This window comes from Hemibagrus wyckioides, linkage group LG04 (assembly GCF_019097595.1).
Source record: "Hemibagrus wyckioides isolate EC202008001 linkage group LG04, SWU_Hwy_1.0, whole genome shotgun sequence".
Lineage (NCBI taxonomy): Eukaryota > Metazoa > Chordata > Actinopteri > Siluriformes > Bagridae > Hemibagrus > Hemibagrus wyckioides.
Window position 1 is genome coordinate 26,404,750 of NC_080713.1, and position 141,449 is coordinate 26,546,198.

The window sequence follows — 141,449 nt, forward strand, 5'->3', positions numbered from 1 at the left end:
ATATCATCAGTTTCTCTCTGAACTTCAGTGGGGTTTCAGATGATCAGAAACAAACCAGAGCTGTCTCTCTCTCTAAACTGTTCTGCTGAATTCTTTTCAGTCCCTTCATCACGATTTTTCTTCATCATCATCACTGTCACCTCTGTCTCGCCCATTAATGATGGACTTCTTTAAAGCTGCTTCCATTGTTAAAAGTGCTATTGAAATAAAATTTGAAATGCATTAAATGAAAGGGTGAGACGTGTTTGTTTGTGAGTCTTCTCAGGGAGGGAGAAGAGAAATGACGGGGTTTCGGCACCCGGTGAAGAAAACCCCGCATCGATGTCTACGGCCTCCTGCAGACTGTGGAGGAGTCGTGGAGGTCGGGGAAGACAGCATGAATCACAGAGAGAGAGAGAGAGAGAGAGGGAGAGAGGAGCAGATGAGTGGGCAGAGAGTAAATGTCAGGGTGTTGAGTATATCATAGACACTGAAGGTTGAACTGATTGGGAAAGTGAGTCATCAGGAGTTCGACTCCCTGCAGAGAAAGAAAGACCAGCTTAGATGTTCACACCCTCATCATACATCAGGCAAAGGTATTAACTTTGGAGATTGGAAACTGGGAACGCTTGAATAGATCAAGCTCAAAGGTTCATGATGTCAGGCTCAACTCATTATTAAAGAGTCTACTGGAAATGAATACGTTTGTGTAACACATGGTATAGTGTATATTGTGTTTGTTGAATAAACCATCATACAGTATATTTTCTGAATCTCTGATGTCTGTTGCTCTCCTCTGGAAGATCTTACTCAGTGCTTTTAGAAGACAATGTGTAAACATCTGTTATTTGATTTATTGTGTATTTAAGGCAGGACTAAATAAAAAAATATATGCAATATATACAGCAATTCCTTTCTGAAGAAGGAGGAGGAAGAGGAGGAGGAGGAGGAGGTGGAGAAGAGAAGGAGGAGGAGGAAGAGCAGAAGAGAAGAAGGAGGAAGAGGAGAAGAGAAGAAGGAGGAGGAGGGGGTGGAGAAGAGAAGAAGGAGGAGGAGGAGGTGGAGAAGAGAAGAAGGAGGAGGTGGAGAAGAGAAAAAGGAGGAGGAAGAGGAGAAGAGGAGGCGGAGGAGGTGGCGAAGAGAAGAAGGGGGAGGAGGAGGAATAGGAGAAGAGAAGGAGGAGGAGGAGGAGGAGGAGGTGGAGAAGAGAAGAAGGGGGAGGAGGAGGAATAGGAGAAGAGAAGGAGGAGGAGGAGGAGGAGGAGGTGGAGAAGGTAGAGGAGAAGGAAGAGGAGGAACATCACAAGCACCAGACCTTTGCGATTAAGATTGGACACTCCTCTTTTAAAACCAAAATGGATCAGACTTGTCTAGGTCAGGGGTTAAGGAAAGTCAATATGGAGTGTCTGCCTAGTAATAAGGAGAGTTACAGTCCTTGAGTTCTGCACTGAATCGATGTAGCCGGACATTCGGTCACTCAATACGTCAGCTCACACAAATTCAGACACAAAAATAACAGAGATCACTCAGTGTGTCTCGTGTGTAATGTCATTGCAATGTAGGAATTAAAACTATTCACCAAGTTACCGGTTATTTAAAATCTTCCTGAGTAAATCCTGATTATTAACTCTTTTCATTCATGTCTTTGTCATGTCTCACTCCACAGTGGAGGTTAATATGAAACTCATATGAATGTAGACACTCAGGACTTTAAGAATTTGTAGTGTTTTATAAGTATTTCTGATTTTCCATAGCCTACTAGGAGTGATATATTCATAGAAAAGCTCCACAAAACAAAAACAGTTCATTTTTTCCACCCAAATGTTTGTCATCTTCAGAGTAGATGTTGATATCAAACCCATTTCTGCTCTCTGAGACGCCCCAAGTGCTACTTCATAATTATCTAAAATGTGTATCTTCAACCAGTAAAATTCTGTGTAAGGTTGTCTAACAGAGATATCTATCTAGATATAACTATCTAAAGATGGTTGCTTTAATACTCTCAGAGCAGCTGCTTAGAAAATCCTGTCCCTGCTAAATTCTCTGTATAACACTGTAGTGCAGCTTATTTATTTTTTCTGTATTAATTCCATGGCTCAGGATCTCTTTTTGCGATCTGCTTGTAAAAAACATCAAGTTTAATGGAAACGTATCATAATCCTACCTTCATGAAATTGAAAGCAGTGTTACAAGAACTGAAATTTTGCTTCTATTCATTGTTCCTGATTACTTTAAATAAAGTTCCTTCCCTAAGCTGTACTACACTGATGAGTGCTTTAAAAAAATAAATAAAACTAAAACAAAACAATAAGAATTTCTTCAAGTTGCAAGTGACACGAACTAGTTTTAGGGAAAGAATGGCATTGTGAAACTTCCTAGTGTGGTTAGCACGTTACTGTAACTGCAGCTACTGAAGGACAATGCCACTGAGAAAGACATAACAACACTGTCTCGGTTATTATTCCTGTCCCAATGTCATTATTATGAACTGTTTCGATTTCGTTGTTCTCTCAGGATCTCATCGGATCCTAACTGTAGCTCTATAAAAGCAGAACTGGTAAGGTGATATTATATTACCATGCAGATCTGAGAAACTCTGGGGATCCAGAGGGGCATGTCCGGGTTCTGGTCCTGGTTTTGCTCGATGTAGAAGTAGTAGACTTTTCCATCCAGTGATCCTTTCCCTTTATTTGCTAAGATTTTTACATGCCTCTGCTCTGAAACCCGAGAAAAACATGGTTCATGGCAAAATGTTAGGATGAGCAATCTGCGTAACGCTAGATTCAGCCTATCTATAAGTATATTTAACATTTAAATGCTGGTATAATCTCATCGCAACATCCCAGGTCGGTTCCTCTCCCCCAGGTTAAAGTCCAATTAGTTGATTTCCATTCCACCGGCAGAAAGAAGTACTGGTAAAAAGGGTTAATAAACCCAGAGGAGAATAGCAAAAATTTCGTTTAGTACTGCTGAGCTGTAGCAGAAGTCAAAAATGTTCAATTAAAATGAGATGCTTCCATGGCATTTTTACTGCTTAAATAATCCTTTGTTATTAAACCTATTTATTTCGTTGCATTCGTTTATATCAATTATTTGTTATTAAACCATTTATTTATTTATTTATTTATTTATTTATTTATTTATTTATTTATTTATTTATTGTATCTGTTGTATATTAGATGTTTTTTATGGATAAAAGCTAATGTACTTTTATTTTACAATTCCATAATTTAAAGAATAATACAAATAAATGAGCAAAGATGTGAAAAAATTGTTATAAACATTTTTCTACAATATTTACATCACAGCAAGAAAAGTCAGTTTTAAATTAGTGGAGTTTTTTTGTTGTTTATTTACCCCTTTTTTGTCTAATATTAAAAAAAAACAATAAAACAACTGTAACATATATAATTTATATATATATATATATATATATATTCAGTGTCTGTCTTCATTATTGTGTCCTAAGGGTATGCAAACTTCTGCTCTCATCTGCAAAATTTCAGGAAACACAGCCTAATACACCAAACCAGCCCAGGATGAGTCACCAACATGCCCAATCTGCCATCCGTAATCTTAATAAGTTCATTACACTGTGAGATGAACTGAATTGAATTACTGCCTCATTACACATGACTTCCTTTTCCAGCTGACCTCGTCCTTCAGCTTTATAAATAACCTCACTTGATAAAGCTCGGTCACTTTGCGGATAAAAGAAAGGAAAAACACCTCTGGGGGGGGGCGCCTGGGTCAATAATGAGATCACGCTGTATGTTCACAAAAAAGCAGTGAACGAACACACTATATTAATTCCTCTATTAAAAAATCATCATCATCATCATCATCATCATCATGGTATCATGTTACGATATGGACAGAAATGATGTTAGGAGCCTAGTTGATCGATATTATCTTCGTCCTAATGAAGCTCGCTAATACGATTGTTGTTCCTCGTGAGTTTGCCTGTGGCGTAGGAATTAAGGAAAAAATAACCGAGGCACTTCGACGCTGTGGGATCTTCTTGTTAGATATCAGGAGCGTGATGTGATATTTATTACTGAAGCTTCCTGTTTTGCTTACACTGGCTAAAGCTTGCGAAGCTCGTTCCATCTCGTCTGAAGGTGATAGGGAAGTTACAGTGTTCGTTATTTTAGAAAATCAAATCTATATAGAGGTTTGACAAGAGATACTCATGTGGTGACAGAAATCATTGGTTTGTTTAGTTATACAGTGTTCATAGGGCTACAGAACACCTACATAAGCCATATGTCAGCACGATATCTAGCTAATAAAGCCACTTCACGCCAGACTCATTCTGAAGATGCTATCCTACAGTTTAGCTTTATTTGTTAACCCTTTAACCGATGTCTCTACTGTACTAACAAAGTTAAGCGTCTGATTATTATTATTTAAAAAGCTAATAAAATAGTACTAATGTGAAGCAAGAGGTTATGATTTCCTGTAGTTTTATATCTTAATTTTGGGGAAAATGCTTGTAATTTGAAGTAAAGTTTTTTTTTTCTTATTGGTTCTTTTTAGGGTTGAAAGTTAAAGGGTTAATAAATGACATGTCTAACTGTTATATCTTTTATGGTTTCATGTTGTGGAAGGATTATAGCAGCTATAAATGACCTCTCCATCATCGGCTTCTCTTTTTTAGCCTCAAACCACAAAACAAACCAAAATGATCATAAACGATCTTGGTAAGATTCAATTCCATTCAATTTTATTTGTATAGCGCTTTTAACAATGGGCATTGTCTCAAGATTAATGTTCAAATCATTCCTAGTGAGCAAGCCTGAGGCGACTGAGGCGAGGAATGGTTAGATGGTGTGAGGGAGAGACCTTGAGAGGAACCAGACTCAAAAGGGAACCTCATCCTCATTTGGGTGACACAGGAGAGAGTGATTATGAATTATTATAAACCCCAGAGAGTGTGATTATGATCATGATGTACAGTCATGTACAGTCAGTTGTGTGATGCAGATACAGCATGTAGAATGTTAGTGTGTGTATTAATTAGGAGGTTGTTGTCATCCTCAAAGTCCACATAGGGTTGGCATCGTTGCTTTGAATACCCAAAATCCTCATGAAGCAGAATCTAACTGGAGCTGGTCCATCCCTAGATGCCTCAGGATCCTCACAGGGTTGGCCTCTTCTCACTGAAGGTCTACTGGAGCTGGCACAATCTCAATGCCTCAGGATGGGTGGAAAAGGGGAAACAGGTAGAAAGGAGCTAGCGTAGTGTAGCTGCTATTCATAATATTAGCAAGCACTAGATGATAATGTGCATTTTATCGTAGGTTTATGGGATGTATTACGTGTATGTCTGGCTAATCTATATTTAAACTGGGAGACTGTTTCTGAGCCCTGAACACTGTCAGGAAGGCTATTCCAAAGTTTAGGAGCTAAATACGAAAATGCTCTACCCCCTTTTGTAGACTTTGCTATTCTGGGAACTACCAGAAGTTTGGAGTTTTATGATCTCAAGGAGCGTGACGGACTGTAACATGTTTGAAGAAGACTTTTTTTTAGGAAAACTGACTCTTTCTGGCGACTTCTTTCATAAATTTCCTACAGGAAACCTCACACATCAGCCATTAGATATAATGTTTTCTTTTATTTAAAAAAAAACCCCCACAATTTTAACATTTATTATCAGACATAAGACTATAAGCTGTTGTTCCCTTTTGACCAATCAGATTCAAGAATTAAAAACACTGTGCCATGAACCTATTAAACACACCGACGTCTTTATGTCTGTTTATTCTCACAGGTGAAGCAAAAAATCCACTGAACTCACATGATCACGTTTTTATACATACTCTTTATTTCACTTTAAATCGTACAAATCTACAGAGATGAGGAGTCGTGATTGTGTTGAGTGTTTATATATACGCTTTTATGATGCTTATGGATAACCAGAAAAAAGATGCACTGGCTGTTTGTTCAATAACAGGAGTAAAGTGAGCTACAACGTCAGCTGACCTCGTAAAGTACTGAACGCACATCTGGAAAGTGTTATAGCACAAGATTGTGTCGCTTGACTGAGGTGTTTGTCAATTGGTGGTAAAATAAATGAAGACAGTAACTGAAGCTCGTGTGTTATTCCTCACACATTTTCTCATAGCTCTTAGTTTATTGGTTGTTTCTCATCATGGATGTAGCAGTGAGTGGAATTTGTAATGTAATTGTAGTAACTTTAACCCTTTACTCTGTTATTGTTATATGAGACAAACTGTCTGTTATTTTTAATCATTTGGTCATATTTATAAAGTCACTGTGCTTTTACATTGTCTGTATAGACAGACTTGAGGGATACAAGCTAGCTAGTTAACTGTGTAGCCTCAGTCACAGGCAAACAGCCATGTTTCCATGTTGCCTAGCAACAGTGCTCTCCGCTTGAACAGCAGAGCATATATGAATATATATATACTTGAATATATATATATATATGTGTGTGTGTGTGTGTGTGTGTGTGGTTTAGAAGAAGAACAAAACAGCACAATGTGCCATATCAACGCATCCATGTGGTCTGTAATGAAACTAAACATTATTCACATAAATAACCACAAACACTCTCTCTGCACCAATCAAAACTAATCACACTGAACAGTTACTCTGGAGCTCCATAGCAAAAAATAAAAATAAAATCATTGGCATTTTGCATTAATAAATACTGAGAAATTACACCATAATAAATAAATACACAATTTGTCAGTGTCCCAGTAAAATGCTGCTGCTGCTGGAGATGAGTGAGAAAATCCCACTGTATAGGAGACGTGTCCTCATGGCGTATCGGACAGGAGCGTGTGCCAGCGCGCCGTTTCCACCTGCCCTCGGCTACACATCTCCTTCCAGTGCTGTTGCCCCGACTCCGGACCCTCAGAGCCAATCAGGACGCGGCCGAGCACGCTGCTTTTCGTGTACAGCCGTCCCTGCACCAGTGAAATGCACCAATTTAATGCATACATCGACTTTTACACAGAAAATACTCAGTTTGTAAACACACGGATTTAGTACTGCTCCGATAGTGAGATATAAATGAGATATAATGAGATTAAACAAGAATAGACACGCTGTTAAGAAAATATCCAATAATGTAGTGTTTATATCCAACACCTGGAGTGTTTTATTCCTCTTATACAACTGAAATTTGGCGATTATCATATCTACCATGAATAAGTGACTATACAGTAGTCATTTATTATTGTGACTACTGTTACTTGTTATATTGATTTGTCTTTCAGCTAGAGAAATTTAATGCACAAATTTCTGACCAATTCAGAATTGATTATTCAACAGCGCTGAGGATTAAATAACACTTTCATTTATGATATTGGTTATTTCTGTTCAAGTTGATTATTTTAGTTTGCTTAAATATGTAAAAGAAAGAGATTTAAAACATTACACAATATTTCTTGGCCAGTATTTGGTCATTTTTTTTTTCTTTTTCTGATGCATGTAGCTTTTGTTGTTGGACTTCTGCACAAATGTAGCTGAAAAATTCATATAAATATATATTTAATTTAATTAAAGTTATTTAAAAACTACCATAGCATTACATGACGTTTTACTGACATTTGATATTTTTTGTGATGATATGATGAAAGTAATAAAATATTTGAAATGCTAGCCATTTAATATGTTAATGAACTTTGTGACATGTCTACATTTAGGCAAGAACAGTTTATAACCACGAGAATGATATAAACACAATGTATCTGTGTCTCTCTGTACATTAAAACAGATGTTGGAAGAAGAAACGATTCTGAAAATCATTTTTGGAAAGCACTGTTGCCTCACAGCAAGAAGGTCCGGGGTTCAAATCCTTTCTGTGTGGAGTTTGCATGTTCTCCCCGTACCTGCGTGGGTTTACTTCGGGTACTCCGGTTTCCTCCCACAGTCCAAAAACATGTACATTAGGTGGATTGGTGATTCTAAATTGCCCATAGGAGTGAGTGTGAGTGTGTGTGGTTGTCTGTCTATATGTGTGGCCCTGTGATGGACTGGTGACCTGTCCAGGGTGTACCCCTGCCTTTCACCCAATGTGTGCTGGGATAGACTCCAGCAGATCCCCGTGACCCTAATTAGCAATAAAGCGGGTATAGAAAATGGATGGATGAATTATTTAAGTGGGATTATACAGACTGACATCTCCTGTTTACCTGCATAACGATGAACTCCAGGACTAGCGGCAGTCTGATGACGTCTCCAGGTGGTAAATCGAACAGGAAAGGTGCGTTCCAGACGGCGTTAGGTCCGCTCGCTCCCTTCGTCTCTTTAGTGCTGATCACTTTCCCGCCCTGACGCAGGTTGATGACAACGTAATGATCTGGAACAGAAAGAAAACAAAAATCAAATGGGATCTTTCTATACTTTTGTGCTGGTTGAGACTTTTTAGATCAGTAGATCAATTAACGTAATTCACTTTTGTTGAAGCTCTGGATTTATCACATTAAGCATGCTAATGGATGCTTTTAGGAAAGTAATTGAATCAATTGTTAATTGAGGAGGCTAATGTCCTGTTATCATATTATCACACTGGATCTGAGGCATTGCTGCTGACCTTATAATAAAACATTATTCTGTAATTAATCAGGACTCAGAATGTCTGATAGCTAGCATACCTGCAGCTCCAGGCATTCGTGTTAGCTTGGCCAGGTTCTCGGCTTTGCGCACCATCACTTTGATCCGATGGGCCTGAGTCTGGTACTGAAGCAGGACAAAAAGTTGACCCAAAGGCTTTGAAATGCACACCGACGTCCTCAACGTCCCCAAAGGCTCCTGGGTGCTGTGGCTCTGAAACCACACGTGAAAAAATGTGAATAAATAAACTCATTTCTGTTCTGCTAGTACCACAGCACTGCTGAATCCTCACATCTGATTGAAGGGGTTGATTAGTTTTCTAAAGCAGCAGCTCAGGCAGCAGTTCACAGGTTTATATGAATGCACTGACTCTGATATGTTATCTTAGGTTAGACGTGATCTAAAGCTGATAATAAAGATATTAAAGAGATTTTAATGCTTAATAATGGATGTATAAAGTTTTTTGTAAGGAGAAATCTATTCAATATTTATGGAAAACGGTCAGGAATTATTTTCTTCAACATTTGTGTATTTTTTTTCCCTAATTGCGTTTTTCCTTATTGCGTTTTTTATTTTTTTATATTCATTTTTATGTATAAATGTGAAAAGGTGGGGGTGGGGGTGGGGGCAGGCTGGGGTATGAAGGAATAGTTGTAGCTGCTGGATGAGAGTTGCAGCTGCTGGATGCTGTTTCCTGGATGTTGTACAGCATTAAATGTAACTATAAACAGATAAAAAATGTCAGTCAAGATGAAAAATGAAAAATCTTAAGCAGCAGCAAACTGCTGTGTCATACAGAGGAATAAAACACTTCAGGACATACTATTCATGAGAAATACTCAACTCTGGGGTGGGATGAGTAACTGAGTGATTGATTATTTTCCTGTAACAGCACATCATGAGTGTTTTTTATTCCAATAAATACGCAATAAAGTACTTACACAGTCACAGGTATATGTATGCAACGTAATCTCTATTAGTGCTAAAGATAAATCAAACAGCTGTACAGATGAGAGCTGACTCTCGGTATTGTAGCTTTTATATGAACCGTATAAAGAGATACCGTGTTAATGACGTCTTACACCAGTGAAGATCTGACTCTTCATGCGTGATTAATGAAAAGGAGTCGACTTTTATTCTGTAGTTCCTAACTTATAAAGTCATTTCCTGACCCTTTTTCATTTCAGTATTTCATTTCTAGATAATGGTTTCGCTGTGATTTGTGTTAGTTGTGTGTTGGTGTTGTGGGATGATCTGTAGGCAAACAGCTTTTATTACTCAACAGGCAGTCTTGGCTCCAGTGTTAAAATATACTCAACCCACACACACACACACGCACACACACACACACACACAGTGTGTCACCCCAGTGGTTGCTGTATCAGCTGTGTGTGTGTGTGTGTGCTCTCACAAATGCCACTCACTGATTTCTCTGCAGCATAAAATCTTAAAGTAAGAACTAAATTTCCTCCTACTGTGTGAATTCAGACTAGAATCGATTACGACTCGAAGGAAAACGTAATAAATGATAAATAAATAATTAATAAATAATCGCTGTAGAAGTCAATTTTAGTCTGGAAGAGAGTATTTTCTTCTGGTGTGTTTGAGTGAAATAAATAAGGCTAGCTATTAAGTATTACCTACTAAATCTCCAAAGTCTCTAATAAAATCTCTAAATAAATAAATGAATAGATAACGTGAATAAATCATTATGAGAAATAATGAACAGTGCACAGCCTCGGGGAAAGAGTGTGTTCTTTAAACCTGATGAATTTATTATAAAACATAATCAGTCATGGATGGCTTGGACATTTCTCTGCCCACACACTAGAGGGAGATATGGCAGGGTTTTCTCTATGTATTTCTCTGTATTTCTGTGTCATGTGGTTTTGTTTACATTTTGTGTTGTCGCATATATCTGCCCTGCCTCTACACAGTTGTACCTCATATTCCCCTAATTGCCCCTTCTATATATACCTGTTCTGTTGTTTTGCTGAGGGTGGTGGTAGCTTGAGTAGTTGTTGATCAGAAGAAGCTCCAGCACTGCTAATCTGTCACCACTGGGCCCTTGAGCAAGGCCCTCCCCCTGCTCTAGGGGCGCTGCATCATGGCTGACCCTGTGCTCTGACCACTAACCCTTCAAGGATAGGATATGTGAAGAAAGAATTTCACTGTGCAGTGATGTAAATGTGACAAATAAAGACTGCTTTACTTAATCAGTAACTGTTTTGTGTTCATGCCCCAGTCTTGTGTTTTCAGTTCTGTGATTTGTGATGCCTTCTGATTTCTGTGGCTTAGTTTGATCCCTGTAGTGTTTACCGGTGTTTGTTATTTACTTAACAAATCCCCTTTCTTGATTTTATCCTGCACTTGGGTCTGGATTCAGGTTTGATTCCCACCTCCAAAGGCATTGTGTCTGTGACATAATCTTCTGTCTTATAGAAACTTCTTGACAGAACTTAGTCCATTGTCTATACCTGCTTTATTCCTAATTAGGGTCACAGGGAGCCTATCCCAGCACACATTGGGTGAAAGGCAGGGGTACACCCTGGACACGTCACCAGTCCATTGCAGGGCCACACAGGAAATTTAGAATTACCAATGAACCTGATGCACATGCTTTTGGACTGTGGGAGGAAACCGGAGAACCCAGAGTAAACCCACGTAGGCACGGCCCCTGCGTGTTCAAACCCAGGATTCAAACCTTACTGTGAGGCAACAGTGCTAAACACTAAGCCACCATGCTGTCCCCAGTCTTCTAACCAAATAACATTTATCTAACAGTTTTTAGATGACTGTGATATTGAACATTATTAAACACTCATTATATTATGATCTATTGATATGACGAATTGGAAAATATAATAGAATTGTTGAACTTTATGCAAACCCAGAGTGAATACCAACGAGAGTGAAGTCAGTAGAGGTCATGTGATCCGTAATAAAGCGCATACGCTGCTTCTCCTATCATTTGATATGATGATGATGTCCACTGCTGAATTAAATCTCCCTCCAGAATGTTTCATTTCAGAAGCAAGAAAACCTCAAGATTTGTTGTTAAGTGGAACGTCCATCATACCACCCGCTGATAAACATCATTACCATGGCAACTAGTAGTAAGAACGCCTACTGCCTGGAGACTTGCAGCGATAAAAGCATCGTGCGTGTGAACGTAGCTTAAGCGTGCAGCACGTGCAAGAATCCCAGCACGTGTTGTGTGTTTTCTTTCACATCGTACACATTTGTTGTCTCTGCCTCTGTCTTGTCATTGGTCTGAGTGGACTGTGTTTCTGTTTCACGTCCTTTCGCTCGTCTTCATTGACCCTGTTCTGTCCTCGTCTTATCATGGGCTCGGTAATTCCAAGATGTGTTTCCATGCTTGAGTTTTTTCCTGTTATGTTTTCTTAATCATGCATTAACTTTGCTGTGGTCTGTGCTCTGACCTTCACTTCTAATAATGAAACACGGATTTCCCCCTAATAAATAATCCTGCTTTTAATAACCACATGGTGCTCAAATTCTTCTGATTAACTTTAATATCTTCTTTCTTTTGCTCTTAATCTGCTCCAACAATCCTCTACTGTATTTATACACTTTAACTACAGACACAAGGCACTCTGAGTGCACAGAGACTAGGGCAGGACTGTAGTACTGAAGACAAGTTATTTCCTTGTTATCACTTACATTATAGCATCTACACGATTGGCTCTTTACTATAAAACAGTTTGGAACGTTCAGAAGAAACCAGAAAGAACAACATGCTCTATCCTGAACACTAGACCATGGCAAAAACATACCTGTAACAAAGTACTGACACTGGAGACTCCTTACATAAATGTTAAACACACATCTCCTTACTCCATATTAACTTCACCATATCAACTTTAAGGTTAACGATCACGTTTTTTCTCCCCAAAACTATGAATTGAATTCCAGCCAAAACTTATTGTCAGTTCAGTTCAGTAATTAAACAAAGCTGTGCGTCTATAGATTTAAACTACATTGGCAAACAACAACAACAACAAAACAATTTTGGTAAACAGAAAGTTGTCAATTAAATTTCAGTCAGTTTTCTCTTTTACACTCTCTCAAACTTTCTACTTTCTTCTTCCTCTCTCAATCTTTCTGTTTTTGTCTTTTGACCCCCCCTCTGTTTGTTTCTCTCTCTCTGTTTATGTGTCTCTCTTCCTCTCTCTCTCTCTCTCTCGCTCGTCCCCTCTCTCTTTTCCTCTCTTTCCCTCTCTCTCTCTCTCTCTCTCTCTCTTTCTGTCTCTCTCTCTCTGTTTCTCTCTGTCTCTCTTGCCCCCCCCTCTCTCTCACTCTCTCTGTATGTGCCTCTCTCTCTGTCTGACTCTCTCTCTCTCTCTCTCTCTCTCTCTCTCTGTGTTTCTCTGTCTCTCTCTCTCTGCTTCTCTCTGTCTCTCTTGCCCTCTCTCTGTCTGACTCTCTCTCTGCTTCTCTCTGTCTCTCTTGCCCTCTCTCTCTCTCTGTCTGTCTGACTCTCTCTCTCTCTCTCTCTCTGTCTGTCTGACTCTCTCTCTCTCTCTATCTCTCTCTCTCAGTAAATGCCCTCTGGCACCGTTTTCCTTCTCCACGGAGGACAAAGCGTGGGTGTTGCGCCACTCCAGTCACTCAGCACTAATCCCTATCACCATCTTGCAGCAGAGTGGAAAATGCAGCACACATACACACACACATACACACACATTTACACACTCAAACACACACACACACACACACACACATTTACACACTCAAACACACACAGGGAGAGCTACGCTCTGATTACAACGCTACATTCTCACAGCGCTAGAGCACGTGAGCGCGATATGGATTATTACAGGAGCTGCATTTTCCATCCACCTGCGTCACCTGGCTGAAGGAACACCAGAGACGCACAGCCACAGCGCTGACCTCAGAAACGGGAAGCGTGATGGAGCTGACGGAGCTGATGACACATCACCAAACAGGCCAGAGGCAAATCTGATACGCCGTGTTGCTCAATCACAGCTTTTCCGCATCTAAATCTAATCGGAGTCATCTCATTTTACAAGATGCACTGATGATTAGTTTATAGCTCTCAGGTTCAGCTCCATTGACCAAGTCGCCTCTTTAGATTGGAAATCAACACGAATGTGAGAGTCGGTTTAGATTATAGAAGATATCTTTTTATAAGGTCTTAGTGATATAAACAACTTTGATGTAAATGGGGGCACAAAAGTGGGGTCTGTTCTCAGAGTGTAAATTCTAGAGATGTATAGGGTTTCTAAAAGTATTGTGCTTAAAAACTTAATAAATAAATGAACGAATGAATTGTTTATAATGATCTGAATAGATCAAAGGGTTTGTGTACATAAAGGAACAATATTTATACTCCAAAAACAGTCAGTTAAATTATTTGGTGCTTACTAAATTATATAATGCTTACCAATTGTACCAAGTACTTTTTGTTATAATCTTCTTTAACCTATTATTCCTGAGCTACTGTGAGTTGTCCTGACAATCCTCTATCGGTGATTCAGCGTTAGTGTAGTCAGAGGTGTCAGGTTAGAAGTGGGGAAAATTTAGTAATTAATATGTCATACGCTGCTTCAGAAATATCTGACATCATCAGAACCCAGCTGTAGGCATAAGAGAGGTCCAGTTACACAGCTGGACAGTGGCAGGCAGGAGTGATCAGCCAATCAGAGGAGAGAGTGAGAGAGAATTAACAAAAGGCAAAGAGAGAGATTGTGATTATGTGATATAGAAGGATAAAAATGCTTCAGGACTGATGTTGTTTAGATTGAGAGATCGTCAGTTTCTGGTGTTGGTGAGTTTCTTCACTTTGATTTTTGACTTATGTAGCATTTTTATGAAACGATTTTTGTGAAAATGGTTCTGCTGGGCCAAAAAACAAACATCAATGGTACTTCTTGCCTGCCACTGATCATTTGAGGAACAATAAAATGTTCTGCTTCGGTATAATTAGGTGTATTAGTTCCCCAATAGAACGGTAACGTATTTCCGTACCTTTTTTACTCTCCTCCTTGCAGGATTGAGTTGGCGGTTGTATGTGATGGTGGTATCGGGCTCCCAGTCCATCTCGCTACAGTTGAGCTCTAGATCACCCAGCGGTGTCTCACGGAGACCTGAGAAATCTTTCCCAAACACGGCCAGTTTGAGAGTGCAGGAACGAAGCTCATCTACAGATCCGACCTTCAGAGTGAACACCTGAGTCTGAGGCTCCAGGCTCAGGCTGTTTCTGCGTGACGGCATTGCCTGTAGGGCAGCGGGGCACAGCGGGGGCAGGCTGGTACGCACCATTGCACTACTGAGCCTCCTGGAGCCCCTGACCACACTGAGGATTGTGACAGTGAGAGTGCCATCTGCTGGACGGAACAGCAAGGAGAACTGAAGTGCAGGAGGCTGCTTGTTTGGGTAGGAGCTGCGTCTGGAGCTCAGGCTGGAGCTGTACTGAGACAGAGAGAGCTCCCCCTGCTGGCTGGGTGGCGAATGCTCAGGGAAAGAACCTGTCAGGAAGCTGTCTCCAATCACCGTTGAGCGTCGATCCAGAGCACGGCGTGATTTAGACACCAGGCTAAGTTTAGGGATACTCGGGAGAGAGGCTCGGCCATGGACGGTCGGTTTAAATGGAGAACAGGGGACAGAGGGGGTGCTCAGGCGGCGTAGGGCAAACCGAGACTTCTGAGGGACTTTTAAACTTGTTGAGATCTGTGGAAAACTGCTCTGGTTGTCATCAGATGGCGTAAAGCTGCTGCCTTCTGATGGATAGTCCAGTACGTCACCATCCAGCTCTTCATACTGCTGCTTGACTGGAAGAATTTTGATGGATGGGGACGAGCTGAGAGTCACAGACACATGATCCGCAGGGGCAGATTGCAGATAAAACCCCTCCTCTTTGGTGTCAGAAGAGCGGGATTTCCTCCGACGCCAACAAACGATGCAGCCCAGCACGAGGACGAAGCAGAAGACGGCCAGACCAACAGCCAGGAGGATCTGTAGATGAACTGAGACAAACTCACTGATATCACTGAACAGTTCACAGATATTAATATTTCAGCTTAATAATCAGTTTTAATGTTCCATATTTGTTAGAGTCTAGATATATACATCAAATCATTCACTTTTATCACCACAGTCTCGGTTATTCAGCTCTAACAGGAAACCAGATTCAGCTTTATCTCAGTAATTCTCCCTCGCTTGCATTGTATCTCACTTCTTTTAGTGGTGCAGTTTTTCTTCCTTCTCTAAACAGCACGCATCGCTCCTTATCTGATTACAGGACACAGGAAATGTCCATCTGTCCTCATCACAGCTAGATGGAGACGAAGCAAACACAGACAAAGCTTTGATCTAAAACAGAGCCACCACGTGACCTCGACTGGATCACGATTGCTCGTCTGCTGATGAGGACGTGTCTGACTCGGAGACTTTCTTAAGCCATCTCTGTAACGTGAGTGTGTGCAGGCTTATGTGGTGCTATGATAAGATTACATAATCGTAATAACCCAAGTTAAATAATACTTCCTCAACTTTATGGATTGAGGAAAGCTTAATCCCAAAAAAACAACAACAACCGCTAAGCATCTTGGATGTCATGAAGCTTACAATTAATCTGGGATCAGAGATGTTCTTGAGAGGTTTGCAGTTGTAATTGTAAAATAAATTGAACAGCTTTTTATTCCAGAACTTTCCACCAACAATACACATCAGATCGAAGCTGACATTATTTATAGATTTTGAGGTATTGCTGTTCGGATGTTTTGCAAGTCTTTCAGTTCAAAAATAATTCCAGTCAAATACCCTAATGAATATAAGAACCCTATGATAATCAGTTTGATTCCACTATGTTAATTATTTAAAGACCCCCGGCTATGGTTCATGAACCCCTGTGGATCACTGGATGCCATTTTAAGAATCAACAAGGTAAACTACATGTGTGCCAATACTTTTGAGACAGATCAAACACTAAGATAGAGCTCATATGCCACACACTCAAACCACACTCCTATCCTCATGTGTTTAATCACGGTTAACAGCGTCATTTCACATGGATAAAGCTCTACACCGTGAACCCTCCTTGCACCGAGACCCTGACTCAGCACACTGCAGTTCTCACACAGAGCTAAACCCAGTGAACTGTTTGCAGATACAATTCCCCACAATAAAGCGCTGTTTACACTTATTAAAAGGTGGAAAATGTTCGATATGCCTCTCACAATCCATCTAAAGTGCCTGAGATAAGCTGAGAGCAAGCTCAAGATAAAAAAGGAGTCATGTGGTTGAGTTGTGGTTAAGCGGACGGAGAGCAAGGAACTTCATACACTCACAGAGCACAGGCAGAGCTTTCAGAGATTTACAGCAGGGTGTTAAAGGGGGAAAAAGCAGTATTGTAACTTAAACTGTGGCTGAAAGTGGATAAAAGGACAAGATTAATCATTGACTAAACACAGCTATTTTTGTTGGGGGTTGGTTGTGATTCCACATATAAATAAATAAATAAATAAATAAATAAATAAATAAATAAATAAATAAATAAATTTTGTATTTTAAAGTATTTAATATAAAATAAACATTTTATTTGTACATAAAATAAACCATTAATAAGCTGCCCTTTCAGAAGGAGCTTGAATAATAATAATAATAATAATAATAATTATTATTATTATTATTATTATTATTATTATTATTATTATAACAAGAAGAAGTAAAAGACGCGTCATTATGTACTCTTATTATGATCATGTTTACCTTCTAACTGAATGCGCATGGTTCCGGCTCCAGCGCGCGCGCCCGTAATGAGTATTGCCGGTAAGTGCACGCGCTCGCGCTCGCGCCGTCCGCTCTCCGGGATCAGGATCAGTTTTCAGCCTCTGAAACAGAAGTGTTCCGCATCGCGCGCTCACCGGAGACAAACTACTGCACGCGATCATTCGGGCAAAAAAAATAAAACGTGAACCGGTGGCCGGTGGGTGTGTTCCAAAACCACGCCCACTGCCGCATCCGACGCGCTCGGATTGGTCAGTCTTCCAAACATTCCTTCAAGAGTTCCAAAGAGTGGGCGCTTACGACCTAGAGGCACGTGAATGAATTTAGACAACACACACTGAACAAGTTCTGATCTGTCGAGTTATAAATTAAAAATAAGGGGTTCTGATATTCTCATGCACGTGAGAGAGAGCTGTGATTGGTCAGTTTTCACTATCTTCTACAACTACAGCCAATCACAGCTGTTCTTATTATTATTATTATTATTATTATTATTATATATTTTCAGGTAAATAACAAGGGGGGAAAAACCTTCCTCATGATGCAGGTTGAAGGTGGAAGTCACTTTTGTGGGACTGCAACTTTTTCTGTGTAGAATTATTTGCCTTATTTCCTTGGTAGTCCCTGAGGGAATGTTTTATTGTGCAAATAAAAAAATATATATATTCTGACCCATTCCTGTGTAAGTATTTTCTTTAAACTTCTCCACACACAAAACGTCACCATAATCAACAATTACACACGTTTTATACGCAGCATCCTTCATATAAATGCTATAGATACTATAACATATTGTGACTATAACATAACTGTGATTTGCCTTGTAGACAGAACTAGATCCTTTAGTAAACAATGAACCAACACTTTCTGACCAATCAGAATCGAGAATTCATCAGCACTGTGATTTATAACCATTCATTGTCCTCTGGAATGTTTCATTTAAAAATGCTGTATTGGTGTGTCGAAAAGTTTAATTCTACACCAGGAAAAACAAAACTCATGATCCAACACAGAGGCTCGTGATCCATTTGGTTAAAATAATCCACTGTTTTTCTCTGAATCTGACATAATGCAGCACATCTTCCCTCGGCTTCTTTTCCCTTTTCCACATTGCCTCTTCTAACTGTGAGAAACGTGATGTTATATTACTAAAGCTCTGACTTTCGTCCTGATTTCTCTCCCTCTCCTCGTTCTCGCTCGGTCTCTGACTCAGCTTTTCGAGATTATGCCAAATGAATTTGTTCAGGTTCTGCTCCTGTAATGGATCCACTGCGGCACAATCCTAAAAATAAAACACTAAGACCAGCATCGGCCACGGAGAGATTCCAGCTGCCCTTCATGTTTAAGATATCTCCATTTTATATTCCTTTGATGATTAATTGCATCATTATATCATTATTTTTCTCTTTGCAAGCTTTCCACCCACACAGCCAGTGTGTGTGTGTGTGTATGTGTGTGTGTGTGCTTTGCTCGAGAGCCAAACTGCCTACATCCATCACTCTATCTGCTAACTCCTTCATCCAGGATCAGATCAGATAGTGTCTCATACAGGTTATTGTACACAGTGCAGATTTTCAGCACAAAGCTGCTGCGCTGTGGAATAACTGATACTCTTTCAGGAGTGACTAATGCCCTGTGTGTGTGTGTGTGTGTGTGTGTGTGGACAGAGGGAGTCCCACAAAATATTAATCTCCTTAGCATTTCACGAGTTCTACAACTGTGACATTTTAATTAAAAATAGACACCGATTTATCTAAACAGGTCCAAATGAGATGTATATTTTCCTGAAAGCTGTTTATTTTACAGGAATATATTATTATGTATAAGATTTTCCTCTGTTCTATCCATGGTTCTGGCCAGTCAGTAGTTTTAGTAAACATTTAATAATAATAATTGTCAGAAACAGCAGCTCTGACAGAAGTTTCAGCTACAAGACGAATCAGATGTTCATATTAACATGTTATTGAATCTATAGTAACGGCTCATTTACAGGGATTTGCACAGAAGCACCACACACTGTTCAGCTATAACATTGTGAGCAGTGAGAGGTGAAGTGTATAAGACTGATGATAGAGTAAGACTGACCAGAGTCACTCTTTGGATCATTCTTTATTGGTTTAAGAGGTTTACTCCCTTTATACACTAGGAATTTTACTAAAATATTTTCTTAGTACTCACACTGGAGACTCCTTCCCTACATGTTAATAAACATGTCCTAACAGAAAACACCACATCATCTGTTTTTCTTTGTTAAATGACAAAGAAATGTTTGTTAAGAGCATTTGCTCTGCCATGAAGGAGCCGTTACTACTGAAAGGATAGAAGATTAGATTACACCGATCAGGCATAACATTATGACCGGTGAAGTGAGTAAGACGGATGATCTCCTCATCATGGCACCTGTTAGTGGGTGGGATATATTAGGCAGCAAGTCAACATTTTGTCCTCAAAGTTGATGTGTTAGAAGCAGGAAAAATGGACAGGTGTAAGGATTTGAGCGAGTTTGATGAAGGGCCAAATTGTGATGGATAGACGACTGGATCAGAGCATCTCCAAAACTGCAGCTCTTGTGGGGTGTTCCTGGTCTGCAGTGGTCAGTATCTATCAAAAGTGCTTCAAGGAAGGAACAGTGGTGAACCGGAGACAGGGTCATGGACGGTCAAGGGTCATTGATGCACGTGGGGAATGAAGGCTGGACCGTGTGATCCGATCCAACAGATGAGCTACTGTTGCTCAAACTGCTGAAGAAGTTAATGCTGGTTCTGATAGAAAGGGGTCAGAATACACAGTGCAGGACGGGTCAGGTATGGTGATATGGTGTAATTTTCCCCACACCAGTTTTTTTAAGGAGTCTCCAGTACCAGTCCAGTGTAACTTGTGTATGTTTGTGTTGTCACATGACGAGATGCATTTTTTATCTAATGAGGCTTTTGAGGAAGTGATAAAGTGATAACAAGAGCTAAATTGTTTCTGCAACATAGTGTAAATAAATAAAATGACACATGAAATACATTTTTTAAATATTAGTGGTGTAAGTGGAATAAAGCAATACATGGCATGCTGCTAAAGCAAAATAATCAGCTTCAAGGACGGTAACAATAACTCTGATTCATATCAGACCAAATCACAACAGCATGTGAACTTATTTCTAATATATCATTTGATTCAGCTTAGAAAGTTGGATAGATAGATAGATAGATAGATAGATAGATAGATAGATAGATAGATAGATAGATAGATAGATAGATAGATAGATAGATAGATAGATAGATAGATAGGGGGAGAGAGAGAGAGAGAGAGCTTGACAGATAGATAGATAGATAGATAGATAGATAGATAGATAGATAGATAGATAGATAGATAGATAGATAGATAGATAGATAGACAAAGGGATAGATAGATAGATAGATAATTCTTTCGAATTGGATGCCAGGGCATCGTCTCTTTTGCATATTACTCATTATTTGTTACATAATACAGAGTGCTTTCTCACACACACACACACACACACACACACACAAACACACACACACACACACAAACAGTAAACAGAACATTAGTTGCGTTTGTTTCTGTGTTTGTTTTTCATAAAATCTTTTGTAGGCCTTGCATATATTACCACATTAACAAACGGATAATCTAGTGTTGGAGTTCATGTTTCTGTCAGTGTTTCAGTAACTAAAGATTAATGAATAATAACAATTCTGCAAAGCAAAGATGCTTAGCTTAGATTAACACGTGTAGCTGTAACATGCAAGACAAACACATGTAACAGTTACATTATTATCACTTATTATTTAGACTACAGATACAGTCCTTTATGGGAAATGATATGGATTTGTTTATCACAGACACAGTCATAAACTATTCAAAAGCAGATGCTGGGATTGACTCTATTTTTTATTTTATTTTATGATTTCTGCCACATGGATTTTGTTGTCTCTAGAGAAAGTGAGATATTATATAATAGATCTTTTTTTGTCAGACAAAAAACATAATGAAAAAGCCTAAAAGGTATAACCTGGAGGAACAGATGTAGGTGTGATAGTTAAAGTCTCCAGAACAACTGAAACACTGTATGTGTATAATTTCTTTATAAAACTACAGAAATTGTGCTGGAGCTCGTGCTTGAGCCGTGGTGGCTCAAGTGGTTAAGGCTCTGGGTCGTTGACCGGAAGATCAGGGTTCAAGCTGCTGCTGTTGGGGCCCTTGAGCAAAGCCCTTAACCCTCTCTGCTCTTGTGGTGCTGTATCATGGCTGACCCTGCGCTCTGACCCCAAGGATGGGAAATGTGTATAAAGAATTTCACTGTGCTGAATTTCAACTTAACTTAAACAGCAAAGTCTTAGTAGCTATACATTGGGAAGTGGTAGCTTAGTGCGTAAGGCATTGGATTACTGATCAGAAGGTTGTGAGTTTAAGCCGCTTCTGCTGGGGCCCCTGAGCAAGGCCCTTACATATAAAATGAGATAAAATTGTAAGTCGCTCTGGATAAGGGTGTCTGCTAAATGACAGAAATGTAAATTTACAGCATTCACTTTAGCACACTACTGTGTACAGAAAATGTTTAGAATTTCCCTGCCGAACATTTCATTTGTCTCTTTCGATGTATTTTTTTTATTTTATCTGATTTTAGTCACCAGCGCCTGTTTAAGTTTGTTGTTCCACAGCTCCCTCTAGTGGATGAAAGTAGATAGTGGCAATAAAACCTGGACAGGACACACACTTTTTCGTTCATTTTTGGTTGTTGCATTATGAATGTTTATCATATTTGACACAAGTACTATGAACTTATCTAATTGAACAAGTTATGAGAGGGAGTTTTGACCACTGACCATTCCCTTAGACGCAAATACACAGACACACACACACAAATCCCTTTGTCTTTCTCTCTTCCTTCTACAAAATATTACTTTTTTCTTTGTTCTGTATTTTAGAAGAATGCACATATTGTGTCCTCGCGCCATTATGTCCAGGGCCGGGATTACAGAAAGCCTTTGTTTATCGAGACTAGTCTATGTGATTGAAAAATGATAAATCTTTGAGTAAACCGATTTCAGACACAGTTTCATTCATGCACTGAGTCTTCCACTCTCCTGTCGAGTCTCCGCAATTAAGGCACGTGCAAACTGTTCAATTCGTCCGATTTTTATTTTTAAATAAAGATTACCACAAAGAAACCAAAATACCAGCAACTGGTATCTCGTCATCATGACAAATTAAATCGTTCTTAACAAACAGACGGGAAAATAGCGATAAAGGTTCGAAATAAAGACGCAGATAAAGATTCAGAGAACTGTTTATATTAGCCGACTCTTTCGGCTCTCCGATGACTCTTTATAAACCCACCCTTTTACAGAGCCTTCCTTTCTGGGGCAGAGTTACAAAATAAACATGAAATGTGAAATATTTCTGATCTGTTTAGTGATTTTTGTGATAATTAGATGGTTGGTGCTGCACTATTATACTTTGAGATACTTGGCTGACGTCACAGTCATTGGTAGAGCATTTACAATAATAATAATAATAATAATAATAATAATAATAATAATAATAATAATAATAATAAGAGGTTTAACAGTCAGTTAATCAAGCTCCAAGAATTAACCTTTTTTCCCACTGACATTCATCTTCTTAATTAAAAATTAAGGCAAAAGTAGGGGAAAAAAACTTTGATGCAAATGCATTGAACAAAGTCCAAGAAAGCAATGAAGCAATATGGCACCGGCTTGGCTAGTTAATCTATGAGAAGTTAAACGTGATGGTCTTGCAATGAAAGTTGAAGCTTTGGAAGCTGATCTGTTTGTGCCGAGTGTATAGATTAGAGAGAGAGAGAGAGAGAGAGAGAGAGAGGGAGAGCTGGAGGGACTAAAGCACTAAAGCGCCGCTGCATCACTTTCTATTGGTTGAGATGAAGTGAGTGTTAAATCCCACTCCACTGTTATCAGCAGGTAGTCAAATGGCATTTTGGGTATTTGCAAACTAAAGTGAAAACCCCAAAACTCAAAATTAAAATATAAATAAAATCTTTTGTACGGTTTATAAATATTAATAGACATCCAGAGTGGATTTCATATTTAATTGTTCTATAAAACCTCACTCTATGTACTGATAAATAAAATAACAGTATAATTTAACAATAAAATAGACATATTTTTAAATACAATAATAATAATAATAATAATAATAATAATAATAATAATAATAATTATTATTATTATTATTATTATTATTATTATTATACTGTACAAAGCAGTTCAGATTTTTTTTAAATAAATAAGCAAGAATACTGATGATTTTCATCCAAATGATTCACTAATGAATCGACTCCCTATGTCGAGTCGACTCTTAGAAAACAAACGTGCTTGCTAAGTATAAATTCGAAGGCATGGCGCAGTTCAATCCAGTGTTGATGTGAAGATGGCAATCAGAGGACCATACACACCGCTTTTAGCTTTAATCTGGATCACAGTTTGCAGATCCACACTTGGGATTCATCACTTTAAGCCTCGGATCATAGTGAACAGAGAAAGTAAGAGACATGACTCCGACTCTACGTATAATACCTCTTATTATTCTAACACGTTACTTCCTACAAGCTTTTTGCAGTGCTTATGCAGTTTTGTGACGGCTCTGTAGCTGAGATGTGAAAGTTTATGACTGTATAGACTTTGGTTTTATTTGAAAGTTAAATACAAAGCTTCAGCTGTGTAGATGATACTGTCAGGTGAGAATTTTGGAGACTTTCAGATTCTACAAAATGAGGAATAAGAAACTTGAGAGCTGTCACATTTAAAGGGCTTTGCTCCATCACAGCTCCTGGGTCTCGGGTTCGATCCTGGTGTCTGGTTTGATGGTCTATGAGATGTTGTGCAGGTTTTCTTCAGGTTCTCCAGTTTCCTCACATGTTCCAAAATCAGTAGGTGAAATGACCCTGGGATGGGCTCTGGATCAGGATTAAACCCTGAAATTGACCGAAAAGTGAGAGTGAAAATAATGGGGACAAATATATATGAGTAATAATTGGCACTATAACATTTCTACACGCGTGTAAGCTTAACCGATTGAGACGAGTGCATCATGTAGGGCTGTGTTTACATTCTTGTACATTTTTGGAGTGATTATTTAACATTTTCTGATCCGTCTGACCTTGTTTGCCTTTTTGTTTTGTCTTAGTTCTGCCAAATTCATTTTCTCTGTCAGTAATTCCAGCCTGTCATATTAACACTATTAATATTAATATTAATAGTATTAATACTATCTTAATATTAATACTGACCTGTCCAGGGTGTACCCCTGCCTTTTGCCCAATGTCCGGTGGGATAGGCTCCACAGATCCCCGTGATCCTAATTAGGAATAAAGCGGGTATAGAAAATGGATGGATGGATGATTGTTTCCATAGTAACAGATTTAGTGTGATTAACTTTCTACATAAATAGAGTTTACATTTTAAATCTTTTAAAGTTTATTGTAGTGAGAAAGAGGAGTCTCTATATGATGAGGTCTCTAGTGTCTGAGCTGCAGCTGTAATATTACGTCCACCAACACATTTCTGTGGTATAGAAGCAATAAATCATATAATATTTATATTTATTAGTATTCTTCGGGTGGTGACAGCCTCGCTGTGTTTTAAAGTGTTTTATTCCTTGTGTATGGAAAACTTTTCAGCTATTCCGCCTTGCAGATTAAATGCATGAGGGTCTTTATCTGTTCAGATAGATGCAGTGCTTAACACTGCTGCTTTGTATCGCTTATCATTTTTGGCATGTTGCGTTGTATAATTGCCCGCCAACACTGTGTTGTTTCAATAGCGAGGAATGCAGGAATGCAGTTTCTCAGAAAGGAATAATGTGAACTACTATCTCATGGAGTTCCCTGAAGGATGCTGTGCAGATGGAGACAGAAGGGTGAATGTGGTCGCACTTATATGGAAACATGATGTGAAACGATTAAAGCATGCGGTATTACATGGAACGACTTTTTAACTGAAACTGAAATAAACAGGTGATGGTGAATCGTGTCCATCATGTGGATAAATACAAATATGTGATTACTGGGAGTGGTTCTGCAGCAGCGTAGTGGAATACTGGCGAGGTTTTACATATGACTGGGGAAAAATAACATCATGTGTGCTGTAATCATAACTTCAGGCTGAATCCTGGTCTATGTGGAGTTTTTGAATCTTCTCCTTGTGGGTTCCTCCAGATTCCTGGTTTTGTTCTACCGCCTGAAAATATGCTGTTGGGTAAATTTGTGAAATTTGTGAATGTGTGAGTGCGTATGCGTGATCACCAGATCCACTGTGACCCTGACGAGGACAGAGAGCTAACTGATGATAAAAAGCAGTGAATGCTTTTGATTTCATGTTTTCAGCTTGAATTATGGCATGAATTTCTCTTCCCATAGACCTTTGGCCAGACCTTTGCTCTAAAATCATCACAGGATCACATCACAAGCAGGAAAGAAAACTGTTCTCTCATTTCTAAAGTTACATTTTATTCTCTCTCTCTCTCTCTCTCTCTCTCTCTCTCTCTCTCTCTCTCTCTCTCTGTCTGTCTGTCTGTCTGTCTGTCCCTTTCTCTCTCTCTCTTTCTGTCTGTCTGTCCCACTCTCTCTCTCTCTCTCTCTCTCTCTGTCTGTCTGTCTGTCTGTCTGTCCCTTTCTCTCTCTCTCTTTCTGTCTGTCTGTCCCACTCTCTATATCTGTCTGTCTGTCCCTCTCTCGCGCTCTCTCTCTCTCTCTGTCCATCCCTCCCTCTCTCTCTCTCTCTCTCTCTCTCTTTCGGTCTGTCTGTCTATCTATCTGTCCGTCCCTCCCTCTCTCTCTCTCTCTCTCTCTCTCTCTCTCTGTCCCCAGATGGAGCTTTTCACACTTTAAGCACGTCAAGTGGACACACGATTGGTAACATGAAGCTAGTCCAGGATTCCCACAGACGAGAAATCTATGCAGGAGGAAATCAGAGCCTGTTCAGGTTAAATCTAAAAAGCCAGCCTCCAACGCTGACGGAGGTAAACTACATCCCAGCGTCTCTTTCCATATCCACTCAATATCATGTACTATATACTATCATACTGTGTATTATTATAAAGTTAATAAAAGAAGAAAGAGACAGGAGGTGTGTTGTACACAATCTGAGGTAAACCAGGATTTTGAAAAAAAGGACAGAAGGACAACATTTGGACGAATTTATTTCCTCTAATTAGACACATGACCTGCCTGAGGAAAGAAACTCCAGAAACTTTCTTAGCTCCATTTTGATTCACCCAAGTCGTTGTATTTCTTTGCGTATGGATATCAGGATCACAGTCAAGCTATTAGGCTTAAACCTGTCTTAAATTTCTAGACTCTTATCATGACATGATGTATTGATACAGCTTTATTTACTGAGGATATTAAATATTTTCTTCATGTGTTGCTTTCTGGACAGGTGAATTTGACGGGTTATGAATCGGAATGCGAGAGCGGCTCTACTGTAAGTTTCAGACCTAACTACAGCACATGATGATTTCTGCTTTATAAGAAATACGATTTATTTTTAAATAATGCAGTGAAGTGTGTAAACCAGATAGCAAAATAGAGCTGGCCCACACATTGCATTTACACTCGGCCCAGAATGACCGCCCTTCGGTGACCCAGATCTGGTTTGCCAGAGGTGGGCCACACATGGGCCAGCACAAGGCCAGCACTGTGTCACACAAAACACAGGTTCGATTCCCAGGCAGGGCACCACCCCAGCCACTGAAAAGTTATCTCTCAGTGCCGGTCCCAAGCCTGGGTTAAATTTGAGGGTTGCGACAGGTGACCTTTTATCCGCTTATGGTTACATTTATCCATGTGGAACCTTTACGGAGCTGGATTGCTTATTTCCAAAATGCAAATTTTCATATTTGTTGCTCCATGATATTGACTTTGTTGCTCAGAGTGATTCTGCTCTACTTTGTCTAAACTGTTTTAAACAAACTCCTCTGTGCCCTAACAAATGTGTACAAAATATGTTACACTGCATGCCAGATGAAATGCCTAACACCGTGAAGCAGACAGAAATATTTTGATCACTTTATAGACTCTGGATAAATTGTCTGTTGGGTTCATCGTCTGTTGGGACGGACATCTGCTTTAGTTTTCAGGCTGTTAAAAGGTATTTCTTATTTGTTGTAATCTTTTTACTGATTTTCAGAATTGTGGATTACAAATCTCCATGCTGAAAGAGGGAAGGAACGGAAATCCTCTGTTCGTGTGTGGAAACAGAGAACAAACGACCGAGTGCTGTGATGTGGTACGTGTACGTCTTTATATTCGTGCCCTCGAGACACAAAGTAAGCAGTGTGTACATGATTACGCACCAGTACACTTGTCCTAACACTTAGATGAGCGCTAACATGTTTGTGATTGTGAATAATGCTCTAAAAGGTGTCGTCTTTTTCATGCCAGACTCCAGAGCTCCTTCTGGTGAACTGCTCCGAACTGATGTATCAACCACAATTCAACGAGCCTGCTGTGCATGTTGGTAAGAAAACGATCAAACCTGCATCTTCTATTCACAGATCGAACTTCGATCAGGTTTAGAATTATTGCCACCCTCGGTTTGGTAGTCCGCAGACCTAAAGCCATGTCCATGTGGAAAGTTCTGGAGAGTTCGGAAGAATTCCTTACTCAAACATTATAGAATAAAGAAGACAAGAAAATGAGCATGCTATCGGATCTATTCCCGATGTTACTTTCAATATGGACGCATTGTTTCGTCAAAAACAAATATTTTTATATTGATTTTCTTTTTCTTTTTTTTTTACTCGTTTCAGGTCATATTTATCAAACTAGGCTAATTAACCACATTTACTCAGGTTGCCAATACTCGTGTATTTATATGAAATATCGGATAAAGCACTAGCTAAACAGTACATCTACGTATCTATACATGAGCTGTGGGCAGTCAACTGGTTTCTTTCCACTGGCACAAAATGGTTTTTAGTTAATTAAGGAATTTGTGCAAGCTTTTTTGGCACATTCTATAAACCAGTGAGTTAAATTGACTGTGTGCAGAGGAAACAGAGGAAGTAGGTGGAGGTCAGAGATTAGAGAAGCATTTACCAAAAGAACCTAACACATGTGATAAGGATGCTATAACTGGTAGGAATACGTAATAAAGCTTTGAGGTGATGTGTGTGTTATGCAAGCGTTCTCTTCTTCCAAAATCGATGTTTAACCTACAGGCCAAATTTGCGGTCATGTGCATTTGCCTGGGAATAGATAATGAAAACAAATTCAAAGGCAAGACTGAAATGAATGATGAAACCTGACCTGTTATTTTCACGTTATTAACGTCGCTTAAACTTTGATCAGTTTTATTCTCACCATATCATGTAGCTGGAAGCCTGCCATAGGATATGGAAGGATATATGGAACAGACTTTGCTTCATATATGTTAATTCTATCCATTTTTTACCGGGGTTTTTAACACTTATCGATAGTGTCTATAAAATTATTTAATAATTTAGCATTTGCCATGTTGCCTTTGGCACGTGTGTAGAACAGCTGATGAATTATGAATGTACAGTATATCATACGTTGTGTGTTTATTGTGTGTATTCCAGGTGATGCGCTGTATTACACAATCTCGCATTCGGATCAGTTACATCTCAGCGGCCTCTACAGATGGGCAAGCAATGACATTTATACCTGGCCGCTGACAGGACAAGTCGGTGAGAGAGAGACACGCTGCATCTAGCAGTAAACAACTGACATTACGAGAGATTTGTGAAAAATCAGACTCAGCACAGGAGCTAGTATCCATGTGCAGAGGAATTGGGAGCTATGTATAGAGTTTCGTGAAGCACTGTCTAAATATTATAATGGAGAAATAAGCCATAGACAGCAAACAGGAAATGGGCAACTGACTAGACGTCTAGGAGTTTCAGCTTTAGACATCACGCCCCCACAAACCGTTGGCTGAACCATTGGCATGATTGCAAAACTGGAAGTCATCTACTGATCAAAATCTATGGGATTTCCGTAAGACGTGTCTGTCAGGTTTTTTTAACGGTCCGTCTGGAAACAAAGCCGTCTTGACGGTCTGCTTTCCTCGTGGAAGATGGAAGGCGTCATGTTTACAACTGTGATGACGAACGTTTATGAGGATCTGTTAAACGCTCATAACAGACTTAATTTGGGCGTCTTTCTTAGTTGTGGTTGCACGCCGGTCTGTATTTGTAGAGACTTTACACGCTGAACAAAACATCAAGGCTAGTCAGACAACCACTTGGGCGATCTTTGGCTAATTAAGGCTGCCATGGAGTTTAGACCTTCTGTCTGAAGCCTTAGCTCTAGACTTCTAGGGACTTTCATGTCTACTGCTAGGGAGAGGAACCGTCCTGGGATGTTGCGATGAGATTATACCAGCATTTAAATGTTAAATATACTTATAGATAGGCTGAATCTAGCGTTACGCAGATTGCTCATCCTAACATTTTGCCATGAACCATGTTTTTCTCTGGTTTCAGAGCAGAGGCATGTAAAAATCTTAGCAAATAAAGGGAAAGGATCACTGGATGGAAAAGTCTACTACTTCTACATCGAGCAAAACCAGGACCAGAACCCGGACATGCCCCTCTGGATCCCCAGAGTTTCTCAGATCTGCATGGTAATATAATATCACCGTACCAGTTCTGCTTTTATAGAGCTACAGTTAGGATCCGATGAGATCCTGAGAGAACAACGAAATCGAAACAGTTCATAATAATGACATTGGGACAGGAATAATAACCGAGACAGTGTTGTTATGTCTTTCTCAGTGGCATTGTCCTTCAGTAGCTGCAGTTACAGTAACGTGCTAACCACACTAGGAAGTTTCACAATGCCATTCTTTCCCTAAAACTAGTTCGTGTCACTTGCAACATGAAGAAATTCTTATTGTTTTGTTTTAGTTTTATTTATTTTTTTAAAGCACTCATCAGTGTAGTACAGCTTAGGGAAGGAACTTTATTTAAAGTAATCAGGAACAATGAATAGAAGCAAAATTTCAGTTCTTGTAACATTGCTTTCAATTTCATGAAGGTAGGATTATGATACGTTTCCATTAAACTTGATGTTTTTTACAAGCAGATCGCAAAAAGAGATCCTGAGCCATGGAATTAATACAGAAAAAATAAATAAGCTGCACTACAGTGTTATACAGAGAATTTAGCAGGGACAGGATTTTCTAAGCAGCTGCTCTGAGAGTATTAAAGCAACCATCTTTAGATAGTTATATCTAGATAGATATCTCTGTTAGACAACCTTACACAGAATTTTACTGGTTGAAGATACACATTTTAGATAATTATGAAGTAGCACTTGGGGCGTCTCAGAGAGCAGAAATGGGTTTGATATCAACATCTACTCTGAAGATGACAAACATTTATGTGGAAAAAAATAACCGGTTTTGTTTGGCACTTGTCTATGAAATATTGACCCTGGTATTCTGGGGGAAAACATTCTTAAAGCTCTGAGTGTCTACTTACATATGAGTTTCATATTAACCGCCACTGTGGAGTGGGACATGACAAAGACATCAATAATCAACATGAACACAATAAACTGGAGCAAATTTTCCAACCTGGGGAAAGTCCTCAGGTGAAAATTGTTGTGCTTTCCAGATATCTGATAACATGACAAGCTGCGTGAATAAGCTTTTCTTATTAAGAGAGAGCAGACAGAGAGTCGGGTGAGGGAAAGAGTGCTTATAGCTGTTATAACTTGTTGTTGGTGAGAACAGGAGCTAACTTGTAAAGTAAGATAGAGAAAATAATTTGGTGACGTGCTGCGTTATTGGAAACTAATCAACGTTGTGACCATTGCATCACTGATTATTTTCCTTTAACCTTCCCTGGCTTTCATTCCTTACTTAATAATGTTATGTTGATACTAATGCTGTCTAATATCGACTGTTAGTCTAATCTAAGTTACATTGTCTCACAGTAACAGCTTCACCGAATAAATCCAGGGTTTGATTGAACACTTGGCTTTGGTTATTGAATTGCTAATAAGGTTACCATGTTGTGAAAGCAGCAGCATAGATTCAGCCTGCAGCTGCTGGTTTCAGTCTTTCCTCATTCAGCTCCTGATTCATCTCCTCAGGTAGTTTAATAAGTATGAATGCGCTGAGTCAGCACAGCTCATAGCACTGGAATGAAGACACCTCAGAAAAGCTGCTCTGTCCAGACTAAACTCGCTGTTTCATCTTTCAGTCGGATCTCGGAGGCACGAAAACGGTGCTGCAGTCCCGCTGGACGTCCATGCTGACCGCACGGCTGTTCTGCGGAGACGAGAAGAAGCTGTCGTATACGGAGCTGCTGGACGTTGCTGTGCTGGAAGCTGCAGAATGGGAAAACACCATGATTTACGCCCTCTTCAAAAATGCTTAGTAAGATGATGTGCAGGTGTGATTTGAACAATGGATGTGTGATGTTTCCGGATAAGGAACTGCACACTGACCACGCTTACGTCTGTTATGGGAATTTATGACCTCAGTGACTACGTGACTTTTAAATGCAGGTGCTTTTAACCTGATAACCTAAATACATATCCGGTGGATAGCATCAGTCAGAGGGTTCACTAAGTAGCACGGCAAAACAAGTCTGTCATGTTCCTGTGGAGGATTCAAATCCGCCACAAAAGTATACACGTTGAACAAACCTGCATTCAGCTGAAACTAGCTAAAGTTACAATGAGGTTCTGTCGCTGGAGTATGTTGCTAATTGCTAGCTATGCTAAATAAACCTGGCCATGAGTGATGTGACTAGCTAAATCTCGACCTGCTGTCATTATATCCTGTATGAAATAAATATAATAAGAAATAAGGAATTAAATATGCTAGTCATCGTTAATCAACTTAGCTAGCTTAACATATGACTTAAAAATCCTCTCAGGTGAGCTCAGGTTAGCCACCTACAGCCTAGTGTTACTAGTACACTGATGATGTAGCTCATGATGACCGATGATGTAGCTGATGTTAGCAGAAAAGCAACTGCTTTTTCAAGATTATCTTGCAGCTAATGATGAGGCCATAATTGAAGATTATTTTGTAACTGTAAATGATTTTGTAAGCCGAAGAAGAGTTTCTCTCAGGTTACCTTTCAGTAGCCATTTACAGCTAGGATTTAGCTTTCCTGTTGAGTTGAGACTCCTGTTTAGCTAGCTAGTTATCCTGTTGCTAGCCCTTAACACTTAACATGATATTTAAATCCTCATATAAAGCAGCTCTAGCTAGTGTTATGATAACTCATGATAGTCAGCTATAGCTAGTTGTAATGTTAGCTGTTTTTTGCTAGTGTTCAGTTGGCTTGTGGTACTTACTGTAGCTTGGGTTATTCATTAACCATTTAAAAAAAATCCTTACAGAAATCCTGGTATGTTAGCTTATGTACACTAGCAGGCTAACATCATTTGTAGAAATGCTTCCACACTGACGGCACCAGACAGACACTAGACTGTGACAGAAAGACACCTCCTTACAACTATTCATACAGGATACACTTTAGCAGAGTTTTTCTTCACACTTCGAAGTGCAAATAGTCATGTGGTGTGTTTGAGCTGAGTCAATAACACGCAGTGACCGTTTTATGTTTCACGTCAGCTGTGAGATGCCCTGTGATGACGTTTATAATTAACTAAAATTTTCCATATTGGGAAGCGTATCTGCTTTGGGGTTATGCTAATTTAGGAATCTTTCTGTTTATGGCTCATGTGGAAGTTCAGTACTTCAGTTTAAGGAAGCTTCTGTTTCAATCAGCTGTTTCTGTTCCCTTGGACACTTGGACAGTCTGTAGGTTTATTTAAATAGAAGTGTTTGTGTGCGTGCGTGTGTGTGTGTGTGTGTGTGTGTGTGTAAAGGCTAGCATGCTGATTTTGTCCCACTCTGTTTCTCTCCCATAGCAACTTCAGAGCCGTGTGCGTTTACAAAATGTCCGACATTGTCCGCGTCTTCTCGAGCAACAAATTCAAAGACGCCGAAGTCGATACTTCTTCCTCACCACGTCCCGGAGAGGTACACCACTGTCACATGAAACAATCCAGAAATTATCCAGCAACTTTATCTCTGCACCCTTGTTAAATAGAATGAATAAACCCCCCGTTTTTCAGTGCGTACAGAACAGTTATTCGTTAACGCCAAACATCCTGAGGTTTATGGAAAGCCGTCCTGAGATGAAGCAGTGGATTATGCCTGTACGAGGTCCTCTGACGTTCGCGCTCAACCATTACTACACACACCTGCAGGTGGACAGACTGAGGGGCAGGAAGTCAGAACATCATAGCCATCAAGTCCTCTTTATGAGTCTAGGTAAGCAGGTTTCTGTTTAATTGACTGTAAAGAAGAAGCGTTTGACTAATACAGGAAGATAAAAATGTGAGAACAGAGGTACGTTATGTCAGTATGCTTTGTGTTTAGACAGAAGAGGAGTGTTATGCGTCACCGGTGTACGACTTATGTTAACTAACGTGTCAGAATGACTGTTGACTGAGTTTTCATTATTCATTTTCAGAAACACTGACAGCTATCTGTTTCACCATGCAGATGCTTTACCGCTTTAGAAATGCTATCATGCTCAAACTACACACTTTATCACTTCTCTTTTGTTCGTCTGTCAATGTAACTCAGCTACAAGCTGTCCTGACAAGCCCAGATAGATTAGCACTATTCAAAAGACCCTAAGCTGTTAGCATCTTAGTCTATTATTAGTATCTATCGGTCTATTCAAGCGCATCCAAAAATTAATTCAGACTCATAACTCAAATGCATGCTGGAGGTCAGACAAGGCTACAGAGAGACAACCCATTATACAAGACAAAAACAGGTCCAGATGTCAGATTAAATATTCAATTCGATCCAATTCAAAGACCTACTTGTACTTGGACGTTTTTACAGACATTTTGAATCGATGACTTTATCCCTAATGAGCAAGTCAGAGGTGACGGTGGTGAAACAACATGAGGAAGAAAAGCTTGGGAGGAACCAGGCGCAAAGGGGAAATGGAAATAGCACTGTGTTCGATTATTATTCATTTCTTCGTTCTGTAATTCTATACCCTGATGTCTGAAGTGTGTTCATGTTAAAGAGGAACTTTGTGAACACTGGAGTCATTTTAGAATTTGTTATAGTGGTGAACCACTGTGTGCTGAAGACCTGAACTTCAGTTGAGTCAAAATCTCTCTCTCTCTCTCTCTCTCTCTCTCTCTCTCTCTCTCTCTCTCTCACATTGTGTGCACTTCCTCTTTCACTTTTACTTAAAAAAAAATAAAGAGCAGCAGATCAGTAACTTCAGACACCGTACTCCAGCAGAGTTTGGCATGAGAGAATGTTGGATAAACTGACTCATAAACCCATAAAACAATGTAACAATACATGGTGTAAATGCAGATATTTACAATAACATAACGCCTGTTTCCTTATTCACTAAAAAAAGGAAGTTATTGGTTACACAGCCTGAATAATTGAGTGTTCTGAGAAATGTCAGGGAGGAGTTAAGTTCTTCATACAAACACTGACCTTTTCTAAATACTGCTTATGTTAAGAATGGAAAAGATGTGTAAGAATACTGTCAGATGTGAACCTGTCATGTTCATCACACCACATTTGAACGGAAACTACAACTTGTAACTGATGAGAAGATCAGTTTGGTCTGTGGCTTTTACTGAGAAAGACCCCTAGAAGTCTATAAATAAATAATAGATAAATATATAAATAGAAATAGGAATTCCGATGCATTCCCAGGTCAGCCGAGAGACATAGTCCCTCCAGTGTGTCCTGGGTCTTCCCCGGGGTCTCTTCCCAGTCAGGCATGCCCCAGGGAGATGTCCAGGAGGCATCCGAAACAGATGCCCTTGACACCTCAACTGGCCCCTTTCGATGTGGAAGAGCAGTGGCTTTACTCCAAACTAATCCCGGATGACAGAGCTCCTTACCCTATCTCTAAGGGAGCGTCCTGCCACTAGTACTCCCCAAAGTATCATGAATTAATGTAAAAGTTTTTTAAGTAAAATACACACACTAAAGATAAGGATGAGGTGGCTCAGTGGCTGGTGGCTTAGGTTTTTTGCCTGCCATGCGGAGTGCCCGGGTTCGATTCCCAGCCAGTGCCCACACCCCAGCTACTGAATGCAGTGCTGAATGCAGTGCCCAAGCCCAGATAAAATGGGAAGGTTGCGTCAGGAAGGGCATCTGGCTTAAAACCTGTGCCAAGTTGTTGTGCAGACCAGTTGGTCCACTGTGGTGACCCCTCACACACGCAGGGAGCAGCCAAAAGATCAACAACAACACACACTAAAGATACAAGATCTGTACATGTCATGGTACCAACCCACCTAAAGCTACCTGTATTTCTGAAACATTCACTCATTCATTCCCTGAGAACTCCGAGGATTTTCAAACAGCTGCGTCCCAAATAGCTCACTTACACTATGTAGTCTCTTTTTGCGTCTACTTTTGAGTTTGCATGTAAGAAATCATGTAACGGAAGAGAAAGTTGTTGCCTAGTTACGATTCATGCAAAGAATTGTGGCTAAAAATAACTGAAAAAGTATTCCCAGATACCCCGAAATAATAGACCATCCCTCTACCTCTATTCATTTCAACATGCTAGCATTCCGGACACATTAACTCTGGTCTCAGATACTGTATAGGACGGAGAACGGGTGAATCAGGAAGCAGGAGGAGGTGTTTATTACTGGCATTTCAACCCTCCAGTAGCTAAGTGTTATAACACATCAGATGATAACAGATGATGCGAGCGTGAGAAATGCAAGGTCACTCTTGCATGTTCTCTCTGTTTTAACAGTCAAATGTTGATGCCTCCAGACTTTCTCCAAACTAACAGGTTTGTGTCTTTACAATTTGAATATTTCACAATTCGATATCTAAACTCTCTTTAGTGTGAGAAACCTCCGAGTGTTCTTCTGTGGTCTCACACGAACTACTGATAAAAGATTCTTTAAATATGTTGTGTTTAGTTCATTCGATCTACTTGCTAAGCACACAGTCATTGCTGTGCTACAAAGTGACCCCAAAATGCTAACACCATCACGCGGTAAATCTGCCATGTCATCAGACAACTGCAGTAAACATGTGACCTTTTCCTTGAAACGCTAGCTTGTGTGTGTGTTATTTGCTGTATGACTAATTTCCCAGTTTTGTTTCTTGTGTCTTGGGGTCAGCATTTGTGTTTTTGGTCATTTTTTACATGGTTGAACAATCATAGCTAGTACTTTCATTCTGAAACGATAAGGGATAAAATGCCTCAGGACGTGCAGTTTGGGGAAAATAATCAACTGTGATAAGTGAGAAATGTCACTCTTTGGATCACTCTTTATTGCTCTAAGAGTCCCCTTATACACCGGGAATTTTGCAAAAATATTTTCTTAGTACTCACACTGGAGACTCCTTCCCTACATGTTAATAAACATGTCCTAACAGAAAACACCACATCATCTGTTTTTCTTTGTTAAATGACAAAGAAATGTTTGTTAAGAGCATTTGCTCTGCCATGAAGGAGCTGTTACTACTGAAAGGATAGAAGATTAGATTACACCGATCAGGCATAACATTATGACCGGTGAAGTGAGTAAGACGGATGATCTCCTCATCCTGGCACCTGTTAGTGGGTGGGATATATTAGGCAGCAAGTCAACATTTTGTCCTCAAAGTTGATGTGTTAGAAGCAGGAAAAATGGACAAGCGTAAGGATTTGACCGAGTTTGATGAAGGGCCAAATTGTGATGGCTAGACCACTGGATCAGAGCATCTCCAAAACTGCAGCTCATGTGGGGTGTTCCTGGTCTGCAGTGGTCAGGATCAGGTGATGTAATAATGGAGATTAGTTCAGTTCTTTATGAGGCACTTGAATTTCCCAGTTTTAATAATTTTAAAACTAATGATGGAGATTAGTTCAGTTCTTTATGAGGCACTCGAAGCTTGCTGATGTTTAATTTTAATGTTCCTCAAAGATACAACCAAGTAACCTTCAGAGGAACTACAGTGGTCTTTAATGAAGCTCTCAATGAATGAGACACGTGTCCTTTATAGAATAAGCTTCCTTCCCAATTAAATTTGCTAAAGAGTTAAAGATAAAGAAAACAGAGAGTTTTTTCCCCGGAAGACAAAGCACCTGTGGTTGATTAGCCATGTGTGTGGGTTTGGGAGACCCCTAAAGACACTTTCAGTTTTTACACCTCAGTTTCTTCTCTAAACTCTGATGAAACTCATGACAATAAAATCCCTTAAATGAATGATATCATCAGAATTTCCAAAGCGGTAGAACCACGTGTAAGGGCTGAGTGGAGTACCTGTGTGTGTGTGTGTGTGTGTGTGTGGGTGTGCGTAGGTGAATGATACCTGACTGAAGGGGCAGTTATAGGAAAATACTCATGGTGGTGTGATGTGACAGTTTTATTCATTTATACAGGGTTTTTTTCCCCAAGTTGTAGGTTTGAGGTATAGACCATAAAACACATGACTTCCAGTTATCACTTATACTACAGCAACTGTTACTCATTGTTCCCTCATGAGACTCACGCTGATATTATACCGTTATTGTGATGAATGATGTATATACAGTAGACATAAACTGATATCTCTTTTATATTGATTTGAAATAATTGAAATAATTTAATACGTTACTTATTTAAACTTAATCTTTGCTTTTTTCCCTCATTGATTTTTCAATATTAAAATTAATTTGATTTATTTGGATAAATAATATATATATATATATATATATATATATATATATATATATATATATATATATATATTATTAATATATAATATATATAATAATTACATCAATAATATTTTAGTATTTCTTATTATATTTTTATAAAATCATATTTTTATTAGTCTTATTTAATTTAGTTTCATTAAACCTAACATTTAATGATATAATATTTTATTATATTGACATTATATTTGTAGACCTTTTTTCAAATTCGAAACATGCTCACTGTAGATCATGATTATTTATTGTGTATTGTGTATGTCTTTTATATGTGCTGGGGATTTACTAATAAATCATCAGGATTTATATATATATATATATCCTGTGGAAAAGGGGAGAATGTAACTCATTCATTATACAGTGAGTAAATATGACAAAAATGATGATACAATAAAAGTGATGTCATAATATCATCATGTAATATAATAACTCACATCTGTATTCACTGTATCTCATGAACATGAATGTAAGATCAGTTAATAGAACATATTAAAGTAAATAATAAATACTTGCTTTTGTTTCCTCTCCCTAGAAAACGGCAATGTTCATAAAATCTTGGAGCAGGAGGGCGAGCCCTTCATCATCGCCGAGTACCAGCTCTATAAAAACAGGACACAGATCTCCAGCATGCTGCTCGACAGACAAACAGTAAGAAGAGACTGTCTTATTAATCTGAGAAACTGTGAAAGGATTCAAATAATAGAGGATCACATTGAGGCTGTAAGACACACTGTGCTGAAAAGTGGAGAATCTCATTACCTGTGTATTACACTGACTCCTGATTGTATATAAAACATGACTACATTAATAACGCTTTGATAAAAACGGCAAACAACCGAGAGACGCGAATTCAGAAAGGCGTAAAAACACCATTAGATACATTTGGAAATTTATTTCATTAAAACTCGATCTTTTTAACCAGCCATAAATGTTTACAAGCCTCCATTTTCATCGGTCTGGATGAATTTACATTTATTTATATTCTAGTCATTTCCTCCAGATGTTGAAGATGTAAATAGACATATGCACCACTGCACTGCACATGTGCACAGGGTATTTTTGAATCCCGCCGAGAAATCAGTCAAATTCAAGTCAAGCCTTTACACTGAAAATGATTCTATTTTTTGTTTATCGAACGATCTACACCACACCACTCAATCCGAATAAAATTTCCTTCGCCTCAAGCCTATTCGGATCGATCTAAAGTTTACATGAAGGCTGCTGAATCCGATTCAGGTCTCGATTTGACGACTGAGACGGATAAATTGACTGCATGTGACTGAATTGGTGTTGATGTTTAAAATGAGTAGCATAACTTTTCTTCTTCTTATTATTATTATTATTGTCCAATCAGGAAGCTGAATTCTTCCTCTAAGTCGCATTAAGTTATCCACCTGCATCTTTCCAATCTGATGCTCATGCTGCATCACAGGGCAGTGTAACACCCTCAGAGGAGTGGATCTGCCCTCTTACGCATACATTAGCTCACAGACGCCTTCAAATTTGGTTGGGGTCTCTGTGATTGACAGGAGTGACAGCATGCCCCTCCCACACCGAGAACAACACCAGTTTCTAATGCTTCTCCACATGCTTACGATACAAAGCTTCCGTATTTGCACTAAATAAACACACAGACGGTGTTTCCTGGTCCATGGTTTATTTAGTTTTACATATGTGTGGTGTGGTTTATCTTCCACTGTTTGCACAAGGTTTGACACTGTGTGCACTTTATGGGACTAGGTTATCTGTGTTGTCTTCATGTAGCACCAGTTTTGCTCTCTTGAATTCCAGGCCACGATAAAATTATTGCGAAACAAACATGCGACCTCCCAATGCGATCCTTTTGCTGTTGAACCCAGTACTTTATTTGGAAGGAAGCTTGAGAGCCTGGAACTGGATTAGTCAGAAAGCCTGTCATAAAACAAACTTAGCTTCATTGCTACTTCATTCTGACGGAATCAGGGAAAATAGTAACTCTATTTCATGACCGACTCGAATTACTCTGACAAAGAATAGATTGTATTTTAAGCACCCTGTCTTTCATTGCTGCAAGGCCCACAGCGTTTTCCTGTAAAGCAGAAGTGTTTCTTCAGCTATGTACTTCCTGTGTATTTTTGTTCTTCCTGTAGAGAAAGCTTTTTGTGAGCTCCAGCAGCGAGATGGTACAGATTGACCTACATGACTGCAGTGTGTACGGGAAACACTGCCAGTCGTGCATAATGGCCCGAGACCCGTATTGCGGCTGGGACCTGCTGGCCTGTTCGGCTGATAAGGGGTAAGTGTCCAAAATCGCTCGTATTTAATTATTTCACGATTTCAAGGTTAAATTGTATATTGTGCAAAATCGAAAAAAAAAAAAAAAAAGCAGAGCAGGAAGGTTGCAGCTTTGTGGTTCATGTGTTTGTACCCTTTGTTTACACACTATATGTGGAAGTCGCAAGAGCCATGCATGTTGTAAGGGGGGGGGTCTTCCTGTTTCACAGAGAGATGTTGCATGGACAAGTGAACCAGTACCACTTCTGTCTAGTCGATATCCTGGGTACACTTTAACCATCATGTGCTTCATGCTCTCATGCAACTGGATCTCATGCAGAATGTGCAAAGGGTCCTAAGAAAATGGAGCTATTTCATTGCACGTCATATAAATAAGGTCTAAAGGGAAGCTCTAAAATGAGAGTTCATGCAAGAACCACAAACCCACCAACCCGAGATGTCGAGATGCTAGTTCAGAGAAATGCCACAAACACCATACATTCTCAAGAGTTGGCTCTTTCTTAAAAAGCTTCCCCACTTTTTCTGAAGAATTAATAATAAGCTAATTAAGACTCAGAGGGGTTTATCTAAGTGAGTGAAAGATAAATATTAGGATTGGGGTAAAATAGTGAGTAAAGATATTAGTAAAGATACTAGTGATGGAAAGATGAACCTGTGATGGACTGGTGATCTGTCCAGGGTGTACCCCTGCCTTTCGCCCAGTGTGTGCTGGGATAGGCTCCAGCAGATCCCTGTGACCCTAATTAGGAATAAAGCAGGTATAGACAATGGATGGATGGATGGATGGATGGATGGAAAGATGAACATTTTGATTAAGATAAACTAGTGAGTAAAGATATACTAATGAGGGAAAGATGATTAAGATATACTAGTGAGGAAAAAGACAACTTAGAGATTACCTTAAAGATTATCTAGTGATGAAGAAACCTAGTTATTTAAAGATCAGCAAGTGAGTGAAAGTAAACTAGTGAGCTGATAACTGGGTAAACAGTGAACCTGACTTTTGCCGTGTTGATTGTTTTAAAGTGTTTAATAAATCACTGCGTCCTTCATTTATTCGTTTATACATGTATTAATGCAATTGTTTACTCATTGCAAAGTAGATTGTTTTCTCCATATGAAGCGATGTGGAGAAGAATGAAATGATACTGCTCACTGGTGTTGGATGTGTTCATTTTTTTTTACTGCAGATGCAACACCTTTTGCACTCTATGTGGAATTCACACCTTTTTTTTAGTCACAAACACGTACACGCTTGCAGCCCACCTGAACCCCCTACCTCTGCTGAGATCATGGATGTTTCTTCAGAACACTTACCTACATTTCCCCTTATACACAAACACTGACCTTTAACTAAATGTAGATGCAGCTTTGTGTTTGTGCTGGAACCAGGTCTGTAAAACTGTAACAGAGTACAAGCACAAATAACAATTATACTCTAAGTCAGGACTCTCAGCCTGCTTCAACAGGAACTAAAGCGTTACCCAATATAATTACTCAGTGCAGTGAGGAGTAAACACTCCCAACCCTCTTCCAAAAAAACCCTGTGACTAACCAAACAGTAGCAGAGACAATATCGGAACGTCCCAAAGTGTCCGATTTGTCCATATGACAGTGACCCATTGTTCTTTTTATCCATTTCAGGCTGCAGTTACTACGTCATGGAATGTCTTTGAACCGAGGTCTCACTTCCTCATTTGCGTAACAGCAGTCTTTCCGTCATCGGTCTCTCTTTCGGTCTCAGTAGGACAAGACTGCTTTCAGTAATATGGACAAACCACAAAACGTAAAATCCGGGAGGAACACTGAAACTGGAGACTCCTTCCAAGCATGCTTAAACATAATACCGTCGATTATACGTATAAATGTCACGTGTTTAAAAGCTGAATATCATCCGTCCTACACGTGTGTTACTATGGAAACAACAGTCTATCGTGTATACACCGAGTGCATTCACATAAACCTGAGGGTTGTCTTGCCATCAAAGCTGCTGTTCAATCTAAACCTCCTGACCAATCAGTAGCCCAGTGATCTTATAGTGATTCAATCCTGAAACTGATCCATGATGCTGCTTAGATGTGTAGAGAAGATTGTAGAACATTTGAGAAGTAAAACCTGTACAGTTAATGATGGACGGTTTATACTTTTGGATTCTTCTGTAATCTGACTTTTATTTATTTATTTATTTTTAATATAGATCCTCAGTACAAGATTTAACCCATGGAAACCACATGATATGTGAAAACGGTAGGTGTGTGTGTTTGTTTGTGTGTGTGTGTGTGTGTTTGATCGCATGATTTCTTCATGCTTTCTACATTACACTGTTGCTACACTCGGTTGCAGAACATGTACTAAAGGATGGATTAAAGCAACAGAGATTTCCAACTTTACACAATTTGTGCTCACAGCAGGCGTAAAATTGTACAATTAACAGTTATTCAGAAGGAAATCGTAGAAACAAGGTCTACAAAATCACCTTGGAGATTGATGTGTGTTGGAGCCTGAGAGTTAAAACACACTCTGATTTAACTTTAATGAATGAATTTTACTCAAGCACCTAAACGCACGCAGCTCCATAAACACTGGATAGACTTTTCTGTCTCAGGACATAGTTTCTAGCACAGTCACTATTTAAACTGATTCTCCAGTCCATCCCAGGTCTGTATAAAGACTTTTGGATCTCACTCCATCTATAATCTTATCATAACATATTAACATCTCTTTAAACGGCTATGTTTTGATGACTTCAGTGTCTCAGTACAGCAGAGTCACTCAGACGGTTCTTCACCACTGTCTGCTGCGTGCGCTGAACAAACATCACACGCACTGAGGCGACCAGTAAAATGACCAAAAAAGGGACAAACGACAAAATGGCCATGACCTGTAAACTGAAACCACTATGAAATAAAATTCCCATTTATACAAAATCTGTCAGTTTATCAAAGCTGAGTGAAACATTTTGTCCGGTCCGTACCTGCGTGGGTTTACTTCGGGTACTCCGGTTTCCTCCCACAGTCCAAAAACGTACATTAGGTGGACTGGTGATTCTAAATTGTCCATAGGAGTGAGTGTGAGTGTGTGTGGTTGTCTGTCTATATGTGTGGCCCTGTGATGGACTGGTGATCTGTCCAGGGTGTACCCCTGCCTTTCACCCAATGTGTGCTGGGATAGACTCCAGCAGATCCCTGTTACCCTAATTAGGAATAAAGTGAGTATAGAAAATGGATGGATGGATTTTGCCCAGTCTGAACAATCCTTACACACACCAGTCAGTTTGTTAGGAGAATAAACACTGGATTAGTTTTAATAAACAGGTCACGTGACGCTGCTTATGATGGCCGTGCTTCTCAGTCATATTTATGGAGAATTTGTATTGACGATCATTTCTAACTGTTATCTTCGCAGCTGTGCCCAAATTCAGCAAGTCCCGCACAGAAGTCAAACAAGACCGTCCTAGTAGCGTCCCTCAGGACTCTAAATTCTACCTTAATTGCCCCATGGAATCCCAGCATGCCTCATACGCGTGGGACCACGAGGGCAGGAAGATGGAGTGCGTCTCAGTCGAACATGACTGCCTTTTGCTGATCGACAGCATGAGCAAAAAGTATGAGGGCGCTTATCGGTGCGTCTCCTCGGAGAACGGCTACGACAAGACGATCGTCCAGCAGACGCTGCAGATGAACGGTGCCTCGGCGACCAGAACGACTTCGGTAGCTCTACTGTGCCTTCTGTTCCTGATCTCTCTGATCTGCTAGTGGACCCAACCCTCTTCCAAAAAAAACCCTGTGACTAACCAAACAGTAGCAGAGATGCAATAAAACAAGACCACGCCCATCACGGTGACTCTAATCTTCCTATGTCCACCTGATGTGTAAAGTGAAAGGGTTTGTATGTGGGATTGCTGCATCACTGTGTAATTTTTCACCACAAACTGTGAAATCGCATGTATAGAGTTTCAAAAGTATTCAAAAGCTTTAATGAATCATTAAGAGCATTTGCACTTTGTGGTGTTTCTGTAACGTCGTGTCGTTTATTAGGCACTTGGTTTACTGTTAGTATGTCAGTATATATATATATAAAAAACAAGCCTCACAAACTGACCGCAGTGTTTCTGAGTGAGTTAATTCTACCAGCGGCCTCCATGTTCACTGAAGTGACTCATTATCAAACTCTGCTTCCTCCTTCCAAGCTTTATTTTTATTTCTTTTGTCTCTATGTACATTAGATATAAATACGAGAACATTTTGTCTCCATTTGTTTGTGTACATTAGTTGTTATCTTTACCTAGATTGTTAGTTACATGTTTACAAGGGGGTAAATCCATGTAACCGCTCATTTTTGCTGATTATATTTAAGGTTATTTTTAAATGGAAATTTGATTGCGAGTATAAGTATGAAAGCTGGTATTAATCTTCATCTGAATAACAGAAGTTTATCAGGGAACGGAGTGAAGTTGAGTGACCAATGTGGTTTTAACCATGTCTTTGTCATCCATATGAGTAAATGAGAAAGAAGATCAGTAAATAAATGAATATCTTGTAGATGTGTGGTGTGTGTGTGAGTAAGTGTGAGTGTGTGTGTGAACTCGTTGAGGTCAAGGGAAAAATGGACATGGTAAAAAAAAACAAAACAAAACCCACCCACCTTCTGAGATCATGTCCTTCACCAATAAAAGAAATGGTCTTTCTCCCTCAACAAGTTCCTGAGTACATTGTGAATGTCCCACACGCAGAAATAGAAGAAAAACTTCTGTGTAGTGTGGGTGGGAGTTTAGTTACCTCAAAGTTATAACCACAGGATTGTGTAGTAGGACCATGTGGAAGGAAACATGACAAAACCTCTCAGACATGTGGGAAGTGGGAAAGGGTTGAATTATTCCACAAAACTAGGCCAAAAAAAAAAAAAAAAGAATAAGAAGAATAGCAATGTCCAAAGTTAAATAATTCGGGAGTTAAAAAAAATTATTTGAATGTTTCATATGATTTAAAAAAAAATAAAAAGACCAAATAATTCATAATAATTCAGGATTTAAAGTATTTGGATTTTGGTCATTTTTTTCTGTCTTTTTCTTTTTTTTTTTATAAATCATCTGAAAAATTCGAAGTTAAATGATTCAGAATTTAAAAAAAAAATAATTGCATTTTTTCAACTGATTTAAAAAAAAAAAAGAAAATGAAAAAAGTCCAAATTTAAACAATTCAGTTTATAATTCAATTTAAATAAAAACATTATTTGCATTTTTCAGAGGATTAAAAAAATAAAAATAAAAAGACCAAAGTTTAATAAACCAGGAGTTGATGATTTAAAAAAAAAAAAAAAAAAAAAAAAGTCCGAATATAAATAATTCAGGAGTTCAAAAAACATATTTGCATTATGCAAATTTTTTAAAAAAAAAAAATAATAATAAAAGACCAAAGTCCAAATTTAAATAATTTAAGAGTTTAAAAAATTATTGGCATTTTTCAGGTGATTAAAAAAATTATAAAAAAGACCAAACACCAAAGTTAAATATTTCCACAGTTAAATAATTATTCACTTTTTCGAGTGGAAAAAAAAAAGCACCAATTGCTTTGGAATGTCTTTCAAAATTAAATCTCAGCAAAAAAATCTGAAATAAGAATTAAATAATCAAGAAAAAAAGCCACGCATCACACACCAGATTCAAGATATAGTGTAAAACTTTATCATAATCGTAGATGTGGAAAGCCCTGAGAACCACAGATTTAATATTACTGATGTGAACAAACCTGAATGTCAAAAAAACAAAACAAAAGAAAAACATTAAAAATAAAAATCACTTTTTTTTTTGTTGGGAAACAAAGTGCTCCACTTTTGAATACAATTCAACACAAACCAGTTTTCACGAGCGTTCACATGGGTCTTGTCCTTAAATGTCATTAGAATTAGAAGAGGGGAAAAAAAAAACAAACCCTAACATCAGTAATATCATCGTTATAATTCTATCAATAACAGCATTATAATATAACAACCGTACAAAAATATGCACAAAGACCATTGTTCAGTTTTCTGAATCAAAAAAAAAAAAAAAAAAAAACCTAGAAGACAAATGAGGTATTCCATAAACCATTTGCAAATGCATGAACGATATAATACACAGACAGATGTGGAGTTGAGGTGAAGTGAAGAAACGGCTGCTGCTGTGATTTCGGACATTCCTGAGTGAAATGAGGAAAGCTCTCCTTGCTTGAACACGCCCTCTGAGGAGTAGGATGATGATGATGAAGATGCTTGATGATGACCTATGTGTAGTGTGGAGGGAGCGGTAAGATTATTCAACAGGAACATTGAGAACACCGCAGAGCGACTCATTTCCTGTACCATTTCTGTCTGGATTAATCATCCATTACAAACTTATAGTATCTTCCACTATAATTTTACAGTACAGAAATGGGCTTTGACTCAAATCCGGTGCTGCACCGATCAGACGGAGCATGAGCATCGAGGATCTCGATCGGTCATGTATTTCATAATCTAATAGATGTCTTTTGTGCATGTTTCTGACCACATCTGATCTGATTTGACCAAGAAGCCTGGACCTGAACATGACCCAAAGAGCACTACAGAGTCAGAGTCAGTCCCGGACTCAAACAAGCTCACTGCATCCCGTCTTGAAGAGTTACACAGATATGTTTGAAATAGACGAGTGAATGAAATAACGTCCGGCTTGTTTAAGGGTTTGTGAAATGCTTTTTCTGTAAAAAGAGAGCCGAAGGTCTTGTGAGAATGTCTACAAGACAACGATCAATGAAAAGCTGTAACATGATTGGCTCTCTGCTCTCACCTGAGCGTTTTCAGACCACTAGACTCAAACAGTATTCTTTAAAAATAAACTCCAGGTGTTTAGCGATAATGAAACGTAACAGATTGTCAGTTGTGAGTTTTGTTAGACCCACTCTACGACATCGATCTTACACAATACAGGATCAGATTGTATTGTGAGCTCTCGAGTCTGCAGTGCATTCTGGGTACAATTTGTTCCTGAGATTTACTGTGATTTTGATTCTAAAGTGGACGAGGGCGTGTTTAAAACAGTCGAGCAGCTTTTCTCATTCTGACTCTCTCTCTCTCTCTCACACACACACACAATGTATGTAAACTGAATACATCTTGGACTTGAGCACCACCTAGAGGCTGGTGATCAGCAGAACACCTGGCAGCGACAGACTGTGGGTGATAAAGTGACTAATGTAACTTTTTACTTTTATAACCTGATCATCTGTTGTGCAAATGTTCTCACACACACACACACACACACACACACTTCAAACCAGAAGGTCTTTAAAATCTACTCATATATATGTATAACCTATAAGACCAGTTTAAAAGGAAAAACTCTATAAATATTCCTGATACGGTGTGTGTGTACATGTGTGTGTGTGTGTGTGTGAGACACTGATTGTATTTTGTGCAGCCAGACTTTAAAAGGTACAATTCTCTTCAGTTTGTTAAACACTTTCTGATAAAAGAGCCTGGACATTCGGCTCTGGAGAAATCCCGAAACCCGTCCAGGTTTCTCCAGCGATTAAGGCAACTACAGCGTCCTCTAACAGCAGCGCAACTTTTCCTTGACTGAAAAAATAAAAATAAAAAACAAGAAGAGCAAAGCATCACAGGACACCACGATGAGCCTGACGGCTGTAAACTGCTCCATGGTAGAACACAAAGCTATTAGATTCACAAATCTGATCACATGCTTTCGATCAGCAGCGCGGAGAAGTAGCACAAAGCGTTTTATTACAAGCAGCTTCATGTCAGGAAGGAACGACGTGAGGCGTTTGGCAAAAAAAAAAAGAAATAAAAAAATAACGTACTTCCTGAGCTTTGGGAGACGGAGCAACACTACATGGTGGTTCATCTTTGGGCACCTTCAGTGTTTTCATATTTGAAAAAGAAAGAAAAATGAATAAAAGATGCCGTATTTACTTCTACTTTCCAGAGCAATTCATTTCACAGCTCCAGTTACACAGAGAAATGTTTCTTTAAAGCATTAATAAGCAACTCATCAGCTCTGCTTCTCTCCTAAACGTGTGCTATTCTCCTTCCTGGTGCTGGAACTAGAGCCGACTCCAACGAACGAACACGCAGTGATGTTAACGAAGAGAAACAAAGCCTGAAAAGCAAGTTAGGAGTTTGTTATGTACGTAGCTGTTACAGTGAGCTCAATAAAGTCGAGGATGGATCACGTGACTACATTGTGGTTCCTCTGAAACACCCACAAGCACCAACAGCGACATGTTTCCACGACATGCTTACTGCTCAACATATCAAGGCAACTAGATTAGTAGAAGATGCAGGAAGGAGCTTCGTGGCACAAAGCCTTTATTATCGGCACACGGACATTACAGCACAGTGGAATTATCCACTGAGGAAGTTGGGGTCAGAGTGCAGGGGCAGCTACGATACAGCGCCCCTGGAGCAGAGAGGGTTAAAGGCTTTGCTCAATTGCCCAGCAGTGGAGTTTGATGGTGCTGGGGCTTGAACCCCGATCCTCCCATCAACAACCCAGAGCCTTAACCACTTGAACCACCACTTGAGGCGCCTTCAGCTTTTAGAGCAGCGTCATGTGTCGTGTTCTCCAAACCGGTGGAGGCTTTCTCACGTCTGATTACGGTGAAAGAGCAGCTTCTTCTTCAGGAGTTCCCCTGGATCCAGCACCAGGGCTGTCTAAAACTGACAGAAAAGCGGCTTCGCTAATCTCGGCTTTACAGATAGTGTAGAAAATGGCATCTGTTTGGGAAAAAAAGTGGGCGTGAAAATCCACAGACTGTGCTGTACGTCGTGGTTACGGTCAGACAGAAAGAAAGAAAGAAAGAAAGAAAGAAAGAAAGGAAGTGAGCTGCTCTTTGGTAAGTAGCTGCGCGATCAAGCCGTCTGGAATGAACCACCGTGATTGTACGAATGCAGAAAGTGACAAAAGCGATGAAGGATGAAGTGAGAGAGAGAGAGAGGGGTTCAGGCGGGAATTCTGATTTGGAAATCCGTGAGGAAGTCGTGGTTGTGGGATATGGTTAGTGTCTCTGAGAGAGAGAGAGAGAGAGTAAGAGTGAGGTATTTCTTAAAGAAAAGAAAATAACGACGTGTTTACTGACCGCATGAGTCGTCCGAGTAGTTCCTGAGAAAGCTGCCTTCTGCACGTCGAGAGGCAAATATCAACGTGATTTGATTTTATATAATGGAAAAAAAATAAAATAAAAAAACGAATAAAATCTAGCACTAAATCCACACACCCTAGAAGCACAAAGTGATGAGACGCAGACTCTCGGGGTCTCTACACTATTTAAACCAAACTCTAATATATTCCAGCGTCTCGTCTCGTCAGTGTGCAGGTTCGAGAGCGTCTAATTCGCCACGATGCCGCTTCCGGTGATTGTCCTACAGCATATAGTGACTTGCCCACGATCGAACCTAATAACAGGTAAATGAAAGAAATCCACAGCTGAGTGATGATGAGGTAGGTCATGAAACGTCGAGTCTGAAGTTTAAACCCTGTCTGAAGAGATGAGTGATGAGTAGCATTGCACAGAAACACTGCACAACACCTACTGTGTTATTCTACACTTCCCTATATCTAGTGAGGTATTTTCGGTACTGAGGTACTGGTCAGAGCATCAGTTCTGAACAGCAGTGGTCAGTGTAAATGTGTACCGCGGTCACAGCTTCCATTCAAGTCAAAGCTTTGGATCAGAACCAAGCATGGGTTTATACTTGAGTTTAATTACGTGTATCATCATGACTGCTGCAGTTCATGCAGAAAAGGGTGTAGAGCGTAGATAGATCAATCACGTTCGCTAATTTTGGACAAATTTCCTCATTAAGGTTAGGATTTACATTTTTAGGAATCAGATTGTTCTTAATTAACGCTGCCATGAAATGGTTCCACGCTTAACCTGATGATGATGCATCAGCGATGATGTGCCCCCTAGTGGACATCACTGTAAATCCTCCCTGAGTGTAAAAGGTACGCAGGCGAGCGTGTGATGGACGCCCATCACTCCGCCAGGTCCTCACACGGTTACAGCGCAGCAGCTAGTTATGAGGTTTTTGGCTCAGAGGAAATTGAACGTATAGCAACACGATGAGGCGAGGAGGAAAAAAAAAAAATTCTAATAGATTCTTAAAATAAAACTCACTCAGATGGAGTATTCACTACAGCTCCTGAGGTAAAGATATTATTGTAATATTTAACTGCTGCAGATTGCTCAAGCTGAGGTTTAAAAGAGGGGGGGGCAGGGAGAGAAGAGAGGAAATATATATATATATATATATATATATATATATATATATATATATATATATATATATATATATATATATATATATATATATAAAAAATCTGAAAAGTTCTAAATAAAAATCTTCAAGTCCTGTAATGAACACCTGTCATTTGATTTTGGCTGAATGTCATGATTGTGTTTAGCGTTTTACTTAAGCACAGTGTTTGTTAAGAAGTATTTTGTACGTGTGTGTGTGTGTGTGTGTGTGTGTGTGTTTTAAATATGTCTGAACATGTATAGGCAGCCAAGGCTGACAGGAAGTAAATGAGGTACTGGTTGTGTAACAGTCTGATTTTTCAAAACATCCGTGCGAGGGCTGTTGTTGTGGTCGAGCCGAGGCTCGGACGAAGCCGAAGCCTGGACTGTAGAGGACGAGTCGTCCTACGGTGACCCGCTGGTGGACGGCTCGGCCGAGCTGGGACCTTTGGAGGAAGAGGAGGAGGGGCTGCGGCTGGGGAAGGTGAAGGCGGTGTTGGGCGTCACGGACGACGTGCTGGCTGCAGAAGACACGGCCACCGACACGGGCTTCTGAGCAAACAGAGTTCCTAAGAGGGAGAAGAGAGATGAAGAGAGATGAAACACACCTTCACCTTTACAGGGAAATTAACCTGATTATTAAACCAAGAAATGAGGAGGGTTATCAAATACTGTTTTTTTTTTGATAAAGAGGGACATTGCCTAGCTGGCATTGTTGGGCCCCCGAGTAAGGCCCTTAACCCTCTCTGCTCCAGGGGGCGCTCTATTATGGCTGACCCTGTGCTCTGACCTCATGTCCAAAGCTGGGATATGTGAAGAAAGAATTTCACTGTGCTTCAATGTGACAAAAATAAAGGCTGTGTGGGACACTGCTACTGAAACTGTCCACACACACACACACACACACACCCACACACCCCTATACTTCATCACTAGAGGGCAGTGTGTCACTTTTACTGTTAAACATTTGACCGTTATGCCATGCCGTAGATATCAGACCATTTTCATCGATCATTTCTATTTTTATTATTGCTGTTCATGCAGTTTCAGTTATTTCCAGTATCAAATAAAACAAAAGCCCAAAATGACACCCACATGTAATCTTACAGTCACTACTATTGATGTTAGGGTTAAATTTATGAACTCATAATAATACACTAATAACTCATTTTTAACATTTTCCCAGTTTACTACAGCATGAACCTGGATGATATAAGGTCACTTACAAGGTGACTGATGAAATATGTGTAATAGTTACGACTGTAACACAGTCTAGAGTGTATTATGAAGCAGAGACGTGTGCTGTGTACCTGAGTAGACGACACCATTGACCTCTACAGATACGCTGATGCTGGAAGACCCTGTAGAGGAAATGCTCAAGGCCAGGTCGTGTTTATCTTCTGCAGAAACACAAACACAAGTGGTTTAAAGCCACGTCACTCCTCTTCATGCCCTTCATTCAGACACTTTCTCCACCTCATGATAGGAAACTGGACATTTGGAGGGAACTGGTCCTCAAGCCCTGCTCTAGATGTTACTCTGGTTCTTAGGGAGCTCCAGCTCTTCAGGGCAGTGTGCTTTACGACATGACACGACAAACACCACATTACAACATCTAACTGGGGACTCTACTGCCACCTAGAGGGGCATTCTTTCTTTAACACTAATATTAAAGCAGCAGTGAATGTTTTCATAGATTTTAAGCATCACTGAAACCGCTTAACTTTGAATAAATATTGCTATATTAATAACTGTACTTAAATCTGAAGATCTGAAACTTTACAACAGAACTGTCCTCGTATTTAACCAAAAATGTTTTTATATGAACATGAAACATTTAGCATATGCACTGAATACATATCGTCTATATAGCGTGTCATTTTTTTGCCATGAAATATTTTATCTACACCGTAACTTCAACGCAGATGTTCTCCATGTGTTATACTTGCTTCATGAACACACCCCTTTAAAAGCTTCTGGTAATAAAGAATGATATAATGCTGCTGAGGAAATACAGTAGGAAGCTTCAGTGTTTATGGCACCACATGACGACTGGAGTCATGACATTTTACTCTCCTCTGGGTCTGTGGTTCCGTTCCCCGCTGTGATAACTGACCTTTTGGTGTCAGACCCATGCGCAGGTTCATGGGCATGTGGGATGCCATGGCTAGCAGGTTCTGCTGAAGCGCCTGCTGCATGAGTCTCTGCTGCTCCTCGGCCAGACGTGCCATCTTCCTCTCCGGCCCCTCAGAGACTCCGAGTCCACTGCCGGTCTCCAGTTTTTCCCTCAGCTGCTCCAGCGTGGCCGCCCGAGCCAGTCCTGCCATCTGCTGTGGCCCCAGAGCCAGAGCCATGCCCGGGGCACGAGCCAGCAATGATGGAGAGGCGTCTTCTAATAGAGAGAGAGAGAGAGATAAACAAAGAGTGAAATATCAAATCACACATCTTTTTTTGAATTAAAAATGAAATCTTATTAAATGTGTTTTCCTTTTTCCTTGCTCCTCTTACCCAGAGCCTTGATTGAGGGTACTGATGCCGCCTGAAGGCCATTCAGTGCCGCCGCAGCTCCGGCACTCAAAGCAGCCAGGTGCATTTTTGGAGGAGACAGGATGTGGGGGGCAGAGCTGGGGGAGGAGCTAAAGCGGAACATGCTGTTGCTGTAGCTGGGGCGACGCCCTTCGCGTCGGTTGCTGTCGATGGCGGCCTGCAGCTCACTGGGAGAGCTCAGGCTTTTGCGTGCACACTCGTATGGGTACAGATACTTCATATACCTGATAAGAGAGAACGCAAACGCACACAGTTAATGAGTTATTCTCATTGTTACACTGATAATTCAACACTGCAGCTCCATTACCTGCTGCAGTAAATGAATGAGGGACGTCTGGGGAGATATTGCATTTTATGGTTTAGTGATTACTCAAATGTCATTTCTTGTGAAATTACCAATATCTTATCAGAATGATTTAAAGTACACCCAAAAAAATCCAGTGTCCAGGGTTTGATAACTGCTGCTGGTCGACTAACCGGCTTGATTCAAATCACTGATTCGAATCAGCAGCTCCACTCGACTCACAAAACTTGACTAATCTGACTCGACTCATCTGTGCACCTCATTCGACTCCTTATTTTCCCTCACTCAACACACTGAACAGTGAAAGAGCTCTGTTGTGTTATTTTAGAGACGCTATTTAATATATTCAATTTTTCAATTTAGACGTAAATTAAAAATTGAATCAATCTTAACTGAACTGAGCTCATTTTAATATATACATATATATTATACACTGATCAGGCATAACATTATGAACACTGAGAGGTGACGTGAATAAGACTCATGATCTCCTCATCATGGCACCTGTTAGTGGGTGGGATATATTAGGCAGCAAGTCAACATTTTGTCTTCAAAGTTGATGTGTTAGAAGCAGGAAAAATTTGAGCGAGATTGACGAAGGACTAAATTGTAATGGATAGACGACTGGATCAGAGCATCTCCAAAACTGCAGCTCTTGTGGGGTGTTCCCGGTCTGCAGTGGTCAGTATCTATCAAAAGTGGTCCAAGGAAGGAACAGTGGTGAACCGGCGACAGGGTCATGGGCGGTGAAGGCTCATTGATGCACGTGTGGAGAGCAGCCTGACCCGTGTGATCCGATCCAACAGACGAGCTACTGTTGCTCAAACTGCTGAAGAAGTTAATGCTGGTTCTGATAGAAAGGGGTCAGGATACACAGTGCATCACAGTTTGCTACGTATGGGGCTGCAAAGCTGCAGACCAGTCAGGGTGCCCATGCTGACCCCTGTGCATTGCTGAAAGTGGCAACAATGGGCATTAAATGTAACTATAACTGGATAAAAACCTGTGTCAATGCTATGTTATTAAAAAAAAAAAAAAAAATATATATATATATATATATATATATATATATATATATATATATATATATATATATATATATATATATTACTGATGTGATTTAGAAGGAATAAAACACTTTATGGGAAATGAATCCTGATGAAGTAACTAGTAAATCTTCACATTAGGTTGATCACATCTCTCCACATCTCCCAAGGGTTCCATTTCTTACATAATTTATCATTTCAGGAGTACTCACACAGCACCGTCTCTCTGCGTTAACACCAACAGCTTCCTAATGATCAGATCAGATAAATGAGCCGTTTTGCCAGAAAATAGAGGTGCTTAATTAAAAAATAAAATAAAATCTCAGTATTTCTATCCTCCATGCAAGGTGAACTCTGACCCAAATCTAATCAATAAATCCATCATGTCAATACAGTGCACCAATAGCAGGACAATGGTGGACAGAAATGAAAAGAGGAGTGTGACAGAAGGTGCGGTGAAAGCAGAGACAGAAGTATTCCAGGATGGTAATCTGAAGATGTCTTTTGTATGTTTGTGTGTGTTCTCACTGTGTGCGGAGTGTGAAGGCAGCGCTGGTGATGGACGTGGGTAAGTTCAGGCCCTTGGTGATTTCTCTCCAGATCTTCTTGTTGATGACCTCCACCAGTCCTCCCTTCTCTGTCACCAGCTTGTAGAGCATGTAGAGATCCAGCACCTGCTTGGCCATGATGGGGATTCGGTTCACTGGGGTTCCTACATCACACACACACACACACACAGAGTCATCTTTAAGAGCTGTATATACAGAATGGGTAATTCTACATTTCCAACATCATTTACATTAACTGGTATTTTAGGAGTCGTGTGAAATTCCTCAGGAACAGATTATTAAGTCTGGTAAGATCTCTCGGTTTCTGAGGTGAGATAAAGTCTATCCCATTCAGAAAGCATTAGAAAGACAAAAGTACAGCATGACAAATAAAATAACTATGTTCCGGTTTTCTGTCTGACATTCTGTCTTGTGTTTTGCCTGCAATTTGTCTCAGTTTTTGTCTGAATTTTGTCTCATGTTTTTGGTTGAACTACTGTCTGGATTTCTTTGAATTTTGTCTGGTACATTGGCTGAAATTGGTCTAGTGTGTTGTCTGAATTTTGTCTGGTTAATTGTCAGAAGTTTGTCTGGTATATTGCCTGAATTGTGTCAGAATTTTGTTTGGTTTATTGTCAGAATGTTGTCTGGTGTATTGACAGAATTTTGTCTGGTTTATTATCAGAACTTTCTCTGGTATATTGTCTGATTCTGTCTGGAATATTATCAGAATTTTGTCTGGTATATTGTCTGAATTTTGTTTGGAATATTGTCAGAATTTTGTCTGGATTTTGTCTGGTATATTGTCTGGAATATTATCAGAATTTTGTCTGGTATATTGTCTGGTATAGCGTCTGGATTTTGTCTGGAATATTGTCTGTTTTTTTTGTCAGAAGTTTGTCTTGTGTGTTTTCTGGATTTTGTCTGACACATTGTCAGAATGTTGTCTGGTTTATTGTCTGAATTTTGTTTGGTACATCTGGAATATTGTCAGAATCTGTCAGAAGTTTGTCTGGTATATTGTCTGAATGTTGTCTGGTATATTGTCAGAATTTTATCTCATGTATTGTCTGGATTTTGTCTGGTATATTGTCTGAATATTGTTTGAATATTGTCAGAATCTTTTCTGGTAAATTGTCTTATTTTTGTCTGGTATATTGTCTGAAATTTGTCTCATGTGTATTGTCAGAATTGTGTGTGGTGTATTGTCTGAATTTGTTAAAAATGTTGTCTGGTGTACTGTCTGGTGTACTGTCTTCTGCAATTGCACCAGCTTATTTCTACTCCATATCATCGTTCAGTACACTTAATTCCTCTACACAAGACCTGTGTGTGTTTTTGTGTGTGAGAGTGTGTGTGTTTGTTGACTAAAGCCTTTTAGGGCTCTGTGTCCTCTGTTCTAAAACCCTGAGAGGTCGAAGAGCACCAGTTACATGTTTAACCACACCAACCTGACCTCAAACATCGCAAACATACGGCAGTATAGACTTCTGAGAGCAGTGCATCGGTCTCGTCTAGACTTTATGGTGAAGGGGTTTGGAGGCGAAAAGTACAAGCCACAACACACACACACCCCTTCTTAACAAACATGCATAGAGCTACAGTTACTTGAAGGATTGTGAATTGAAACCCACCCACACACCCTTCATTTTAAGGCATGCAGGTGTGGCTGTGTGTGTCAGCGTTGTGTAATATTACGTCTAATCTAATCCTATAGCCCTTGGGTACGTTCCAGCCTCAGACAGACGAGCCATTAACGCTTCCCTGACAGCAGTGTGATCATCTGAGAAGCTTAGAGCTGATTTGACTAATGTCTTCACTTAGTCATGGTGCTGCCCAGTTTGCCTTTTATGTGAGACACAAGCGTGTGTGTGCATGTGTGTGTGTGTGTGTGTGTTAATATTTACATATGTATTGCTATTCTGACTCATATGAGTTAAGATAAGACACATAATACAGTCTGGACAAAATGATCAACAAACCACAAAACTACACAGAGAAACCTCGCTGGACATCCTGTGTTTACTAAGAAAATAAATAATAATAGAACGATATAAAATAACTCGTAGCCGGTCAGAAGCGATCTGGAAATCAGCCATAATTAGGAAGCTCGACAGCACGTATTACCACACACACCAGATAAACCAGTCTCAGCCAGTCTGGATGTATATAAGTGCACATAAATCCACCTACATAATAAGCCCTAAATGTAGCATTGTAAAGAGAAGGGATGGGCCCTGAAGGGGAAATATGTTATATAAATGTGACTAAACAATACGCAGCCGATGTATGCAGACAATCCAGACCATCCACCTGCATGACATGTGAAAAAGGTGCAGAGGAGATAAAGGCAGAAAATAACCTGGTAAAAACAAACAACCTCTTAAAAATAAAATAAAATGAAATAAAATAAAAATAAGATAAATAAATAAATACCGCAACGAGCTATAAATATAGAAAATAACCTGGTAAAAAAAATAAAACTGATCCAAACAACATATTAAAAATAAAAGAAAGAAAGAAAGAAAGAAAGAACGAAAGAAAGAAAGAACGAAAGAAAAAAGAATGAAAGAACGAAAGAAAAAAGAATGAAAGAACGAAAGAAAAAACGAAAGAACGAAAGAAAGAACGAAAGAAAAAAGAATGAAAGAACGAAAGAAAAAAGAATGAAAGAATGAAAGAACGAAAGAAAAAAGAATGAAAGAACGAAAGAAAGAACGAAAGAAAGAACGAAAGAAAGAACGAAAGAAAGAACGAAAGAACGAAAGAAAAAAGAATGAAAGAACGAAAGAAAAAAGAACGAAAGAACAAAAGAAAGAAAAAAGAACGAAAGAACGAAAGAAAAAAGAATGAAAGAAAAAAGAACGAAAGAACAAAAGAAAGAAAAAAGAATGAAAGAACGAAAGAAAGAACGAAAGAAAAAAGAATGAAAGAATGAAAGAACAAAAGAAAAAAGAATGAAAGAACGAAAGAAAGAACGAAAGAAAGAAAGAAAGAAAGAAAGAAAGAAAGAAAGAAAGAAAGAAAAAAGAATGAAAGAACGAAAGAACGAAAGAAAAAAGAATGAAAGAATGAAAGAACGAAAGAAAGAACGAAAGAAAAAAGAATGAAAGAATGAAAGAACGAAAGAAAGAACGAAAGAAAAAGAAAGAAAGAAAGACTGCAAGGAGCAAAAAAGAAAGAAATGGGCAAATTCACTGTATAGCACGGATATTAAGAGAGAGAAAAAGAAAAAGGACGAACGAACGAAAGAGAGAGAGAAAGAAAGAAAGAAAGAAAGAAAGAGAGAGAGAAAGAAAGAGAGAGAAAGAAAGAGAGAAAGAAAGAAAGAAAGAAAGAAAGAAAGAAAGAAAGAGAGAAAGAAAGAAAGAGAGAAAGAAAGAAAGAAAGACTGCAAGGAGCAAAAAAGAAAGGAATGGGCAAATTCACTGTATAGCACGGATATTAAGAGAGAAAAAGAACGAAAGAATGAAAGAACGAACGAAAGAATGAAAGAAAGAACAAAAGAGAAAGAAAGAAAGAAAGAAAGACTGCAAGGAGCAAAAAAGAAAGAAAGAACGAAAGAAAGAAAGAAAGACTGCAAGGAGCAAGAAAGAAAGAAAGAAAGAAAGAAAGAAAGAAAGAAAGAAAGAAAGAAAGAAAGAAAGAAAGAAAGAAAGAAAGAAAGAAAGAACAAAAGAGCAGGTAAACATTTCAGACGTTTATGGATCTTGGATTAATCTGATATCACTGGTGCAGTTTAAAGGCTGGTCCAAAATAACCAAAAGTAAAATAAAGTAAAGTTTTTACATTTAACACTTTACATTTAATCTACAGCTGAATTAGATGTAACTCATGTTAATGAACACTGCTATATTATGCTCTAACGCTGTAATTATTCCAATCTTTTCTTGAAATCTCTGTAGAGCTGCACAGATTTTCCCCTTCTCCTTCACCCCACCTCCTCTTCCTGATACTTGGAAGACATAAGGTCTTTGTATTAAGATTCATGTCCTTGTGCCCTCTCAGGTCAAAAAAAAAGGAAAATGAGCAGAATTCTTGTGTTACTGTGTCACTTGTCCATGTGTACGGGACGTGTACTAGGATCTAGACAGGTTGGGTTGTATGTAGGCATTATGTTTTTAAGCCACTGTGTGTGTGTTTCTGTATTAAAAACTCACATTTGCTTTATAAGTCTGTATGTTTGCATGCTTTTATGTGGCTGGGAGTATTCATATTCCAGCTGTGACATTAACTCGCTCTCTCTCTCTTTTTTTTTGTTGAATTGCTATAGAGTAGAGACAGATGGAGGGATATGTTAAAAAGAATCGCACTGCTAATTGTTTACGATCCTCCATCTGATTGTCTGAGGATCGTGTAAAGGAGTGTGGAACGGTAAAGGAGTGCTGTGGGTGTGTCTGTATGTTCCTCCACCTTCTCCTTCTCCTCCTCCTCATCATCATTATTATTACAGTAGAAGCTGTTCACACACACACACACACACACACACACACACACACACACACACACACATCTTTAATGATGTTCCGCCCATCAAACCCACATCAAGTACAGGGGTCAGATGTCAGCTACAGGGTATTGATGATCAAATTAGAGGGCGAGTCAGCAGGAAACTCACACACACACACACACACACGCCTCTGCTTCACATACAAAGGCAGAGTATGAACAAAAGGTCCTTTACAGGCTGTACAACATCTTCCTCCTCCTCATCTTCACCACTATAAACTACTAATAGAAAAGTGTCCAGTGTGTTCAGCTCCACTAATCTGGGGTCTCCAGTGCACACCATGTGCTTTATACGTCAAAACTAAAACATTAAATACATTAAACCAAAAGCTGGGAATGAACAATGAGAGGTGGAGACCAGAAACCTATTTCTAAACAGATAAAAAACAAACACACACTGTGTATCATTCATTTACAGAGGAATAAAACACTCCTGGGAATTGAGTTGAGTTAGTCCTACCGACCTGTAGCTGGTTACTTTCCCATGGCAGCATGTGTTTTATTTCTCTTATACCACAGCCATTCACCATGACTCTTACAGTTTAGTCTGATATGCGTGTTTCTCTCTTCACCTCACCTCTCTAGCATTTTTTCTTAACCCCAAAAAACGTGTCAAAGCTTGAGTTCCAGCTTCACCGCCGACTCGCTGTTGAACCCGTGCATGTGGATCGTCTGTGTAAGCTTGTATCTACGGAATCAATAATGTGTTAAAACTTAAACCTGTGCTTAATAGCTAGACTATTGTCAGTATACAAAATAAATCGGTGCCTTCCGATCAATCAGAATGCAGTATTTAAACGCTATCAGGTAGAACACAGAAAACAAAATGTCCATCAAGATTTTTAGTTAAAAATAAAAAAATAATATAAATAATAAAAATAAAAATAAATAATTTAACCAGAATAACTAATCATTATTATTATTATTATTATTATTATTATATATGTAATAATAATAATAATAATAATAATAATTATTATTATTATTATTATTATTATTTATGTAATAATAATAATAATAATAATAATAATAATAATAATAATAATAAGTATTTAAATTATATTAAATATTATATTAATATATATTAAAAATAAATACCCCCTTTTTATTATTAAAAACAAGACCAAATAAAAAAAGTAAAAAAAATCAGCTATGTGTTTCTATTTATTCTATGAATTTTGCTGTGAGATACCTGGGGCTAGTTTATTTATTTGCAGCATTATTTATGGTGATATTGGTATCCGATATAAGGATATAAAGTGTCCTGTCGCAGCACTGAGCAGTTTAACGTTTTCACACTGAGGAGCCAGTTTATTAAGTCATCAAGCAGCAGATTTAATCCTAAGCATCGTAAGAAACACCGCAAACGGCACGTGACAGACCGGACGAGAGCCGAGGAGTGATCACACGTATGCTGCTGGACTGTGGACTCGGCAGCATCAAACAGCAGCATGCTAACTCTGCACCTCTGTCTGCGCACGGCTGCTCTGAAGGCCGCTCTAATTGGCTGCAGGCTTCCTTGTCCCATCATGCCCTGCCCCGCTGATTTTCCCCCTGGGACTGACCGATCAGGAGTGGAGAGATTAATGGTAGCAGGGGTCAGAAGTCACGCTGGTGAGAAAGCCTGCAGTTGGGGCCCCGTAGGAGGATGGATAACTCAGGAGTGAGAAAAGGAAGAGGAGAGGATTTGAGATACGACTATTGAGACCTGGACAGGAACAGTAAAGTGTGTAGAAAAAAAAAGGGGGACAAAATAGGGGACAGCAGAGAGAGAGAGAGAGAGAGAGAGAGAGACAGACAGAGAGAGAGAGAGAGTAAAGCACACAATAAAGCAAGGTATACAAGTCAAAATGCAGCCTCTTACAGAGATATTAGTATATATGATGTCCACTGTGTGTGTGTGTGTGTGTGTGATCACATAGCCTGGCCATTTATAGAGCACCACTTGTTGCACAACGTAAGATATTTATAGTTTTTATAGCTGCTGCTCAGATGGAGCGAGACTCTGGAGCAGGATGTGCTGGATGATCAGCTCGCAGCTGTTCGCTCCACATTCACCAAACCACGACAAAGATAGAAAGCAGAAGTTAAATGAAATACAGTGCGATCCACTGAACACTGACCTAATTGGAGCAGGCAGCTGCTCGGCCGTACAGGTCGCTATAATAAGTCTGCGGGACTCGGAGCCGGGCCCTGACGCCCGCCTGGTAAATGAAATATCGCTAATATTTCACGCTTGTGACATTCCTTAAATTATTAAAGCGCCGCGAGTGACCGGTGAGGTGACCGAGGGAATTAATTTTTCAGTGAGCATGCAACTCTGCCACTGCGGTGTGAGGTTTCAGCAGAGAGAGAGAGAGAGAGAGAGAGAGAGAGCAACAGAGTGAGAGAGAGAGGGAGAGAGACAGAAAGAGAGAGAGAGACAGCAACACAGAGCGAGAGAGAGAGAGACAGAGCACGACATAGAGAGAGAGAGACAGACAGAGAGAGAGAGAGAGAGAGAGAGAGAGAGAGAGAGAGGGAAAGAGAGAGAGAGACAGAGTGAGTGAGAGAGAGAGAGAGCGAAAGAGAAAGAGAAAGAGAGAGAATGCATATCACTATATAAAGCTCTGTGTTAGGAATGTGTAAGTGTGTAAGGAATAAAACACCGTTAAAGAAAAAGAATCAACAGTGTTGTTCTTGTTGTTGTTTATTTTGCCATAACCGTGTGGCACAATGCAAAGCACAGCTATAACCACCAAAAAAAAAAAAAAACCAAACACCACCACCACCAGAATAGTTCTATGGAATGTAGTAAAACATCTATGAACCAGTTATGACACCTGTTATTACTTCCCTTACAGCAGTCTCTCTTCAATCTCTCTCTCTCAGAGATAATTACACAAACATGACAAAAGATGTTATCGAGAAGCCGCAGAGCGTAAACTCCTCCATCCTGATGACCTTCCTGCATCAGAAAAACCGAAACCTCCCGCAGTACCTCGCACCTGACTCTTCCTCACCTCACAGAGGCATCAGGGGTTTGTGTTAATCCTATTCCTCTGACAGTGTGAAGAGTTTGGAGGCAGAAAACACACGAGAATGATAAACATGATGGAAACTTTCACCTATTTATCTGTGTGTTCTAGAGCAGAGTCGTCAATCTGTTCAGAACACACACTCTCTACCACAAGAACTATAGATAATTGTGTGTGTGTGTGTGTGTGTGTGTGTGTGTGCACGCGTCAGTCCTTGTTGTATTCCCTGCACTCTCCAGGACAGAAGTCTGGCTTAACTTTAATGGCAGCACAGAGACATAAAAGGCATCGGGGCGATGATAGAACAGAGACATGCTATCTTTAGCCCAGATATCTCTCTCTCTCTCTCTCTGGCTATCTCACTCACTCTCTGGCTCTCTCTCTCTCTCTCTATGTGTCTCTCTCTCTGGCTATCTCACTCACTCTCTGCCTCACTCTCTTTGTCTTTCACTCGTTCTCTCAGTCTCAGTTACTTTGTCTCTCTCTGTCTTACTCTGTGTCTCACTCTCTCTCTGTGTCTCTTATTCTTTCTCTATGTCTCTCTCTCTGTCGCTCTCTCTGGCGCGCTCTCTCTGGCGCTCTCTCTCTCACACACACACAAGTACATTTTGTACAGATACACCTCTGCCACAGGAAGTAAACAATCCTGACTCTCAGATGACACCACAACAGTAAGATGTGAACCTCTGAGTGAACCACACAGACACCCGGTGTCATACAGTTGATAAACGGCACAATCATTAAATAATAAATAATAATAATAATAATAATAATAATAATAATAAATAATAATAAATCTAGAATAATGAATCCACTCAATCAATCTTTCACAGTATTGTTCTGTGTGCTGATTTATTTCTGTAGCTACTAAACAAAAGCATCACTGACCTTTTTGAGACACCTGATCAAAAAAGATGATAAAAAAATCTTCACACACATGTTGGTAAATTCTTTCGCTGAAGGATGCTTATCAGGCCAGAGACTAGCTACAGGGCATCAGATATCTGATCTCACAAACCATGGGGTTTTCTTTAAAGACTTCTTTCCGGACATTGAAATATGCAGTAATTTTCCCGGCATCAAATTCTGTATTAGACAAGAGGTCACCACTTCCAAGCTCCAAGAGAAGCCCTTGTTTTCTCAGTAAGCGTGGGAGGTCGAAACAACATGGCCGCTCACGGCTATTCTTCTACTGTATATACAAGTATTCGCTTCTTACATCATCAAACATTCAGATATACACTATATTGCCAAACGTTTTGGGACACCCCTCCAAATCATTGAATTCAGGTGTTGTTTTTCAGGGGTTGGGCTCGGCCCCTTAGTTCCAGTGAAAGGAACTCTTAATGCTTCAGTATATCAAGACATTTTGGACAATTTCATGCTTTGTGGGAACAGTTTGGGGATGACCCCTTCCTGTTCCAACATGACTGCACACCAGTGCACAAAGCAAGGTCCATAAAGACATGGATGAGAGAGTCCTGACCTCAACCTGATAGAACACCTTTGGGATGAATTAGACTGGAGACTGCGAGCCAGACCTAATCGTCCAACATCAGTGCCTGACCTCATAGATGCGTTTCTAGAGGAACGGCCAAAAAAATTCCCATAATCACACTCCTAACCCTTGTGGAAGTTCTTCCCAGAAGAGTTGAAGCTGTTATAGCTGCAAAGGGCGGGACAACTCCATATTACATTCATGTGCATGTAAAGGCAGACGTCCCAAAACTTTTGGCAATGTCGTGTATTCACTCATCATGTGAGCTCCTTATGCTCTTCATGATGTTTTCCTCACTTTGTAGTAAAGTTTTCCGTTATCATTAGGTGGTAAATTAGTTCTACACCCAGCCCCCGATCACATCGTGTACATGTGGGAGAATGGTGCACGAGGTATTTCGTCTGGTTCTCTCTCACTGGTGTGCATGGAAACTGCGGCAGGTGAAGTCTAAGTAAACAGACGTGTACAGATTAGGCAGAGGAGTTGCAGATTAGCTGCACAGTATGTAGGTCATCAGATAAAGTCATGCAGCACCTGACTGAGAGAATTAACACAGACACACACACACACTTCTTTGAGTAACTGAAAAACAATGCTGTGGCTTGCCACAATATACACCCAGCTCTTGTTTTGAAGACCAAAACACTTTCTTTCCTTTATATTAAATATTCCAAGGTGGTACAAAATAAGGTCATCAGACTGATTTACAGACTTCACACACTTCTAGAGTCAAAAAAATAATAATAAAAAATCCCCCAGAATCAAACTGAAAAATGTAAAAACTCCTCAACTTTTCGCCCCCGCATGACCTTTTAACTGGTTTAATATTTTAAATATTTTTTATAATAAAAAAACATATGTTAAAAAAATTAAGCAGTTGAAAAATGAAGCAATTGAAAAAATGAAGCAATTAATTTGATGTTATCTGTGTATTAAATTTTAAAAAATTATAAAAATAAATAATTATGTTTTATAAATAAAGAAAAAATATTTGTTTTCAATATAAGAATTTAAAAACACATTTATTATAATTTTTTCAACACATGTGAGTAAACCTAAGTGGGATTAAACAGTATGTTATGAACTTCTACTTTAACTCAAATCTATTTTATTTATTTATTTATTTAGCTATTTTTAATTAATTTATTTAGCTATTTTTAATTAATTAATTAATTTATTTATAAACTCTTAAGGCATTAACCATCATTCACACCATGAAGCCGCACAAATACCTTAACGAACGATCTGCTTCCGCTAAAAGGAAGTAAACGCATCTACATTTACTATAAATATCTACATTTAGGAAGATGTGGTCATTAAATTCCTGCTAATAATAATAATAATAATAATAATAATGAACTCGTTTTCAGGTCATGGAATAGGAACAGAGTTGCGTGTATGTCGTAAATATTTAAAGAAACGTTAATTAATACACGTGTTAACTTACAGCGTTAACATCGGCGCTGACTTATTAATGCTGGGGGTTATTGTTTGTTGGTGTTTAATAATGAAGTGAATGCTGGTGTGTAAGAGAAGCTTCGCCTTAATGTAAAGAGTTATTGAAATAAACAAATAAATAATTAAAGGCTCATTAAAAAACACGTCCTCGCTCAGAGAGACTGGTCTGTTTGCCGCATTTAATTCTGTCGAAAAGATGTACCTTTAATAGATGCATATATATATATATATATATATATATATATATATATATATATATATATAAATATATATATATATATATATATATATATACATATATATACATATATATACATATACACACACACACAGCTAACTCTAAAATGAAAAATGACATAAAAAATAATTAGTATAAATTTTTTTTTAAATATTTTAAATATTTCTAAAATATATATTTCATGTCTTTGAAATAAAATAAAGTCAATTCCAATATTTTAAAGTTTCAGACCCTTTCACATGAGTTGCTTCCAACTATTTTGTAAAATTTATATATATAAAAAAAGTGAACTTTAATCTTAATTTTACGTCTTGGGATGTAAACTGCTACCTATCCACAGAGGCGTGTTGTAAAAGGAACAGAAGAGAAGATGTATTATTGCGAAGCTTTCACCACAACGATGTTCTACATGCTGAATATTATGAGCGGTTGTATAAGAGATCATGTACCTATTGCATGCAGACATTTCACTCTCTCTCGTTTCAGGTAGAGGAGTTTTCTTAGAAATGATGTCATACTGCAGAGGGGATTTTAATACAGGAAGGTTAAAGGCTTTGTGGCCGACCACAAACTACTGAAATCAGCAACATCACTCCAATCAGGAGTCACTCTCAGTTTCTGGTTCTTTTTCTGGGCTTCCTGAAACCAGTGTGTGTTTGATTGATTGGCGTGTGTTGGACAGGTGTGTGTGTGTTGGATAGGTGTGTGTGTGTGTGTTGGATGGATGGATGTGTGTGTGTGTTGGATGAATGTGTGTGTGTGTGTGTTGGATGGATGTGTGTTGGATGCATGTGTGTGTGTTGGGGCTGTGTGTGTGTTGGAAGGATGCGCATTGGATGGATGTGTGTGCATGTGTGTTGGATGTGTGTGTGTGTTGAACAGGAGCGTGTGCTAGATGGATGTGTGTACTGGAATGAATGTGTGTGTGTGTAGAGGTGTGTGTGTTGGATGGATGTAAAATGGCAGCACTTGCAGGTGTGCCTAAAAAAGAGTGGAGGTGGAGAATGACAGGAAGGAGAAGGGAAGAAGGGTCTTGGCTCAGGAAGATGGGTCACCTGAACAAAGAGGTAGGATGGAGGAGGGGAGAAGACAGGACGAGTGAAAAGGGTGGATGACATGAAAAGTGAGAAGGCCACTTTAACTGTAACCCGAGTGAGCGCACTCCCTCAGGACGGCTGGTCAAAACTGATCGCAATCTAATCAACACCTCATCGAAACGCGAGAGCAGGACGGAGGACAGCAGGAGGGAGGAGTGCAGGAGGGAGAGATCGCCTAATGTCCTGACACAGCACACCGGGTGAAAAGATGGAACGGCCCTAGGGGCTTGGGGTGGGGGTGGAGTTGGAGGGGGCAATGTTTGGGGGGGGGGTTGGTTCAGTGTTGTTACTGTTCTTATAATAGAGCTGCAGGGTATTTTAGGTTCAGAAATGACAGGGACTCAAGTAAAAAGGTCTTTAACAGTGCTAAGAAACTGAAAACAGAAAAACAAGAAAAACTAGAAAGAGGAAACAGCTTTATCTATTCTAGTAAAAGTCTCAAGGTGGACGTGTGTGGAGATGGCTCAGAGATAAAAAAAAAAAAAAAAAAACCAAACATATTTAAGATTAAAATCACAAAAGAAAGTATAAACAGATAAATGAATTTAAAAAAGCAAAAAAAAAAAAGAATAAAAAAATAAAAAAGAATTAAAGGAAAAAAATAGAATAAAATACAACTTGAGTCTGAAGTTTAAAAGAGAGAGAAAAAAATAGAAACATAATTTGAGTCTGAGGGAGTTTAAAAAATAAAAAAAATTAAATAAAAAAAAATAAAAAAACAGCTCGAGTCTGAAGGAGTTTAAAAGAGAAAAAAATAAAAATAAAGATAAATAAACAAAAATACAACGAGTCTGAAAGAGTTTAAAAGAGAGAAAAAAATAAAGATTAAAATAATAAAAATACAACTTGAGTCTGAGGGAGTTCAAAAGGGAAAAAAAAAGATCATTTTTATTCAGCAAAAGGTTAACAGCAACCTGAGCAGAAGAATGATCGGGTCTAGTAATGGTTACAGATCATGAAAGAAACAAACAGAAAGAAAGAGTAACTACAGTGATCTAAAGAAAGAAAGATGAAAAAAGGGAAAAAGAAAGTAAGAGGAGCCAGCATGCAAACATTAGATATGGGAAATTACATAAACATTCAAAAGAGACTAGATAAATAATTACATAATGATCTAAATAGAGAAAGGAAAAAAGTAACAAAGAAAGACAAAGAAAGTAATAAGAGCCAGCACACAAACATGAAAGAAGGGAAATTAAATAAACAGATACATACAATGGATTATTTATTCCTTCTGAGAGAGTGAGTCAAATAAAACCCTTTATCCGTTGCTTATTGAAAATAAAACGATGAGGCACAGGTTACTTTCACCATCACAAATCTCATGACCTCTCATTCACATCGCTTTGCACTTTCGGCTTCATAGATACTGAAGAGGGGGAGGAAGAGGGAGAGGAAGAGGGACAGGAAGAGGGGAGGTGGTGGGGGGTTTCTACCTGTAACTGCTTTATTTTCATGTGTTAAATGAGTAATGGGTTTAGGATCCATACTGACGTGGAGTAGACTGGACTTTATTAAAACCCAATCATTTGGGACGTTTGGAATCAAATCACGTCACGTTACACTGATGATCGTATCGCGTCGTATCGTATCACATCGTATCATATCACAGCGGCAGCTGCTTTGTCTCGGTGTCTTTCTTGGAAGGAGCCGAACGCCTCGGAGATTAGAGACGCTTCAGAGAGACACGACGAACGAGAGAGAGAGAGAGAGAAAATAACAGTTATTTGCTGACACAACATCCTGTCTCTCTAACAAATGACCAAATATGAGCTGTGGAGCTGTAACAGTGGATTCCCCTCCCACCATCTCTCTCTCTCTCTCTCTCTCCCCCTCACTCTCTCTTTCTTTCACAATTGGTGATGTCTCTCTCCCTCTTTCACAATTGATTTCTCTCTCTCTCTTTCTCTCTCTCACAATTGATATCTCCCTCTCTCTTTCACAACTGATTTCTCTCTCTCTCTCACAATTGATATCTCTCTCTCTCTCTTTCACAATTGATTTCTCTCTCTCTCTTTCTCTCCTCACAATTGATATCTCCCTCTCTCTTTCACAACTGATTTCTCTCTCTCTCTCTTTCACAATTGATTTCTCTCTCTCTCTTTCTCTCTCTCACAATTGATATCTCCCTCTCTCTTTCACAACTGATTTCTCTCTCTCTCACACAATTGATATCTCTCTCTCTCTCTTTCACAATTGATTTCTCTCTCTCTCTTTCTCTCTCTCACAATTGATATCTCCCTCTCTCTTTCACAACTGATTTCTCTCTCTCTCTCACAATTGATATCTCTCTCTCTCTCTTTCACAATTGATTTCTCTCTCTCTCTTTCTCTCCTCACAATTGATATCTCCCTCTCTCTTTCACAACTGATTTCTCTCTCTCTCTCTTTCACAATTGATTTCTCTCTCTCTCTTTCTCTCTCTCACAATTGATATCTCCCTCTCTCTTTCACAACTGATTTCTCTCTCTCTCACACAATTGATATCTCTCTCTCTCTCTTTCACAATTGATTTCTCTCTCTCTCTTTCTCTCTCTCACAAGTGATATCTCTCCTTCTCTCTCTTTCACTCACAGTTGATCTCTCTCCCTCTCTCTCAGAACTGTGTTTCTTTCTTTCACAGTTGATCTCTCTCTCTCTCTCTATTGATGATTTCTCTCTCTTTCACAATTTACCACCCCCCCCTCTCCTTCACAATTGATTGTGTCTCTTTCTTTCACACTTGATCTCTCTCTCTCTCTCTCTCTCTCTTTTTCTCACACACAATTGATGATTTCTCTCTCTCACCTCTAATCCCCCACCTTTTCTTCCTCGCCCTTAAAGCAGCTAGCACCTGTAATGGATGAGTGGATGAGTGGTGAATAATAATATGGTAAGCTGATGATCAATGCTCACAGATCAGCTGCTGAGATTCTGCTCTGGATGATTCAGAGGTAGAAACAAAACGCTGGCTTTTCTGAGACAAAAGATGCTCTCTAAAAGATCTTAGGAAGAAATTCTAGGGAAAAGGAAAGCCTGTTCGGCTAGGAGATGATGAGGAGATCCAGGAAATCATATGATCCTGAGCATCATCATGTTTCTTATTCTTTTGTTGATCGAAAAGTACGATTTGTTGAAGTCGAAGCTCGGCAGAAAAAAAAAAAGTACAGAGAAACAGCTACACCTGTACCCATCCAATGCAGATTGTATGGAGATGTAAATGTGATTCTAGGAATATGCAAATGACCTTCTGCCTGATTTGCATACTGGAGCTTGTGGGAGGAATAAAAATAATCGGTGGCACCGTGAAGCGATGTCCAACAAGCAGATAAATTCGATTCCTTCTACGCTTCTTACGCATTACGAAAATGACTTTTTATCCATTTAGAGTTACGTTTAATGTTAAAACGTGTTCATTTCTATGAGCACTTCTGTTCTAGCAGCTAAGGCGGATAACGCATCTCTTCTTGGACATCTGAGTGAAACTGAAGACTCTCCGAAAAACGTGAAACAGATCCTTACAGAAAACGTCACGATATTTCCATTTCCATTTCCATTTGGCAGACGCTTTTATCCAGAGCCACGTGCAAGAGCGCTTTGAAGTCTCTATCAATGAACACATTATCACCGGTTCAATAGGTCACAGACTTAAGAACACCATCAGCCTAAAAATCTGTCTTTTTACACAACATACAACAATACGTCAAACAAACAGGGAAAATAATAGCTAGGTTAAGTGTTTTGGGAACAGCTGGGTCTTTACAGTCTGTTCGGACGTCTAGAGGAAGTTCATTTCTCCACCTCGGTGCCAGGACAGAGAAGAGTCTAGACGTATACCTGTCTCTTTATCCTGAGAGATGGTGGGATCAGTCGAGCGTGATATTGACGGTTATACGTTTTCTTTGGTAACCTAATCACTTAGTTATCAGGTTTCGACAATGCTGATCATATAAGATGGCTGTTGCTATGGAAACAAAACTAAATTAGAACCCGCACGTTAATATCGACGACGGTCTGAGCTGCTGATCTAGGAAAAGGATCGACGTCCGAATTCGACGGCGCCGTTTGTATACAAGAATATAAGATCTTTACAAACCAGCATGTGCAACAATCCGTGCAAACGATGGTTTCACTGATAATAGTCGCATTCCTCATATCCATTTAAGGCCATGTTTAGACACGAGCGGCTTCTCCTTCTTGCAGTGACTCAGGCTGAAGGAAAACTGGTTTTAATCCCCTACCTGACTGGATGGGTGGCTTTATAAACACTGGCGGCTGCTGCTGAATGGCCGTGTCAGGAACGGTTGTAAGTGAAATGATGTGGTGAAGATGTGACGGTTCGTGTGAGCAGGTGAGCATGAGGATCATGTTGGATTGCTTGTGGTGAAGATGGTCACTGTTGTGAAAGCCTGACTCAGAGGTATTTACCCCTCTGGGGTCTGTATGGTGGTGCTGCTCATCTGTAAACTGTTTGGCTCAGAAGTGGGCCTCCAGGTCAGAGGGGAGAAGGAAGGAAGTAAGACAGAAAGATAGAAAGAAAAAGACAGACAGACAGAAAGATAGAAAGAAAAAGACAGACAGACAGAAAGATAGAAAGAAAAAGACAGACAGACAGAAAGATAGAAAGAAAAAGACAGACAGACAGAAAGATAGAAAGAAAAAGACAGACAGACAGACAGACAGACAGACAGACAGACAGACAGACAGACAGAAAGAAAGAAAGAAAGAAAGAAAGAAAGAAAGGCTGGGGGGAAAATCCAGCTCACTCCATTCATTCATTCATTTTACACACACAGAGAGAGAGAGAGAGAGAGAGAGACACAGAGAGAGAGAGAGAGAGAGAGAGTGAGAGAGAGAGAGAGAGAGAGAGAGTGAGAGAGAGAGAGTGAGAGAGAGAGAGACTGTTCAGGGTCAGAGATATAAAGCAGAGACAGTAAGCAGCCAAGAACACAACAAATCCTGGCTGTTTAGACACATTACGACTAAACTGTGATGTCAGAGGAACACAGGAACATTTCATACAGAGGATCCACAGACTAGAACATTCTGGTACCATTGTTTACTATAACCAACACACTGGTTTCTGTACAAATCTACTTCAGCAATCTATATTATTAAAATAAACCGTTAGGAGGAAGTATGTTGTTTGATCCCTTCATATTCTTCCCAACCACACCGCCCACACCCTCTGGTCCTCCTCTACTGGTATGCTCATTATTCCTCCATCTAAACTGTGTAGCTGTAGTGACTGAGCTTTCAGAGCAGTGCTTCTTATGAACTTTCAAAAAAAGGTTCCTACAGAGCAAAACCATTTCCAGAGCACTTTCACCAGAACAGCTGATTCTTCACAGAGTGTTTAACTACCCAGAGCACCTTTTCCAGACCTGCCGCGTTCTCCAGACCATCTCCCCAGAGCACCTATTACAGACCATCTCCCCAGAGCACCTATTACAGACCATCTCCCCAGAGCACCTATTACAGACCATCTCCCCAGAGCACCTATTACAGACCATCTCCCCAGAGCACCTATTACAGACCATCTCCCCAGAGCACCTATTACAGACCATCTCCCCAGAGCACCTATTACAGACCATCTCTCCAGAGCACCTATTACAGACCATCTCTCCAGAGCACCTATTACAGACCATCTCCCCAGAGCACCTATTACAGACCATCTCCCCAGAGCACCTATTACAGACCATCTCCCCAGAGCACCTATTACAGACCATCTCCCCAGAGCACCTTCTCCAGACCATCTCCCCAGAGCACCTTCTCCAGACCATCTCCCCAGAGCACCTTCTCCAGACCATCTCCCCAGAGCACCTTCTCCAGACCATCTCCCCAGAGCACCTTCTCCAGACCATCTCCCCAGAGCACCTTCTCCAGACCATCTCCCCAGAGCACCTTCTCCAGACCATCTCCCCAGAGCACCTTCTCCAGACCATCTCCCCAGAGCACCTTTGCAAGACCATCTCCCCAGAGCACCTTCTCCAGACCATCTCCCCAGAGCACCTTCTCCAGACCATCTCCCCAGAGCACCTTTGCAAGACCATCTCCCCAGAGCACCTTTGCAAGACCATCTCCCCAGAGCACCTTTGCAAGACCATCTCCCCAGAGCACCTTTGCAAGACCATCTCCCCAGAGCACCTTTGCAAGACCATCTCCTAGAGCATGTTCTCCAGACCATCTCCCCAGAGCACCTTCTCCAGACCATCTCCCCAGAGCACCTTCTCCAGACCATCTCCCCAGAGCACCTATTAAAGACCATCTCCTAGAGCCCCTTCTCCAGACAATCACCCTTGAGCACCTTCTCCAGACCATCTTCCCAGAGCACCTTCTCCAGACCATCTTCCCAGAGCACCTTCTCCAGACCATCTCCCCAAAGCACTTTCTCCAGACAGCTTTCTCCACAGCAGCAGCACCAGACTGCCTTCCCCAGAGCAGCTCCCACACAGCACCATTTTTAGAGCTTCAGTCAAGCTCCAACAGACCACATCCTCAAGAAAACCTTCTCCACATCACCTTCTCCAAATAAACACGTCCGAGGTGTCCCATGTCCCAGTGTCCTTAATCCCTGCTGCATTCCCAACACGCTCTGCACAGACTGAGCTATGACTCTTAACAACAAGCTCTGATCTTTCTAACTGTTGATTATTAATCTCAGTCTTCTCTGAACCTTATCATCTCTCTCGACCCGACTCACGGTCCTACAGTCAACCCGACAGTTTCAATCATCTATCAGTCAATCTACACCATAGATTTCAAAATGTGTGCATACGTAGCGTGTGTGTGTTTTATTCCCACAGTGCCCTAAAGCCCCCAGGCTCCACTGTGCCGCGTGTCCCGTCCTGCAGTGGGTGTGTGTTCCCGTCCTTGGTGGGCAGGTCTTTCCCACGCCTGGTTTCATTTGTGGTCTGGAAGCGCACACTGACGCTATCTTTAATCAAAAGCAAACATGTCCGCCTTTCTTTTTATAGCGACGGGCTCGGCGATGATTAAAAAGCGGACAGAGGGGAGAGACCCGCCTCACGACGGGAATCTTCACCCTTCCTCTAACGTGTGGTTTGTGTGCGTCGCCGTTTTCTCCGCCCACCTCCTGGCGCTATAAATTTTCTAACGTTTGCCCGACTAGCCCCGTTTTTCTTTTTTCTTTTGCTTCGACTCCGAGCTGTAGCTTTCGCTCGTCTCTTTTGCGGGTGATGAATCGCTCCCTTCCCGAGGAAATGAAAGACCGCCGTCTTGTTTTCCGCATGTGGACAGCCCGTTTCCCCCCTTTCGTCCGTCTCTCCGGTCCTTGTCTGCTCTTTTCATCTCTCTCTCTGGTCTGGAGCTGGTCAGTGGAGAGCCCTGTGTTTTACAGGCTCATTAATCATTGTGAGGGACAGCGAGGGCCCCTAATCCAACCCCTTTCTCTCTGCACGCACAGCACAACACAACACAACACACACTGACCGACCATGAAGTGTGTACTATACTAATCACCCTTTTTTTTGCACCAAAAGTGCACACTTGTGACGTGTGTTTACTATCGCACTCTGAACCATTACAGACGTGTGTGTCTGAATGAAGCTATTGTGACAGAGTGTGTATGCTCTGTATAATCCTGGTCTCGGAGGGTGTGTGTGTGTGTGTGTGTCTGTGTGGTAATGTATACACTGATTCCCAGGAGGCCATTCATGGTGTAATTGGTGCTAACGGAGTACTTGGCAGTGTGAGACTTCCTCTGTCTGTTTACGTCTCCCGCTCATTTTTTTTTACACACAGAATAAAAAACAATCAGATAATTTTCATATTTGTGATGTTTCTTGGGGGTTTTTTATACACTGTATACACTTTCCATTTCTTTACACACTCCCACCTTGTTGCTCAGCACTGTAGGTAGCTTCTTTCCGTGAACAGCGTGTGTTAATCGTCCTCTGGCCTACACTGGTGTCAGACCTGCTGGTTTTTCCGAAACAGACGTGTCACTGAGGTGTTTATGAGGCTGCGCTTAGATTGTGTGTCTCTTTCACTTCCTCAAATACAACCATCCTTCATCCAACACACATACTGATGCACCTGCACTGCCGGGAGAGAGAGAGAGAACTAAACAATAAGACAGATAGAATGAGAGACAGACAGACAAACAGACACATAACCGAGAGAGAGAGACAGAGAGAGAGAGAGAGAGAGAGAGAGAGAGAGAGAAAGAGAGACAGACAGACAGACAGACAGACAGAGAATGAGAGAGACAGAAAGAGAGATAAAGAAGACACAGACAGACGAAAAGAGAGATAAAGAAACAGAAAGAGAGAGAGAGAGTTGGGTGCCACCAAAGTGTCAAAATGTGTGTGTAGGCTTTGCTTACACTATATGTGGCTTTCAGTGCACAGGGGGCCCCAACCCCGGCCCCACTGAGACTGTTACACACAGCTGGCCAAAATTCCTTAGCCATGACCAAGCGCGCACACACACACAAACACACACACACATTTATGCCCTCAAGACAGAGGTGAGATTCTCCATCACTGTCCCTTTACCTCTGAAATAAAAGCTTTCCGACATTGCAACACACACAAACACACACACACACACACCATAACTACTATTGTTTTTAGCATTTAGACCCAAAGGGAAATACTGCATTTAGATGAAGACACGAGTTATTATTTTTATGACTACACATATCTAAGCGTCTACGATCACGTCAGTTGTGCGACAGCAGCAGATGTGAGAGTTTTAACAGTTGCTTTGTTACTCCAGAAATGACAGAGAATGTGCGGAAAGTACACAGCCACAGGCTTGGCGTTAAATTACTGCTGAAACTTGAGGAAATGATCCTTATATATATATATATATATATATATATATATATATATATATATATATATATATATATATATATATATATATATATATGTAAAATGTATGTAAATATATATATATATATATATATATATATAGTGGACCACACACACCTCAAGCCCGGTACTCAGTCCACTTCCATTTCTTTTCCAGATATTTTACATTCTCCATCTGCAGCTTACAAGTTCCCGGGTCTTAATGTAAAGCTGACGGGGTTAAACACCCTGCTGTAACGACTTCTCCGTATGACCGCTCTAACACTCACAGAGATTTTCCAGGCCTGACCCACGGATTAAGACAGGGACATTAGCAAAGACAGCACCCCGAAGTGACTGAACGAGATCTGTAATGCCACTACAAACAGTCTGTACGTTAAAGCAAATAAATAATGTGGTGCAGCTTCTAGTCAGGAAACACAGAGGCCGCAGCATTTAAGTTGAGATTTATCTTCGTCAGATCTTTAACGCTGGTCTGCTGCTCTGGAATGCTGAACAGTTTGGTCTGATTTTTTCCCCCTCCATATCCCTATGTATTTTATTCCTCTTACAGTGCAAAGTGTACATTTTTATCCATTTATAGTTAGGTTTCATTTTGTGGAAGGTCCACATAACTAGTTAGTGTCATCACTGATGTTACAGCAGCTGCACCAGATGTTCCTCTCTCTCCTTTGTCCTATCTCTTGAGGTTAAGAAGAGAAAAAAAATACAAAATCAAATAAATCTACAACTTTAGTTATATATCTATATAGAGTTAGAAGGGGTTAGAAGGGGCAGAACAGTAATAAGCTAGCAATAAGACTCTCAGGATGGAGAGATTCAGGATGGAGAGACTCAGGATGGAGAGACTCAGGATGGAGAGACTCAGGGACACTCATACGCTCACACTCTCATACGCTAGCTCACACACACACTCATATGCTCACTTGTACACACACTCATACTCGTACACTCACTCTCGCACAGACTCACTCACACACACTCACTCAGATGAGCTAAAAGCATGTCAGTGCTTCAGGTCATTAAGCCGCTCAAATGAAGGACATATTGCTAATCACACATTTCAAGCCTTTCTTCTCGAACCTGCTACATCTCCTCTATCACTAATGTTTCCACTGGAAATGTTACAGGCAGTGGTGCAGTTATTTGGTTACTTCTGTGTGTGCTTCACCAGCACTAGGTTCATCTGCAGGTGACAATGGAGCGCATGAACAAAACCTCATTCATATTTTAATAAGTGCTTTAAACGTCCAACCTCAACGGGCAGAGACAGATGTGCAGAGCAAGTCATTTTTCACCTGCTGTATGAAAAACTGTGCTGGGAGGGAAATTCTCACCTTTCATCCGTGAAGCCAAGAGAAAGAGACAGACAGACAGACAGACAGACAGACAGACAGACAGACGGACAGACGGACGGACAGACGGACGGACGGAGCCGAGAGCCGTCTGTGGTCTGCTGCTAATAAATAAGATTACATCTTACTGATGCTATCAGATAGACCTGTCAGCACGTGTTAGAGACCTGGGTTAGAATCTGTCCTCCCACCTGATATCCCAAATCCAAATACTAATCACTCCAATAAATAAACAAACAAACAAACAAACAAACAAACAAATAAACTAAACAAATATGTATGTCAATAATTAATTAATTGATTCATTCATTCATTCATTCATTAATTAAACAATTGTGAGCAAAACATTCAGTGTTTACGCTCAAGTCTGTTTCAACATGGCGGAAAACACAAAAAACAGCGAATCTGATTCGTCTAATCAGCGACAACAAACAAACAAACAAACAAATAAACAAACAAACCAGTCTATAGAAATCTTTTCAGCAGCACTATTTAGACAAACTACAGATATCACTGTAATGGCAAAACTCCTAGCTCACACTAACACACACACACACACACTTCCTTATAAACACACTAACTACACACACACACACACACACTAACTTATAGACACACTAATGCACATACTAACACTCATTCATACACATACTCACTAACACACACTCACACACTCATTACAGCTCTCTCATTAATATGATCCATCAGCTGTTATAAACACACAGTAGAATCTAGCCTGAAGAAAGAAAGATTATTTTTCAATATTAAAAGTTTCATCATTTTAACTTTCAGTAATCTGGTGAGATTTTATCAGGTTTCTCGTCTTGTGTCATTTGGTTCATGAGACCTGATTGCTGAACTGCTTCATCTGATCACTATCACATCACCTCTCCAAATTCCTGCAGGGTTAATCTGCTGTTCATCAGGCACTAACACATGCCTGACAGCCACACACACACACACACACACACACACCAGTGTCACAACCTGCACACGCTCAGATACGCCTTCACAACACTCTAATGTACACATGGAGAAAACTTCCAACATAAAGAGCATGGGAATGATCTGATCTGACTCTCAGACACTACCACATAGACACACACACACAGAGTTCTGCTAGGCACTGTGTTGAAGGGATGTGTGTAGTCAGTGGGAGTGGTCTCTCCTCGGCTCAGAGCTAATCTAATCTAATAACAGTGTGTGTGAAGCAGAGTGATGAGGAAGCAACTCTATAATAACCTGCACTGCGTAGGGTGGAACCCAACTGCCCTAACACCCTATAAAGTGCACTATGATGGGGAGGAGTGTAGGAGGGTGTGTTATTGACGTGTGTGTGTGCGCATGTGTGTGATGTATTTATATCAGCACTGGATAAGTTGGTAACATGTGTGCAGTGAGCAGAACAAATCCATCAACTCAAAACACCAATCTGTGCGTGTCTGTCTGTGTGTGTGTGTGTGTGTGTGTGTGTGGTTACAGGTGAAGTCAGCTTCTGTCAAGTCAGCAACACTGGTCTATAAGCGACAATGGTATGTCACACACACACACCCACACACACCCACCCAGCAGCCACACAGTGAGAGGGTAAGAGAGCGAGAGAGTGTGTAACCACGAGAGCAGAGAGAACAGCACACACACCAAAAAAAATCCGACAGATCTACCTCTTTTCTGCATGAAGGTGAAGAGATCATCCAGAAACTCCTTCCTGTTGGGGTCACTGTCCAGCTCATACAACTGCACAAGAGACAAACATATTATTATTATTATTATTATTATTATTATTATTATTATTATTATTATTATTATTAAACACACCATACACTCATGCCAGTACAACTACAATGACAGAGAGAAAGAGTGAGAGAAAGACAGAGAGAGGGGACAAAGAGAGAGATGGGAACAGACAGATTGATGGGCAGGCAGAGAGACAGAAGGACGGATGGACAGACAAACAGACATACAGACAGACAGATAGATGGGCAGGTAGACAGACAGACAGACAGACGGACGAACAGACAGAAGGACAGACAGACAAACAGAAATAAATCACCTTGGCGAAGTCTCTGGAAGCCTCTCCTCTTGTTCTGTTGCTGTCTGATTCCTCTCCCCACACGCCACTGCCATTCTGCAGAGAGACCATCATCATCATCATCATCATCATCTATAATCATCATCAATGATCATCATCTATAATCATCATCAGTTATCATCATCAAGAAATGTTGATAATGTCCTCAGTATCATCATCATCATCATCATCATCATCAGATACAGACATCCTCAATCAGTTATTCTCATTGAAATCATCATAATAAGTTCCTTCTCCTCCTCATCATCACCATCAAGTTATTATCAGTTCCTCTTCATCATCAACATTACCAGCATCAGCTATCATCATCAGTTTCAGATCATAATCATCATCATCATCATCATCTTTATAATTTTTATTATAAAAATGATAATTATCCATACACATTTCATATCACATACACAGTTCCAGAGCTAAAAGTGCACCATCTCCCACTGGTCTGTATCAGATCCGATATATAAATCTGAGTGCAGCAGCTGAAAGCTCAGTGTCTGAAGCTCCGCCCACTAGCCCCAGGGCATCTGATAAGTTTCAGCAATCAGACTGAATCTCTACGCGTCCATCATGGACACGGCGACGCAATGAAGCACAAAGGTTATTAAAAAGTTGCCTTATAAGAACATTTGGCCATGTGTTGACCTAATTGGTGGGAGGGGCATTCTGTCACTCTCCTGTCAATCACAGTGACACTAGCCAATCATCTGTGCAGAAGAGGTCAGTTCCTCTGAGTGTGTAAGTGATGTGCGATAGCTAGCGATTAGCCATCTGTGTGGCGAGGGTTAAACAGTCTTCTTCTTCACATGTAAAGGTGAAACATACGAGTGAAAGCTGTACATCTGGCCCGAGAGAGTGAGAGCTGAAACCCGACACCGCGCTGACCGGGACTCTGAAGTCCGTCTTAAAGATCACGCAGATCTTCGGTGAGCTTTCGTTTGAAGTTATGCAAAACGGCACGTTCCTGACAGACGTCACCTAGCAAGAGTCGTTTGGGATTACTTTATTTTCTCCTGCTTAATAATGCACGCGGTTCAGAGTGAAATATTCATGAGGGCTAAAGTGATATGGAAGTGAAGGCAGTCGCTGTGGATGAGTACAGAATACATCACACAGGCCGCGTTAGACCCCAGATACTGAGCAGTGCACAGGAAGCCATGATGGACTGCTGGACAAACAGGACACACACATTCACAACACTGATCACAGCATTCTGATGGATATTCACAGCTGCACCTCACACACACACACACACACACAATTCAGGATCATCAAAGTCCATGTGCAAGAACTCTCTCTCTCTCACAAACACACTCACACACACACACACACACACACAGAAACACCTCACTTCAGGCCTCCCTCACAGGTGTATCTTCCCAGGAAATGGTAAATAAAGTTGTCCTCCCATTTAACCCCCATACAACCAGAGGCCATCTGTGCAGCACCTCCATCATTTATCTACCTCCACCTCCATCCCTCCCTCTTCATCCCTCCATCCCTCCCCCACCCAGCTGCATTCAGCGCACCCCCGACACACACCCCCCCCCACCCAAAACAGCTGCAGTGGCAAGTCAAGTTCACGAGCTGTGGTGCTGGGGGACCGAGGGGTGCTAACACACACACAAAATCTCTCTCTCTCTCTCTCTCTCTCACACACACACACACACACACACACGGGGCTCATGGGGGTGACCAACGGCTGCGTAAATAAGGGCTATAGGTCGGTGGAATGTTCCGGACAGGAATGTCAGTTCAATGAGGAAACAATAAAAAGCCTTGGGAACAAAAACAGGCCTCGTTTGGAGAGGTGTGAGCAGCCGGAGCGCAGGGTCTGCTAACGTTAGAACTGAGCAGAGAACACACAAACACACATATGCACATTTGCACACACGTGTGCACACACACTCGCACGCACACACACATGCACACACAAAGACAGAGGAACATCATGCCACAGAACAAAGCAAAGACATTTAAAGGACGTACATTATCTTCCTGTGCATTTGGTTAACTCATTTCCATCTCACCCTCCAGATGTTCCCGGGAAATAATCAGCAACTGTGTGTCTGCGTATGTCTGCACACATGTATGAACATGTACATGTGTGTGTGTGTGTGTGTGTGTGTGTATGTGTGTGGGGGGTTGTAGGACAAATGGAACCGTCCTCACAGGAGCTGAAGAAATCCTCTCGTGACGCCAAATACAACAAACTGATCAAATCACCACACTGGAGAACTTTTCAAAAACAAATAATTTAACACAGAACAGGAGAAAGTGAATTATTCACAACCCAAATCTATATATGGACATGGACTCAGTTCCAAAGTGAATTGGTCAGCGGTGTAAACGGCTCTCAAAAATCCCGATCTCTACAATACACTAATATACTGTAATACAATAGAAATACTGTAATACATCACAATATATAGGGGAAGAAAACTGTTTTGAATAAAAGTAACTGTAACTAGGAAAAGGAAAAGTATATAAACGTTTCTAGTTGTTATAGTTCCTTAAAAAAATGTGTCAGAGATAACAGGAAGTTGTGTTTCAAGAATGTGTAAAAGGAAGAAAAGTATGAGGTGTTTGTCTTTACTTAGCCAAATGATGCAAATGGGTGTGGTATAAGAGGAATAAATCAATAAGAAACACACAACTACTCTGAATAGTGAATGTTGTTAAATCGTGATACTGACACGTTATCGTATCGCTCTAGCCCTAAGAGTTTCGACTAATATTGTGTCTTTTGTTACAAGGAACTCCTTGTATCCTCCTCACTAAACCCCGCACCTCCTCCTCCGATCCGAGTCAGGTGTCTTACAGCACGGCAGTGACAGGGCCTCGGGTCTACAGTGCTGTGATTGAGAAACTCTGACCTGCAGGATCTGACCTCAGACAGGACCGAGCGCTGATATCTACAGAGTTAATCTTTAATCAGACTCTATGGTTTGATGTCCCATAAATGCACAGGTCATGCATTACCTATTAAAGCTAAGCAAACAAGAGCACATGCGTGCGCACACACACACACACACACACACACACACACACACGCACACACACACACGGCAAACAGCACTACAGAGTGATCAATACAGCTCGATTAAACAAAAACACACACACGGTTTGATCAAAGTGTACGGCTCGGTGCACTGCAGCTGAATTCTCAGAACCAGAGGACTCAAAGCCATGCTACGTGAGACATGAGGGGTGAGACGCGAGGGGTGAGACGTGAGGGTTGAGACATGAGGAGACATGATGAGGGAGACATGAAAGGGGAGAGACAAGAACAGAGACAAAAGCAGGGAGATGAGAGGAGAGACATGAGGGGTGAGACCTGAGGGGAGACACAAGGGGTAAGACATAAGGGGTGACAGAACGAGGGAGACAAGAGGGAAACGACAAGAGAGGTGAGACACAAGGGGAGACCAGAGGAGGGAGACACGAGGAAGGAGACATAAAGGAAGACACAAGAAATGAGACACCAGGAGTAAGGGAGACATGAGGGGAGAGACACAAGGGGAGACATGAGGGGAGAGACACGAGGGGAGACACGAGGAGGAGACACAAGAAGCAGAACACGATAAGAGAGATACAAAGGGGGAGACACACGAGGAGACACGAGGAGGGGAAGACGAGGAGGGTGGAGACTTGAGGGTGGAGACACGAGGAGGGGAAGACGGGGGTGGAGACTTGAGGGTGAAGACTTGAGGAGGGTGGAGCCAGGCCTGAGGCTGTGAGGGCGTGCTGCAGTGACATGGGTGTACAGGTGGACACAGAAAGCTGAAATCAGATTTAAATCAGCATTCAGGAGAGCCAGACGGTACACAAATCAGAATTAAAATGAGACGCGTACGCAAAATGTTCCTGTGAAAGAAACACACAGCAAATTCGGGGAAGTCTCGGACACGTCACCTTACTGAGGGGAGTTTCTCTCTTTCTTTTGTTTTATACATAAAAGTGTGAAACCTATCGCTCTCTCTCTCTCTCTCTCTCTCATATATATATATATATATATATACACACACATATGTATGTTGAGAGTCTCTCCACATCCACACAATAGAAATCGAAACAGAAAATCTAAAGCCATCTGCCCCTCTCTCTCTCTCTCTCTCTCTCTCTCTCTCTCTCTCTCTCACATACACACACACACACTCTCCCAGACCATCTCACTCTTTCAATTTCGGTCTTGCTTTTCCCATATTTTACTCTTAATGTTTGTCTCTCTTGTTTTCCCTTCATTTTTCAGTCTCTCACTGTTAATCCATCTCTGTCACTAGTTCTCTCTCTCTCTGTCTGTCTGTCTGAGTCTCTGTTTCTGTCTGTATGTCTCTCTCTGTCTGTCTGTCTGTATGTCTCTCTCTGTCTGTCTGTCTGTGTCTCTGTTTCTGTCTGTATGTCTCTCTCTGTCTGTCTGTCTGTATGTCTCTCTCTGTCTGTCTGTCTGAGTCTCTGTTTCTGTCTGTATGTCTCTCTCTGTCTGTCTGTCTGAGTCTCTGTTTCTGTCTGTATGTCTCTCTCTGTCTGTCTGTCTGTCTGTCTCTCTCTCACTCTGGGGATGTGTCCATCTCCTCTGGAGTGACCGGTGCAGACCTGCTCCTTGTTCAGTGTGGGAAAGCGTCAGAAATCCGTGATGTGTCCGTTGTGGACGTGTTGCGTCTCGCCGAGGAGCTGTGGCCAGTGCAGGAATGTTCAGACTGTTTGTTCAGGCTTGGGTCAGCTCCTGGGTGTCTGCTGACCGCTGCTAGCTCACTGCTCTCTCTCTCTCTGAGATCAGACTCTACAGTAATGTGTAGGTGCAGGAGACGCCTCATTTCAGTCACACTCTAGTCTTTCTTCTTGGCTAAATCTAACCTACTGTCTAATCACTGTTTGGAGAAGATATCATCAACCTTACAGTTACCGCTAACATTAGCCGGCTAGCCCGCGGCTGACAAACACGCTGTTGTTACTATGCTGTGATTTCCGTTTAAACCTGTGAATGAATGAGTAAAGTTTGCTGCAGCTGTTAAAGTGTGCTTAAAGTAGCTGCTTAGAACAAACAAACAAACACTTTACACATCGAAGCGCCGAGGCGAGAAATAACGCCATTACAGCTATCATGTTACCACTTACAAAATCACCATGGAGGTTCACGTTAGCAGGAAAGAGGAAATAAACGTGTCCGCACGCACTCGGGCTAATCTCAGCTCGGACCCTGGCTTTCTCGCTGACTGTGCTTTTTTTCTGAATGCTCCTGTCTTCAGGATTACACAAACAACCAAGGGAAGAGAGATAGCAAGATAGCATATTCTTACAGGAAGTAACAGATAGACCAGTTTCTCTCTCTCTCACACACACACACACAAAGAGAGAGAAAGAAAAAGAGAGAGACAAAGATACACAGAAAGAGAGATAGACAAAGAGAGAGATAAAGAGAGATGGAAAGAGAGTGAGAGAGACAGACAGTGTAAGCAAAATGGAGGGTGAGACAGACAGAGAGAGAACAGAGACAGACATATGTAAACATACAGTGTGAGAGAGAGACACACACAGAGAGAGAGAGTGAGAGACAGAAAGAGAGACAGAAAGAGAGAAAACAAGACAGAAAGATGGATAGAAAGAAAGGGTGACAGACAGACAAAACTAAACAAAAATACACAAAAAAAAGAGAGAGATAGAGAGATAAACAGCCAGAGAGAGAGTAAGAGAGACAGACAGGGTGAGCAAAATGGGGGGCGGGGGGCAGAGACAGACGTATGTAAACATACAGTGAGAGAGACTGAGAGTGAGCAAAAAGAAAGAGCGAGACAGAACATGCAGAGAGAGAGAGAGAGAGAGAGAGATAGAGAGATAAACATACTTCCTTTACATAAACATACAGAAAGGTTCGTGAGTCATTTGACAGAAATCCAAAATGAATCAGAATCAACTGGGAGTCGTTTGAAGAGTTGATACGAGTACGACACACCGATATGAGTGCGATTTCCATCGAGTGACCACAAACATGTGCAAGACAGTTGACTGGAGGAACAGAGAGCCACACCACAAACACACACACACACACACACACACACTATACAAACTATACATGAGGGCAGGAGGATGTATTCGAGAGTGTGTTAAACTACGGCTTATAAAAATATCTGAGAATCCTCAGAAGAATGGCAGTAACACCACAGAGCGTGTCAGGATTCATCACACATCACATTGCAAGAAAAGACTCGGTACAGAGAAAGTCACATTTCCACTCAAACCAGTCTCACACACACACTTGAACCTGATCATAGCTGTAATTTGACATGATAAAACATAGGCAGGAACGTGTTCAAACTCACACGTCCTCATTCTGAGCCACAAGATAGCCATCTTTATATTCCTAATTTACTCCATCAGCCCATTCACACACCATGGCCCTCTTTCACCAGTCTGGATTCAAAGGATTTATTTTTGTGGAAAACTTTTTTTCTGCGTGCGAGAGTTTATACACAAGAAATCGCTCCATTAAATCCACAAAAACCTTCGTGTCGAGGTCCTGAGTGTAACTGACTACGATACGTGTCACAAGATTTCTCCGAGTTCTAACTCATGGGTTTGAACTTGTGGGGACATTTGGCTGGTCGTCGTTGAAGAAAACAGAGCGAAAGAGAGAGAGAGAGAGAGAGCGCAAGATAGAGCAAGTGAGAGAGAGAGAATGAGATAGAGAGTGTGAGAGCGAGAGAAAGTGTGAGATATAATGAGATAGAGAGTGCGAGAGAGAAAGAATGAGAGAGAGTATATATTATATATATATAGAGAGAGAGAGAAATTAGAGAGAGAAATTAGAGAGAGAGAGAAATAAGAGAGAGAAATTAGAGAGAGCATTAGGATAATTTAAGTAAATGATGTTGGAGTGTCTTTCCACTTCACTCTGAGATCATTTACTAATCCTTAGACTGATAAAAACACATGCACTGCATATTTCTCTCTCTCTCTCACACACACACACACACACACACACCCGTGCAGACATGAATGTAATAAACACGCCACAGATACGCCACAGGCAGGCTGTAAAGCGTGTTGTAGAACAAGTTGTGTGTGTGGAGAGAAGTGAACAGTTACATGTGCGTCTCTACAGTAAACTCATAATGGGCCGTGGGACACAATGATATTTTTTTTATTTCAGATGACACACACACACACACACACACACACACACAAACAAATCCAATAACACGCTGGAGAAGCGACCAGAGGCTGAGCTTCCAGTTTTACAGCCTCATCTGCATGGCTTTTTCACACCAACTTAATAACAGCAATTAACAGTTAAATATAAGACAGCATTCCTCTGTGTGTGTGTGTGTGTGTGTGTGTGTGTGCCCATCACCTGCAGCAATGTATCATCTGACAGGTAGTCATTTTATGAACACAGATTAGTGAGTAGCGGCATTCCACACACACACACACACACACACACAATATATATATACATACATATACACACACACACACAGGAGTGGTATTGCATAATATCACAGACCTGATACTCAGAACTCAGGCAAATTATAAACACACACACACACACACACACACACACCACAGTTGCTCGGGTCAAATCCCTGTCACCAAGGTTCTATATTATACACCCCTCCCCCACTCCCTCTCTCTCACACACACACACACACAAAAAAAAAAAACTGTAACACACACAACTAACACAGCAGTAATATACACATAGAAGTAACACACTGGAGAAACACACACAGAGCAGTAACAAACACAGAGTGGTAATACACACACAGAGGAAACAAACTGGAGTAACATACAGAGCGGTAACACACACACACAACGGTAACACATAAACCCACAAACACACACAGCGGCAACACACACACCCACACAGAGGTAACACACACAGCAGCAACACACACAGCAGCCACACACACAGCGGCAACACACACAGCCACACAGAGGTAACACACACAGAAGCAACACACACCCACACAGAGGTAACTCACACAGCAGTAACACACACAGCAGTAACACACACAGCAGTAACACACACAACAACACAGAGGTAACTCACACAGCAGTAACACACACAGCAGTAACACACACAGCAGTAACACACACAGCAGTAACACACACAACAACACAGAGGTGACACACACAGAAGCAACACACACCCACACAGCAGTAACACACAGCAGTAACACACACAACAACACAGAGGTAACACACACAGCGCCAACACACACACCCACACAGGGGTAACACACACACAGCGACAACACACATTTTATAGAATTAATAATCTACACAGCTTGGCTGAATGCTGGCATCTGATTGGTCAGAGAGTGTGAGTTAAACTCGTACAGCAGCAGCAGCACAGCTCTCTCTCTCTCTCTCTCTCTCTCTCTCTCTCTCTCTCTGGCTATAACGTGAGTGACAGGGTTATATTAATCCTCTCCTTCTTACGTGTTATTGTTTCTATAGTAACAACACACACACAGGGACTTGAACAGCACACACTCCACATGATCTATGACTAATAATCAACTAATAATCAACTAATAATCAACCTGCTGTTTATCAGTCACATTTATTCTGAACTTTTATTCACGTCTGTGAAGGAGGCTAGAGTTTCCACGCTTTGGTGCAGTCACAGGAAAGACTTTCACACAATAGTCTACACTTTTCTAGAGAGAGAGAGACAGAGAGAGAGAGACTGTTTAATTAATGATCCTAATCACATCATCTTAATTCCAGAAAATTAACTCCTGGTGTTGTTTCATATATTTTACATACATCAGAAAATGTAAAGACAGAATTCCCCAACAAGCTAAATCTGAATGTTTAATAATTAGTTCTACATTTTCTAGGGACACTTGTGTATTTATACATTTCTTTATTACTTTCCTTGAACAGATTAATGAATGAACCTTGCGTATTTAGCCGCAATGGGAGATGACGTTTATGGAAATAAAGAGCTGGGGTTTTGCATAAGTCTAGTCAAAGGCAAAGTCTAGAGCTTTAGCCTGAGGCCTACACTTTAGCCTAGTCTTTATCCTAAAGGTGTCGTATTCGGCTCTATATTGTGATGGTTTGTGATTAGTCGAGCGTATTGAGCGCTGCGATAGTGATATATTACAGACACCTATAGCATTCAATAACAATCAATAGTGCTGTAACCATTAACTTATGATAAATTGGTCAGCATGGGTGAGTGTTGTTCCAGCGCAACACCATCGGGGTCCTGGGTTTGGGGGCAAAAGCTAAAGAGCTTAGCTTTAAAAAGAAAATGCTAGGTCTTTTAAACAGATTAAAGCCCAAATCAGAGAGGAAGAAAAAAAATCCATTTTTACTCCAAAGGTCAAGTATCAGAGACAGAAATTGGAGAGTTACAAAACATTTAACCACTGGCTATTAACCTCATGATCTTCAGCTTCTTGATGATGCAACAGTGCTTATTTTAATGGGTCACTGTAATGACAATTTCAAGCTACGTTAACTCGTGACGTTATGAAGCTATCACCTATACAATACCTTTAATATTGATTGCGTGTCAAAAGCACAGCAATATGAAGAAAATGAATGTACAGAACATCATTTGGTGAATTAACACTGGCTTTGTGTGTGTGATTTTTTTGTTTACGCCACAATAAGCTCTTTTCATTGGTCACAAATTATGTCTCCTTCCAACTGCGAGCACAACCACGAGTCTAATGATTCCTTAGAAGTGTAAAAAAAGTCGAGAGGTAGATGTGAAGTTGTCGTGTTAAACACGTCAGAAAAAATTACATATTAAAAAGAAAAAAGTTCCCACATTTAAGCCTGTGTGTGTGTGTGTGTGTGTGTGTGTGTGTGTGTGTGTGTGTGTGTGTGCTTTAACACTCATTCACCATGAAAGTTAAGAATCTAGTCCAACTTGTTTGTTTGTTGTTTTTTTGTTACACAATTAATCTTCATACATTTTTGGCAGGTTGTTTTGTCCACGAACCAAGATGGCCGCCCACGCAATTTATTTATTTATTTATTTTAAAGCTGGTTTATTTAGCATTTATAGTAAATTAAAATGCTATTGTGGAATCGGTCCACAAAAAATTAAGAGGAAATATCTTGAATCTTGAGCCATATGTTTCTATGACAACAAACCAAACATAGATCATTAAACTTTAGGGTTTTTTTTTTATTTTATTTTATTGTATTTATTAAAATAAATATCAAGCTGAAATATTTTTATAATTTCTTTTATTCAGTTTGCTCATTCTAAAGCTTTTTTTTTTTATGTATACAGCTATAAACTATAAAAATACAGCTTGAAACTCCATACAAAAAAAAACTAGATGTTATAATCTAACATTATCTTTATTATAATCGCATAACAGGAAATGTGAGATAACTTCAATTTATTCGAGTTGAAATATCTTGAATCCTGAGTCATGTGTATCTAGTATTTTCCTATTATAAGAAGACAACAAACCAAACTTTAAACTAGCTTTTCAAGCTTAATGTTAGTAATAAACAATTTATTTAAAAATAGATAGATAGATTTTAATCATTCAAGATTCATTTTTTGGTAAAAGGAGAATTCACAGCTTACAATAAAAGAAATAAAATAAAGAAAATAACTTGAATAAAAGAAAATAAGTAAAAGAAAATTCACAGCTTAAAATAAAAGAAATAAAACAAATTAAAGAATTAAAAGAAAAGAAATAAAAGAAAATTCACAGCTTAAAATAAATAAAAAACCCAACTATAAATAAGGAAATTAATAGATAAATTAGGTTTACTCCCTTAATCATAAAACAGGAAATGATAAATAACTCTCCTGAATCTTGAATGTATATAATATTTTCTGTGATAACGTGCCAGATATATGATTATTAAACTAGAATTATTTTGCTAAAATCAAGCAAGAGAATAGGAAATTTTTATACCATCACCGAGTGTAATACCTGTACAATAGGTTTATCAAACGAAATGCTAGATAACCGACTCGATCCAAGATATTTTCACCTGCAAAACGTCTAATTGATTAGATTTTCTTTTCTTCAGCTCATGGACTCTGATCGAAAGCAATATTTTACATAATAACTGAAGCCTCTAAAATGATCTTTTTTGTTTTTTGTTAACAAAGCCAGCTTTAGCTTACTGAATAAAAACCTCGAAGAGCACTGAACAAACTTTTTCCCTCCAGCGTTAAAGGCGGCACGCATCCGCAAAAATCACTGATGTGTCACTCGGATTAAACCAATCAGAGCTGGCTTTAAAAAAAAATAAACAAATAAACAGTAGGTCATTTGGTAAGCAAGTTTCTTAGGGGCCGAGGAAGGAAAAACAAGCACAAGGCTGATCAGGATGGGAATAAAATGACAGAGGAGCGCAGGCAAATGAGGGAATTAGGTCCGGCTTCCCATGTAAATCTAATCCCATCTGCATCTCATCTGAGCCACGAAACCGCGACTTCTGTCACGTCTTAAGCTGTTTACAGGTCAGTCGTTTATTAACTTCAGGAGAGAGAGAGGTTGGTGAGAGAGCCACTGTTTGAATTGCTATAAGCAAAGGAATGAATCAGTTTTGAGATGAAACAAAGATAGATGGATATTTTTTTTCTTAATTTGGACATATTCTCCTATAACTGTACACCCCATGAGTGTTTTATTCTTAACTTAAAAAGAAATGACTCACACGGTTGTAAAAACACACACAGACACACACTGTTCACACACTGTTCACACACACACACATGAGCATTCAGTGTTAAAATGGCAGACTGTGTGAACCTTATGAACCAGATCCCTCTCTTAATGAGTCAGTGTTTAACCCAGTGTGTGTGTGTGTAGCATTATATAACATGTTGTATATGTTTAGTTCATAGTTCTGCTTCACATCCTGACTTTCATTAAGCACATCAGCTGAAATCAGGAGTTTATTGGCTCAGCATGAAATCTGACCTACATACAGCCTGGACTAAAGCCCTGCTCTCGAACTGAACACCAAGCGGACACTGGACAGTCGCCATCAGAGATCCGAGCTGCTGGAGCATTGTCTTTACACTCTCAGCTTGAAGGCTGTTATGTAATAGTTTAATATGAAGTACAGAAAAGTGAAGGTTCAGCGAGTTGAATCTCTTCACTCTCCACAGCCTCACTCTGGATAAAAGTAATAATAAAATATAAATCTCACACACCACCTGTATGTCGGGTCAGTAAAGGTGGTCAAACACACTGATTAGGGATTCACAGATGGAGATCCTGGTATCAAGTATCCGTTCCTGTACTCGTAAAGAACGTTCTGATACCAACATCTGATAGCGTGTGAGCCGTAGGCTCTGGTGAACAGGATGAACGTGGATGCATTTAGTGTGTGAACATCACGAGGAGGAACTACACCATCTTCCTACAATACAAATAACCTGATAAGATATTGTAAACATTAAAACTCATGGGTATCAGCAATCATGCTAGCTCCATGAGGAGGAGAAAAAACAACAGTGAGGGACTGAGAGGCATTGGATAGTGTATCCAGAAGCACGAATCTCACCTCTTCTCCACTATACTGGCCGTTATTCTACACGTGAGATCGCCTAGAAAAATCCGTTTCTTCCTTTGTCACATATACATTACTGCACTGTAAAATGCTTTCTTTGCATATACCATCCTTGGAGGGTTGGGGTCCGAGCGCCGGGTCAGCCATGATGCTGTGCCCCTGTAGCACGGGTTTGTAGAACGGTGGCAGCTTGGCGGATGTGTTCAGAATGAACCAATCGTATTCAATCTCATGTTCAAAATAAATCATCAGTGACAGGATTATGATTAACTCGGCTCTTTCTGGAAGACTGTCTTCAAATCTTCTTCCTTGCTGAAGCCATGAGCTTGCATGATACCCATCAGGAGACGGGTAAAAAAGAATTTCCAAACACAAAATATGTAGACGTACCCAGGAACATCGTAAAGGCCATCATGTACAAAAATGGAGAAAAACAATTTGGTGACATCACAGAGAACAGGACGTCCCTCCAACATGTATGAAAGGACATGACAAAAAACTTAAAGAGCTGCGGGATACTGATGACATGGGACAACAATCTATCATGTTTGGACTATGGGGTGGGATGGCTAGACTTAAGCCCTTTCAAATAAATAAATAAATAAACAAACAAACAAACCATCCAAGCTCTACTAAACCACAGGGCACAATAGGTTATGTTTGGACGAGCCCAATAATAATAATATATAATATTAATAAATAGCAATTATTCATTGTATTATTACTAATATTAATAATTCCATGCTTCCACAAGCACATCCCCGAGACCTTTTAGATCTGCTTTTCTTCAGCCAGAACTGGTTCTGTTATCAGGATGGAGAGATTGTAGTCGATTTTAGCGCAAAACCATCAGCTAGTGAGCTTTTTAAAATTAAATAAATGTCACTTTTCAGCACAACAATCACACAACACACATCCAGATCAACTGGCCGCAAGAAGATCAAATTACCTAAGGCGACGTGTGAACAGATCCTCCACAGAATATGATGGACCTCGGATGTTTTTGCAAGAAAAACTCTTACGCAACCTTGTTACTGCACTTTTTTTATTTTTTGATTGATTTATCTTGTTTTCATTGCCATTTTATCCATTGTGTCCTGACCATTGTGTGGATCACAATACGCTCTGTACAGTCAATTACAATGAGGCGAATAAAGCAGATCTACATCCACTCATTTCCGTTCCTGTTTTGAACGCCATTTCTTGTTTTTCAACAATACGATGGCAATCAGCTTTAATATTGACACGTAACGTCGGCTTTATCAGCAGAACATCTCGTACAAAGAGCGCCATTCTGTTCTAACTGTAACGTCTGGGACGCGGAAAAGTGGCCGCTCCAGATTCCATCGACATCCAGCGCCTACGTGGCGTGTGATTAGCCCCAAGCTCATACGGATTTATACGCTGAATAAAAGAAGTTCCTCTTTTGTCTTGTTTTCTCTTTTTTTCAAGGTGTGGTGAGGGGGGGGGGGGGGGGGCGAAAAGCCCTCGGGGAAGAAAGGGCCATGGTAAAGATCTCCACAATGCATAGCAAGAGGCTGATTTGTCAGGGAAATTTCAGTCAAGATTGAAATATTCAAATAGTCGCCCCATCCCCCTATCCGATATACACACACGTATGCACACACGTGGATGTATATTATATATATACACGTCTAGGTTTACATTCAATCCAGCAGGTAAAACCTGCTGATCCTGCCCTTTAACACAGATTTACGTTGTGTCTGGTGCTTTTCTATAGGTCGCCCATTTGATCAGGAGACACACCCATCCTATAGACCTGTGGAGGTGCGAGTTGGGGCGAATTCGGTTCAAATATTTCAACTTTATATAGGAGAAGAAGTAGGAAAAAAACGTGAGATTTTGAGCTTCGTCATAGACGGATGTTCTACAATTTTCGTTCTGCAAATCTTTGTTGTTAAATCATCACCGCTACTTTAAATATAAAGAAACGGCAGCAGACAGGAGCGTCTGTAAACGTCTGTAAATGACTCAGGGCTTCCTTCATCATTTTAGTGTAGAATTTCGTTCTCGTTGATGTGATTCGTTCGAAGTTGTAGATTGAAATTCGGTCCAAAAAAATGTGATCTGTGGCTCGTGGTTACGTTTCATTACAATGTACAGAACAGTAGATTAATAGTAATGGTAGTAGTGTCTATAGTAGTAATCATTTCAATATTAATATTAATTTCTATAGAAATAGTAGATTCTATATTAACAGAAATCTCTATGGTAACAGTAGATTCTACAGTAATTACAGTCAGAGAAATTTCTATAGTACAAAGTGTCTATAGTAGTATTTATTTCAATATTAATAGTATATTCTACAGTAATAGTTATTTTTCTAGAAATAATAGATTCTACAGTCATTTCTATAGTAAGAGTAGTGTCTATAGTATAGTTATTTCTATATTAATTGTCATTTCTATAAATAGAAAAAATAGTCGATTCTACAGTAATAATTTCTATAGCGAGAGTAAATTCTATATTAATATTAAATTCAATAGCAATAAGATTCTACAGTAATAGTAATTTCTATAGTAAGAGTAGTGTCTATACTAGTAGTCATTTCCATATTAACAGTAATTTCAATAGAAATAGAAGATTCTATATTAATGTCAACAGAAACAATAGATTCTACAGTAATTTCTATAGTAAATAGTAGATTCTACAGCCATTTCTATAGTTATAGTAGATTCTACAGCAATTTCTATAGTAATAGTAGATTCTAGAGTAATAGTAATTTCTACAGAAATAGCAGATTCTAGATTCTACAGTAATAGTAATTTCTATAGTAAGAGTAGTGTCTATACTAGTAGTCATTTCCATATTAACAGTAATTTCAATAGAAATAGAAGATTCTGTATTAATGTCTACAGAACCAATAGATTCTACAGTAATTTCTATAGTAAATAGTAGATTCTACGGCAATTTCTATAGTAAATAGTAGATTCTACAGCAATTTCTATAGTTATAGTAGATTCTACAGCAATTTCTAGTTATAGTAGATTCTACAGTAATGTCTATAGTAAATAGATTCTAGAGCCATTTCTATAGTAATAGTAGATTCTACAGCAATTTCTATAGTTATAGAAGATTCTACAGCAATTTCTATAGTAATATTAAATTCTACAGCAATTTCTAGTTATAGTAGATTCTACAGTAATGTCTATAGTAAATAGATTCTAGAGCCATTTCTATAGTTATAGAAGATTCTACAGCAATTTCTATAGTTATAGAAGATTCTACAGCAATTTCTATAGTAATATTAAATTCTACAGCAATTTCTAGTTATAGTAGATTCTACAGTAATGTCTATAGTAAATAGATTCTAGAGCCATTTCTATAGTTATAGAAGATTCTACAGCAATTTCTATAGTTATAGAAGATTCTACAGCAATTTCTATAGTAACAGTAAATTCTACAGCAATTTCTATAGTTATAGAATATTCTACAGCAATTTCTATAGTTATAGAAGATTCTACAGCAATTTCTATAGTTATAGTAGATTCTACAGCAATTTCTATAGTTATAGTAGATTCTACAGCAATTTCTATAGTTATAGTAGATTCTACAGCAATTTCTAGTTATAGTAGATTCTACAGTAATGTCTATAGTAAATAGATTCTAGAGCAATTTCTATAGTAATAGTAGATTCTACAGCAATTTCTAGTGATAGTAGATTCTACAGTAATGTCTATAGTTATAGTAGATTCTGCAGTCATTTCTATAATAATAGTAGATTCTAGAGTAATAGTAATTACTATAGAAATAGCAGATTCTAGATTCTACAGTAATAGTAATTTCTATAGTAAATAGTAGATTCTATATTAATAGTAATTTCTATAGTGAGAGTAGGGTCTATGGTAGTAGTTAGTTCTTTAGTAATAGTAATTTCTATAGTAACAGTAGATTATATAGAAATAATATATTCTACAGTAATAGTAATTTCTATAGTAAATAGAAAATTCTATATTAACACTAATTTCTATAGTAGTAGCTCATTTTAAAAACGTTTTATCAAATGAAGCCAGTTATGCTTTCCAGGTTTCTCAGTAAAGAGACCTTTTGTTTTATTAACTTCCAGACATAACTGTAATAAAGGCAGTTGAGGGAACTAAGCTATAACAGGAACTACCATTAAATTGAAACAAACGGTTGAAATGCACAATGCATGGGTCATTCATGAATTAAAATAAGAATTGTTAGATAATTATAATAAAATAATAATAATAACAATAATAATAACGATGATACTAATAATAATTGGTTGTGGTTAAGCCAAACAATGACAGAGCTGATATAGGGAGTGTAGTCCACTACAGCCCTGAGGTGTGGGTGGTTCTGTTTCTCGTACCGAGCCAGGGTTACTCATTACATGCTGATCTGGGTTGATGAAAGCATGGAGAGAATGATGAAAGGATTTAAAGGTGGTCAGAAAAAAAAGGGCTGGAGATTTGATTACGGAGCAGGAAGTGAACATGTCTGCTCACTGAAAGGAATAATACGGTGCCTGAAATTAGTATTATCTTGTACAGGAGGATCTTTAGATGCTTTCCTGAGAGGAACTTTTTTTGGCCAAAAACCTCTTACACTTACATAATTAATGCATTATTCAGGTAACAGACACTGCATTCTCCCTCGGGTTTAGTTCGACCCCGAATGCACGTTATCTCACAGCAGAAACGTGACCTAGCTATAAATCAGCCTCCTTCTGGATGGACAGCAAGACGAGTGAGGAGGTTTTCCACCTGCTTTATCGTGCATGCTGAATTCATTACGATATTTCGATACTCATCAGGAAGAGCAGGTATGAAGTGCTCACACTGTTTAACGTCATTTCTGCCATTTTCACATCCTTAAGTGGAAAATATTTGAGTGAAAATGATGATGGGGCTGCACCCCAAAAAAAAATAAAAAGTCCTGTTGCATGATCACCATGTGCAAGTTCAGTTTTTAAATATAAAACTAGAAATAGAAGTGGGAAATAGGTTCCCTTTCTGTTTCGGTTCGTTTTTTCCTGGCAGCGAGTCGGAGAATCTGTGATGGAATTTGTGTAAGAGGAGCTGGAGCCATGCGGCATGGCATCTCTGACTCAGCAGCCTGCAGTGGAAAACACAGCGCACGTTTCTTGGCACACAAACACAGGAAACCCGGCAGAGCCACACAGCTTACATCACACACACACACCGCCAGCGGTGAAATGAAACACTTCCACCTCTCTTAGTCTCTGGTTGTGTGTGTGTGTGTGTGTGTGTGTGTATACACAATGGCGCAGGGCCAAGTTGGCTGTCCAGGAGGGCCTCTCTCACACACTCCTGAGTGTTTTAAGCTCTACAGAAATCAGCCACTACTGGGCTGGAAATCTGCCAACACAGCACATGCACACACATACACACACACACACACGCATGCGCACACACACATATACACACACATACACATGCGCACACATATACACACACATACATACATCTGAGAGAGAGAGAGAGAGAGAGAGAGAGAGACAAACAACAGACAGAAAGACTAAAACAAAAGTTGGAAAGAGACAAAGACAGAGAGAGACAGAGAGGAAGACAGGAAGAAAGACAGAAAGGTGGAAAGAAAGACAAAATGATACAGCAAAAGACAAATAAAAGCAGAGAAAGAAGGCAAAGAGAAAGACAGAAAGGAAGACCGAAAGGCATAGAGAATGACAAAAAGGTAGAAAGACCGAAAGGCAGAGAAAAAGACTGAAAGAAAGACAGAGAGAAAGACAGAAAGGCAGAGAGAAAAAGACTGAAAGAAAGGCAGAGAGAAAGACAGAAAGGCAGAGAGAAAGACAGAAAGAAAGACTGAAAGAAAGACTGAAAGAAAGGCAGAGAGAAAGACAGAAAGGAAGAGAGAAAGACAGAAAGACAGAGAGAACGACAGAATGCACAAAGTAAAGAGAGGAATAGAGACAGATGTGTGAATTGATGAAAGCTCAGCTTGCACCAGATAAACACACTCCTGCAGTGGGGGTGAGAGTGGAGACACACACACACACACACAGGTATGTTTGGGAATAGGAGACAACACCCAGACCAGACCACCATGACAGTGTGTGTGTAAGATCTGAGGCGAGCCCCGGCTCATCCTCTGCTCACACACTTGACTCTTATTAATACACACGTTTCCCTCATGAGCAGGAACACACACTTGTTTAACATCACAAACACACACACACAAACACACACTTATACTGTATAAAACAAGCTGAAGTTTGACTAAGTGTCATGGTAGGGAGAGACTGTGCAGAGCAAGTGTGTGTGTGTGTGTCTGTGTGTGTGTGTGGATTGATGGCGTTTCCTCAGTCATCATTCCTCCATTTTTTCTCCATTAGAGGCTGCAGGAGGAGCGAGTTCTCTGAGGATTATCTGTAAACTGATGGGACGCCTTTAATGGAGTGCTGGGGTTAAAACACACACACACAGATAGGAAGGTAGGAAATACACAGGGAAAATAGGAAAGGAAGGAAACTAATGAAAGTAAAAACATCAAAAGGAGAGAAGGAAGGAAATATGGAAGGGGGGGAACATGTAAGGAAGTAAACAGGGATAAAAGGAAGTAAGGAAAAAGGAAAGAAATAGAAAAGGAGAGAGGGGAAAAGGGACAAGGAAGAGAAACTGGGAAAGAAGGAACTAAGAAAGGACAGAAACAAGGAAGTATAGAAATGCTGAAGGAAGGAGTGAAATGGAGAAAAGAAAAAATACAAACAGAAAAAGAAGGATGTGGGGAAATGAGAGAGGAAAGAAGGAAAGAAGAAGATGGAGAAGGAAGACAAAGTGCAAGGAATGGAGTAGAAAAGGGGAGAAAGAAGAAATAGTGAAGGAAATAGAGAAAGAGAGAGGGGGGGGGAAGGAAGGAAGGAAATCTACTTTAGCAGAAGAAAATGAACTGGGAGAAAGGAAAGAATGAGGGAATGAAGGAAAGAAGGGAAGCAGTGTGTATAAATAATGTATAGCTCATCCGGCTCTCTCGCTCAGAGCTGACTGAGCACTGAGGCTGGACAGGAAAAACACCTCATCCCTTAAACCCCCTTCATCTTCATCAAGCAACTCATCTTCTGGCTTGTGTTCACCTTTGACCTCTGAGCCCTGGACACACGGCGTGGACACACACACAGGAAGTGGAGACTTCTCTACACCTGACCCATGTCTCCATGTCTCAAAAAAAAACGTACTGATAAGACGTGTGTGTGTGTGTGTCTTCGTCTCCATCCAACTGCTGGCTTCATGATGTAAACAAAACAGTAACAGGCTTATTTTCACAACAAATACAGTGTCTGTGTGAAACGAGCTGAAACCAAGCTGCTGTTGTCGTTTCCCCCCTCTTTAGAGGTCAATCCTCGCCGCTCGCTGTTCATCTGCTGAGTCGGGAGGAGCGCGAGGATAAACGCTACACCCTGCCGCCGGATCACGTCTGCGCTCTCCGACAGACCACACGTGAGGAGACGATTTGCACGAGTCGACTGATACATGTAAAGTCCGGAATGGTTAACGTTACCGCGTCCATTTCCTTACCGCTCCCTTCGCGTCGAATGCAACAATGCTGCTGGCGATTCATAAAAAATTCCCACACATTTTGCATGAGGTCACATTAGTGTGTGGAGGGAAAACACCGGTGTGTGTGTGTGTGTGGTTATTTCAGTGCTACACATTTCTGTGTGTAGACAAAAATGAAACTCTCTCTAAAACATAAAAAATAAAATAAAATAATTCTTATTAATTAATTAATATATTTATAAATATATTTATAAATAACTAAATATATAAATAAATAAATAAATAAATAAATAAATAAATACGGCAGCAGCGCTGTGGGATTGGTGGTATTAAACTCTCTGGATATTGTGAAACAGCCCAGATCTAGGAGAAGCAGAGGGATGAGTAGCCCGTGCTGTTGGGAGAGCGCGTTTCTCTCGAGTGCACGGGTTTTGGGAGAGTTCACAGAGTTCAAGCCTGTGTTCTTTTTTTTTTTTTTTATTAATAAAACAGGAAGTGGGAGTTGCTGGAATACGGCGAGATAAATGTAATTGGGAAGGAGTGCCCGAGCCATCTGCATTGAGCGCTTATAAAAAAGTGGATGTGGTTAATGAACCTGTAACCGTCAGCGCTTTCTAAATACACAACCCTGATGTGGGACATTCAGCGTCACTCATCCACACTAATGTTACTAATAACATACACACATATATCAAACTGTAGACTGCAGCGTACACACACACACACACACACACACTTTAACAGACTCCTCAGGTACATGGTCGTGCTGTTTGAAGGTTTAACCCTTTAATTCAGGAATGTTTTTTCTGGGTGGGGCAGAGCAGTGTTGAAACAGAGCGATACTTCCTGCTCCCAACCCCCAGTGAATTTACGCACACACACGCGCGCGCACACACACACGCGCACACACACGCGCGCGCACACACGCGCGCACACACACGCGCGTGCACACACGCGTGCACACACACACACGCGCGCATACACGCGCGCATACACATGCACACGCCTACCTCTCTCTCTTTCTCTCCCCCTCCCCCGATGCCACAGCCTCCTACATTCAATACCTCTATTTCTGGCCTTCAGGAATCTTCAAGGCCCTGATGATAGGGGCAGGACTGTGCAAGCAGTGCCGTCTCCACACACACACACACACACACACACGTATGTTTACCCACGACCACCTACCGCCCACTCCCTCCGTCTCTCACTTCTCCACACTCAGACATTTGTACCAGCATGTTTGATTGTCAGCATAATCTGCTTCGCTTAAACTTCTTCTTTTCTAATATTAATAAAAATTTCTTTTTTCCCAACACACAGTAATAAAAAAGACACAAATCGAACTTCACGCCTCATGTATGGGATTTAAAAGATGCTTTGAATTTGACTTGTGGTCATCATCACTCAGTGTGATAGAAACATTTACAAGCGCAACGTGGATGAAAATTAGGTGGGGCAGGGGGGCGGAGCCAAAAAACCCTCAAAGAATAGCTTCTCTCCGTCTCGGTCTGTCTGTCTGTCTCACTCTTACTATTTCTTTTATACATATACATATATATACACAGACACCAACCCACACACACACACACACACACACACATATATATACATAGACACCAATCCACACACACACACACACACGTATGCCTATGTATATATACGCCTAGCCATATTTGTCAATCTGCTACTGTATGAAGCATCTGTTAATGAGGCGCGGCGCACGCTAATGATGCATCTGTCTGCTGCACGCATCGGTAAAGCTGCACAAATACCATCAACGTCAGTGGCTCTCGCTGCCACGCCAAATGTCATGCTCGTGTTAATGAGACACCAGAACTCTCTCCGCATAATGCTGAATGAAAAACGTGCGACGTGGACAGGTGCAGAATCCCTGCGAGCGCTCATGACGTGCAGCAATGACTGCTGCATCTACTTCCGCATGATTATTTTTAGACCCGTGTTTACCATCTTTAATGGGACTTTTCAACAACTCGACATTGATTCTTGCATCCACCTACGGCCTGACAGGCGTCGGGGGAAAAACATGCTAACAAATGTATTTAGTGAAGGTGGTATAGATCGTTTATAAACCATCTGATTCATTCTGTGCTCTCTGGGTGGGAGGGGCATACCGTCTCTCTCTCTCTCTCTCTCTCTCTCTCGTCAATCACAGAGAGTACACGCTAGCCAATCCTAGGTGTTCTTGTAAGTAGAAGAGGGTGGAGATATCTCTTTCCCCGGTGTGTTACGCTGCCCTGTGATGCAGCGGGAGCAGCTGTTTGAAAAGTGACTAGCTTTACATATAAATGTACCAATGACCTTGAGGGAGCGAGTGTGAAACCTAGCATGCTAAATATCTCGCCCTTTTTTTTTCCGTTTTGTCCAAAAGGTGTGCAGAATTTCACTAAAACTGTTAGCTTATCCTGTGAGGAACTAAAATGACCCCATGTGATGATATCTGTCTGCATATTTCGCTTCATAAAACTATAGCTTTAATAAAGTAATAAACTATCAAACTTTAGCTTTAATAAAGACGGTTGTCGAATCGTCACACGTGAGCCGAGGAATCTGCGGAGAACATCTGACAGACCCGGCTTCTTCAGAAGCGTGCATGACATTATTGAGAAGACCAGAAAACGTCTTCGGTTCAGCAGACAGCACACCTGGATGAGGCGTGAGCGTGAAACAGGAAAACCTCAGCCTCACTCGCAGAACCTCAACCTCTTCCTGCGCTTCATTCGCTGCTCTGTCCATCACCGATGAGGGATAATCAAGGCCGGGCCACTCAACCCCCTCTATCCTCTCTCTCTCTCTCTCACACACACACACAAGCCTTATCGATCAGCTGCGCTGAGTCAGCTCATGCGTTACTGCGGAAACGCTTAAAATATGCAACATCCAGTCGCTCCTTCTATAAACAAACTGGAGAAGGAGGAGAAGCTGATGATGATGATGATGATGATGTAATGCCGTTTCTATAGTAACTGAAACCTCACACCGGGACTCGTATAGCAGACGATCCACACGATCTAAGACTAACAGATAAACATAGCTACTGATGGTGACTTCCTGTGTGACGAGACATTTAACATCCATTTAAGGGGAGTCTCCAGTTTCAGAGCTTCGTTACAGGAAAATGGCCGCTCCTATTGTTCCAGCAAACATGACGAGATGCATTTTTGCGTCTTGCGATAGAGTGAAGACAGGAGTGGTCTGGTTTTGCAGACGTTCCACAAGAGTGACCATAAATGGATAAAAGGAAAAAAAACGTGACAGTTTTGAATAAATTGCTGTGGTGTAAGAGGAATAAAACATCCGGGACGTGCTTTTCTAGGAGCGTAATCGGGTTTGGGTGTGGGTTACTGCTCTGTAGTGGTTTTATTATCTACTCAAGAAAACATGAATAGCTAGCTTCAGCATCGATCACGGTCGAGTACACAATCAACTGGGAGTGATCGTTGTTGTTATTACTGGTAGATGTCAGACTGTGTAAGGGTTATAGTTAAACAAAAATGAATCGAGATGAAATCATTAACTTAAAAAATGGTGTGTTTTCAAGAGCGTTAACTTTAACCAGCCTGTGTTTAATACGAGAGAGAGGATTAAAAAACTGATTAAAATCACAGCACGTTAAAACAGGAAGTGTTCAGATCACAGAACGTCTCACGTCACAGCTGAGAGCTGAGAAAGACCAGCAGGATTACTAATAAGAGAATAGCAGAAAGTCTCTTCCTCAAGAAGCACACACACACACACACACACACACACAAACATAAGGTATTGAGTAAACACTGGTTGTGTTCTCCAATTAAAATCCAATTAATCACCTCGGGATAAGAGAGACAGAGTGAGAGAGTGAGAGAGAGAGAGAGAGAGAGAGACAGAGAGAGAGAGACAGAGAGAGAGAGAGAGAAGCCGTGAGAAAGAGAGAGAGACAGAGAGAGAGAGACAAAAAAGAGAGAGAGAGAGAGAGAGTGATACAGAGTGTGAAAGGGGGCTAGTGATGTTGCTAACACCACAGGGAGGGCCCCAGGACCACAGACACACAGGGGATTATGGGGGTCAGCGGTATATCACACTGTGCCACTGAGCCTGCGCGTGTGCCCTTTGTGTTCATCTTTGCTGTTTGACAGTTATGTACTCTGCTGTTTAAAGCAGGGCTGATGGCACACACACACACCCTATGCCCTTTTAACTCGCACACATCCGGATGGTGCATGAACAACGTCTTATGTAATAAAGAATTAAATAAATTAAAAATACTTTTAAAATTTCTTTTTAATATTTAGATTTTTTATTGTCCTTCCATTATGAAAAACCATCCACAAAATTTTTATTATATATTTTTTAGTCTCCTAGTCTTATTTTTTAGTCTCCTAGTCTTGTCAACACCCAAAGATAAATAAATAAATAAATGTGTATATATTTATTTATTTTTATTTTTTTTTAATTTTCGAGACCTCTACAGCGAACACTCCACATAAACGACAGTGTGTGTAAGTGTGTGTCTGAAAGCTTCCTGTAAGCAGAGGTTTGTTTAGCAGTCTTGGAAGGAGTCTCCGCTGTCAGTGGGTAAGTTTTCTGATGCAGGAGGGAGAAAGACGAGTGCAGGGTCGAGTGTTTAGAGCTGCTATGATGCCAGTGACTTGTCTGGTGGACGTTAAGACTAAATGCAACTATAAATGGAGAAAAAGTACATGTTCTTTATACGTGTTGGCAAACTGCGGTGGTGTAAAAGGAACTAAAGTCTTCGGGACGTGCTGTTATATGAAAATAAGGAACAAGAACCAGAAGAACGCTGAGATGAACGCTGTTGATTAGTTTCCTATATCACTGTGTTTTATTCCTTAATTAAAGCCCATTAAACAGCTCGGAGACCCGGGGAGCCATCTGTCTGTCCCGGACGTTCTCCTAATCATGATTATCCACTTACAGCGGCGTGCGGAGATGAAAAAGAGCTTAAAAAAAATCTGGCACGTGGCCGTTTCCATGGCGACAGTGGCTAGCCCACAGGGACCGTGGATTGGTATAATTGTTGATTTGGTGTTGATCGGTTTTCTACGACGCACACAAGACGAGTCTGGAGATGTTCACAGCAACACCTTTGTGCTGTTTGAACCGCAGAGAGCCGTCTCGTTTCACTTCCTCTCCGCCTCCTCGGCCCTGATCAGCTGGCGGTGTGATGATGGCACGCTCGGAGGAAATGAGGCCTCAGCCGGAGTGTGTGCTGGCAAACATCCAGCACGGGAGTCACATTCGCGCTCACACACACACGTTTACTTTCAGTTTTAAAATGAACGTTGCAGTCGGTGCCAGGGAATTCCTGTGAAGGACTACGCTGTGTTTTAACACCGCTCCAACACACACACACGAACAGCTCTTCTGGGAACTTTGTCAAAACTGGTCCTTACACACCCTGGAGTCTGGCCAAGTGCTGCTGAGTTTCAGCCAGAAGCATGGGAAACACACACACACACGAGAGCGAGAGCGAGTGCAAAGTGAAAGCGTGACGTATGAGCTCTGGCTCGGTGCCAGCACACACTTCCAGGGTTTTCTTTCTCCCCACAGCTGACAGCAGGAGAGACTCGGCGTGACTCAGACGTCCGCAGGCTCTGTGGGATTAGTACGCACGGCGCTTGGCCCGGCTCCAGCTCTCTAACAGGCGACTGAGAAACATTCGAGCTGTCAGCGGCGGGCACTCGTATTACACCGCACAAAATAAGAGAAAAGTGTGTTTCACAGAGAGAGAGAGTGTGTGTGTGTGTGTGTGTGTGCTGAGAGGATGGAGTGTAAACCTGTACTGCTGATTTTCTGAAATCAAAGCTTTAACACTCAACACAAGGAAATCTACCAAGCAAAACCATGCCACAGAAATGACACAATATTCCAAGACATGTTAAAGGTCTCACACAACATCATGAAGCCCACACACACACACACACACACACACACACACACACAACACCGAATTCATCCTTTAAACATAAAAAACGAGACTTTTACCTCTTACTAGCTACAGGAATCTCAGCTTTGCTACAAACCTAACGAATCAAGGAGGAGTTTCTCTAGGCTGCGTTTGCATATGCAGTGTTTAGTCTGTTTGACTCTTAGCCCTGATGTGTTCCTCGCCTCGGTGCGGTTCTTCATGCAGGTGAAAACATCACCATCAGGCCTGGCATTCGGGTGTGGACTGAATCTAGCCATCCCACAGCATCTGAACTGAGAGGTTTCAGTTAGCCTCCAAGTGAAAGAGCGAGAAAAGCCAAATCAACTCTGAATCGACTCATCTGCAGGGAGGTGGTGAAGAGACAAAACTAAACCAGAGCTAGAGTGGCGGAGAAATGCCAGAAGTCCTGGAGATTTTCATCGATGTATGACAACAGAAAATAAACACTAGATGCGACTCAGAATGTTTAAAACTACCAATGAATAAAGAAGTTTTTAAGAGTCTTTACTGATCAAGTAGCTTCTTGACTTGACTGACACGCCTCAGGCAATGTTTTCGTCTTTGTATCATTTCATTATATACAATACAAAACCAACCAAAGCAAACAAAAGAATTATTTATGGTCCAAAAGAATTATTAACGGACTAATCGGAGTGAGGGCATCTTTAATTTCTATAATACAAGAATGAGAAAAGGGCACTCTTTCATTCTTACCTGTTTGAAGTGTTCGTCATAGCCCCAGTCGGCCTGTCCGTTAGGAGACGTGGCTGTTTGCGGACCGGCAGGTGAAAGGTCATCCTCCGGCTCCTGTTTGACCCTGATGGGAGACGAGTCGTCTCTCTGAATCCTGGTTCCTGGCGCAGCGCTGGCAGCATAGCCTGTAAACTGCCTGGCCATGGCGCTCTGCTGCAGTGCCAGAGTCTGCTTGCGCAAAAACTCCAGCCCGCTCACCGGGCTGTCGTCATCGTCCTCCTCGCTGCCTTCGTCGACCATCGCTCCATCTTCGTCATCGTTATCGGCATCGACGTCTTCGTCGTCGTCGCCCGAGTCCCTGCCCCGGGCGACCTCGTCCAGCCTCTCCCCGTGCCCCTGGGCCTTCCCGGTGTTGCCCAGAGCGGAGGCCCGTGCTGCCGCCAGGATGGCTTGCTGAGCGGCCAATTGCTGAGTGTACATCAGATGAGTGTCACGCAGATGCCGCTCCTTGCGCTCCATCTCCAAACGTGCCTGCTGCTGCCGCTGCAGATGCTCCATCACGGCCTCAAGCTTCACCCCCGCTGCACCTCCCTGAGGGTAAACGCTGCCTCCTAAACTGCTCTCCTGAGAGAGAGAGAGAGAAACAACGAGAGGATGAAGGGGGGGGCAAGAAGGAAGTAACATAGTCGTCAATGACCTGCCATAAACAGGCAACTCTAATTACATCTCAGAAAGCACTGATGCTTCCCATGAAACCGAATCCCTTTAATCCGATCATCGTCACAAAAACCCACCACAACAGCAATCGGATAACTAAAAGATCTCTTCGGTCACTCGTCACTCACGGCATCATCCACTGGTTCTCCCTACGATCAGAGCGGCTGAATATTTCTCCTTTTTCGATCTATACGGCATTGCTGAGTGCACTGAATCAATATCTCAGCCTGGAGCTATTCTCTCTGAAATAATGCATGAGCCAGCACAAGGCTTTCTAGGTGTAATTGTGTGTCAGGACTTCGACAGACGGAGGGGGGAGCAATAAATTATACGGCTGCCTTTGATCTCCAATTAACATTCGAGTGGACGCCAAGATTAGGGTTACGCTCCGAGCTATAGGAAGTGTATAAACAACTAAAACATTTCCAGGCTTTAAAATGAGCCAATTATTTGATGAGGGATTTGAGGCCTCTGTAGGGGCCTGGATGTTTTCATCACACACTTTCAGAGGTTTTGGATTAAAAGGGAAACACTGGGGCTAAATAAAGCACAAAGCAAAAAAAAAATTCTGGTCATTATGGAAAAAAAAAAAAAATACCATGAGACCATAAATTGCAATGATCATGAAGACAGACTGGGTCCATCCTGTGGAGAAGGAGAAGATCTATATAAAAATATACATCACCACACCCACGTGCCCCCCCTTTTTTCTTAAATTTAGATATATTTAAAGATAATTATACTGGATCAAAATAGGTCTATAAAATGATATATAATTATAGATGGCATGACACGTCACGTCTGGTCAAATAATGCAAATGAAAACCTTCAGTCGTGGTGTAAAGAAACTCCAAAACCGCACGCACGCATACTAGGAGTTCCTACTACACGCACGCCACAAGCCGAGCTCGCGCACTGTTTTTGACACACTCTGTAGTACGCTAGTACGGATCGTAGTCATGGCGACGCCCGAGAACGCGACCGTTGATTACGTAGCCTACTATGTTTACATGGATACTAGTTAGTACGCTTGTATACGGTTTCACCATGGAGAGCACTTAAATGGGAAATAATTCAACATGTATAATTAAAAAGCAAGCGGATTTTACAGTTACGTTATGATTAGAAATAATAACAATAATAATAATAATAATAAAATATATATACATACATATGTATATTTATTCACGAGACCTCAGTTCACACCGAAATGAAGCTATAGGTCATTTTAGGAGCCCACATGGAGGTTTTATCCGCTCATGGAGAAGGTTATAAGGTTCTGGTTCACTCACCATTTGAGTCTTGCTGCTGTTGGAGTTGTCCACCATCCCTTCGACCCTTTTCCTCGCTCGCTTCACTTTCTCAACCGCTCTCTCGCGCCGTCAACAAGCACGCGCATGCAACTTATCAACGGACCCGTACAAATAATTACTTAAAAACAACAACAACAACAACAACAAAATCCTAACTAACTATGATTAACAGCTAACGAACTCCACTTGGGCCTTTTTGAAAAATAAAAATAAAAATAAAAAACGAGTTTAACGCGACGCGAGAGGACGGAAACGTGAAGACCCCAATCACATAATCTCCTAACGCCTGTAGCGCTCAGGTTGCGACTCGCGCTTGCATTAACACTCCGCCCCTCCTCCTCTATAGAAACCCCGCCCTTTATGTCAATGCACCGCCTATACGTTACATAAACCCCGCCCACTCCAATGACAGCAGGCGTCCCATTCACGAGTTCAACAAAGTTCAGCAGCTCCAGCGTCATTAATATTGGTTTTATTATACATTTTTATTGCAACATGATATATTAAATAAATCACACAGATATATTTTATACTTTTTAAAATATTTTAAAAAATATATTCAATAATTTAACAATAACTAACTGTATTATTATATCTGATTCATCTCACACCCTCTACTCTGAAATTTTAAACAAATTATTTTTATATCTTTTTGTAATTATAGAGCTATTATATTATGGCATGATTTAAAACCATATTTCTCATATTAATAATAATAATAATAATAATAAGAAGAAGAAGAAGAAGAAGAAGAGAACAAGTATAAACTGAGGTAAAGGACATTTACAAGATCCTAGATTTTATCAAAGTAAAAAAAATAATAATAAAAAATAAAAAAATATATATTCATGGTCCAGGGACACTCATTCTCAGATCAGTAATTTCCTACATTATTATTATTATTATTATTATTATTATTATTATTATTATTATTATTATTATTATTATTATTATTATTATTTTGACACAAGAAATTCAGCATATTTTTTTCAAAGAGAAAAACAAACAAATAAGTAAATTAATTAATTAATAAATCAATAATACTAATACTAATAATAACAATAATAATAATAATAATAATAATAATAATAAGAAGAAGAAGAAGAAGAAGAAGAAGAAGAAGAAGAAGAGAACAAGTATATACTGAGGTAAAGGACATTTACAAGATCCTAGATTTTATCAAAGTAAAAAAAATAATAATAAAAAATAAAAAATATATATATTCAGGGTCCAGGGACACTCATTCTCAGATCAGTAATTTCCTACATTATTATTATTATTATTATTATTATTATTATTATTATTATTATTATTATTATTATTATTATTATTTTGACACAAGAAATTCAGCATATTTATTTCAAAGAGAAAAACAAGCAAATAAGTAAATTAATTAATTAATAAATCAATAATAATAATAATAATAATAATAATAATAATAATAATCTTAAACTCAGGATTACTGGTATACAGAGATTCAGTGTTTATTTATTTGTTTATTTATTTATTTATTTATAACTTTTAAAAATTGTAAAAATTATTTATATATTGTAAGTGAAATTACAGTGCAATTTGTAAGCTCTATCAAACCTCTCCTGGTAATTAAGTCATTATCTTTAAATAATGAAGTGACTCATTACTTCATCTTAGTCTAATTATAAACAGTAAAGAATGTAAACTAGTTCCACATAAAAGAGCTTTAGAAAGTTAGTACCTTTCTTTATATCATTATTTATAAGCAGGTAGAAAAAACACTGGTGATTTCTTAGTGTTTCATTAACCCTTTGGTATTAATTTATCATTAAAAAAAAATTCAGAGTCAGTGCTATTCGTTCATCTCAGGTTCCAGCAAATGATAAAGGCGTTTCCTGAAAGAGGCATCTCCTGTTTTCCATCAATCACAGATTATAATCTCGGGAAATAATCACCGTGACAGACTTTTATTAGATCTAAATCTGCTTTGTTCATTGGAAACAGACAGAGCCGAGTTTCATAGTAAATGAAATACATACATACATACATACATACATACATACATACATATAAATAAATAAATAAATAAATCAATCAATCTTTATATAGCACCTTTCATACAAAAAATTGTTTAGATTACTTTAATGCCAGTCAGCACAAGAATACCTAGTGACAGACATTGTGTTTAATATTATTTAAGAAAAGCTGTAATAAAACATTTTATGATTAATAAATATCTAATTAAAACAAACACTATGAGAATAGAGAAGGCAAGAGAGAGTGAAGTGACTGCTTACAGACTGAATAAATCAAATCAATCACAAACTAAACATATTCCATTTATAAAACTCACAAAATAATTTAAGATAAAGTCTTCAGTTTATTCAGTTTATCAAATACCTGGAGTCATTTCTAGCTCACCTCCGCCATCTAGTGGTGAAACCTAACAACACAGGGACTAGAGGTAAGAAATCTAAGCGATTGGACTGGACTGATAATGATCAACACAGATAACATTGAATAAGACTGATGATCTCCTCATCATGGCACCTGTTAGTGGGTGGGATATATTAGGCAGCAAGTCAACATTTTGTCCCCATAGTTGATGTGTTAGAAGCAGGAAAATGGACAAGCGTAAGGATTTGAGCGAGTTTGATGAAGGGCCAAATTGTGATGGATAGACAACCAGATCAGAGCATCTCCAAAACTGCAGCTCTGGTGGGGTGTTCCCGGTCTGCAGTGGTCAGTATCTATCAAAAGTGGTCCAAGGAAGGAACAGTGGTGAACCGGTGACAGGGTCATGGGTGGCCATGTTGTGGAGCGAAGGCTGGACCGTGTGATCCGACGAGCTACTGTTGCTCAAACTGCTGAAGAAGTTAATGCTGGTTCTGATAGAAAGGGGTCAATACACACAGTGCATGACGGGTCAGGGCAGCAAAATGGGGACCAACACAATATTAGGCAGGTAGCTATAATGTTATACCTGATCAGTGTACTATGTTATTGTTCCTGAACATCTTTCCCCTTTAAGTCACATTATCTGTATATTATGTAGTTTCTTTACCCCCACCAAGCACAAGGAGAACATGCAAACTCCACACACACAGTGAGCAGGAACGAGACTCAAACCCAGGACACTGGAGGTGTGAGGTGAACACGCTAACCACTAAGCCACCTGGATGTTCTGGTAGTTCAGAAATACAAATCTGTATTTATATACACACTGATCAGCCATAACATTATGACCACCTGCCCAATATTGTGTTGGTCCCCCCTTTTTGCTCCCAAAACAGCCCTGACCCGTCGAGGCACGGACTCCACTAGATCCCTGAAGGTGTGCTGTGGTACAGGACTTATAGTGTATTTTTGATAGATACTGACCACTGCAGACCGGGAACACCTAGCCATCACAATTTGGTCCTTCATCAAACTCGCTCAAATCCTTACACTTGTCCATTTTTCCTGCTTCTGACATCAACTTTGAGGACAAAATGTTCACATGCTGTGTAATGTTATCCCACCCACTAACAGGTGACATGAGATCATCAGTCTCTCAGTGGTCATAATGTTATGGTGTATTGCTGATGTATAAGAGGAATAAACCACCTCCCAGTGTTTTATTCCTTACACACACATTAATTTCATCCTCCGCAATTCAATTCCTATCTGTTATCAGTGGCAATGATTTGCAATGAAAACAACTCTCACGTGAATAAACTCAAACATAGTTTAATCTGAAATACTGGTTACTGATTACTTACAGTAAAAAGCCATGTTATGTTATATGTTATACAGGTGTGTTCTACTAACGATGCAAAGTCTTTATACATTTTTAACGCAGACGAAAATAAAAACGATGGTTTTCACACCAACACACTGACAAAAAAAAAAACAAAGTGAAGTTATTGCATGTGAAACTGAGCGACCATCAGATAATTGCTACTTAGAGGGTAAAGAATAAAGATTGTCCGATTAGTTGCATAGTGAAGGAGAGGAAAAATCCACTCAGAGCTCCAAGTGCAACGATAATGTTCATACACACAACACACACACACAAAGCATCAACACAGTAAATAATCTCTTAGCTAACTAATCAAACACGACCCTTTCCTCTTTTTTCCCACGAATGTAGAGCTTAATAAACTTTCATTTAATGCAAAAATCCCACTTATCCTAAGTTAGAAACCTTTCTTTTCTTTTTATTTTCCTTTAAAAATTAAAGTAAAAAAAAAAAAAAAAAAACATCACAGTGTCCTTTACAGGTAAATGAAATGCTATTCAGTATAATTGAAATGTGCAGCAGCCTGAAGCTGAAATGTTTAAACACTAATGTGTAATGAAGTGAAAATCTGTGTAGAGATACGATTTGGGTCTTAAACTTCTAAGATTTTTATCTGAGAGAAAAAGTTGTGTGTTTGTTGGTCAAACATGGGGCTGAAGTGACACAGGGGTCCAAGCAAGTGGTGTGAAACATGGTGACGGTAGCACACGACAGATTCAGAGCACACGGGCTGGTCAATGCAGGAGCACAAGTATATGGTTACAAAAAAATATTCATTTGATTGATTATATTTATGCTTAATGCACGTCATGATAGCGTGACGCACCTTGATGCTGTACCTACAGCACGTCCTTGTCTCTCTGAATCCCACCACATGCTGTTTAACTGGTCAAACATTTAATAACTGCATTTCACAAGCATGCAATCGAAACACCTGAAGTGGTTATGAAACATAGTGGTGTTAACACATGATGGCTGAGACCAATATCACAGGTTTCCGCTTCCTGTTCTGAGTCACAATCAGCACCACTCAAGATGATTTCATGCTCCAGCTATTCTGTTTTGTGGTTTATGCAAAACCGAGCAGCACAAACCTATCATATATACTATATTGCCAAAAGTGGTTGGGCTCGGCCCCTTAGTTCCAGTGAAAGGAACTCTTAATGCTTTAGCATATCAAGACATTTTGGACAATTTCATGGTTTGTGGGAACAGTTTGGGGATGACCCCTTCCTGTTCCAACATGACTGCACACCAGTGCACAAAGCAAGGTCCATAAAGACATGGATGAGTGAGTTTGGTGTGGAGGAACTTCACAGACCTCAACCCCATAGAACACCTTTGGGATGAAGTAGAGTGGAGACTGTGAACCAGACCTTCTCATCATCACAACATCGGTGCCTGACCTCACAAATGCGCTTCTAGAGGAACGGTCAAAAAAATTCCCATAAAAACACTCCCAAACCTTGTGGAAAGCCTTCCCAGAAGAGCTGAAGCTGTTATAGCTGCAAAGGGGCGGGACAACGCCATATTACATTCATGCGAATGGAAAGGCAGACGTGCCAAAACTTTTGGCAATATAGTGTAACTCTCCAGCTCAGTACTATGTGGTTAAACATAGCGAGACAAAATAAAAACACTAGCCAGACTGAAACGCCACAGCTAAAACGTTTACAAGGGTCTTCCAGATGTTTTGTCATTATATACTGCGTGATCACACGTTCATTTCCCTTAATCTCTATTAATGCACTTAACTCTGCTACCTTACATTATGTTAGTTACCACTAACACGCCGTATTTGGTCACGTTTCCTGGCAACCAAAACATACGACCTAGCAACACACAGGAGGACTGACCGACATGCCTGATGGGCTGGACAATGAATTTATGATTTGTCATATAAACACACTCTCTCTATCTCTAGATCAGCTGTGTTCAGGCTAAAATTCTGTAGATTGAAGTCTAACAGAATTTAAAGCAGCCCTTTGCCATTTTTAGCACCTTCTATTGCCTGTGAGGTGAATCTCAGAATCGTCCTTCCAAGACCTATCCCTCTGTAAAAACAAACAAACAAAAACAAACCAAAACAAACACAAAAAGGTATTCCTGTTTTTTTTGGGGGGGGGGGAGCTAATTTCTGGGTCTGAAAAATGTAAACATGAGCAATCATCACAAAATGCACCCTTAAATGCCATGAAACGAAGCACAATTAATACGTGAGTTTAAACAAAACAGCAAGCACATTACATTAGCAATAGTTTACATAAAAATAATAATAATAATAATAATAATAATAATAATAAAAAAGACAGCTGGTTTACTGGGGGTTTTTTCCCCTCACATATCAGTAACATGTAATGCGAATAAAAAATTAAGAGAGAACGAGAAGAAAAGAAAATACTACTCTCTCCTCTCTCCAGGCAGCCGGCTCGCGCTCGTCAGAGTACAACGTTTTAAAGCGTCGAGTTGTCAGTAATGTATACGGCATAAAGCTTGACGTGTAAGATAAACATGCTGAGAAGAAGCAGGAAGTTCCTTAAAGTTACACGAGAAAAGAAAAACAATAGGAGATAAGTCGGTGTTTCGGACCGGATAATGTGTTAAATGTGTTGTTTTGAGCACTGTATTGGGTTAAGGGTTAAAAATTAGAGATGAGAGGAGGAGGAGGAGGAGGAAGAGTGAGATCAGATCCTGCTCCATCAACTGGTTCTCCGTTTCTGTCCATTTTCAGCTGGACTGTTTCCATGTCAGGAATTCCGGTGCTTCCCTTATAAATACAGCTTACTATAACTGACTGTGTAGTAGTTAATAATAATAATAAACTCTCAGCCTTCTAAGTTTAACACTCAGTGGGAAAATCGATTTCGAGATGACCGAAACTTTAGCGGGGAAGGGGGCGGAGCTTCCAGGATGTCACTAAATATCAAAGAGTTCAAAACGTGACGGCTCCAGCGTCATGTGTGTAAGAAGAACACTCTTTCTGTGTAGTTTTCAGTGGTTCTGGCAAGAGGAGGAGTTTAAGATGGATAGAACGTTTGTATTAAGTAAACTTGCAGTTGTAACCTGTTCTGCACCACATCTGTAGCATCTGGATTTATCAACGAATCGAGGCAACCGAGGCACTTCTGTGTTTACTTTGGGCTACGTTCATTCAGCAGTCCCATCTGAAAAACGATGATTTGTACACATTTAGAGTTTTTTATATAGTTAAAAAAGTGCAGGTATCGCGGGCAAGACGTGAAATTTGGTACGCTACAGATGCGGTAATGCAGAGATCATGCGGATAAGTACATGCGCTTCGATATTATTCTGACCCTTTATGCTGTAAAGCTGTGTTAAAGTAACAAAAACAAAGCGCCGTAATTAACGAGGTCTCTGGAAGTCTGCTGGGGAAACGGGAAGCAGATGAGATTAGTGACATCGTTGCAGGAAGTCGGGAACGTTCCTCGGCGGTGTGGTAGGATGACGGGCGGTTCCACGATGCAGAGGTTCGCTGGCCACAGATTCCTTTTCAAAAGGCGGGATTTGATTTCCTGTGCCGAGTGAAAGCCGCTTCCTGTGTAGAGTTCACTGCAGGCAGCAGGACAGGCCGTCGGACGAGCAGCAGCAGATGGAGGAACCCATGGCTTTGGGAGGAATGAGGTCCAGATCCTCGTCGTCAGGGATCTCGTCCAGACGGTATCCGTCTTTTAGCAGCTGGCGACTGAGATCTGGATGAATCTAAAGAAAAGACAAGAACAGAGAAAAAAGAGACATGATATAAAAGACCGTCTGTACATCTTGGTTTAGTAAGCAGTGTGTAAATTATAATCGTGAACAGTGTAGCTCAACACTAGTTCCAGGCCCAATCAAAATCTCTTTTCATTAGTGCTTGGCATCAGTGACAACACTATATTGCCAAAAGTTTTGGGACACCCCTCCAAATCATTGAATTCAGGTGTTGTGTTTCAGGGGTTCATCTCGTCCTCTTAACTCCTATATAATATTAAGGATAAACATTTTTTTAAATTTCAGCTAAAGTCAGTCAGATGTATTGAAAAAAAAATCACTAACTACTTTGACTGGTAAAGGACAAAGTGGTCAATTATTTGAGTTAGTAATCATCCTCATCATGATGTGATGCAGTGATTGTGGTTTACCTCTGCTGAGGAATATCCAGATGAATACTCCAGCTCTACATCACTGCAGGAGAAACAGCAAGGAAATCAATCAGAAACACATCGCAATCCGAGACACTGATTCAGACAAACAGGAAGTGAGCGGATGAAGGTTTATTGTCGATATGTGCAAATAAGATCGTCAAGAAATCATTAAAAAGCTAATTAAAAAGCATCCCACATGACAGAATTGATTTTAAAGGAGTAGGAAATGTGCTCTGGATAACGTACAGACTATAGATCACACTAATCAGGACAGTCTGAAACCCGAATAAAACCAGAGGATGAACGTATGAAGCTGTGAGCCGGTTTACCTGTCCGAGTCCAGAGACACTAGAGCATCTTCTGCGTTCTGACTGAGTGCTGCGTATCCTTTATTGAACTTTACACTAAAAAAAAAAAAAACACAAATTTCGTTATAAGCACATTAATTAAATAAATAAATAAATAAATAAAAATTAAAATAAAACAAATCACAAATTCCATTATCAATACATTAAATAAATAAATACATAAATAAAAAGAAATAAAAGAGATCACAAATTCCATTACAAGCACATTAAATAAATCTATTAATTAGTTAAATAAATAAATACAAATCACAAATTCCATTATAAGCATGATAATTAAATAAATAAATAAATAAATAAATAAATAGAAGAAATCACAAATTCCATTGCTGAAAACACACACACAAAGAACGCTTGGATGGATTCAGAGCTTCCTAAAGATTTACTGAAGAAAGAAACCCACGAATCTCACTCCTCACAAATAGACATGAATAGTATAAATATCAAATTATTTAAACGAGCTGTGTGTAAGTTACGGGATAATGTAGTCTACACACTAGGGTTGAGTTCTTGATTCTGATTGGTCAAAAGGTTTAACCTCCGCCCAAAAAAAAATAATAGTATAAATAATAATAATAACTAATAAATTAAAAAAATCAACACAGCTGTCCACTGCATCATCGGCAGAAAGTAGAAAGTTTTTATACGACCTTTAGACCAGTTCAGCTGTGTAGCTCAATCAACATACATAGATGTATTCGCTTAAAGGGAACAAAAACACCGCTTATCACGGTTATTCGTCTAAAGGTGCTGCTGAATATCTGCTCACTCACTTCTTGGCTCCGTGTCTGGGCTGCTGCATGACCGCTCCCCCGGAGGAAAAGCCTTTCTTCTTAAACACTCTCCTGGCCATCTCTCTGGGTCTCTCTGCAACACACACAGAAATAACACACGCTTAAAAATACTGGGAGCTAAATCACACAATACAGGGGCTGAAATATCTACAGAAACACAAGCCATGATGAATCTACAGAGAGCTTCTACTCACGCAGTTTCATGTTTATAGATTTGGCCATTATATAAGGTCCTCTCTTCTCCACCGGTCTGTTAACTCCGTCTGCGGCCGGCTTCGTTCTGCTGCTCCGGCTACTGCCTGCCTTTGAGCGAATAATAATAAAAATAAATCAATCAATTTACAGAGCAAATATTGTTAATACGGTGAAACATGGGTCCTCGTTAGACAGGCAGAGCGGGATCTGTTCTTGGAAGTCTCTACAGATTGACCTTCCTCGTTAACTGGAGTCTCTCATTAATGCCAGTAACTTATTAAGAGGATACATCCACATGCTTCATTTTCGCTCTTGCTCGAAGGAACAGATGTTATATAGATAGCACATACACTATATTGCCAAAAGTATTTGCTCACCCATCCAAATAATCAGAATCAGGTGTTCCAATCACTTCCATGGCCACAGGTGTATAAATTCAAGCACCTAGGCATGCAGACTGTTTTTACAAACATTTGTGAAAGAATGGGTCGCTCTCAGGAGCTCAGTGAATTCCAGCGTGGAACTGTGATAGGATGCCACCTGTGCAACAAATCCAGTCGTGAAATTTCCTCACTCCTAAATATTCCACAGTCAACTGTCAGCTGTATTATAAGAACGTGGAAGTGTTTGGGAACGACAGCAACTCAGCCACGAAGTGGTAGGCCACGTAAACTGACGGAGCGGGGTCAGCGGATGCTGAGGTGCATAGTGCAAAGAGGTCACCAACTTTCTGCAGAGTCAATCGCTACAGATCTCCAAACTTCATGTGGCCTTCAGATTAGCTCAAGAACAGTGCGCAGAGAGCCTCATGGAATGGGTTTCCATGGCTGAGCAGCTGCATCCAAGCCATACATCACCAAGTGCAATGCAAAGCGTCGGATGCAGTGGTGTAAAGCACGCCGCCACTGGACTCTAGAGCAGTGGAGACGCGTTCTCTGGAATGACGAATCGCGCTTCTCCATCTGGCAATCTGATGGACGAGTCTGGGTTTGGTGGTTGCCAGGAGAACGGTACTTGTCTGACTGCATTGTGCCAAGTGTAAAGTTTGGTGGAGGGGGGATTATGGTGTGGGGTTGTTTTTCAGGAGCTGGGCTTGGCCCCTTAGTTCCAGTGAAAGGAACTCTGAATGCTTCAGCATACCAAGACATTTTGGACAATTCCATGCTCCCAACTTTGTGGGAACAGTTTGGAGCTGGCCCCTTCCTCTTCTAACATGACTGTGCACCAGTGCACAAAGCAAGGTCCATAAAGACATGGATGACAGAGTCTGGTGTGGAGGAACTTGACTGGCCTGCACAGAGTCCTGACCTCAACCCGATAGAACACCTTTGGGATGAATTAGAGCGGAGACTGAGAGCCAGGCCTTCTCGTCCAACATCAGTGTGTGACCTCACAAATGAGCTTCTGGAAGAATGGTCAAAAATTCCCATAAACACACTCCTAAACCTTGTGGACAGCCTTCCCAGAAGAGTTGAAGCTGTTATAGCTGCAAAGGGTGGATCGACGTCATATTGAACCCTATGGATTAGGAATGGGATGTCACTTAAGTTCATATGCGAGTCAAAGCAGGTGAGCGAATACTTTTGGCAATATAGTGTATCATCTCTTATCATCAGTTTACAATTGGAGTGTGTGCCTGTATCTGTTCACGACTCTAACCTCGTACACTGCATCTAGGAGCCGCTTATACATCATGATTTATATACAAATGGCATGTGGAAGGTTACAGTGCTTCTTGCTTTACACTGTTGGTCATAAACACCGGCACCACCTTCTCCTCGGGTCTGTCATGGTTCTCCGGTTCCCCCCTCCTCCTGAAAAACATGTCTGTAGGTGATCTGGAGTGCGAATGAATGTGTGTATAGGGTTTGGGCAATGACAGACAATTCATTTAGTGAGTATTCCCGCCTCATGCTCGGCATTGGACAGAATTCGGCATTCGGCATACGTGCTTTAAACACACAGGAAATCAACCACTATCTTACGCTCATGCAGGTGCTGGGTTTTTGGATTGTTTTTCAATGTTTTGTAAAAAGTTCATGTGTAATGTGTAGTTATATACACACCCTCCCTATCTATCTGTCTGTCTGTCTGTCTGTCTGTCTGCCCAACCACCCATCTATCTATCTATCTATCTATCTATCTATCTATCTATCTATCTATCTATCTATGTGCCCAACCATCTATCTATCTATCTATCTATCTATCTATCTATCTATCTGTCTGTCTGTCTGTCTGTCTGTCTGTGTGCCCAACCACCCATCTATCTATCTATCTATCTATCTATCTATCTATCTATCTATCTATCTATCTATCTATCTATCTGTCTGTCTGTGTGCCCAACCACCCATCTATCTATCTATCTATGTGCCCAACCACCCATCTATCTATCTATCTATCTATCTATCTATCTATCTATCTATCTATCTATCTATCTATCTGTCTGTGTGCCCAACCACCCATCTATCTATCTATCTATCTATCTATCTATCTATCTATCTATCTATCTATCTATCTATCTATCTGTCTGTCTGTGTGCCCAACCACCCATCTATCTATCTACCTGCCCAAACACCCATCTATCTATCTATCTATCTATCTATCTATCTATCTATCTATCTATCTATCTATCTATCTATCTGTCTGTCTGTCTGCCCAACCATCTATCTATCTATCTATCTATCTATCTATCTATCTATCTATCTATCTATCTATCTATCTATCTATCTACCTGCCCAAACACCCATCTATCTATCTATCTATCTATCTATCTATCTATCTATCTATCTATCTATCTATCTATCTATGTGCCCAACCACCCATCTATCTATCTATCTATCTATCTGTCTGTCTGTCTGTCTGTCTGTGTGCCCAACCACCCATCTATCTATCTATCTATCTATCTATCTATCTATCTATCTATCTATCTATCTATCTATCCATCTGCCCAACCACCCATCTATCTATCTATCTATCTATCTATCTATCTATCTATCTATCTGCCCAACCATCTATCTATCTATCTATCTATCTATCTATCTATCTATCTGCCCGACCACCCATCTATCTATCTATCTATCTGCCCGACCACCTATCTATCTATCTATCTATCTATCTATCTATCTATCTATCTATCTATCTATCTATCTCTCTCTCTCTCTCTATCTGTCCATCCACCCATCTATCTATCTATCTATCTATCTATCTATCTATCTATCCATCTGCCCAACCACCCATCTATCTATCTGCCCGACCACCCATCTATCTATCTATCTGCCCGACCACCCATCTATCTATCTATCTATCTATCTATCTATCTATCTATCTATCTATCTATCTATCTGCCCGACCACCCATCTATCTATCTATCTATCTATCTATCTGACCACCCACCTATCTATCTATCTATCTATCTATCTGTCTGTCTGTCTGTCTGTCTGTCTGTCTGTGTGCCCAACCACCCATCTATCTATCTATCTATCTATCGTGACTATGTCCAGAATAAAGTGCTTACTGAAAACAGAAGAATAATAATTGTATTTCATTTGAACTCTTCTGCAATCACAGTTATTTTAATCCTAATATCCAATGAGAGTGCCATAGAGCCTTCTTAAAATATTGGCACTCTTTATAATCATTAAAGACGAGCCAAGAGAGGAATAAAATATACTTTCTTGTATTGTTGTGGTAGTTGATCCTAAGCTTAATCACAGAAAAAAATTCATTTTAATGTAATCGAGTCATTTATCAGATACAGCATTTACATAACATAACATTTCGGTTTTAACACGAAATATCGCGATATTACAAGAAATTACGGATAAAAAACTTTCCGACAATTTATGTGGTATTTTTCATTTTATAATTTATTTACATATAATATACCTTATATTACATACACCTTAAAATGTTTCTATTAAACACCGGAAAAGAATGATAAAAAAGTAAATACAGTGACAACAAATTAAATAAATAATAGTACCGCTAGCTGCTTGCTAACACAAGTGGACATTTATTTATTTATTCTTAGCTGACAGTTTCCACAAAAGGCTCGTTTGATGATTTTATGTTATTTACTACATCAATTCTGAGGAAAATAAAAATAAAAATGATTAACTTTATGGTTATTTGGAATGTGCGTGCGAGCGTGCGTGCGCGCGCGCTAGCGGCTACACGTCTGGCAAAGCGCTTAGCATAACTAGCTAGCTTCTAGAAAAGGAAATAAAAATAATAATAAAACTTACTCTCATGGGGGGAGAGCCGGCTACCAGATTGTCCTGTTCCTTCTCCTGTTCCTCCATGATGTCGTTCATGTTGGAGCCGAAAGTACAAAGCTAACAGTCACGTCATGGTTCATGTGTCAGTCACGAAATTCATGTTTACATCAACTACAGTATGCGGAGCTCACAAACGAGTCGACTCTCTGAATCGGATCTTTCAGGTGAATCATGAGAGTCGACTCCCACAAATGACCTGTTTAGAAATTTTTTTCCCCCTTTTTTCTTTTTCTTAATCAACGTAGACTGTATATTATTTACACTATTTCAGAAATAAAGTATTAAAAATAATAATTAATCATCATTCATAGCTAAAAAAAAACCCAATAACGTTACTGTATACTAATACACATTCACAGAGCCATATAAAGTTATTTATTTTCTTACCATGCAGTAAGCTTTTATTAAACAATTTTAGTCATGTTTAAACAAACATGTACAAACAGAGGACATAATATTGCAAACTTAGTCAAGAAAAACAAATGCAATTGAGTCAACTTGGAGTCGACTCTTATTATTGAGTCGCCTCGAGTGATCTGAACAGATGACCGAACAGATACGGAAAGGAGTCACTTTCATAATAAAAGTCTCTATGAGTGACGACGTGATGGCAATAAATGGAATTCTATAAAATAATTTGAAACAAAAATAACACGAACATACTACCTCTGAAATAAAATAAAATAGTGGATTAAATTGTGAAAAAAAGTAAATTTCCCGTGCATTTCTGTTAAATATTAAATATTATCAGGTTTAAATACATAAAATGACTAAACATTGCAAGACTTTTTTCACACACTTGCCTTGAGAGATATCGTTATTTATAATAATATTTATATGTCTATAGTTTAATAGTACTCCGTAATAATCGAAGTAAAACAGTAAAAGATTAAAACTAAAATCTTTGCTTTAATAAAAATCACGGGGACATTAATGCTATTACACTGTATGGCCACCAGAGGGAACTAGAACCAAATCTCCTCGGTCTCATCCTCGTCATCACGGTTTCTTTAAGCACCAAATACTGTTATTGATTATTTTTATTTTATATTATTTATAATATTACAATGTTACAATACAATACAATACAGTACAATACAATACAATATAATACAATACAATACAATACAATACAGTACAATACAATACAATACAATACAATACAGTACAATACAATACAATATAATACAATACAATACAATACAGTACAATACAATACAATACAATACAATACAATACAATACAGTACAATACAATACAATACAATACAGTACAATACAATACAATACAATACAATACAATACAATACAATACACTACAGTACAGTCCAATACAATATAATACACTACAGTACAGTACAATACAATATAGTACAATACAATACAATACAATACAATACAATACAATACAATACAGTACAGTACAGTACAATACAATACAATACAATACAATACAATACAATACAATACAGTACAGTACAGTACAATACAATACAATACAATACAGTACAGTACAGTACAGTACAATACAATACAGTACAGTACAGTACAATACAATACAATACAATACAATACAATACAATACAGTACAGTACAGTACAATACAATACAATACAATACAGTACAGTACAATACAATACAATACAATACAATACAATACAGTACAATACAATACAATACAATACAGTACAGTACAGTACAATACAATACAATACAATACAATACAATACAGTACAGTACAGTACAATACAATACAATACAATACAATACAATACAGTACAGTACAGTACAGTACAATACAATACAGTACAGTACAGTACAGTACAATACAATACAATACAATACAGTACAGTACAGTACAATACAGTACAGTACAATACAATACAATACAATACAGTACAGTACAATACAATACAATACAATACAGTACAATACAGTACAATACAATACAATACAATACAATACAATACAATACAATACAGTACAGTACAATACAGTACAGTACAGTACAATACAGTACAATGCAGTACAATACAATACAGTACAATGCAGTACAATACAATACAGTACAATACAATACAATACAGTACAGTACAATACAATACAATACAATACAATACAATACAGTACAGTACAGTACAATACAATACAGTACAGTACAGTACAGTACAATACAATACAGTACAGTACAATACAGTACAGTACAGTACAATACAATACAGTACAGTACAGTACAGTACAGTACAATACAATACAATACAGTACAGTACAGTACAATACAGTACAGTACAATACAATACAATACAATACAGTACAATACAATACAGTACAATACAATACAATACAATACAATACAATACAATACAGTACAATACAATACAATACAATACAGTACAATACAGTACAATACAATACAATACAATACAGTACAATACAATACAATACAGTACAATACAGTACAATACAATACAATACAGTACAATACAGTACAGTATAGTACAGTACAGTACAGTACAGTACAGTACAATACAATACAGTACAGTACAATACAATACAGTACAGTACAGTACAGTACAGTACAGTACAATACAATACAGTACAGTACAGTACAGTACAATACAATACAGTACAGTACAGTACAGTACAGTACAATACAATACAATACAATACAGTACAGTATAGTACAGTACAGTACAGTACAGTACAGTACAATACAATACAGTACAGTACAGTACAGTACAATACAATACAGTACAGTACAGTACAGTACAGTACAATACAATACAATACAATACAGTACAGTACAGTACAATACAGTACAGTACAATACAATACAATACAATACAGTACAATACAATACAATACAATACAGTACAATACAGTACAATACAATACAATACATTACAATACAATACAGTACAATACAATACAATACAATACAGTACAATACAATACAATACAATACAATACAATACAATACAGTACAATACAATACAATACAATACAGTACAATACAGTACAATACAATACAATACAATACAGTACAATACAATACAATACAATACAGTACAATACAGTACAATACAATACAATACAATACAATACAGTACAATACAATACAATACAGTACAATACAATACAATACAATACAATACAGTACAATACAATACAATACAGTACAATACAATACAATACAATACAGTACAATACAGTACAATACAATACAATACAATACAATACAATACAATACAGTACAATACAATACAATACAATACAGTACAATACAATACAATACAATACAATACAGTACAATACAATACAATACAATACAATACAATACAATACAATACAGTACAATACAATACAATACAATACAATACAATACAGTACAATACAATACAATACAATACAATACAATACAGTACAATACAATACAATACAATACAATACAGTACAATACAATACAATACAATACAATACAATACAATACAATACAGTACAATACAATACAGTACAATACAGTACAATACAATACAGTACAATACAGTACAGTACAATACAATACAATACAATACAATACAATACAATACAATACAGTACAGTACAATACAATACAATACAATACAATACAGTACAATACAATACAGTACAGTACAATACAATACAATACAATACAATACAATACAGTACAATACAATACAATACAATACAGTACAATACAGTACAATACAATACAGTACAATACAGTACAGTACAATACAATACAATACAATACAATACAGTACAATACAGTACAATACAATACAATACAATACAGTACAGTACAATACAATACAATACAATACAATACAGTACAATACAGTACAATACAATACAGTACAATACAGTACAGTACAATACAATACAATACAATACAATACAATACAATACAATACAGTACAGTACAATACAATACAATACAATACAATACAGTACAGTACAATACAATACAATACAATACAATACAATACAATACAGTACAGTACAATACAATACAATACAATACAGTACAGTACAGTACAGTACAATACAATACAATACAATACAATACAATACAGTACAATACAATACAATACAATACAATACAATACAATACAGTACAATACAATACAATACAATACAATACAATACAATACAGTACAATACAATACAATACAATACAATACAGTACAATACAGTACAATACAATACAATACAATACAATACAATACAATACAATACAATACAGTACAATACAATACAGTACAATACAATACAATACAATACAATACAATACAATACAATACAATACAATACAATACAATACATACATCTGTCTGTCTTCTGCATGTCTGTCTGTCTGTCTGTCTGTCTTCTGCATGTATGTCTCTCTTCAGCATGTCTGCCTGGCTTGCTGGCTTTCTGTGTGTCCATCTGTCTGTCCGTCTGTCTGTCGATTTATCTCTCTGTCGCTGTCTGTCTGCCTGTCTCTATCTATAAGACTGGCTCAATTTGTCTGTCTGTCTCTGTCTGTCTCTGTTTTGCTGTCTGTCTCTGTCTTTCTGTCTGTTGGTCCGTCTGTCTCTGTCTGTCTGACTCTGTCTGTTTGTTTGTCTCTGTCTGTCTGTCTGTCTGTGTCTGTCTGTGTCCATCTGTCTGTCTGTCCATCTCTGTCTGTTGGTCTGTGTCTATCTGACTGGCTCCATTTGTATATCTGTCTGCCTGTCTAACTGTCTGTCTCTATTTGTCTGTCTTTCTGTCTGTCTGTCTCTATCTATGTCTTTCTGTTTGTGTCTATCTGACTGGCTCCATTTGTATATCTGTCTGTCTGTCTGTCTCTATCTGTCTGTCTTTCTGTCTGTTTGTCTCTGTCTGTCTGTCTTTCTGTCTGTCTGTCTCTCTCTATCTATGTCTTTCTGTCTGGCTGGCTCCATTTATATATCTGTCTGTCTGTCTGTCTGTCTCTATCTGTCTGTCTTTCTGTCTGTTTGTCTCTGTCTGTCTGTCTGTCTGTCTGTCTGTCTCTATGTCTGTGAGTCAGACAGTAAGGACAGTGATGCTCCTCTCACCTGCAGCTCTATAAGTCTTCAGAAACTGGTCTCCTCTCACCACCTCGTCCTTCTGTCTGTTTCTGTTCCTGGTGTGTTGAGGGGACGAGCTTCATTACGCTCCACACTTACATTTCTGCCTGTAATGAGTTGGCGTGCAGACGGGGACGAGAGAGGAAGTGGCCATCTCAGTCAGAGCCCTCTCCTGACCTCCAGACTCCAGCTGAATTTTCATTACTGAATTAAGATCAGAAAAGTAAAGATGTCTCTGTGTGCACAAGAGTGTGTGTGTGTGTGTGTGTGAGTGTGTATGTGAGTGTGTGAGTGTGAGTGTGTGTGTGAGTGTGTGTGTGAGTGTGTGTGCTCTCAGAGCTGCAGTGAGTTTCTTGTGTTGAATCAGGAATGAAGAGAAAACAAAGCTAGACATTAAGAGAAGTGACAGCAGGATGGAGTTCTGGAGAAGGGATCCACACTGAGAGGAGACGATGACTCAGCAGGAAGAGAACAACTTTCTGACTTTTAATAATGAGAGTTAGATAGAGCTGTCTGTTTTCTACACGCAGACAGACGAGTCAACTTTGTCTCGTCTCATTCAGTGAGATACGGCTTCTAGAAACAAACAGTACTGGTGTCTCTCTCTCTCTCTCTCTTTGATTTATTCCGTCACTGTCCATCTCTGTCTGTCTCTCAGATGCATTTAGGTATCTGTCTCTCTGTCTGCCTATCTGTCTATTTGCCTGTCTGTCTGTCTGTCTGTCTGTCTGTCTGTCTGTCTCTCTCTCTCTCTCTTTGATTTATTCCATCACTGTCCATCTCTGTCTGTCTCTCAGATGCATTTAGGTTTGTGTCTGTCTGCCTCTGTTCATCTGTCTGTTTATTCATATGTCTGCCTGCCTGTCTACCTGTCTACTTGCCTGTTTGCCCATCTGTTTGTGTGTCTATCTGTCTTTTCATCACCCTGTCTTTCTCTATGTTCTCTCTCTCTGTCTCTCTCTCTCTCTCTCTCTCTCTCTCTCTCTCTCTCCCTGCCTCTCTCTCTCTCCCTCTCTCTCTCTCTCTCCCTGCCTTTCTCTCTCTCTCTCTCTCTCTCTCTCTCTCTCCCTGCCTCTCTCTCTCTCTCTCTCTCTCTCTCTCTCTCTCTCTCCCTGCCTCTCTCTCTCTCTCTCTCTCCCTGCCTCTCTCTCTCTCTCTCTCTCTCAGGCACAGACAATTTCACTGCTATTTCCTGTCACAATTATTCACATCTTCTAAATAATCTCTCACAGAGGCTTTTCTCACACAATTCATGACTAAATGCTCCTTTTAGGAACTTAAACTGTGTGTATGTGTGTGTGTGTGTGTGTGTGTGTATGGATAATGGAGTGTTTATTAGGCTAAAGATTTCACTGAGGGGGAAATGAGTGAATGAAAATGTTCCTGTTCTTCTGTAAGTTCAGTAGAATGTCAGGAATGTTAGAAAAACCTAATCCCTATAGTCTTGAGCTCGGTGTTTGGACTGGATTCAGTCTCAGTTATAAATCACCGGATAAACGTGTCTGTTCAACCACAGCGACTCTGTTTACACAACACGCTACGTCAGGGTTATGTACAGAGAGGATTAGCCACGGAAACATATACCTTAATGAAAAAAAAAACGACGGAAAATGTATTGAATTAAATATTGAGTTTAATGTATGTACAATTTTGAGACTCTAATCAAATAAATATTATTTATAAATGTTTATAAGCCCAGTTCTAGACATTTCTTACTCATTTTTTTGCTACTTATTTTATTTCTTAAAGCAAAAGGATCTTCTAGTAGAGGCCTGGAATTAGAATTTATTTCGAAGGAGTTTCTATTACAAGTTTTTTTTTAATAACACCAATAAAATTAATTTACTATTTCTATTAAATTTAATATCATAAATGTTAGAGGAACTATGGTTGTGTGCTTCTGACTGGACAGGCACTCGTTCTTCAAGTGTTCTTTTCAGGGGCATCTAAGGAAAGAAAATTCTCTCTCTCTCTCTCTCTCTCTCTCTCTCTCTCTCTCTCTCTCATTTTGTCTATTTGTCTGTCTGTCTGTCTGTTTGCCTGTGTATCCATATGCCTTTTCATGTCTCTGTCTCTGTCTGTGTGCCCCCCTTCTCTCTCTCTCTCTCTCTCTCTCTCTCTCTCTCACATTCTATCTGTTTGTTCACCTGTCTGTCTGTCTGTCTGTGTATCCATCTGTCTTTTCATCTCCCTGTCTCTCTCTCTGTGTCCTCTCTCTGTCTCTCACATGCATTCAGGTATGTGACTGTCTGTCTGCCTCTGTCTGTTGCTGTCTGTCAGAAGTTCTGTCTGCCTGTTCTTCTGTCTATCTCTATGTCCATCTGTCTGTGTGTCCATCTGTCTTTTCATCTCTCTGTCTCTGTCTATGTCCTCTCTCTCTCTCTCTCTCTCTCTCTCTCTCTCTCTCTCACACTCTATTTCTGTCTGTTTGTTCATATGTCTGTCTGTCTGTGTATCCATCTCTCTCTTTGTGTCCTCTCTCTGTCTCTCTCTGTGTGTCCTCTCTTTGTCTCTCTCTGTGTGTCCTCTCTCTGTGTCCTCTCTTTGTGTGTCCTCCCCCTGTCTCTCTCTCTCTGTGTCCTCTCTCTGTCTCTCACAAGCATTCAGGTATGTATCTGTCTGTCTGCCTCTGTCTGTCGCTGTCTGTCAGACGTTCTGTCTGCCTGTTCTTTTGTTTGTCTCTATGTCCATCTGTCTGTGTGTCCATCTTTTCATCTCTCTGTCTCTGTCTTTGTCCTCTCTCTCTCTCTCTCTCTCTCTCTCTCTCTCACTTTATTTCTGTCTGTTTGTTCACCTGTCTGTCTGGCTGTGTATCCATCTCTCTCTTTGTGTCCTCACTCTGTCTCTCTTTGTGTGACTTCTCTCTGTGTGTCCTCTCTCTGTCTCTCTCTGTGTGTCCTCTCTCTGTGTGACCTCTCTCTGTGTGTCCTCTCTTTGTGTGACCTCTCTCTGTGTGTCCTCTCTCTGTGTCCTCTCTTTGTGTGTCCTCTCTCTGTCTCTCTCTCTGTGTTCTCTTTCTGTCTCTCACATGCATTCAGGTATATATCTGTCTGTCTGCCTCTGCCTGTCGTTGTCTGTCAGACTTTCTGTCTATCTGTTCTTCTGTATGTCCACTCTGTCCATCTGTCTTTTCATCTATCTGTTTCTATCTGCCCCCCACTCTTGTTCTGTTTGTTTGTTCATCTGTCTGTCTGCCTCTGTCTGTCAGACTTTCTGTCTCTGTCTGTGTCCTCACTCTCTCTCTCTCTCTCTCTCTCTCTCTCTCTCCTTCTAAATCCAACATAACATTGCATTACAGTCCATTACATAACATTCCTTGCTCTCTCCTTCTTCCCTTTACAGCAAGATTTATTTTATGAATGTGTTTTCCTGTGCTGTAAAGTAAACTTGCCTCTCCTCTACGCTCCATCTGAATAAATGTGATCGGTCCTTTATGCAATTAAGCAGAACCTGACGCAGTTTAGGACTGCGGGCAAGACCAGAAAATTGATTTAAAAGATAGCAGAGTTATGGGATGTCTTGTCACTGTTACACAATAAAGATATTTCAAGTAGGATTAACTAAAGCAGCTGTATGGTTATTTGTCCTCCACGAAGTCTGAAGTATAATTTAATATGGATTTAAAACAATGAGGTATTATATTAATCTGGAGGTTTTATCCTTAAAGGGCATTACATGTTCGTTTACACCCCCAGGAGCCTCTCACTCATAAATATATACATTTTTTTCTTAGCATTTGTCCTGCACACTTGTAGGGTCTGCTGTTTGTTAACCCTGTTACAACAACAATCCTGTTAGCGGATCAATCAACCTCCGTGATTTGGCACAGGTTTTACGCCGGATGCCCTTCCTGTTGCAACCCTCCCATTTTTTATCCAGGCTTGGGACTGGCACTGAGAGCCAACTCTTCAGTGGCTCAGGTAGCGCCCCCCCCAGGGAATCGAACCCAGGCCACGGTAATGAGAGTGTGTCGGATCCTGCCGCTGGACCACCAGGAGGCCCTCTCACTCCTAAATAATACCTAAATAATTGGTCAGACTTTTAAGAGATTTAGAGTCTCATCTTAGCATCTGGTAAACCTCTGATATCAGTGTAAACAGGATATTCCTATTTTTGTGACCTTTTGGATCCTCTGTGAAACTCTAAAGGTCTGACCTTTTGAAATTATCTGTGTGTGTGTGTATTTTGGGAACCCCCCTCCCATAAAACTGCATCTGAAAAGGTAAATGAACTCTTTATACACAAATAGAGACACACACACACACACGCGTGATGTGTAGCTCGTTTGGCAAGACAAAACTCAGAACAAAACTCAAAATCATTCTTACAAAAGAATGATCAGGGTCCATGGATCAGAAATGCTTAAAACAGAAGTGAAGAACAGGAATCAGCTTCAAAAGCAGGAAGTAGGAGGTGCTTTCAAATATAGAACAGAGAACTCATGAAAGTCTCAGACTGAACAGAATCTGGCAACAAATTAATGGCAGTAAAACAAAACATGGGCAGCGACAAGACTAGAACAACAAAAGAACATTAGAACTGCAAAATGGAGTGCGAAAGAAATAATGGCAAGAAGGCTTTATTACAGAACAATACCTTTCTTCACATATACCAGGAAGTTGGGGTCAGCGCACAGGGGCAGCTATGATACAGCACCCCTGGAGCAGGGAGGGTTAAGGGCCTTGCTTAACTGCCCAACAGTGGAGCTTAGCAGTGCTGGGGCTTAAACCCCGATCCTCCAATGAACAACCCAGAGTCTGAGGTACCAACAAACATAGAGTAAATGCTATAGCTTGATAACTGAGCACACAGTGTTCTGAGAGACAGATGATGGACATGAGGAACAGATATATCTGACATCCTCACTGGACATATGGTTCCTTGGTATAGACCTCGAGAAGGACAAGAAAGAGGACCCATGCAGGACCTCTGTACAGGCTTCAAGCTGGAGAGTTGAGAGCTTCAGGTGGGACAGGATAGGCTCGAGAAGTAGAGAAGAGGACTCAACACAGGTGGAAGATGTGGTTGGAGTCAATATCCTTCGTGCAGATAAGCAGTGGAATGTCCACTTTCTTGGCAAAGGAGGTAGAGCTATAATGTCTTTTGCAAAGTCCTCAGGTGTAGTGACGAAGTCAGGAGGGTCTACAGAGTGGCAGGTAGATCTACAGGTGGTATTCGAGCTTGCAATGCATTTGATGTTGATTAGGGGTGGTGGATGTATATGGTCTCAGGGTAAGAGACAGGGATACATCAAGACACCAAGGTGGTGGAATGAACTTCCCCTAGGCACTGGTTGAGTTCAAACGATGGATGAAGATCTACCTCTTCCCGACTCATTTACACTAGCTCGTTTGTTTAATGTATTTGAAAAATTGTGCTAGATTTCCTCCTAACTCAGTTTTTAGGCTGATGGTATCCTAAGTTTGGGGCAGTGGTGGTTAAGGCTCTGGGTTGTTGATCGGAGTTCAAGCCCCAGCACCACCAAGCTCCACTGTTGGGCAATTGAGCAAGGCCCTTAACCCTCCCTGCTCCAGGGGCGCTGTATCATAGCTGCCCCTGCACTCTGACCCTAAACTTACTCAGCTGGGATATGCGAAGAAAGGAATTCCACAGTGTCCATTGATGCAGAAAATCAATATGGATGAAGTGATAAAGTGAGGAGAGACTATAGGGGTCTTTCAGATCACACTCAGATCTGTCATTCTGTCTTTGTCGGAGATTAAGCCAGCCCGAATGTCTGCAGGGGATTAAAAAAGATGTCTTAATACTAATATTGTTGATGTTCCTATATAATTCTGTCTTGGTTTTATTGAAATAAAATTGATGACATCAGGAGTCCTAAGTAAAATCTTTACCCCGAGCCACCTACACCTAAAGCGTAACTTTTATCTCCAACACTTTTCACCTCAGACTGAAATCTGTCTCACTTTGGACAAGTCACTTTGGTATAAATGTGTCTGCCAAATATGTAAATGTGAAATTCAGTCTGGATTTTATATCATCTGTATTCAGGATCTGAAGCCACCAATCATACTGTCACGAAAAAGGGAAAAAGGCAGAGTTTTAACAAAACAAACTCTTCGAAGTGACCTTGCTGTAACTTGAAGACAAAGCAAAGACGTAAATAAAGTAGAGTTAGATGTTTAAATGAAAAAGGTTAGATACCGCAATATCCTGATACCTGCTTCGTCTTATTGCGTGCTGGAAAACGTCTACATGATTAAGCTCATAAACTTACCGTGAAGAGGAGATCTGTTTTCCTTAATCTGCAGGGTAGAAGCTGGTGGATGTGGATGCTGAAGCAAAAACAAGATCTATTTATACATGCTGACATTTCTGATACGGCCCACAAAGAGTCATTCTGTATGAATGAGCAGTAATGCTACACTATACTGGCAGAAGTTTTGGGACACCCCTCCAAATCATTGAATTCAGGTGTTGTTTTTCAGGGGTTGAGCTCGGCCCCTTAGTTCCAGTGAAAGGAACTCTTAATGCTTCAGCCTCATACCAAGACATTCTGATCATTTTCATGCTTTGTGGGAACAGTTTGGGGATGACCCCTTCCTGTTCCAATATGACTGCACACCAGTTCACAAAGCATGGTCCATGGTGTGGAGGAAATTGGCTGGCCTGCCTCTTCCCTGACCTCAACCTGATAGAACACCTTTGGGATGAATTATAGTGCAGACTGTGAGCCAGACCTTCTCGTCCAACATCAGTGTCTGACCTCACAAATGCGCTTTTAGAGGAATGGTCAAAGAAATTCCCATAAACACACTCCTAAACCTTGTGGAAAGCCTTCCCAGAAGAGCTGAAGCAGTTATAGCTGTGAAGGATGGACCAACTCCATATTACATTCATGTTCATGTAAAGGCAGACGCCCTAAAACTTTTGACAACGTAGTGAGTGTGTGTGTGTGTGTTGAGGTGTAGGGGTATGTAGGGGGTTAGAGCTACATTTCAAATGGCAGCAAATTAGACAATTAAGACAATCAAGGGTTCCATATAATCAACTAAGGAATCACCAAAGACTCCGCCCACCTGGCTAAGTGTACTGTATGTTCCCTAGCCTGATGGCTATAAAGGAGAGTCTCAGGAGGATCTTCTTCCTTCAGGCTCTCAGACCCCTCAATAAGAACATGTCCATCTTATAGATCCCTCATTAGTCCATAAAGTCTCATTTACTCCATTGTCATTCCAGACACTACACTTTTACTCTGGCTCCAGGTAACTCACCTGTACGCTTAATACATCACTCATATCCATCCTGGAATTCTGTACTGTTACTATAGTAACCTATACCTTTAGGTCTTCTACATCGTCTTATAGTTTTTCTTAAATTTATTTCATCTAAAGGACGAGCAGGCCGTGTTTTCTTTACACTCTTTACAGGTTGTATGCTGTATATAACTGTGTACATGACAAATACTCCTGAAATCTTGCATTCTCTCAGCACCAGAGATTTCACACTGTAATGTTTTTGTCCATAGCTGTAGGAGATTAGCGGATGATCGATCGTCGAGGCCATGTGGGAATGCATTAGGGCACTTCCTGTCAGCATTTCTCCTCTGTAGAATTCTAGCTGGTGAGCCTTAATGCACACAATTATTATAAGTATCTTAATGCTGTCTTTTCCATTATCTCCTGGACGAGACTCATCTTCCTTTCACTCTAAGCTTGCTGATAATAGCCATCAGGTAGGAATTTGTTGTACAGGTGCTTCTCAACCTCCAGTATAGCAACAAGTTTTGTCTTACTAATACAACCAGAAGGACGTTGTTGGATAAAGTGACTGAATGACGAATCAAATGACAGGGATCTGCTGTAAGATGAGACAGTATTTTGGTGAATAAAATGATTAAATGTTTTGTGAGACACAAGATCAGGAGTGTTAGAGGAGTCAATATGGATAATGTTAATGCTAATGCTAGTTCGTCTTCGGACCGCACCATTACAGTGGCCAAGAAGAGCAAAACACAATAACAAATCCAATGGCAATTTACACAACCCGGAAAAGATAGGTATAGTTTGTGAATGGAATTCTTTCCACTGATTGGACGAGACACCTGTCACTCAGGATGCACAGGAAGTCCAGCCTCAATCCGATAGAACACCTTTGGGATGAATTAGAGCGGAGACTGAGAGTCAGACCTTCTCATCACAAACTGTGCCTACCTCTTCCTCTTTGTCTGAATTGTCCTTGTGTTTTCTAATTTTTATTTTTTTTTTTTTATTTTTTTTTTTTTCTGATTTGTTATTTTGTTTTCAAATTTGTTTTGTATTTTCTGATTTTCAATTTTGTTTCTGAATTTGTTATTTTGTTTTCTGATTTTTTTCTTTTATATTCATTTTTTTTATTTTGTTCTCTGATTTGTTATTTTATTTTCTGATTTTTTATTTTGTTTTCAAATTTGTTTTGTGTTTTCTGATTTTTAATTTTGTTTCTGAATTTGTTATTTTGTTTTCTGATTTTTTTTCTTTTGTATTTTGTGTTTTTTCTTTTGTATTCTAATTTTTTTATTTTGTTCTCTGATTTGTTATTTTATTTTCTGATTTTTTATTTTGTTTTCTGATTTTTTTATTTTGTTTTCTGATTTTTTTTTTGTATTTTTTCTTTTGTACTCTAATTTTTTTCTTTTGTTCTCTGATTTGTTATTTTATTTTCTGATTTTTTATTTTGTTTTCTGATTTTTTTTCTTTTGTATTTTGCATTTTTTCTTTTGTATTCTAATTTTTTAATTTTTTTCTCTGATTTATTATTTTATTTTCTGTTTTTTTATTTTGTTTTCTGATTTTTTTATTTTGTTTTCCGATTTGATACCACCACAAATATAAATCTGATGCTGTATTTTCTCTCCTTGTGTCTTTGCTTATATACCACCCAAGATCTTAGCAGATTGGCCTGCTAGCACTGAGCTTTAATACCCTTTATTTCTAGCATGAAATGTGATATTACTGATCATATAAAACCTTAAACACACTCATTAAACATTTCTTGAGAACATGCTGGATAGAAAGGAGTCAACCTACACGCTGTTATATATCTCACCGAGTCCCTGAGGAGTCAGGCATGTGTTGCGTTGCCAGATTTGCAGATTTCCTGCAGAATTATTAAGAGGCTATTTTTACACCACTCCCACAGACTGATCCACTTGTTCACACATTAGATTAATCACAGTCATGCCACACAGGTCCTGAGTTTCACATCTTCTCTCAGCGACTGCATGGGTTTTCTCTAGGTTCTCCAAAATTGGTGGATTACCTACACTAAGACATTTCAAGATGGTTAAACTCAACATGAACCTTTGTTTCAACTCAAATGGATTACTTAAACCCCTTTTTACCCCTACACTGGTGTGCATTATCAATCAGTATAAAGAAATAAATGATGTTCTGGCTGTGAGTCTGATATAAAATGAGTCAGGCTTTGTGTGAGACGTGTGTTTTTCTCTCTGTTAGATAACCTTACACTGAATTTTACTGGTTGAAGATTAAATTTTAGATGATTATGAACAAGCATTGGAGCATCACAGAGAGCAGAAATGGGTTTAATATCATCATTTACTTGAAGATTTGGGTGGAAAAAATGAACCGTTTTTGTTTTTTTGGAACTTTTCTATGAATATATCACCCCTAGTTGTCTAGATAACAACAGAAATACTTATGAAACACTACAAATTCTTAAAGTCCTGAGTGTCTACTTTCATATGAGCTTCATATTAACCTCCACTGTGGAGTGAGACATGACAAAGACATTCAGAACTGACCACGGAAATATCCAAAAAGTTGACATGACAACTAGAGTTCACATGAATTTTAAAGCCTATGATGAAATTGCCCCTGCGGGTGAATAAGTGTGTGATTATATGTGTTCACGGCGCCGTGACATGGACCGGTGTCCTCACTAGGGTGTATTCTGTTGTTCCTGAGAGAGGTCCGAAACCAGGATAAAGCTCTTCTTGAAGATGAAGGAATGAATGAAATGGATGAATATGAATTGTACTGTATCTATAGTAAAAAAAATTCACATTTGAACAAAAGTAAAACAATATGCTTATACAAAATAATCCTAAATCCATGGAAATGTCCCTTTCCAGATATTGGTCAGTTTAATAAGGTTAAATTTATTTGAAAAAATACACATTTTCAGGTTCATGTGATGGAAAGACAAAAAGAAATGCAGAACAAATTTACAAGGCAGTATTTTGTAAGAAAATAAAAAAACAAAAAGAAATATTGTCCATATACCGTAGATGAGAAGAACGCATCCTCATGAACAATGTTAGCATTTGGACTTGACGCTACCAAATGTTGATGAACAGATGGTGTTGTTCCACATTATCCACCCCAGTGACGCCAAAACAAATCTCAGTACCAGAACGTTCCGCTTTAACACACCTGACTCCAGATGCTACTCCAGAAGGTCTTGCTTCATGTCTTCAGGCTTCGGGGTTTATATAGATTAAGGAAATAAATTCCTCACGTCATATTATTAAGCACGGCACAGGTGGCTTTCACACGTTCAGGTGTGTTCTCCTACATTAACAGATCATTAGCAGGAATTCGGGTCAGTGCGGCACGTCTGGGGCTGGAATATCTTTTTCACATTCTTTTCCGTGGAATCTTATCAAGCGTGGTTCACGCTTTTCAGAAGTGTCAAGATAAATATTGCGAAATCTTTCATGCCAATAAAGCACTGGTGAGCTAGATAAGCTAGCTAATTGCCCGGTACAGTCAAAGGTTGGAAACAGAAACAAACGTTTTTTATGGTTGGAGAGCACTAAAAATCAGGACAGCTCTGTTTCTGTAGAAAAGATTCAATTCAATTCAATTGTCTCAAAACAGCTTTACAAAACATAAGAAACAAAAAACATAGTCCAAAAAGTCCTAGATTAATGTTAGACAAAAATCATCCCTAGTGAGCAAGCCTGAGGCGACTGTGGTGAGGAAAAACTCCCTTCGATGGTATGAGGAAGAAACCTTTAGAGGAACCAGAGTCAAAAGGAATTATTATAAACACCGGAGAGTGTGATTATGAATAATGTCCTTTCTACAGTCATGTACAATGTACAGTGTGATGTAGACACAGCATGTAGAATGTTAGTGTGTGTATTAATAAGGAGGTTGGTGTCGTTCTCAAAGTCCACATAGGGTTAGCATCGTTGCTTTGATATACCCAAATCCTCATGAAGAAGAATTCAGCTGGAGCTGGTCCATCTCTGGATGCCTCAGGATACTCGCAGGGTTGGCCTCTGGATCTTGGAAACCTTACTGTATTCATGTCTAGTATATCATTCCCAAAGTGGAAAAAAAACACAATAACAACCACACCTGCCGACATTTTCTACTGAAAAGGGTGTCTTCGTCTTTTTCTAAACATTCTGCGAGTGAGGATGCCTGAATGAGGCATCTATAAGATGATTATTGATTGATTACTCATGATCGGTTACACCGTATCAGGCCTTCTCTGCTGGCCTAAACAGCAGTGATCTGAATCACTGACTTGCATTTTAATATATTTAATAAATTTTTCCATGAATGTGTATTAAATCATTCCCAATAGTCTATTCTCTACATTTCATAGCTTTTCTCTTGGTTGAGCTGCTTCCAGTAGTGTATATTTATGATAAGAGTATTTATCCAATCATATTTCAGCTAGTGGCTGACATCATGTGTTGCCAGGGTGAAAGAAATCTACCTTAAGGCCTTCAGAATCAATGGTGCAGGCGCCCGTAGCTTAAAATAAGTGGCAATGAAATTGTTACCTTAACCAATCAGATTTCGAGTTGGCATCACTGGGGCCATCTAGCAGGCATACGATTACGTCAGCAATTTCCCGTCCTTTGATTGGATAATCGGAGTAGTCAGAGGCAGCGAACCGCACAAACTAAATAAAATATATATATATGGCTGACAGAGGAGAAGAAATCGATTTATTGATGGCCAGTGAAGGCCTAGGTGTGAAATGCACGGCCTGCCACTGATATCAGGAGATCAGTAAGATACACAAATACTCCGGCATCATCAACCGAGTCACTGAGATCGAGTTTGGATGTATTGATGGGAACATGAGTGTATACACGGTGCTGCTGATTAGATAACCGCACGAATGAGTAGGTGTAAAAGTTCCTAATAAAGTGCTCAGTGAGTGTATAATCTAAGCAATAACCCGTCTATGTAAACTGTAAAAAATTTCCAAGCAGGAAGTCAACGAGGTTGTGTTTATTTTCATGTTCTTCCAGTGCAGCACGTTTCCGAGCGGCTTGATTGGCTATATTTGGTATAGAATCAGCTTCAATCGAATTCTGCACTGCTTCCTGAACTAACAGATGCACCATAACTCACTATCAAAGGGCCGACTGGAAAAGATGAATGAGCTCCAGTTGGTGCCTCGGTGAATTCAACTGCGCTCGGCTTTATTAGAACTCTTTTTTTAGAAAAGGAAACAGGGCCACTACGCGCATCAGATTTTTGTTGCCGTCATACTGCGTGCATCAAACGTAAATAAGCCCTTGGTTTATATTTATATGAAGATTTCTGATACAATAAGCTCACACACTTGTCACGGTAGAGAAGATCTGGCAGGAGCTCAGCTCTGTGACTGCCTTGTAATTGTCTTCATCAAGACTTGACCTGATTCTAGATCAGCACTCGTGATCTGATTGGATCTGATCTGATTATCTGGGAATAGAGATGGAGGAAGAAGATGTGCTGCAATATCTACACTCGACGATGCCTGGAACACTGGAATGGAACAAATAAAGGAGAAAATAAAAGTGGATCTGTTTATGACAGCTTATTCTTCGCAGTAGAAGGTTGATAGAATAAAATAAAGGAGAAATATAGAAGTGTAAATGTTTTATTTTTGGACTCCTGCAGCATTTTTGATCATATTCAGCTTACAATATATGTATATTTTTTAAATAGACACAATTTTTTACAAGGCCTTAAGTTTTTCATTGATTGTCCATCTCTGTATTGTTTAATTTATAAATCAATATCTGGCTTATTACTTAGTTATTTGTTATCTATTACTTCTTTAAATTATTCATTATTCGACTTTTTTGTTCCCTGAGCTGGGGGAAATAAAAGGTTTTTTAACTTATTGCCTTCTCAACCTGGAGCAATTTACAGGAAGACCTAAAACTCGTAAATACTGACACTTACCACTATGTTTGTAAGGCATTTTTATTTATTGTTGTGGTGTCTTTATATTTACTGGTGTCTTTTTCTGCCTTCTTGGCCAAGTCACTCTAGTGATACATTTTATCCTGCTATAATAAAGGTTACTATCTCTAAAAAAGACATGACTTCATTGATTGGTAAATTGGTTAAATTTGTATGTTTAAATTATTGGGTCACCTTTTAGAGTATATTTTCTTTCTTGAATAAAATTTTTTTACCAATGGTGACAGACGTATATGTGCAGGACAAGCAGGAAGTAGTGCGGAAAACACAAGCTAGTAAACGTTACGCATGGAAAAGTGGAAAAACCTCACAAAAAGAGGTGAACTATTTAAATAAATAAAGGAATGGGGCTGAAACAGGTGGATTCAGTGATCAGGTGAGCGTGACTGATGTACTGTCCAGACTGGAACGTTGTTGTTGATCTTTCATCTGCTCCCTACGTGTGTAAGGGGTCAACACAGCGGACCAATTGACCCATGTTTGACGCCGGATGCCCTTCCCTGATGCAACCCTCCCATTTGTATCTGGGCACTGCATCCAGTGGCTGGAAATCGAACCCAGGGCTTCCATACGAAACCTACCACTGAGCCACCAGCACCCAGTACCGTCTAGACTGGAAAGAGATTCTGTTTATTCAGATCCAAGCTCCTGCATGGTTTTCTAACGAGATCCTGAAGCTCATCCCTACCTTCATGATAACATCTACATAAGACTAACACACGCAAAAAGAAAACATCCGGAAGGGTTTTTCATCTTCAGAGATGGTTAAGATATTAGTTCAGGAGAATTTCTCCCGTCGAGAAAGGCGTGCCTCTGATTCTGTTGATAAACAGATCTGATTAATTTTTACTTTGTTAGTGAAGCTGAAGGGGACCACATGGCTGCAGAGCGTGAAAAGCTTTGGCAAACTGCAACATTGTTTACAGGCTTTCAGCCAGCTGTTTACGATATCCAGGCTCTTGATCCCGTGCATTTGTTTGGGCTTCGCTCTCACATCTCATGTGGTTGTAATGCCGTGTGGCCTGAGTGCATGTGCCTGAGCTGTAGGGGAGGATATTGCCATCGTCTGCTTTATGGGCATTTAAAGTGGCTTGTAGGGTTTTTTTTATGTCTCTCAAACATGCAAGCACACCACTTATTTCACACACACACACCCACACACACCCACCCACACACACACACACACACACAGAATAATGAGAGCTGGGAGGCACCTTTCCCCATCCACAGACAACAATAGCAGCAGCAGGGGGATGAAATAAAGCTGTATCGTTATTTACAGTGTAAAGACCAACACAGTCTCAGCGGCGCCGTTTACACAAAACATCTCACTTTTCCGCTGCGGCTTTATTCTCCTGTTTACATACGCTTTCATTCATAACTCTGTAACTGTAACTACTGTAAGAAAGTAAGAAATCCTGACTAATATAATTAAAGACAATCCAAATGATTCAAAATCGACACTGAAATATTCCACTGAATCATTTTACTCTGTTCTACCCAGAAGAGTGAACCAAATGAATCAGCTCACAAGCATTAATGAACCATTTTTGTATGTAAAACAACAACAACAACAACAAAGTGAACATAATGTTGAGGAACTGTCCATGTTTTATTTAGACGAAATTTAAGCAAGAAATCCTGACCAAGATCCAAGTGATACAGGCTCGACATTCAAACATTCCACTGAATCATTTTCCGCTTTAAAAAAACAAGAATCTAGAACCCTGTGAAGTTCTGTGTAGAACCCTGCAAGATAAGAATAAGAACCGCT

The 141,449-nt window shown here is 39.8% G+C and overlaps 4 protein-coding genes across 4 annotated transcripts; 1 reads left to right on the top strand and 3 right to left on the bottom strand.

Moving 5' to 3' along the window:
- Nucleotides 1–5,636: 5,636 nt before the first annotated feature.
- Nucleotides 5,637–17,515, bottom strand: LOC131351644 (synaptotagmin-5). The gene is made up of 5 exons (XM_058387129.1): nucleotides 17,323–17,515; nucleotides 14,581–15,578; nucleotides 8,610–8,781; nucleotides 8,148–8,314; nucleotides 5,637–6,917 (listed from the first exon to the last, which is right to left on the bottom strand). The coding sequence occupies exons 1-5, from the start codon at nucleotides 17,339–17,341 to the stop codon at nucleotides 6,768–6,770; spliced, it is 1,506 nt and encodes a 501-aa protein (XP_058243112.1). The 5' UTR covers nucleotides 17,342–17,515; the 3' UTR covers nucleotides 5,637–6,767.
- Nucleotides 17,516–23,712: 6,197 nt separating this feature from the next.
- On the top strand, nucleotides 23,713–45,273 carry LOC131352086 (semaphorin-7A). Its single transcript, XM_058387964.1, has 14 exons — nucleotides 23,713–23,872; nucleotides 26,198–26,349; nucleotides 26,769–26,813; nucleotides 27,519–27,617; nucleotides 27,773–27,848; nucleotides 28,933–29,040; nucleotides 29,839–29,978; nucleotides 31,564–31,739; nucleotides 33,251–33,362; nucleotides 33,458–33,656; nucleotides 38,618–38,733; nucleotides 40,215–40,360; nucleotides 42,557–42,606; nucleotides 43,765–45,273. The coding sequence occupies exons 1-14, from the start codon at nucleotides 23,761–23,763 to the stop codon at nucleotides 44,112–44,114; spliced, it is 1,881 nt and encodes a 626-aa protein (XP_058243947.1). The 5' UTR covers nucleotides 23,713–23,760; the 3' UTR covers nucleotides 44,115–45,273.
- Nucleotides 45,274–50,747: 5,474 nt separating this feature from the next.
- LOC131351665 (AT-rich interactive domain-containing protein 3B-like) lies at nucleotides 50,748–108,173 on the bottom strand. Its single transcript, XM_058387159.1, has 9 exons — nucleotides 107,843–108,173; nucleotides 105,855–106,457; nucleotides 79,119–79,193; nucleotides 78,730–78,802; nucleotides 55,056–55,239; nucleotides 53,139–53,401; nucleotides 52,747–53,022; nucleotides 51,941–52,030; nucleotides 50,748–51,199 (listed from the first exon to the last, which is right to left on the bottom strand). Exons 1-9 carry the CDS (start codon nucleotides 107,876–107,878, stop codon nucleotides 51,036–51,038), a joined length of 1,764 nt encoding a protein of 587 aa, XP_058243142.1. The 5' UTR covers nucleotides 107,879–108,173; the 3' UTR covers nucleotides 50,748–51,035.
- A 3,376-nt stretch (nucleotides 108,174–111,549) lies between these two features.
- Nucleotides 111,550–121,532, bottom strand: fam219b (family with sequence similarity 219 member B). The gene is made up of 6 exons (XM_058387854.1): nucleotides 121,358–121,532; nucleotides 117,113–117,221; nucleotides 116,898–116,991; nucleotides 116,089–116,163; nucleotides 115,757–115,799; nucleotides 111,550–115,337 (listed from the first exon to the last, which is right to left on the bottom strand). Exons 1-6 carry the CDS (start codon nucleotides 121,424–121,426, stop codon nucleotides 115,185–115,187), a joined length of 543 nt encoding a protein of 180 aa, XP_058243837.1. The 5' UTR covers nucleotides 121,427–121,532; the 3' UTR covers nucleotides 111,550–115,184.
- Nucleotides 121,533–141,449: the final 19,917 nt, after the last annotated feature.

Bases quoted from the DNA above. Each gene is read 5' to 3' on its own strand.
- LOC131351665 (XM_058387159.1), bottom strand. From the start codon at position 107,878: ATGGTGGACAACTCCAACAGCAGCAAGACTCAAATG. The intron at 55,240-78,729 runs GTAGATCTGTCG...TGTGTGATGTAG, and splicing joins CACCTTCATGCAGAAAAGAG to GAACCCCAGTGAACCGAATC. The intron at 53,023-53,138 runs GTAAGAGGAGCA...TCTCTCTATTAG, and splicing joins ACCCTCAATCAAGGCTCTGG to AAGACGCCTCTCCATCATTG.
- LOC131351644 (XM_058387129.1), bottom strand. The intron at 8,782-14,580 runs GTACGGAAATAC...GTGTGGTTTCAG, and splicing joins CAAGGAGGAGAGTAAAAAAG to AGCCACAGCACCCAGGAGCC. The intron at 8,315-8,609 runs GTATGCTAGCTA...TTTCTGTTCCAG, and splicing joins ACGAATGCCTGGAGCTGCAG to ATCATTACGTTGTCATCAAC.
- fam219b (XM_058387854.1), bottom strand. From the start codon at position 121,426: ATGAACGACATCATGGAGGAACAGGAGAAGGAACAGGACAATCTGGTA. The intron at 116,164-116,897 runs GTGAGTGAGCAG...TTTTTTTTTTAG, and splicing joins CCCAGACACGGAGCCAAGAA to TGTAAAGTTCAATAAAGGAT. The intron at 115,338-115,756 runs GTAAACCACAAT...TCTTTTCTTTAG, and splicing joins CTGGATATTCCTCAGCAGAG to ATTCATCCAGATCTCAGTCG.
- LOC131352086 (XM_058387964.1), top strand. From the start codon at position 23,761: ATGGCAATCAGAGGACCATACACACCGCTTTTAGCTTTAATCTGGATC. The intron at 26,350-26,768 runs GTAAACTACATC...CTTTCTGGACAG, and splicing joins AGCCTCCAACGCTGACGGAG to GTGAATTTGACGGGTTATGA. The intron at 27,618-27,772 runs GTACGTGTACGT...TTTTCATGCCAG, and splicing joins CGACCGAGTGCTGTGATGTG to ACTCCAGAGCTCCTTCTGGT.